The sequence below is a fragment of the Gracilinanus agilis genome, chromosome 1 (genome assembly GCF_016433145.1).
Source record: "Gracilinanus agilis isolate LMUSP501 chromosome 1, AgileGrace, whole genome shotgun sequence".
NCBI lineage: Eukaryota > Metazoa > Chordata > Mammalia > Didelphimorphia > Didelphidae > Gracilinanus > Gracilinanus agilis.
The window spans coordinates 753,030,188-753,174,366 of NC_058130.1; the positions used below are offsets into that span (position 1 = coordinate 753,030,188).

Consider the following 144,179-nt stretch of genomic DNA (forward strand, 5'->3'; position numbering starts at 1 on the left):
GGCAAGAGGGGAAAAGGGAATGGAGATTAAACTAGCTCCTAGCACAGGGCTTAGCATACAGTAGGTATTTAATGTTTGGCGATTGGATAAAGTATGGAATACATGAAGGGAAGAGGTAGGGAATAAGGCTGGACAAAGATGAGGGAGAAAGGAGAGGGAAAAAGGATCTATTAAGGACCAGGCACTAAGCCAAAGTGCTTTATAAATATCACCTCATGGGAGCCAGGTGTCATTATTACCCACATTTTATAGTTGAGGAAACTGAGGACGACAGCGGTTAAGTGCCTTTGCCTCAAATGCTCCCACAGTATTAAGTGTTTGTGGTTGGATCTGAACTCGGTTCTTCCTGATTTGAGGCCCACTGCATCACTTGCATGCCACCACCTCATTGCCTCAAATGAAGATCGTTGCAAAGGAAAAAAAGAAAAAAGAAGCTGGCAGAGCACTTAGGAAACTATGAAAATAAGTTACATGAGAAATCAGAAGACCTGAATGAGGGAGATTTCAGAGGGAGTGAAAAATCAAGGATCTATATTAATAGAAATGAAGAGATTTCGCATCACATCATGTGGGGTGATAGAAGAGTCAAGGTTATGAGACTAAGAAGATCATGATGTTATTACTATAAAAAAGAAATTAGAGGGGCAGCTGGGTAGCTCAGTGGATTGAGAGCCAGGCCTAGAGACGGGAGGTCCTAGGTTCAAACCCGGCCTCAGCCACTTCCCAGCTGTGTGACTCTGGGCAGGTCACTTGACCCCCATTGCCCACCCTTACCAATCTTCCACCTATGAGACAATACACAGAAGTTAAGGGTTAAAAAAAGAAGAAGAAATTAGAGCAGAAAAGGGCTTTGGGAGGTTCCTGGGGCTTGATGGGATTTTTTTGAGGGAGACCGAGTTAAAATGAGTTTTGTTTCAGGCACGCTGCCCTAGAGATGACAATGAGCACCTAGGTGAAAAAGATCCAGCAAGCAATCAGAAATACAGAAATGAAGTTCTAGGGACAAGCTGGGGATGGAGACAGATTTGGGAGTGACCTACATGGAAATGATAACTCAGTCACAAAATGGGCATGACTGGAAGAAAAAGAGGACCAAAGACCTTGGCATAGAAGGAGCCAGTTAGAGACAAAAGACAGAAGATTCAGTGGTAGGATGAGAACCTGGAGAGGGGCGAATGGATGACAGGAGTCAAAGAGGGGAGAGAGCCTTAAGGACCATCCAGTCTCAAATGCCAGAGGTCAAAGAGGATGAAGAAGAAGAAAAAAATCCCAATGAATTTGTCAATAAAAAGATCATTAACAGCTTTGGGGAAGAGTGGTTTCAAAAGAGGGTTGAGGAAGGAAGCCTAAATATAAATAACCATGAAAAGCTTCCAGATCAATGAATGGCCTCAAAGATATTAGCATGCTTATTCACTTCCCAATATTATTCATCTTCATTTGCTGATCCAAAGGTCAGGTTGTCATAAATCCTAGAAGGTCTTTAATGGATTTATGTAAGGAAGAATCATAAAGGTCAGGCAATTCATCCCCTTCATTTTATTTTAAAGTTTTTTAAATTATTTTTTAAAACCTCTACCTTTTGCTTTACTACTAATCCTTCCCCCCCCCCCCCTTCTTTTTTTGCTGTCTTAAGAATCAGTATTATGTAACTGGTTCTAAGGGAGGAAAATAGCAAGGGCTAGGCAACAGGGGTTAAGTGACTTGCCCAGGGTCACATAGCTAGGAAGTGTCTGAGGTCAGATATGAATCCAGAACCATCCAATTCCAGGCCTGACATTCTAACCACTGTACTACCTAACTGCCCCGAGACCCTTTATTTTAAAGATAAAGAGAGGGAGGTGCCAAAATTAACTTGTCTGGGACAGCTAGGTGGTTCAACGAGACTGGGAGATCCTGGGTTCAAATCTGAACTCAGCCATTTCCTAGCTGTGTGATCCTGGACAAGTCATTTAACCCCCATCGCCTAGCCCTTATCACTCTTCTGTCTTGAAACCAATACACAGTATTGATTCTAAGATGGAAGGGATAGGGTTAACTTGTCCAAGGTCACACAGGTTCCCAGTGGCAGAACCTCAGCCCTTTTCTCAACTATTGGGAGAATTTGCTCTAACTTAAAGCTTCTTACCAATCAAGAAATGGCTTTGCTTTTTCCTTTTCTTGCCTGCTCTTAGCACAGGGTCCTTCCTGCACATGGTAAGCACATAATAAGTGCTTATTGATTAGTGGGCTGATCATTTGGCAGATAAATCCTCCAGGAAAGGATTGAACCATTTTCTTAGTCAGGAGCCCTCGAGGAGCCAACGGAGTCAAACCCTCAGCTGATGACACTCTGCTCCAGTGGACTGAACCAACACCACAGCTTCTAGGATAAAACAGGGGCTAGCCATGATGGGAAAATAAGCCAAAATCAAGAAAATTAAACATGGTGCCCTCTCTTAGACTGTGGCAAACCAAGCAGATCACATGGTGCCATTTGCTCATTAAATAATGAAGCATTTCAAACACAAACCTCCCTCTGGAAATGGCAGGAAGGATACACTGAAAAGAACCATTATGGCTAATTCTTTGCTTTACCTTAGTTGGAAGCAGATGCTAAAGAGAAATCTGTTCTCCCAAAGACATTCCGTTGGGCCTCAAGGATACAATACAAACATGTGCGGGCTTAGCTATCAGAAACCGAAGCTGAGCCATAACATCCATTTTAAGAAGAGGAAATAAGTTCCTTTTTAGCTTGTAGGAAGCATTTGGCAGAATCCCAGGATTAATTTCCATTTGTTAAGTTCTAGTGCCCCCCAACGGGCCTCCTTTCCCAGCATCTGCACCCAGTAAGAAGTCCATATAACATCCTAAAGAAATGCCAGCCTCAAAACTCTCATTATCTTTCTTGGTTTGTTGAATGAATTCGCATAACTAATACTTTCTAATTTTCCATTAACTCTAAGAAAACCAAATGTCAATTTATATTATAAAATTATAATCAACTTAATTTTAAACAGCCAATGTCATTTATGTATTAATCTAATAGTCAAAATACTTTCTATTTTTAAATTTAAACCCTTACTTTCCATCTTAATGTGTGAAGTGGTTCCAAGGCAGAAGAGTGGTAAGGGGTAGGCAATGGGGGTTAAGTGACTTGCCCAGGGTCACAGCTAAGAAATGGCTGAGTCCATATTTGAACCCAGAACTTCCCAATCTCTAGGTCTGGCTCCCAATGACTTACATGCACCCCAGAATACTTATAAGTAACTATATAACATAGGATTCAGGCCCACCTTTTAAGTAGAACTTTAGAAGTTCTCTAGTCTAACACCCTCATTTTATAGATGGGAAAACTGAGGTCCACAAAGGTCACATGACTTGTCCATGGCAAAGGAAGATGATGAATGCAGAGAACCCTGCCCTATACCACAGTTTTCTCAGTCCTATTCCACCCCATAATCAGACTAGATCCTTGAAGGTAAAAGACACTTTGGGGGAGAGGGGGGAGTTTTAAAAATAATTTAAAATGTTTATTGATATCTTTTATTTTCACATCATCATCACTTTCCATTACATCTCTACCTTAACCAGCAAGCCATCCCTTGTATTCCCAAGATAATAAAAAGGAGGAAAAGAAAAGCAATTCTTCCATATTAACCAAGAGACCAAAAGAGTTGAACAGCCACCTCTGCAAAGAGTTGTGTATTTTCTCATTTTTCCTCTTAGGCCAAGCTTGGTCCTTATAATTACATAATTGAACACATCTCTCAATAGGCAAATCCAAAGTGGGAGCAGTAGAATTGCAGAACGCAGATGGGGAGAGAGAATGGGCCTTGACTTTAGAGAACTTTGTGAGGACAATTGGGTCAGGCGTTCTTTACTTTTCTGTGTCCTGGACCCTTCTGCCGATCTCAGAATGTTTATAAATGCATAAAAGAAAATACAAAGGTGAACAAAGGAAGCCAATTATAGTGAAATAGTTATCAAAATGTTTTTTAGTACCCAGAACCCAGGTTAAGCCTAGGTCCTTCTGCCTCCCACAAAAAAGTGCCAAATGTCACCAGATCATTTTTTGACTCTTCCTTGTCCTTCATTCCTGATTTTCCTTTATAATCTCATCTTCCCAGTCTCACCGAGAGAGGAAAGGCTGAATTATTGAAATAGCTTCCAAACTGAAGAAGGATCTCCTGCTCACCTTTGGCTAACTGTCCGCCTGCTCTTGTCCTCATAATTCACAGCCTGCGAGCATATTAGGATTTTTTGGCAGCTCCATCCCATGGTTGACTCACGCTGAGCTTCCTTTCAGACCTCAGCTTTGGCCAAAGGTCTGTGTCTAAGCAGTCTCCTGCCTCCTCTCCTTGTACAGTCGCTCCATGTGAGCCACCTGCGTTTTCTACCCTGTCACTAAGAACGAAGGAAGGCAAGACAGAGCTGAGGGCAGGCCACAGGAGATGCTCGTTCCTTGGACTTCTGGCCCTTGACTCATCTTCATTTCGGATCGCTAGCTCACTAGCTTTGCAGAGAGATCATGGTTAGTCTAAAAGTTCTGGCTTGAAGAGACAGGAGATAAGAAAATAATATCACTAATAATGATAAAAGCTAGCATTTAACTAGAGCTTTAAAGTTGGCCCAGGCTTTATATGCTATCTCGTTTGATCCTCACAATAATCCCAAGAAGGAGGTTTTTGAATTATCTCCATTTTGTGGATGAGGAAACTAAGGCTGCTCCTTATAGCCTCTGACATTTCCTGAGGCACCCCGAGGGTCCCAGGGTTTGCCCATGGGCACACACACAGGAAGAGATCAATCTGCCAGAGGTGGGACTGGAACTAGATGTTTATGACTAAAGTCAGTTTCTTATCAACCATGATCTGCTGCCTACTTCTCTATATCAAATTCTGGAACAAGGGGGTGGGGGTGGGGATGGATCAGAATTTTGGAGCAGGTTGTGACATGATTTGGTCTTTAATGTAAGGCTGAGTCAGTGATTTCTCAATGGTCAGAACAAAAATAAATTACAGTATATCCAACAGTTTAGTCACATGAATCACAAATGTCTTAGGCTACAAATACAGGAAAATAAATAGGGAATCTTAAGTTTTTGCATGTAGTAAAGAGTTATCCTTCCAATTGCCTTCAACAAAAGTAACATATTTGGGATAACAAAGCATTTTAGGGATATGTGAGCATGAACAGAATATACATTCAGAGGGAGAGAAGTGCTTATCAACAAATTTGATAAGCACAAGGGGCACATCACGGAGGTCTGGCACCTTGTGAGCTCAGGTTACTATGGATGGGCCAGAAAGGGGATGCTGGCACCCCGCTCTTCCAACTCTTGCTTTTTCCTCTTACTTGACAAATGGCTACACTTTCTGTTGCACAGTAAATACTGAGATAAGAGTCACAATGTTGTCAGTTGATGTCAAGTTCAAGCCTCCACTTCTTCTTGTAAAAGGCTTGCGATGATTACTTTGATTCACTTAGAAACATCTGAAGGGGAAGAGAAGAGAGTAAATAATCCAGAGTATGATTTCTTAAATATTTTCAAAAAGGAAAAAGATTCTGCAACTACAAACATTATTTAAGAACTGAACTGGATTACTCAAATGCACACGCCGAGAATGGTCGTCTGGTTGTTTGAGGTTAGGCAAGACAAGGGAAACATGAATCAACTTTCCCTTTCTTGAGGAAAAGCAGTGTTGTATCGTCAATACAAAAATGTTTGGCCTAATCTGAAATGAAGACTAAAATAAGGACCAAAAAAAATTCAATAAAGCTTCATTAATATCGTATTCTAAATAAAAAACTTACTTAAAGTCATTGGCACATTGGGAATTGAAGATTTCACTCTAGAGACAGAGTTCCTGGATTTGAATCCTGCCTCTGACATTTAATACCTGTGTCATCCTGGGCAAGTCCCTTAACCTCCCTGGGTCTGTTTCCTCATCTGAAAAATGAAGGGGTTAGACTAGATGGCCTCTGAGGTCCCTAAAAGCTTTAGCAAGTATCCTATGTTCCACCCTCCATCAACACAATTTGAAGCCCATCTATAACAGCCCAGAGAGCTTCTAAGTGAGCCACAATCGTGCAACTGGTAAGTGTCAGACTCCAGATCCAGGATTCCAATTGTACCGCTGTACCTCCCTAACATCAAACTTCAATTTCTCAATAGCATTAACAATTTACTTATTGAGACAACATCTGTTCTGTGTTCAATGAGGAATCACGGAGCTGAAACTCCTTTGATTTGACTTTGAGATATAAGAATTTAAATTTAGGTTTTATGCTAAATATGAGAATTCTAAAGTAATATTGTGGTCATTAATTTTAAAATAGTACAGCTTAAGTCAAAATTGACTTTTAGCAGCTTAATTTACAAAGAGGTGGAAAGAGTGAAAGTGATAATGTTGATAAAGAGTCAGAAAGTACTGCCTAGCTAAAAAATACCCTAAGTTTAATCCTAATGTCTCTAGACTGCAAATGTGAATCCAAAAGTGAATCTCACCAGAATCCAAAGTCCTAATTTGGAAGCCAAATCCAAAGAACCAAGAGATGCTGAAGAATCCACCAATAATCTAAGAATCCACCAATAATCTTCAGGGCACAGAGGCTAAGACTGCCAAGAATTTCACCAGAACTCACACTGAAGGGAGTGTCCCACTGAAGTGCCAATGAGCTGAGAGGGTCTCCTCACTCAAGAACCAAGTAAGGAATCACTCCACTCACCACTACTGTAGGATCCAAGGAAAGTCTCCTCCTCCAGTCTGGCTCACCGATGCAGAGTCTCAGACTGAACCTTCAAGCTGGCCTTTTTAAAGCAGTTTTCTTGACGTCACTTCCTGTCGCTCCCCCACTTTATGGGAACCAATCACAGTCCTTCAATTTGCCCAGCACTGCCCAAGATGGGGCACTGGCCTCTAGAGTTGTCACTCACTCTAGCAAGTGACTTGTGAACTCTCACACTTAGTGACTGGTAAGGTACTAAGTAGGGGTATCATAAGTTTTTGACTGATTTACTTAAAAGTTGTTGATTGATAGACAAAGAGAGTTTGATTCACTCTTCACAGAGAGGAGAAACTTGGGGAGCAGCGGGGCCCACTGTCAGAGAGGCAAAGCTGGAAAGGAGAAGAGGCTGAATCTTCCAGGCCAGACTCACCAGGGCATTTTTCTTTTTTGAATGTTTAATTTTTTAAAAAATTATATTAAATTCTTTCTTTCCACTCCTATTTGAGATCGTAAGTAATTTGATATAGCTTATATACATATGCAGTCATGAAAAACATATTAGTTTTTATATATACATATATTATATATATGTCATGTTGTGAAAGAAAACAGACAAAGAAAAAATAAAGTAAAAATAGTCCGCTTCAATCTGCACTCAGACTCTATCTATCAGTTCTTCCTCTGCAGGGGAATAGTGTTCTTTATCATGAGCCCTTTGAAATTGTCTTGGATTGATATCTTCATCAGAATAGCCAAGTCTTTGACTGTTCATTATCATTACAAAATTGTTCTTGTGCACGATGTTCTCACGGTTCTACTTATTCCACATTTTGCATCAATTCAATAGGTCTTCTTAGATATTTCTGAAACCATCCTAATTGTCATTTCTTATAGCCTAATAGTATTCGATCACAATCATAAACTGTAACTTGTTCAGTGATTCCCCAACTGATGGACATCCCCTCAATTTCCAATTCTTTCTCACTATAAAAAGAATTGCAATGCATATTTTATTACATATAGGTCCTTTTCCTTTGGGATACAGTACAGATCTAGTAATGGTATTGCTGGGCTGAAGGATATGCACAGTTTTATAGCCTTCTAAGTATATTTCAAATAATTCTTCAGAATGGTTCATCAGCTCACAACTCCACCAACAGCGCTATAGTGTCCCATTTTCCCATATCTCCTCCAACAGTTTTCATTTTCCTTTTTGGGTCATATTAGCCAATCTGGTAGATATGAGGTAGTATATAAGTTGTTTTAATCTGCATTTTTCTAATATGGTGCTTTTGAGTATTTTTTCATAGGAGCACAGCTTTGGTTTGTTTAAAAAGCGTCTACTTATATATTCTCACTATTACCAAATAACCATTAGTTATTTGGAAAATGACTTGTATTCTTTTTTTTTTAGATTTTTTTTTTAAACCCTTGTACTTCGGTGTATTGTCTCATAGGTGGAAGATTGGTAAGGGTGAGCAATGGGGGTCAAGTGACCTGCCCAGGGTCACACAGCTGGGAAGTGTCTGAGGCCGGGTTTGAACCTAGGACCTCCTGTCTCTAGGCCTGACTCTCACTCCACTGAGCTACCCAGCTGCCCCCTATGACTTGTATTCTTATAAATTTGACTCAGTTCTTTATATAGTTGAGAAATGAGGCCTTTATTAGAGAAACTTGCTGTCAAATATTTTCCCAAGTTTTCTGCTTTCCTCCTAACTTTAGCATTGACTTTGCTTGTTTGTTTCTTTTTCATTTATGTAATCAAAATTATACATTTTACATACCATTTTGCTTTCTTTCTTTTGTTTGGTCATAAATTCTCCCTTATTTGTAAATCCCATAGGCAAACGATTTCATGATCCCCTAATTTGCTTATGGTATCACCCTTTATGTTTAAATCATGTACCCCTGATTATGTTGATCCTAATCCTGATCCTAATCTGCTATATCATTTTCCAGTTTCTAAACAATTTTTGCCAAATAGTGAGTCCTTATTCCAAAAGCTTGGATCTTTTGAGTTTAACAAACAGTACATTACTATGGTCATTTACTGCTGTGTTTTGTGTACCTAATCTATTCCACTGACCCACCACTCTAATTTTCATTAATTACTTTGGTATTCTTTCCTTTTGTTCTTCCAGATGAATTTTATTATTTTTTCTAGCTTTATAAATTTTTTCACAATATGACATGACAGCAAATAAATAAGTTAATTTAGGCAGAACTCTCATTTTTATCCTATTGGCTTGGCCAACTCACGAGCAATTAATATTTCTCTAATCGTTTAGATCTAACTTTGTGAATGTTGTATAATCGTGTTCATTTAGTTTCTGGATTTGTCTTGGCAGGTAGACTCCCAAGTATTTGATATTTTCTACAATTATTTTGAATAGAATTTCTCTGTCTCTTCCTTCTAGGTTTTCTTGGTAATATATAGAAATATAGATGATTTATGTGGATTTATTTTATGTTCTACAACTTCATTAAAGTTTTTCATTGCTTTAGTTTCTTAGTCAATTCTCTAGGATTCTCTAAGTATACCATTGTATTGACTGCAAAGAGTGATAATTTTGTTTTCTCATTTCTAATTCTTTTGAATTCTTTTTCTTCTCTTATTGGTATAGCAAGTGTTTCTAGTATAATACTGATATAATAGTGGTGATAATGGGCATCTTGCTTCACCCCTGATCTTACTGGGAAGGCTTCTAGCTTATCCTCATTATAGCTAATGCTTGCTGATGTTTTTAGATAAGATACCACTTATGTTTTTAAGGAAAATTCCTCTGATTTCTGGTGTTTTAAATAGGAATGAGTATTGTATTTTGTCAAAATTTCTGCATCTATTGGGATAATATGATTTTTGTTGGTTTTGTTATTTTTTAATCAATTATTCTGATGATTTTCCTAAAATTGAACCAGCTCATTCTTAGCACAAATCCCACTTGGTAATAGTGTATGATCCTTGTGATATATTGCTTAATCTCCTTGCTAATACTATATTTAAAATGTTTATATCGATACTCATTTGGAAAATTGGTTTATAGTATTTTTTTCTTGGTTTAGATATCAGTACCATATTTATGCCATTAAGATTGGTAAGGACTCTGCCCATTTTTCCAAATAATTTACAAAGTATTAAAATTATTTTATAATGTTTGGTAGAATTCACTTGTGAATCCATTCAGTCTTGGTGATTTTTTTAGAAGAAACTCCTTGATGTCTTCCTCAATTTCTTTTTCTAAGATAGGGTTTAGTATTATTATTTCCTCTTCTGCTAATCTCAGTGATTTATATTTTTTAAAAATATTCATCTCTTTCACTCTCGCATGAATTGCTTTAATTTCCTCTTCATTGGTGACAACTCACCCTTTCCATTTTTGATACTGTTAATTTGGTTTACTTCTTTCTTTAAAAAAATGATAATTTCTTGAAATTTTATATCTAGGATCTCTTTTTTGATTGTGGCTTTCGGATAGTCCAGCAATTCTTAAATGAGCTCTCCTCAATCTATTTTCCAGGTCAGTTGTTTTTCCAATGAGATAGTTCACATTTTCTTCTATTTTTTCTATCTTTTGATTTTTTTTTTCATTTTTTCTTTGATAGCACATGAATTGATAGCTTCCACTTGCTCAATTCTAATTTTTTAAGAGTTCTTTTCTTCTGTAAATTTTTGTACTTTCCCTCCCATTTGGCCAATTTTGCTTTTTAATGAGTTGTTCTTTTCAGGGGATTTTTGAGCTTCTTTTTACCATTTGGCCTCGTTTGTTTTTTCAGGTGTTGATATTCAATATCTTTTTGTACCTCCTTTACCAAGGGATTGACTTTTTTTATGATATTTTTTACACAACTCATTTCTTTTCCCAATTTTTCCTCTACCTCTTATTTTATTTTTAAAAATTATTTGTGAGATCTTGCAGGGCTTGAGACTAATTCACATTTTTCTCTGGGATTTTTCATGTAGCTGTTTTTATTTCATTATCTTTTTCTGAGTTTGTTACAATCTACCTTCTTATAGTAACTTTTTATGCTCAGGTTATTTTTTTTTGTTCTTGTTCTTTGTTCATTTTCCCAACCTATAAGTTTTCAGTTCTTCCAAGGTGGTATGATGTAAGGAGAAGTGTGATCATGATTTTCCTGGGCTGTACTCTGGTCTCAAGAGACCACAAGTGCTCTTTTCTGCCTTAAAATTATGACTAGGGTTCCCACTCCTGCTAGTGCTTCTCTTTATTGCGGGACTGCTACCAAAATTATGTATGGGAAATGCAACAGAGTCCTGCTCCCAATGTTAGCAAAGGACCCCTTATAATCTCCTTCTGACCAACAGTCCTATCCTCTTACTGTCTATGAGCTAAGATGCTAAGGCTGCTTTTGTACATGCCCCGAAGGCCTGTTGCTGTCTTGCCAAGGATGGATGGTACTAGACTCAGCTCCACTCTTACCCCAGGGAGACAGACTTTTCCTGCCAACTTTCTAAGTTATCTTGGGTTGGAAAACTATTTTATCCTGTCCTTTAGTTGGTTCTGACACTCCAGAATTTATTTTAAGACATTATTTTCATTGTTTGGAGAAGAATTTGGGAGAGTTCAAGCAAGTCCCTGCCTTGCATTTTCCCAACAGATCATGCTACTGAAATCTATATTTCAAAGATTCACTAAAAATATAAGCAAGTTTTGAAATACACACACAGCCAAAGATTATAATCATAAACACACACACACACACACACACACACACACACACACACACACACACACACACATACACTCTCTTAATAGAGAAAACCTGTCCATTTCAAAACCCTTAGGAATGTACATTTAGGAAATGAAGGCTATTTCCTCTGGTTCTATATGTGCTCTTCTTACCTTGACAAAGTCACAAGGAGTGATATCTAGTGGCACTGCTTTTCCACACTGCTTTAAGTATTCCATTATAAGGACAAAGGCTTCATCCAAACTATAGATGCAATAGAAAAAACAATTGGTGGCAATAAAAAAAAAATGGTGGCAATACAAATAATATATAACTACTAATAAGGCAATGCTGGAGAAGAACTTTAGGAAACAATCTAAATAGTTATGGACTAAAAATACAAGCAAGGACTCATCATCGTAACAAAATTTTGGTAAATCCTATTCTTTTATGGGAGATTGTTCCTATAGTATGATCTTTTGGGTCACTGATATAGAATCAGATATTCAAATATCAGCCTTTTCCCTGGAACAAATCTAAAGTTTAAAGGATTTCCATAACATAAAGTTGTCTCTAGTTTCTTGTTTCGGACATAGATGACATCCCAGGATGTTAACATACCTGTCATTGTTGACTAGATAGTCCACCAACTCCTTGACCTTCTGGGTACTTATCACTTGTAATTTCAACAATGGAAAGTATTTTGTGTTTGCCAGTATCCCAAACTGCTTCTTATTTATGATGTGATTCAGAATAAAGCCCTTCACCTGTAAAACAACATGTCTTTCTACATTTGAAATGTGGCACAGAACTCAAGACAACATCCTAAGCCGGTGATAGCAAACCTATGACACGCATAGCCATTTTCGATGACATGCAGCCGCATACAGAGAAGTCTGGGGCCGCATGCCAAGGATGAAACATTTGCTATAGTGTAGTGTAGACACTCTGTGCACTGTAAATGGCAATTCTACCTATATTAATTTACCTATTTTGGTTTACTAAATATAGTTATATATTACAATTATACATTTGTTATTTAAACTATAAATATCACGAAATTATGGTTTTTTTTCTCAAAGTGACACACCACCAGAATTATGCTTGGTTTTTTGGTGAATTTTGGCACACCATGTTCAAAAGGTTGCCCATCACTGTCCTAAGCTAAACATTTTTGATAATCAGAAATTTGACAGTGTAGTAAATCCTTCTTTTGGTGATCTAAATCCTTTGTAGTACATAATGACAATAAACACTCATCATCTGTTTTTATTTTGTATTTCATAGGGAAAAAATTTAAGTAGACCTAATAGCTAGAGATACACATTTGTAATATGTGATTATGCTAAGAAATAATCTTAAGAAGCAGTGATTTTGTCAGTAGAGAGAACTACTCTTCCACTTTCTAATAAGTCTAATAATCAACCATATAAAGGCAAAAAAGGCTAAATGAAGAAGTCCCACAGCTAGGAAGGGTCTGAGGTAGGAATTCAACCCAAATCTTCCTGATGAACTAAGATTCAGCATCTTATCCTATACCCCTATAACAGGCTACCCCTTCTCAATATGTAAGTTAAAATGTTGTAGACTTCATTTAAGTCCAACCATTACCTACTATAAGATAAAATCTGCTATATCAAAAGTGCACTGAAGTTGTTACTCACTTGACAGGCAAATCCTGCTAGCCGGCCAGTATTCATATGTTCATCTATTTGTTGTAAAATAGCCACAGGATTACACCATCCCAAGAAATTCTATGAAAAAAAAGTAGGATGAAAAAAACCAATGGTGAACATTTAAAAGGGATGAAAAGAATGCATCCTCAATAGTAAATAAGTTATGCTTGGAACATTCCTACTTGGATATTGTAAAGCCTTAAGGAAAATCAAATAGAATTGCTCATCATTGATGAATTATAAGAGAATTCATTTTTGTTCAGTCTAATAGGTTCTTACTGGGCAAGGCAGTGCCAGTAGGAGATAAAAGAGAAAAGTTCCTCACATTTTCACAGGAGGAAGGAGGAGATCAACTATTTATACAAACACAAAATACTCTGAAGAGGAAGGGTACAGCATCCTGGGGAAGGAGGGTAGGATCAGGAAAGGTTCCTATAGATGGTGGCCCCTGAGTTAAGCCTTAAAGAACAAAGGGATTCTAAGAGGTGAACATAAGGAATACATTTAAAGTTCAGGGAACAGCCTATGCAGAACTATAGAGGTATGTGAGAAAATTGTGGAAGGAATTAGGACAGAAGGAAGTTAATTATGGGAGATGTCAGACTGCCTCCATTTTGTGCTTTAATTCTGGATTGGTTCCAAGACAGAAGAACTGTAAGGGCTAGGCAATGGGGTTAAGTGACTTGCCCAGGGTCACACAACTAGGTCTGATTTGAGCCTAGGACCTCCCTTCTGTACGCCTGGCTCTCCATCCACTGAGCTACCCAGCTGCTGCCACCCCATTCTATTCAGTTATGGGTCTAGTCAACATTCTGTCTTGTGAGAAAGTTTATTTAATTGTGGGAATTGAGAGAAAATGGTATTGCATTGTTTGAACCTAGACCTGTTGTTTAGAGACCAAGGATCTTGGTCATGCTGACCAGAAACACAGTCAAATCTGAAGCTTGATGTAAGGAGTTTTCTCATAAATCTCAAGCAACCTATATGTCTTATCTGGAAACTGGCCCCATGCCAATCCCTTATTGTTACCATGTTCCTTTGATTGTTTATAGATTCTTGGGGAGGAGTAGGACACCTCTTTTTTATCCAGAGAAATGCACCTGTTCACTCTCATCCTGGAAAGTCCTTAATCTTTCTTCCAAATATAAATCAGATTATCTAATAAACTATTTCCTTTTAACTAATTGGTCCTCTATGATTGTTTTTAATGCATAAAATTTTGTCCTTCCCTGTATTGGGGATCCAGCCCTAAGTTAAGGAAGACGCCTGGTCCTGATTTGTTGGGTCATTGGCATTATATTGTTTAATAATGCGCAGAAGACTGAACCTTTGTATCCTCATTACACATTCAATGAACCTCTATTAAGGCCAGGCAAAGTGCTGGACATGGAGATACACAGAAGCAATGAGATGCTCCTCGCCATCTTGGACACAGTTTGCTGAGACTGTGTGTGTGCAGTGTTAGATACATCACTGTCATAGCTAACATTTACATACAGTTTACTATGTCCCCAGCACTATGCTAAGGGCTTTACAATTATTCTTTCATTTGAGCCTCACAAACACCCTGGGAAGCAGGAGTTTTTATTATCCTCAAATTTTTACAGAGAAGGAAACTGAGGCAGCAGTCAAGGGATTTGTCCAAATTCACAGAGCTAGTAAGGTGAGGCTGGATTTGAATTTGGGTTTTCCTGACTCTAGGCCTGGTGCCCTATGAACTATACACCACTGTGCTTCCTGAAGACAACTGATATGTTGGTTGATTTTGTTTTTACTTCTGTTATAAGAAATACTTCCTAAGAAGGGGATGCAAAAGGATATGGTCAGAAATGAAAGTCATATAAAAACCAAAGATATCAGCAACCGCCCACCCCAAAAGCCCTTACGCACAAAAGGCATTTATAACCTAATATGAGAAATAAGACAGAGACAAAAACAACTATTATAAAATGTGGACCTTTTCTTGGGTGCCAAATTGGTTGAGATGAAATTGTATCTTGGTCTAGCCTCCCTAAGAGCCTCAATCCCAAGGCAGTACAGTAAGTTAGTTTGTAAGTGGTTAGTTCAAGGGAACAATAGTAGGAAGTAAGACTGCGAAAGGGGAACACAGGAGTTGCAACTGTTCCATGAATTAAAGAAGTGTCATAGTTACTTGAAAACTGTCTCACAAACTTAAAAGGAGCAGAGGAGCTTCTGAAACCACCTTATAAATCAATGGGGCCAATACTAAGACAATGTGCTACCGTAGAGGAGGCCAGCGAGGCCCGGATATAACAGTCCCTCCATCCACTAACTGCCCTTCTTCTGTAAGCTACAGAGGAGCCTGGGACACGGACAGGAAAACCAGTAACGTGTTGTATTGTAGTGCTGACGACTTTGAGGTGCTGGTATGTTCGTGATTTAAGCCTGAGGTGACAGAGGTAAGAGTTAGTCCATTTCCCACCTCCAAATATAAAAATGGGCCTCAAACTCCTGCCCCTAGAATACATTGCCACCTGCTCGGGTTCCACGCTGCCCAAATATTCCCAACTGCAATCCATGACTACATAAGTGGCTCTATGTGCCCCAATTCACCCTCCTCCTTCTCACTTCTACCTCCTGGCTACCTTCTGCAAGAGGCAAACAAAGCTGGTACCTTTCCTTTGAACTCACCTTCAATTTACCTTCTATATGTTTTGGATATAAAGTTGTTTTTCCAATCAGAAAATGAAATTGTTAAGGACAGGAAATGTTTTTGTTTGTTTGTTTTTTAAACCCTCACCTTCTGTCTTGGAGTCCATACTGTATATTGGTTCCAAGGCAGAAGGGCTAGGCAATGAGGGTCGAGTGACTTGCCCAGGGTCACACAGCTGGGAAGTGTCTGAGGCCACATTTGAACCCAGGACCTCCTGTCTCTTGGCCTGGCTCTCAATCCACTGAGCTACCCAGCTGCCCCCACAGGAAATGTTTTTGCCCCATTTTTTTTTAATTTTTTTTTTTAAACCCTTAATTTCTGTATATTGACTTATAGGTGGAAGAGTGGTAAGGATAGGCAATGGGGGTCAAGTGACTTGCCCAGGGTCACACAGCTGGGAAGTGTCTGAGGCCGGATTTGAACCTAGGACCTCCAGTCTCTATTTTGCCCCATTTTTTACCTTTGAAGTATCACAGTTCAGCACAGTGCCTGGCACACAGTAGGGATTTAATAAATGTTTACTAATTTAACTACACACATGTAAGAATATAAAAATCATAAAATAGGGACAAAATGCTATGAAAGACTCAAGAAGAGAAAGAACACTTCATCTAAAGAAATCAGAAGGCTGCATAAAAGAGGTGGTATCTGAGCTGAGCTGGAGGACAGAAGTCACTGGCAGCTAAAGCAGGGAAGAGGAAGAACACCTTCTAGGTGAACAAGATGGTGTGAACAAAGACACAGCCATAGGTAAGTTTGAGACAGGTTCTGGGAGTGGCAAATAATCCAATTTCTCAGAATGTGTGAAGAGAATAAGAAGAAATAAGAAGGTTTGATGTGGATTGTCAAAGATCTTGAATGTTAGATTAAGGAAGAATTCTGCCTTCATCCAACTCTTTTTAACAGCTGTTAATATCTGTACTGTTACATAGCATCTCTTTTGTAGATTTTTTTAAAACATCCAAGCAGTTTTTATTCATTAATATTCATAAATACACACAGAAGCTTCATTAATTAAATTAATTAAATCCTGTAGTGCTTTAATTTTCACCTTTTTATACAGTCTCTCCAGCTGATCTGTAAGTAATAAATTCAGTCTTTGTAAAAAGCAAAACTAATGTATTTCTGTGACTCTTGCTTCAAATGATATTTCTTTTCTAAAACCTATAGTTCTTACTTTAACTAAATTTTTTTTTAAAGAAAATATGGTTAGTCTGAATGGATTTTTCTGGCCCCTCAGCCATCAGTCCCTATAGGAAAATAAGGGGAGCTGGGTACTGTGCTTATGACAAAAAACCATGCCATCTGGTAACAGTGCTCTGAAGTGCAGTCAGGCACAATCTCTTCCAAAAGGGATTCTTACCCTTTTGTGTAGTTTGTACCCCTTGGGCAATGTCTGGTGAAACCTACAGAACCCTATTCAGAACTGTGTTTTTAAAAGCATCCCAAAAATGCAGAATACAAATGTAATGAATCATATTGAAATAATTATCAAAATGTTACAAAAACAAGTTGATGGACAGCAGGTTAAGAACCACTGCTTTAAAGAACTATCTAAATGAGGATCAGAGGTAGAAGAGACTTTGAAGATTGTCAAGTTCAAATCCATTTTACAAAAGAAGAAACTGAGACCTAGTGCCAATGAAGGACTTGCCCAAGGTCATACAGGTAGTAAGGAGCAAAGCTGGGATTTGAGTTCAGTGGCTGTAAGTTCAAGTCAGTATTCTTTCCCCAACGACAATAGTAATAACTAACATTTCTATACCACTTATGGATGCTGAATACGGTGCCAAGCACTTTATAATTATTTTCTCATTTGATTCTCACAATAACCCTTGAGAGTTAGGGGCTATTACTATGGCCACTTTTATAGATGAGAAACAGGCAAATAGAGGTTAAGTGACTACTAGCCTGTTGTCACACAACTATTAAGGGTCTGAGGCTAGATTTGAACTTGGGTCTTCCTGGTTCCAAAACTAGTGTTCTATCTATCGCATGTCCCAAGACTCTGCTACTAGTCTAAAAGAAAGCTCTTCCATGATATTCTCTTGGACTAACCAAAGGAGAACAGACTGCCCCTTCTCAGTCCATTCACCTTGGCTGGGAACTTTTGTGTTTATTCTTCTACCCTTCAGCTTCTCCCAAACACACACTTAATCTAGCATTCAAGAGGGGGTTGGTTTCAAATCCAGTACACTGGTCACAGTGATGTAAAAACAGAATACAGAAATAAAAATAAAACTTAAAAACAACTGGTTTTCAATTTGAAATGGACAGATGAAAGGGCATTAGCAATACTACAGACAATTTTCTTGATCAAATCTGTGTGTTGGGAGCATGCCTTGTAACTGCTACCAACTAGTGGACAAAAAACACAGGGCAGCTCTCAGAAGGGAAGTTTGGGAGGATGAAGAGATGACGACAAATGCAAAGACACCAGAGTTGCTACAAAAATGAAAATGCCCACATGGGTCGGGGTGGACATGATTGGGGATGTGGACTCGAAACTACCACACCAATGCAACCACCAACAATTTGGAAATAGGTCTTGATCAAGGACACATGACAAAACCAGTGGAAATGTGCATCGGCTATGGGTGGGGGGAGAGCAGAGGGTGAAGGGGAAAGTAGGAGCATGAATCATGTAACCATGTTAAAAATGATTATTAATAAATGTTTAAAAAAAAAAAAAGAAATCAGATAAGAAATCTCAAGTAAGTAACCTGTGAGACATGCCCAGCAAATAATAAAAAAAATTCATCATGTGAAAAAAAAAAAAAAGAAAATGCCTTAGGTGAGCATCAGACTCCCAGAGAGGCAAAATGGGGCTCAACTTTTGTGGAGAACTGGGAGTAACTAAAATGGAACATCCAGGACAGGAACAGGGATAGGGAGGGAGGAAAGAAACTGGGAAACCCTTTAAGTAGTGCTGTCTTGGAAAAATCAAGATTTCAACTGGGGTTTTTTTTTTCTTGTAAGTACAAAGTTAATAAGGTCAAGGCAGAATCCCTCTCCACTGCTCAGTTTTGACCACCAGTTTTCAGAAAACAGGAACGAGATCTGACAGCCGAGGTCTTATTGGCATGTGGAAAAACAAGTAGAGCCCTGGGCCAGAGAGATGCCAGGCAAGCCTGGAGGGTGTGACAGTTCCTGGGTGAAAGGTCTCTCTACCTTCCTGGTACCTGGAGCTGCTGGTCTCTCTTGTCTGAGTGGGGCATCAGCAGAAGGCAGGCCAAGGCAAAAGCTGGAAGCTCTAGTTGGCTAAATTGCTTGGCAACTCCAATCATATCAAGATCCATGGAAACAGGACACCTTGAAGAGAATAGCAAATTATTTCCTAAGAAAACCCAACAAAACCCTATGGCAAAAGACACTAATGAACCTTTAGTGATTTTCCACAATTCCTTTTTACCTCCTTAAGTTTTCATTTAAAAAAAAAAACATTTTTTTAAAAAAAATTAAAAATGCTATTGACTTGGAATAGTTAGGTGGTCAGGCCTAGAGACAGGGTTCAAATCTTACCTCAGATACTTCCTAGCCATCTGACCTCTGGGCAAGTCATTTAACCCAATTGCCTAGCCTAGTGATGGCTAACTTAAGGCACAGGTGCCAAAAAGGGCACACAAAGCTCTCTCTGTGGGCACTCCTGCAGTCGCCTGCCAGAAGTCATTACTAGAAAGCCAGAGAGACTTGAGGTGGAGCGGATCCCTTCTCCCTCTCCATGTGTCTGAGGACATTTTTCCTTTCACCCATTCCTGTGCCCAGCCTGTTATGAATTTGTTCTTGTTTACTTAAAATTTTTTACATACATAGATTTTTGATACTTTGATTCTTATTTTGAATATTTTTATTTCTCTCTAAATATAATATTTCTTCTATTTGTTTTTCATATTTTTGGGTTTTCTTTTGATAATTGACTCACATATCCCATAATTCAATGATGTATTCTGAGCTGATCTGGGTGTTGATCAACCTCTTCAGGGGGGGATTGTATTTTTTATAAAAATCCAAGTTTTAAAATTTTTTTTGAGAAAATTTTCAGGAAGAAGCCTGCTAACGCTTTGAAATCAGAAAATGGACTATTTGCCTGCAGAAACCTACACTGAATCAAGATGATCCAGAAAAGATGCCTGCAGAAACCTACAATGAATCAAGATGATACAGAATGAATTTTGGGACGCAACTGTTTGAACTTGAGGGGACTGAACACAATAATTTTGATTTAAAAAATTTTTTTTTTTATTTTAAACCCTTAACTTCTGTGTATTGACTTATAGGTGGAAGAGTGGTAAGGGTAGGCAATGGGGGTCAAGTGACTTGCCTAGGGTCACACAGCTGGGAAGTGTCTGAGGCTGGATTTGAACCTAGGACCTCCAGTCTCTAGGCCTGGCTCTCAATCCACTGAGCTACCCAGCTGCCCTGAACACAATAATTTTGAATTGTAAACTCTTATGCCAAAGGGGACTGTCCCTTAATTGGCCTTTTGTCAATGCGCCTAGCAAAACATTGGTTTTTCTTTCTCTCTTTCTATCTATCTCTTCTACTTACCTCTTATCTCCAACTATTGTAGTTAGAATTTTAGGGGCACAAGATGATTATGTCAAATGATCAACTGGGGAGATGAGTCTCCCAAATAATTGTGGGGGGGGGGGGAGAGGGAGGGGATTATGATAATAAGATTAAATCTACCCTGCCCATCTTTAGATTTAATCATCAAAGGTGAAAACATCTTTACTTAACTCACAAGTTGGGAAGTCTGTAACCCACGTGTGCTAGAGTGAGTAACAAATCAGAATTTACTGACTGCTCAGGAGGCAGTCCTAAGAAAAGTGTCTGTTGTGAATGGACATGCAAACTAAGAGGAAGGCACAGGAAGTGACACAAAAGAGGCCCCTTTAAAAAGAGACAGCTGAGTGAGTCAGGTGCTCTTCTGGTTCTTGCTTGGACACGGAGGAGTGCTGAACCTGGGACCCTAAGACCTTGGTGAAACTGCTCTTAAATCTCTCTCTTAGAACTATACGTGGTGAGTGAAGAAGGTTGACTCCTTTAACCTCCCAGGAGGTACTAGCCTCCAGGAGGCTCCCTTGATTGGGAAAAGCCCTTGTAACTAAAACCCCTGTTAATTGACTTTTAGGCTCTGGCTGGACCTCTGGAGCCCTGCCAGAATAAAGCCCACACTTAAATACAAATCTCTTATTCTACCCTCTTCTCATCTCTCTACTTCTACTCTCACCTATATTTTGTAAATAAACTTCCATAAAAGTCATTTTGACTTGAGGTTATTCTTTAATTTGGAATTGATAATTATTCAATTCCCTGGTGACCTAACCTTTTAAAATATTCAACCAATCAAAAACCCCCTTTTCACCACTTACACTGTGTGACCCTGGGCAAGTCATTTAACTCCAATTACTTAGTCCTTATGATTCTTCTGCCTTGAAATAGATTCTAAGTAGTATCTTTTAGTATAGTGTCAATTCCAAATTTGAAGGTAGGGGTTAAAAAAAAAAAAGTAAGCCAAAGTCATTCACAAAAATGGTCATGGGCCATCATAAAAAAAAATGCTAAACTCACCAGTAAATGTATCATTCATTGCTAAGTATTATTAGGTGCTTACTATGTCCTAGGCACTGAGCTAACTATAGGATAAAAAGAAAGGCACCTACACTGTTCCTTCCCTCAAGAAGCACATGTTCTAATGGGGCAGACAACTTTTAAATGACCTGGAATGCACAAGAGGCAGACAGAAAGGATGGAAGGTAATCAGAGAGGGAGAAAGGTGAGGAAGTTGATAACAATATGCTGACAAGGGCCTTCTCTCCTTTAGCTCTCTTCTATTTTGGTCTAGAGCTTGTTTGTACATAGTTATCTCTGCCATTAGATTGCAAGTTCCTTGTGGGTATGGACAGTCTTTTGCCTTTCTCTATATCCCCAGGATTGGCACACAGTAAGTGTTTAAGAAATGTTTACTGAGTATATCAATCAGAATAGGGAGGTTAAAAAGCCCCTAGCAAGATAACAGAATGCTTCTGTCTCTAAAGATCATAAGTCTCAAGTCTGAAAATATTGCTTGTCTTACTCTAACCATGTACTTGGTGCTCTACAAATCCTTTTGGGAAAACAACCATTTTATTTATAAAATGTAAACATGTAACCAGTAATGTGCTCCTTCCACTGCAGAAAGGATAGGATCACAGATATTGGAGCTACAGGGTACCCAGAAGTCACCTAGATCAATCCCCAACATTTTCTAGATGAGGAAACTAAGCAGCAGCAGAGGCTATGACCTAGCCAAACTGAGGTTGGCAGAGCTGAGATTTGAACCCAGGTCCTCTGACTCCAAATTCAGCAGGCCTCCCACTGTCTAGCACTCAGTACCACACAGAGAAGCCCAAAAGCAAGAAGGAATGCTATGCCATGAGACTTACATGAAACAAATATTGTCAAGAGATCTTCTTAAGAACAAAAGGTTTTCTAACTCACAGTAGTTTTACCATTTTACTTACTCTAGAAGAACCACCAGACTCTCACAACAGGCCAATAGCTGAGTAGGATTCAGGGGGCAAGAGGCTGTGAATAAAATTTTGAAAACCCAAATAAAAAACATTGACATGACATAGCGATGTTCTTCTTATTAAATTATAACACCTGGGTGTTAGGAAGCCAAAGAAAAAGGTACCTGAAATGAGTGGTATCTGTGAGACCCGCTGCCAGGCTCTCCCGAAGTATGGGATCTGTAGGAACCAAACACATCACACAGATTCAGGGTCTCAGGGAGAGGTTTCGTCACCTCCACCAAATCCCCATCTTGGAGCACAAGTCCTGCACAGCACTGCCCGTGGTGACAAATTCCTAACTGCCTTCCCATTCTGGAAAATGTCATCTCCTAGGGATGGCTCATACTGGTGACTCCACTCCGCCAAGAAGGTCAGCTGAATCATGGGGGCTCAGGCTCACATGTGTCCACTCCACTAGTCAGAGAGCACACGGCATGGTCCTGACCCCTCCACCTTCCCCCAGCAACGGGTCTTATTTGGGGACAGAATTTACCTTCAATTCCTTCAGTGAGGAGAAAAAGGGGGTAGAAAGGGTGCTACTACAGCATACTAGATGGCCACCCACCCAGTGAGGGTGGAGATCACACTAAAATATCTACCTTAACCCAGGAAAATGACACCATACAACATTCTCTTTGAAAAAGTACATACATACTTCCTAGCTGTATGACCCTGGGCAAGTCACTTAACCCCCATTGCCTAGCTCTTAACCAAGGCACAGTGTTGATTCTAAGATGGAATGCAAGGGTTAAGGGAAAAAAAAGAACATACCTGCCACAAGGAATGTATATTAGAAATTGCTGTTAAAACATTCCTCAGATAGCTAATCTGGAAAAAAAATGTCAATAAATAATTTATCATTCCAAAGTTTCAAAGGAGATATTTGAAAATGCATAGTCTATCAAGGGTACATTTATAAATATGTACATTACACATAATAAAAACTACCCAGAAATTGTGTCAACATTTTGCAAATTAATTTAATAATAACAATGATGATAGTTAGCATCTGTACAGCTCTTTAACCTTTGCAAAGAACTTCACATAGACTAGTTAAAAAATCCACACAACCAACCTGGCAGATATTGTACCCACTTTACATATAAGGAAACTGAGGCTGAGTAAAGATTAAACAACTTGCCAAGGATCACACAGGTAATAAAAAATCTAAAGCAGGATTTAAACTCAGGTCTTCCTGATTCCAAGTTTAGCTCTCACACTATACTCCCTAGCTTCCTATAAATGTCCTAAGTTTCTTGTGTCCTATTCAAGCTTCATGGTGGCCTAAAGGTGACCCTGGGATCTCGAAGCCTGTACCACTGGAGCACAAACTAGGATATGCTGGTCAAGCTTGTAAGACTTCACGTAAAGGACCAGAATGGTCCTTTGTCATCTGAGGCCCAGTCAAATTACAGTCAAGGCTCATCACCAAAGGTTTGGTCACCAGGTGTCTGATATTTTCAATAATTCATGAAGACAATCTATCAGAGGCAGCTAGGTGGAAAAGGAGATACCAGGGAGTCCTGAGTTCAAATCCCAATTTAGAAACACACTAGTTGCATGACCCTGGACAAGTCATTTGGTCTCTGCTTCCCTCAGTTTTCTCATCTGTAAAAGGGAGATGATAATAATAGTACTTACTTGCTAGGGTTGTTGAAGGATAAAATGAGATATTTGTAAAGTACTTTGCGAGCCATAGGGCATTATATAAATGCTAGGTATCATTATTACTGTTGTTATAGCACAAAAGGACTATAATTTCCATTAACAGAGGAAGTACTCAAACTTATGAAATCCTAGCTTGGTGAAGGACTGAAATCTAAGTTTAATAACAGCTCTTATAAACAAGTTTGCATTAAGAGATTTAACACCAGGTTGCCCTCCAGACAAGGGCAAAGTGAGAAATGTTGGAGGAAATGAGGAAAAACAGAGATACTAATGCACTGTTGGTGGAGCTGTGAACTGATATATTATGGAGAACAATTTGGAATTATATCCAGTTATAAAACTCTGTATATTATCTATGTATTCTGTTTCGAACCCATGTGTTCCCAAGTATGTACATAGCAGCTCTCTGTAGCAGCAAGGAATTGAAAAATGAAGGGATGCCCATAAATTGGGGAATAGCTAAATAAATTGTGGTATATGATTGTGATGGAATATTATCGCGCTGTAAGAAACGGTGAGCAATTTTTTAAACTGATTTTTAAAAATTCTGGAAAGAACTATACAAGATAACGAACAGTGAAATGAGTAGAAGCAAGAGAACATTATACACAACCACACAATTAACAATTGAAGAATAAACTGAGAATGTTATCTCCAGAAAGTAAAGAGAAAGCTAAAACGTGAAGAACTTAATTCATATGATCATGCTGGCCTCCATGACCATATCCATGTGATGCAGAAAGAATGAGAAGGAGTTGGGACACTAGTGATCTACTCTGTAGATAGGAAAAAAACTAAGCTAGACATCTAGGAGATCTGTGGTTTTATTTGTGGAATATCTTCTTCTTCTGTATATATGGAAATATTTGTAAACATTTGGAATAAGACGACAGAACAAAATTAAAAACCCACCAGATTGTACCATATCCGTGTATGGATACTGAGGCTGCCTGACGGGAGTTTCTGCAGAACAGGATAATGTGTCCAACTTAACGACACCTACTTGTTTTTTGTCCCCCTGAGTTCAAGGCTCAGCTCCTGAGGGTACAGAGGGGCTTCCTGCAGGAGATGGAACTTACTTAACTTATTTTTCTTTCTGTCTCTCTGAAAGCTTAGCATGGAACTCTGCATGTAGTGGGTGCTTAATAAAGGTTTGAGGAGGACTATTTATGCTTTAATTCACATATCTGCATTAAGTAGTAACATCGACCATCAATTTAAAATCTTAACAAATTCTCCGCTAAAGTAAAAATCAGTCTCTGCCGAAGAGTAGAATCTTACCATGTTGAAGCCAAGCAGCTTCTGTAACAGTCCGCTCCACAGCTGAGTATCATATACCTTGTATTCCAAACTGAGTTCAGTCACCAATCTGACAGCCTGAGGTCAAAGAAAAGGGTTCATATCATCAAGCAGTCAAACCTTCATTGAGCTCTGGGCCAAGCCCTGGGGACACAAAGACACAGAAACAGTGCCTGCCCTCAGGGCGCTCATATTCCATCAGGAGATCACTAGCCACTTAAATCACTGTCCATCAGCATCTTCTTCCCAGCTGCTGCTGCTGCGCCTTCAGAGCAGGAGCCACGACCTAGCTGTAAACTCCTGCCCTCCCATAGGGACACTAGCCTAGTCATGCCCTGCTTTACTTGTCCACACCCAAAAGGGGGCATATCCAGCTTCTCCGATACGGCTTCAGGAACTTTCCAAATCAAGATACCCCTTTTCCTGTATTGTTCCCTCCTCCACTCTTCCTCCCTGGCTCTCCAGTGGTGTTTCCCCATTCTTTGTGAAGCAGGGAACGTATCATTTTTGTATTTGTATCCCTAATGCTTAGTACTTGGTAAAAAGTGAACATTTAATAAAAGCTTTCTTTTTTATTCATCCATTGAAAAATTAGAGAGGATTTTCACTCTTAAAGGAACTAAACCTGAGTGTATGTATGCACTGACTCATTTTATTTTTGTACATCAGTGACCTCCAAAAAGTCCTCAACCTATAACGAAGGGAAAAATATTTTGGTTCCTTGGTCTTGGAGAGAAAAAATAAAAGAAAAATAATTTAAGGGTTACAGTAGACTGTTCCCACTGCTCCCATTTAGCCCACAAAATGGAGTTTTAAATTTGTCTGACTGACTCAAACTACATACCATAGGTTCATGGCTATGATTTTTCCATAAGCCCTTAATCATTCCTTCTTTAGGACTGTTGTTAAATGATTCATAGGTGAGAGGGATGTTCAACATTTCAAATGCAGCCAAGAAAGTGATGCATTTCAGAAAACATCTGTTTAAAAAAAAAAAAAAAGAGGTATTTGTAGGAACAGAGTCTAAATGAAGAATTCATTCTACCCATCATACTTAAATGTCTTTTTAAAAAACCATTCACATTTTCTGAGAAAATTGTGGACTCCTAAACATAGAATTAAAAAATCTAAGCATAATATGTGGCAATATTTTTAAAAATAAGAATATTCCTAAAAAATTTCTTTCAGTTAAAAATATCTTACACATTTAGTTACACATAATAGTACAGTGGCAAAGAAGGATATTTTTGTTAATGTTAGCATCATATCCTCAAATGATTAATTATATCTACTAATATTTATTTATTCCCAAAGGCCAGAATCCATTAAAAATGAATTGGGCAGGGGCAGCTAGGTAGCTAGGCCTAAAGACAGGAGATTCTGGGTTCCAATCTGGCCTCAGACACTCCCTAGCTGTGTGACCCTGGGCAAGTCACTTAATCTCCATTGCTTAGCCCTTACGACTTTTCTGCCTTGGAACCAATATATGTAGAACTGATTCTAAGACCAAAGGTAAGGGTTTTTATTTTTTAAAAAATGAATTAGGCATCACAGATTATTCAAGAATAATCTTGTTATAGTTACAAATGTACATGTATCTGCTCCAAATTCAATTCTACTTACTTTACATCCTCATAAGGCTTTTTGAAAAGAGACTTGATTGTTTCTCTGTCAGCCAAGCATAAGAGACAGTGAAGAGCTCGTCTTCTATAGGCAAATGTCAGCTGACAAACAGTAAAAGGCTGAAAACCAAAAAAAAGCTTTGGGAATGTGTACACTCCTGCCTGATGCAGCCAATGCCACCAGCTCAGACATAGATAAACACAACCTGAAGAGTGCTCAAAGGCCAGGGAGCCCCAGTGAGAACCACAGGCCAGACTCTCTGGCAAAGTGGGTTTTCTTTTGCTCCTTCTTTGTACGCCATCTGCTAGTCCTGCTAATGGGCGATGGCACGCACACCCGCGCTTCCAGGGATGTGAGAATAAAATGCAAGCGGAGAGGAAGTGACAGCAACCTGCCCTGAGCAGTAATGACCTATCCTGGGCCTTGTTCATGGGGTTTGTAATGTATGACTTGTTTTCCATTAGGTCTGGGTCTTACTTTATCATGAGTCATACAGAATTCCTAAAGAAAGTCAACCTAAAAATGTGAAAAAAGCATGTCATATGAGTAATGGTTGAAGAAACTGGGACTATTTGGCCTGGAGAAAAGAAAATGAGACCCAAAGGCTGCCTCTGTATATGGAAGGTTCTTATGGGGAAGAGGCTGGCTGCGCCTGGCCCCAGAGGACAGAAGGAGAAGCAAGAACTAAGAGGCAGAGAGCCAAAATTTAGCTTGGCCTGTGGAAAAAATTGCTCCAAGTCTAAAAGTGGGCTCCCTCTCATTGGAGGTCTGTAAGCAGGGGCAAAAGATTGTCATTGAGGGGTTTACTTTTCAGATATGGCCTAGACTAGACGACCTCTAAGGTCGCTTCCAATCTGAGACCTTAAGGTTCAAATGTGAAAGGCAAAAATGAGTTTTACTTAAGCGTAAACTTACAGATACAGAAGATGTTGCGACCAAAAATAACATCCTGGAACTATAATCAATGGGACGTATTTGGAGGAGATATAGAACTCTGCAAAATACAAAGATGAAAAAATTCATTTACATTTAAAATAAATCATAAAATGCTATGAGATTATATCACGTAAATGTTACACTTCAATTTCTATAGAAAAAGTATCATAGGGTAATTTTATTTCTATATATGTGTATACTTTTGTATGAAAATATATGTGTACACACACACACACACACACACACACACACACACACACACACACACACACACAACTTCCCTTAACCAAAAATTGGCAAAGAAGATTTTATTAATTAATTTTAAAATGGAAAACAAAAAAGATTCTAATGGGCTTGAATGGCTTTAGTCCTTCTTATGTACCCTTAAAGCTAAAGAATAAAGATATAATATTCCTGATAAAGGAGTAAGTTGTATTTTTGCACTGTACCAAGTGTTAGGGTCACAAAGGCAAAACAAGCAAATAAACAAAAAGAAAACCCCAAAACAGCCCTTGCCCTCAAGGACCTTACATTCTACTGGAGGAGACAATTTGTAGACAGATACAAATGAATAGAAGGAAAAAGAGGAACAGGGGGATAATATTAGGAAAGGAGGGTCATTAAAGTACGGTTGGTTTTTTAAAAAATAAAATGTACAGAATATAGCAGAAAGGCTAGGAAGAACCAGGGTAGTTTTGAATATTACATGTTGAATTTATTATATATTTTAAAAGAAAAGCAAGCTATACATGACAGAGATCTGTAATTTCAATCTTTTTTTTTTTTTCTGTTAAATGTTGAATAAAATAGTTTTCTTAAAGGAGTACTTTAGGCAGAGATGGAAAGGGCGAGGATTCCAGGCATAGGACAGCCAGTGAAAAAGAAAAATTGACCACAATTTAAAGGAAGGGAAGTCATGTATAATAAGGCTGGAAAACTGGGTTGAGGCCAGGTTGGGAAGGGTTTTAAATGTCAGAGGGGTTTAATTATGATCAGAAAAGCAGAATGTTAAAAGTTGTTTTTATATCCAATTGGTAAAAAAAAAAATAAATCCATATCAAAACATTGTAGAAGCAGCAGAGTGACAGTGGAGTTTATTGAGCAGAGGAGGCATGATGTAGACAGACATGTACTTGAGGAAAACCGTTTTGGCAGCTCTGTGTAGGATGTAATGGAGTAGGGGGGACCCCTGAGACACAGATGCCAATTAGGAGGCAACTGCAATAGTCCAGGCAAGAGGAGCTAACAGAGAGCACTCTGGGGAGTGGCTGGGTGAGAAGAGGAGGGAGTCTGGAGAGATGGGAGGACGGGGGAGGAAATCTCCCTTCTGGAAACCCAATGGATCTGTGGGATGAGGGAGAGTGAGGAGTTAAGGACAAACCTGGATGATGGTATTCTTGACAGAAACAGAAATGAAAGAGGGTTGGGTGTGGGGGAGAGTGGGGGGAATGAGTTCTGCTTTGGATATAGAGAGTCTGAGGTGCTGATGGGACATGCAATTCAAATGTCCAACAAGAGAATAGCACTCAAGCGAGAAAAGGGTTAGTTATGTCGATATAGGAGGAAGGAGCCCCAAAACGCTCATTTTACCCATGGGAGCTGATGAGGTCACCAAAAAGGAGAAAAGAGAGATGGTAGGACAGAGCTTCGGGAATACACCGATGATTTAAGGGTTGCCATATGGACGATGATCAGCAAAGACAGAGAGGAAGAATTAGACATCAGCCAGGAGGTAAAGAGATCCCTTTTCCTCGCCCCCTCCTCAAGTCAGTAAACTCAAGTGGCGCTCTGTTGTCTCTAGGATCTAAAACAACTCTGGAAGAGAGGGGTTATCCACAAAGAAAGGATGGTCAGCTGGATGAAAAGTTACAAAAAGGTCAAAAAGGATGAGGCCTGAGAAAAGGCCACTGGATCAGACAAGTAAGACCACTGACTTTAGAGAAAGCAGTTTCTGGGCAGTGATAGGGTCACAAGTCAGACTACAAAGGGTTGAAAAGCCAGGGGGAGAAAGGAAGAGAGGACGAGTGCAGACAGCATTTTCTAGGAGTAGGACCAAGAAAGAGAGGAGAGGCATAAGACAAGAGCCTGAGGAGATGGAAGGGCCTGATGGAATGATGGGACACCAAGGCATGTTTGAAGGCAGAAGGTTAAGAGACAGTACATGGAGAGATATTGGAGGTTCAAGAGTGAAAAAAAATGACTAAGGGGGACATTGCCAAAGAAGCCAGGAGGGGACAGGCTCAAGTATACAAATAGAAGGCTGGCCTTGGCAAGAAGTGACAGAGTGAAGAGGGATAAGAATACTTTGAAGGGATGGCAGGGTAGAGTGAGGCTTTTTTAAAAAAAACCCTTTCCTTCTGTTTTAGAATCAATGCCAAGTATCAGTTCAAAGACAGAAGAGCAGAAGGGCAAGGCAATGGGGATTAAGTGATTTGCCCAGAGTTACACAGAAAGGAAGTGCTTGAGGGTAAATATGAACCCAGGACCTCCTCTCTCCAGGCCTGGCCCTCTATCCATTGGGCCACCTAGCTACCCAGAGGATTTTTTTTTTCAAGGCAGCAAGGAAGGAATCAGTTGAGAGAGAGAGAGACTGAAGATAAAAGAAAGAGGAGTTAATTGAGGAGGCTCTCCCTCCTTGTTTCTGCCTCTTAGAATCCCTGGTTTCCTTAAGGCTAAGCTCAAATACTAAGTAGAGGAGACCTTCCAGGGGTTTGACCTCCCCCCATACCTTCCACAAACTATGGAATGGGCAGCAGGGCAGTTTGGTTCTGCTTTTCTTTTCATCCCCCGCACAAAGCACACTGATTGATATATTGGCAGAGAAGACAGGAAGGGATTTATGTTCACCAAATGGAGAATGGCTTAACAAAATGAAGTAGATGACATAATGACACAATTGAGTCATGACAAGTGATGACTATGAAAAGCCACTGAATTTGAGGGCAGGAGGGGACCTCAACGGATCTCTAGACCAACTCAGAAAATTCTGAGCAAGAACAGACCTGTATGAAGTGAGGCACAGTGAAGGAATCAAAGCTGGAAAAACAATATTTACAACATCTACAACCATATAAATGCAAAGTACACAAAATGAAAACAGAATGTTATATGATCATAATGGCCAAGTTTTGTCCTAAAGAAAATGCAACTCTCTTCTTTTTCTGGTGGTGGGGAGCAAACAGGTGTGGAACTCTGCATGTACCATCAGATTTCGCAGGCATACTGGTTAGTAGATTAAGCTAATTTTTCCTCCCTTTCTTTTTACAATCTATGTAAATGGGATAGTTCCCTGAATGAGGGAGGAGGGAATACATTCAGAAATGAAGATGATAGAAATAGAAACGATACTGATAAAATATTTTAAAATATGTCTGAGTTTTGCACAGTAAAAACAATTATGATCTGTGAAACATCAACTCACTTTGTGGTAAGATTTTCCAAGATCTGGACTTGGTGAAAAAATGTAGTTTAAACATATTGAAAATATTTATTTTTGTAAAGCTGTCTTTTATAAGTAAAGAAAATGAGTATACCTTTGGAGGGCTTCATCCCCTTGAAGATTAAAGAATTCTGAAGGTATCTTAAAAAAAATTAAAATAAAAAAATCAAATAATGACATACGCAACAAATCTCTTAGTTTGTACGGGTATAGCTCCATTTCAAATCAAATGCCATATGTGGAATGTTAATAAAAAAACAAAACTCATCTTTTGCTTTACGAAGGAATTTTTTTCTCTGTTGTAGGCCCCACCACAGGATCAACTTGCCTAAAATTTATTTATTTATTAATTAAAATCCTTTTCTTCTGTCATATCAATTCTAAGGTAAAAGAACAACAAAGGGCTAGCCAATTGGGGTTAAGTGACTTGTCTAGGGTCATAGAGCTAGGAAGTGATCTGAACCCAGGCTCACCCAAGCCCTCCCAACTGCAGGCCTAGTGCCCCATCTCATTTTTTTTTAATCTAAAGTATAAAAATCCTACAAGAGTTGCCTGAGGTGTGTGACAGTGTGTGACAAAGTTTGAACCCAGGGCCACCAGACTGAGGCCCTCATTACTCCATATCTTCTCTTTTAAGGAATCCTATTTATGTATAAGCACACACTTTAAAGAATATGGCTGCTTATGATCTAGGACAGTGATGGGCAAACTTTAAAGAGGGGCCAAAGGAAAGGAAATGCTCATCTGTCAGTCTAAGGCAAGTTTTTCTATGTTTCATTGTATTGTATCCCACTCATTGTATTCGTCAGATTAGGAATAATGTCACCCAGTGGGATAGAACATTTTAGGGGGCCACATCTGGCCTGTGGGCCGTAGTCTGCCCATCACTGATCTAGGACAATGCCAAGGGACTTATGAGAAACAATGCTATCCACATTGAGAGAAAGAACTGTGGGAGTTAAAACACCAAAGAAAAAAGATAATTAATCATTTGTTTATTTGGGTATATGATATGCGGTTTCAGTTTTAAAAGATGACTATTAAAAAATAAATAATAAGGAAATAGGCATTGAGTGATAATACATATATAACCTATTGGAATTGCTCATCAGCTCCAGGAAGGGGGAGAGAAGAGAGGAGGGAGACAATATGAATCACGTAACCATGGAAAAATGCTTAAAAATAAATAAATTTTTAAAAAAAGAATATGCTGCTTGAGGACTATCTAGGTGGTACAGTAGATACAGTGCCAGGCCTGGAGAATCAGTAGGCCCTGGGTTTGAATTTGGCCTTCCTAGCTGTGTGACCCTAGACAAGTCACTTAATCCTGACTGCTTAGCCTTTGCCACCTTAAATCTTGGAGTTGATACCAAGACAGAAAGTAAGAGCTAAAAAATAAATAAATAAAAAAGAATATGCTGTTTGCTCCTGGTACAAAGAAGTCTTAATGATGCTATCTACCATATACTACCTTAAAACCCTAAAGAAATAATGAAAAAAATTCTTTATTGGGATAGTAAATCCTATATGGAACTAGAATGATTTCTAGGGTCAATTTCACTTAAAAAATAATAAAAACAAAGAAAAATCACACTTTGGAAATTCTTAATCCTAAAAAATTAAATGGCCTAAAAAGAAACACTATGTGAAAACAAACAAAAACATTAAAAAAAGTCCAAAGCACACAAAAATCAGATAACAAAATTCACCCTATTCAGACCTTTTAGGTGTGAGACCTGTGGATGAAGCACAGAATTTTAAAAAGGAGGTAATTCTCTCATGCGGGGAAATCTTTAACCAGATGTTGCCATGTGGCAAAAGTAAGGAATAAACAACTGTCCACATGCCTTATTGGCATCTTTAAGATGTCAAGAGGATGCTAGGAAGGGCCTAGGCCTGTGGGGTGGATCCCCTGTGGCAAATCCATATGAGGACAAGAAAGGGAAGTTCATAAGAGGCAAAATCCAGATGGGTGCAAACTGTGGCTCTGGAGAAAATTCATAAAATGAAGAGCTTTAGATCCATAGGGGCAGAGGTCATGAGTTTCTATGTTTCCAACACCAAATCCCCAGCGGTAATCACTACTTACTTCATTGGTCTGTGTCGCTGGACATAACCATTTTTCAAGAAGCATGTCCCAGATTTTTTCCAAATCCAAATTGTTAATTTCAGCTATTTCCTTGGCTGCTGCATGAATATCTATAGACCCAATAAAAAGTGAATTAAAAAAAAAACCCTTAAGAAAATAAAATAAAAACCTCAATACCAGGTATTGGTTCCAAAGCAAGAGTAGTGAGGGCTAGGCAATGGAAGTTAACTGACTTGCCTAGGGCCACACTGCTAGGAAGTATGTGAGGCCAGATTTGAACCCAGGACCTCCTATCTCTGAGCCTGGCTCTCAATTCACAGAGCCACCTCACTACCCCCCAAAGTGAAATTTTAACCAACATTTTGAACACAAGAAGAGGGAAAATCTGGGCAACTTTCTTCTGTGCAGGCCAGACAGAGGCCAGCCCTCACCAGGACAGTCTTTGTCAGCAGTTCCCTGGATCCTCAGCAGGATGCTGCCATGCTCATACAGACTGGCAATGAGTTGTGCTGGCTTTCCTAGCAGTCTCAGATGCTCTGGAGAGCCCAGGCCGTGCGTGATGAGCACGGTCTCGGTGCCTGACCTCTGGTACTGCACCCTCAGTTTCTTCAACAAGGCCTCAGCTTTCTCATGAGTTTCATCCTTTGGGGGGAAAAAAAATCATAAACCAAAAGGTAATCCTGTATTACAAAGAAAAACTGGTATTTGTGGAGAGTGCTTGAAAAGTCACTCTGTGCTGTCCTCACAATGACTACAGGGGAGGTTGGGATAATGTTACTATCCATTCTACAGACAAGGCAGCTGGGCCCAGAGAGATATGACTGACCTGGGAACTGGAATTCAGCTTTCTGATTGGTTCCAGGCCCACTGCTCCTTCCACCTGTGGCCCCTTCTTTAAGTCTGGAGGGCCATTCCAGTAAGCAGCCCCTCCTTCAGCCGTCTCTTGGCTGCTGGCCCAGAGCATCTCCTTGCCAGCTCTAGTTCTTTGACTGGCTCACAGGCAGGTGCCTCAGTCTCTAAACAAAGCAAAGGATCCCCCTTCAATGGGGAGGTATTTATTGATATACTGAGTTTTCTATTAGTCTGGACCTGAGACTTTACTGGTGGAGGCAACACAGTGGAAATTCCTTTTCCTGGGTCAGGTCAGCACCTGATCTGACTTCATTATATTAGAGCTGCCTGGAGTGATTCAGGGCCTTCCTTGATCATAGCCTGTAGCTGCCATGTGTCAAAGGAAAAACTTAAACCAGATTCTTCCTGACTCTAAGGCAGTCTGGCCACCCTGACATGGTACCTCCCAGAAGGTGCCTTAAGTCAGCATAGTCCATGCAAAATATAAGACAAAGACAATGTCAAAAGGACCAACCTGGGATGAAATATTCTTTAGCCATCTCTCAGCCAAATAAAGGCAAAATTTCAATACAGTTATCTTGTAGCAACCTAAAAAAAGAAAGGAGGAAGAAATCACCATTTCAAATAATCCTTTTTTTTTGTTAAGCTAGAAAGTAACATTTCCAATTCACTTCATTTACATATTTGATTGTTTTTTATCTTGCACAAATTACCTACAAAACACCTTTGGAGAATATGATCAGTCTTCTACATTTTTCTAGTTTCACCAAAGTGATTTTTGTGACCATGAGGAGAGCCCTGGAACATGAGGCCCTGTATTTCATTCATGGAGAAAGGCTGATTGATTTTTGGTACTAAGAAAACAAAAGGATAACATGGAGGTGGTACAGGAATAAAGAAAAATGGGGGTGAGTACAGCTGGAAGATGAAGGTATAAAGCTGAGAGATTGATATGGTATAATCAGCAGGATCATGTTGTGATTGGAACAAACATGGACATCTGACTTGCTTCACTGTTCTGCCTGGAGAGAAAATACTTTTCCATGGGAACACATTCTTCCAGTTTCTTTAGGACAGAAGTACAGTGATCCCATACCTATCGAGAGGCTTACTTTCCAGAAACCTCCATGATAGGTGAAAATCCATGAAGTAGCAGGAGAGCAAACAAACCAATGCTACAGTCACTGAGCCAATCAGCGCTCAGGATACAGAACACAGCGCCGTGATTGGTCGCCTTTCATTCCATTAATCAATAGTGTACAGTGTACAATCTCATGTTGGCAAACCTGCACAAGCGGTGGTGGCGTGCTGCATTTCCATTGTGTACAGTATGGTATTCATCCACAAAATCTCATGATATAGCAAAAACTCCATGATACGAGAATTAGATATATATTTTTTAAAAACCACAATACAGTGAAGCTGCAATAAGTTAACCATGATGTAGTGAGGGACAACTACTTTGTTTATTCACAGGCTTTTGCAATAATGTCAAGATCTTTAGAGGCAAAACAAAATAAGACAGAAATGGGATCTTGATTCTATAGCTATGGAGTCAATAAGTCATAGAACTACATCTATTCTCAGCCAATGTTTCAAAGGCCCAAGGAGTTGGTTGGGTGACTTCAATGAAAGAACCACAATACCAAAAAAAGTTGCTACCTTCTGGAATGTCCTGAGCAAGATTGATGGCAATAGCAACAGCCCATTCAGGATTAGCTATGGATAATAAATAGGACTGCAGGGTCTGGAAGGTTTTAGCTATTTCCTTGTTATTCAGGGTTGAGTCTTGAGCTTGCACCTGCTTCAGCAACTTTGGTTTCAAGCTTTTTTCAAAGACTTGCTTGACTGTTGACACGTACAAAGAATCCAAAGAAACCTTTCAAGATAAAGAGGGAGGGCCACAAGTTATACAAGTAGCACAAAATTTTTGTAGCCAGAGCCTGAACCAGTGGATTAAGAATAGGCCTGGCCAGAGTTTTGCCAATTACCTTCATTAGTTTAGCAATCAACAGGAATGTTGGGAAGGACTCCTCCCGGAGCTCAGCAGCTATGAGACAAATGGAGAAAACAGTTTGTCCAAGAAATCAAGGGGCATGTTTTCCACTTGTTGAACCAAAGAAACCAGTGAATAACATACAAAGAATCTTCCAGAAGTTCTGCACTTTCCCAAAGAAAATCAGGTGAAAAGGCAGCCGAATCTGAGCAGCTGAGGACAGGGTCATTGTGTGGTTCATGATGTACTCGTGTTCCAGATTCCCAGGAGGAGACGCTCGTCTATAAGACTTCAAATGCTTCATCAGACTCAAGCCCTATACAGAAAGAACAAGGGTTTCCTATCAGATGAACAGAGATCCTTGACTTTCTTTGAAAATTTTCTTCTGTGTATAAGAACATAAAATACGTCACATGACACCCGACCCCACGGCCGTCAAGCATAAGAGCCTGTCTTTCATAGCGTTTCATGGAAACACAGCAGTTGATCTCTATAACATTTCCTCAAAGGCTATGGTTATAGCTTAAAGAAACCAGTTTTAGCCTTTTGAACACAGTCTTCCTTTTGGTTTCTAACAAACCTTTTAATGTTATGAATGGCTCTGCTTCTCTTAAGACCGAAGGACATGAAGTTTATCACAAGATCAATTGCTTGGTGATGAATGTTTAACCTACAGTTATTCTCCAAGAATATCTATTAGAGTTGGGGGCAGGGTGCAAGCTATATCAGACAAAATAATGGATACTTGCAGGGAAAACAACTTAGAAAAATTTCAGTGATGGACCCACTAAAAGCAAAATGAACTTTTAATAGAAAAATGTATACTTTGTATATTTAATAGAGAAAATGCCATGAAATTACTAAAACTTTTGGAGAAGACTCAGTTTCATGCATTTTGGGTGCGCTTAATCTTCCTTCAACTCTAACCCTAGTTGAACACATTTCTTTTCAACAGCAGATCATTTCAATCTCATGTTGTGTTTTGATTTTCTTTTCCCATCTTACCCAGTGATCTCAACTGACAAGTCCAATATCCTCTCTGCAACAGGTGACACTGTCAATCACCTCCTCCTGCAAACTCTCTCTCGAGGTTTTTTGGACTCTGTTTTCTCCATTTTCCTCCAATCTATCTGACCTCTACTTTGGAGTTTTCTCTGCTGGAAATTCATCCAAGTCATGTTCATTAACAATAAGTATTCTTCAAAGCTCTGCCCTGAGTCTCCTCTTCTTCCTCTATGTTATCATACTTAGTGATCTCATCAATTCCTATTGGTTCAATTATCATTGCTATGAACATAATGCCCAGAAATATATACCTAGCCCCAGTTTCTCAAGAGCTACATTCACACATTTCCATCATCTGCCTCTTGGACATTTTGAAGCATAAGTTCTATAGAAATCTTAAAACTCAACATTTTCAGGGCCAAACTAATTTTCTTTCTCCTCCAAACCCTTCCCTCTTCCAACTGATGCCCATCAGGAGTACTACCCAGGCTCATCACCTCATCATCATTCTCAGCTCCTCATTACATTCATCTCACAAAACTAATCCACTTCCAAATACTGTTTTATTTCTACCCTTGTTGCATATATATCATCCCTTTCTTCCCACACAAAGCCATTATTCTAGATCTTCCCTGAACAGAGCATTAGCCTCTTAATGGGTTTTCCTGACTCAAGGCTGCCCCTACTTCAGTCAATCCTGTGCTCAGCTACAAAGTGGTTTTCCAAAACACCGGGCTATGTCACATCCCTTCCCAATTACCTCTGGGCCCAAGTACAAAGTCCTCTGTGTTTGATATTTTACACTCTTCACATCCTGGCCCTTCCCACCTTTCCAGTCTTCTTGTACTTTATTCCCCTCAAGAAATACTTTATACTCACTACAATCCAATAGTATATTATAATAAATTATAGTAGTGTAACCCACTACAATTGTCCCTCATACATGACATTCCATCTCTCCTCTCCACTAACTGGCCCCCATTGTCCAGTACTTCTCCCTTCTCATTTCTACCTCCTTTCCCTGGCCTTTCAAGACTCAGCTCCAGATACTACCTTGTCCTCTGCAATGATCTTATATCTGCTCTATTTGTAACTTTTGCTCATCATTCACATGTTTTCTCTCCCATGAGAAATGCGAGTTCCTTGAAGTTTAGTAAAGCTTAATTTTACCTTTCTTTGTGCCCCTAGCATGTTTAGTACTTGGAACATAGAAATGTGGGACAGATGTATTTGATTGATTAATGGGCTCATCCATCCTCTAATGAAGTTTAGACTCCTTAGGAGCATCAGGAAGTTAATTTACATTTGGAAAATACCAATTTATGAACATTAGGGATAAAATGGGAAACATGGGTAATAAGGAAAATCTCTGTTAAATACTATGAAATTTTTAAAAGGGAAGGCTACTCAAGAGAAGTGGAAAGTCTACCATTATCCAACATAACATAGGGAGCTCAGTTAATGTTTATGTATTTTCTGGTATACCTGATTGATATCAACATTGGTGACCTTTTCATCAGCTTTTTCCATAATTTTCAAGACAACTTCAATAATTTCATAGTCATATGGATCCAACTGTTAGAAAACAGAAATAAATATAGTTACACTAGAGAATATTATCTGCTTAAAATAAGATTGTAATTCCATTAATTAAAACTGTGGCTATCCACATGAAGCATTCTCACGTATTCAACTGATTCAAGTGCTCTTATAAATCTTAAATTGCTATGAAAACATGAGCAATCAAAGAATAAGTACTCAACTTTTCTCCATTCTAAAAATCAGCATTACCAGAACAAAATCTGAACCCTAAGCAGTAGCATGAGATAGAAAATCCCCCCCTTTAAAGAATGTTAATGTCTTCTGTTTTTCTATTACAGTCATTTTCAGGCACACACAAAATATACTCAATGAACCTTCCCTCTTTAACACAGAAAAACAATTATGCAATTAGAAACCTCATCTAACCAGCATATACAACATTGGTACCCAGTTTTCTACATCTCCAACAAAAGAACGGAGGTGTCTTTCCTTACCTCCCAGGTCAAGGGTGATTATTACAACTGCAAACCATATGGCTTCATTTTAGTGTTCTTTTTGTTGAAATTAATAGTTAGTTCTCTGGAAAGGGCTTACTTTACTCTGCATCAGTTCAGACAAGGGCCCAATTGTTCTCTGAATTCCCAACTATCTTTTCTTAGGATGTCAGCACTTCCATTTACCACAATGATATAGTCACCATTCTCTTTTCAAGGGGCACCTATAGTTTTTTTGCTACCACAAGAAAATGTCCATGCAAAAGAGAGCTTGTTTCCTATCTTTGATTGCCTTGAGGCATATGCCTTCATCTCTGGATTAAAGGAATAGGAACAGTTAAGTGACATTCCTTACCTAATTCCAAACTGACTTCCTGATTGGTTGGGTCAATCAAACTGTCATCAATAGTAGATTAGCATTCCTGGTTTCTTGAAGCCTCTCTAATATGATTTCCATATTCCGTTTTGTTTTTGCTTTTTAAAAGATGTTTCCAGATAACCAAAAATCTGGGAAGACCATATCTAGGCTTTAAACCTAATAAATTTGTCAAACTCTTGATTAAAGTTACAAATATTTGATTTCTTCTATTTATTATGAAGAATTTGAAAGTGAAAAATGACCATTTGTTGGGACTAGCCACGCTAGAAATTTAGGATCTACAAACATGATTCTCACAAAAATTCTCATTACTCTTTTTAGGAGCAGAATAAGTGACCCCAGCCTGGAGAGAATTACTCAGGTGAATTCCTGTCTCTGAGAAAAAAAGAAAGCAGCTGCTAAAAGGTATAGTTTTGCTTACTCTGTACTGCCACCATGTGGAACCCTGCCTATGGGAGCCAATGACCCAGTAAAAGCCGAGTAACTCACTTTCAGCATGTTCAGTGGTTTAACATATATAGAAATGCAGCATGTCCTAGAGCAGTGTTGGTGAACCTTTTAGAGAACATGTGCTCAAACTGTACCTTCAAGCCACCTAATGAGCTCGTGCATTATCCCAGACAGCAGAGGGAAGAAGTGCTCACATTGGGCTGCTGGACAGAGGGACGGGGCATGCAAAAAATGACCTCAGGCATGGTGGAGAGGGGGAACAGAGCAGCCCCCTCCATGCCTCTGGGGCATGCACGTCATGTCTTCACAAACATGGTCTTGGAGCATTAACAGTCTTTCCCAAGATAGAATACAACTTCCAATGTTTAAGTAAATCTCTAGGTTCTTTGCTTAGCTTGTTCTTTGACTCTGGATTTCATTCCCACTCACTCTTCCAAATCCAATCTGTTGTCTGATCTCATTATTTCTACCTTCACACCTCTCATATATACCCCCTTTCTCTCTTCACACTGCCATCCCTGGGGTAGTGCTGACCCTCCTCACCTCAAGTCTAACTATGGCCATAGTCTGCCTACCTCCAGTCTCTCCCTACTTCAGTCCATTCTCCAAACAATTGCCAAAGTGATTTTCCTGAAGTGTAGGTCAAATCACATCATTTCCCTGCTCTTTAAACTGTAAGAACTACCTCTTCCTTCTAGGATTACATATATATAGTCCCGGATTTGGTATCAATTTTTTACTTTTTGATCTTCATTTAATTCTTTTATTTTAAATGCATATATTTATTTATTTATCACCAGTTACCTGTAATAAATTTCCACATAAGTTTTCCAAAGTCATGAACCAAATTGTCTCCCTCCACCCTCTTGGATCTGGCAAGCAATTTAATTTGAGTTATACATGCATTATCACACAAAACATATTCCCATATTGTTCATAATGTTCATATTTTACTAAGTGAATAATCTTATAAAACTAAAACCCCAAAACATATACCCAAATAAGCAAATGAAAAATCATATGCTTTCACCTGTATTCCTACTCCAATAGTTCTTTCTCTGAAGGTAGAGAACATTCTTTTTCATAAATCTCTCTGAATTATCCAGATTTGGCATTTAAAGCACTTTACAAATTGACTCCTTTTGGATTTTTCCAGTCTTCCTATATTCTCCATGCTCTCTATGACCCAGCCATGCTGATCCACCTGTTATACTTGTTCATGACTTTCCTTTGCACAGGTTGGTTCCCCCAAGTCACTTGAGCCTCCCCTGTAGGGATAGCTTCCTTCAACTCTGTATGTATCTTGTATATACTTTTAATTTACATATTCTCTCCTCCATTAGAATGTTGCTTTTATGGTTTTTGCTTTCTTTGCATCCCCAGGAGTAAGCAAAATGCCTGGCTACTATTGATTGGAAATAGAATTTTGGACCTCTTCTAGAAACAATAATTAGACAGAAAAGCCCCAAATATACCAAAATTATAAGCAGTACTTTTTGAGGTAGCAAGAAAGCTGGAAACCAAGTATGTATCTGTTGGGGAAGGGCCAAACAAATTAAATAGATGGTGATATTAATATGCCATAAGAAACAAATACAAGATATTCACAGAAAATGAAGACTCTTATGAACTGTTTCAATGCAAAGAAAAAAGAATCAAGGGAATGATATATAACAATGAGAACCAGAATGAAATGAAATGAAATGCTAATGAAAACAAAAATAAAAGGCAGCTCAATTCAGATTAAATGAAATGATCAATTGATCTTATAAAAGAAGTATTTAAAGTGCTTTCTTTGCTTGAGAGGAAGTCACTGCGTTATACACAACTGCTTTTCTTTGTTACAAGGATGAATTCTCTTGGAATGAAATCAGGAAACCACTGGTTTAAGCCCAAAAAGCATCAATAAAATGGAAAAAAATTTTAGTGGTTTAAAACTTGAAAAAATAGAATTTAAAAATATTATGATTGTATGCTCCAACCCTTATTTCCAACTGAAATAAAAAGAAAAATGTTCCATATGTGAAATATATTAAATTATCCATTAGTGGCATTTAAAGCATTAGTGTGAGCAGCTGAAAAAGAAATAGAAGACAGAAATAAAAGGACACATGATTAAACAGCCAACTCACCTTGTGCAGAATGCCACTAAGACTCACAACCAAATTGCTTGTGCTTTTCAGTAAGGGCACAATCTCGACTGCTTTGGCCAGAACTTTGGAGTGGAGCTGTTTCAGAGAAGACATGGCCTTGTCTTCCTCACAGTGGTCAATATGATTATGGTGAAGAATCAGAGTTTCGATGAAAAGCTGAAGAGCTGCATCACTGTCCAAGCCATATGTACTTTTAAGGAGGAAAAAATTGAGTTCAATATATGAATTCAGGCTCTCTTATGTTAAATACAGAAGGGTACCGAGGCCTCAGGTCCAGCACTTGGATTATCCTTTTCTCCTCTCACAGTCTGATAGCATGAAGACTGTTTCTACTTTGGGGAATCTATCAACTGTTGGAAGGTACTCCATTAATTTTAAAACCTCTCTAGGACTTAACATCTAATGGTCTTCAAAGGGTTGCTAGGACTAAAAAACTGACCAAGGTCAATATGGTCCTGAGTTTCACCAAACTTTGCTAATCTGGTCCCCAAATAAGACAATATGGTCATTCTCTCCTGGCCCAAATTTACAGATATTACAAAAGAAACATTATTTTTGAAGGCAGCTAATAGGTTAATATAATATTACTAATATCCTGTAATATTTTACTCTTAAAATTAAAAAAATTAAATCTGCTCCAGAAAATGACCGATAGCTTTTATTATTATCATTTTTTGAAACTCTTACCTTCTATCATAGTATCAATACAGTGTATTAGTTCCAAGGCAGGAAAGTGGTAAGGGCTAGGCAATAGCTGTCAAATGACTTGCTCAGGGTCACACAGCTAGAAAGTGTCTGAGGTCAGATTTGAACTCTCAATCCACTGAGCCACTTAGCTATCTCCATCAAGGACAGTTTCAAATGAACTATATTCTCTCTCCTTTGGAAAGGCATCTGAACTTAATCAAATTAGTTGGGGCAAAAAGGCACTATACAGACACCTTCTCACAGCAGAATTCATAGTGATGAACACTTGCCCCTTATACTCTCATGTGGCAGACTGTAGATATAAACTAAGATAGATAGACTTGACATTTCTAGGGTTCGCTAATTTTGTGACGTGGTCTACACTAGTAAGATCCCTCAAACTTTCTGAATGATGTGTTACTGGAAATATTGGGGTCCTTGAACTACATTTCCCATGAGCCCACTGGCTTCTTGTCGTTACACAATGACATAGACAGAGGAATAAAACTGGGGGGCTGGCATTTCACTTCCTCTTTGCTTCCTATCCAGCAGCATGGCAGGAGGTAACAGTGTGCTTTTTAAACTGACTAAGCTAACATGGCATGTGGCTTTATCTTCTAGTGGCTACTAATAAATCTTAATAAACCATAATATTTTTAAAGTTATTATTTTTATATTCATTTTATTTTTAACATTGATGGCGACCACCTGGAGAAAGAACTCTCAAATTTATTAAGATTGCTTAGGTAAGATAAATTCTGAAAAGCCACATTTCTCCTGCCATGGCTTTTCACCCTCCCCCCACCTCAAGAACTCTGAGAGAACTCCAAACTCTCTCCAGAGCTGCTGCTCTGCTTCTGCTGGGGTTTTTTGTGGTTTTTTTTTCCTCCCTCTTTTTCCTGTTTTCCCGGCCACCCAGCTTCTTTCCTTTGGGCAGTTTTTCCGGGAGCTCTTGGCCAAAAGGGAAAAGTCACTTCTCTAGCCAATCTTTGCTGCTGCTGATACAGACTCATGCTGATAACTTGAACCTGCCTGCTGTTCCTTATCCCCTTGGCTGCCAATCCAGTCCTCGTCACCTGCCCTCTCCCTCCCCTTCCTGAAAGTGATGCTCCTACTGATGTTATCTCAGACAGTGCCTGGGGATCCTGGCCATTCCCAGTGCTGCTGCTGTTACTGACTGGAGCCTATCTCTGGAGGCTAGAAAGTATACCTATCTTCTTTTTCATTGGGAACAGTGCTCTGCCTGCCTTGAAAGCCCAGGTGTGTTTCCTCTTAGACATTAAAGGGCATTTTACCTGAGGAGAACTTCTACCTCTTCACACAGCCCCCTCTATTTGGGTTTTCGAGCCTGTTGCTTTTCCAGTCCCTGCCCCACTTAGGCTTCCTTGCGCTGCCTATCAGAGAAGGGACCAAGATAGCACATAAGCCCTAGACTTTTACCCCAAAGGGGAAGGGAAAAGAAGGTTACTCTTCCAAACAGGAAATAAAATTACAAGCATGGCCTGTCCTAACTTTTAAAGAGCAGAGATGGATTTTAAGCCTTTTCAGACTCCATTGTTTTTTGAAACTCTCTTTATCATATTGTACTTTGCTGGTTGCTTACTTTACAATTTAATTTTGCTGTTTTACGATTTAATTTTGTTGTTCTGAGTTCATATGCTAATCTGATCAATATCTTTCTGTTACACTGAATCATTTTAAGCTACTGTGTTTTTGGCTATTAGATAAATTCTGTTACATGATATGATCTGTACCTCCCCATGACTGTACTAAAGCAAATTTCATTGTAAAAATGCATTCAATTTACACAAACCCTTTCACGAGATCACATATTGCCTTAACAGTTTTTATTTTACTTTGACAATTGTATATAACCTTTGGAGAATTTAATGAGTTAAATATTTCAAGTAATTTTAAGGAGCCTTTAGAAGCAATTTTAGATATCTAGTATCATTTGCCTGCCTCTGAAGGAAGAGTATTTGTAACAAGGAATAAGGGTCCATTAGTAGTTGAAGGGATGTGCAATGACACTATTTTATTTAATTTCTCCACTTCCACATTTATAAAAATGTATTGGATGAGAAATCGGAAGTAATTTTCACTATTTATTCCTCTGCTCCACCTGAAATGAGTGGGACATTTTGAAAACAGGTCTGTAAACTGTTACAGTCCCATACCAGAGAGAGCAAGATGCCTAAGAAGCTTAATTACCCTGTAATGGATTATAATCTCATCCGAGAGGTGTGAAGGATTTTCTCTGAAGTATAGTAGCTTCAAAATAATTTTTTTAGTATTTGTAACTCTTCAATTTATTCTACTCCACCAGAATGATCTAAATTCTTGGTGATATTTTAGATCAAAAAAGTTTTTTATCAGCTTTGTGTTTTGTTTTTTTTGGTTTGTTTTTTTCCCTAGGTTCTGCCCCACATTTGGATGGAGGCAGTAATAGATTTTTGTTAATCTCAGCCATGGTTGAATGATTTGCTATATCTGTTGAATTTGTGACAAGTATACATTTTTAAAATATTATACAGCAAGTGGCTATATAGAAACTCATGTGAATCCTAAATAACAATGGGTTTGTTTGCTATTGCCATTAAATGTGTTACTGTAATTTTGGTACTTTCTTTGAATGTGCATTATCTACTCTACTACTGTTTTGTTTTTTTTTAATATCTGCTATTTTGTAAAAATCATTTGCATTCACACAGTAGTTCATGGCCTAAAGTTTAAAAAAGAATTGGATCTCATTTTTGGTGAAAAACCTTTGTGTTCTACCAGGGTGTCACTGATTCTAAACTCTATTTTTTATTTTTAATAAATTCTTTTATTATCCTTTTCCCTTGTATGTGCAATACAGTATTTGAATTTCTTTTTTTATCTCATTTTTGTACTTAAACACATTATTGATATTAATCTTTTTTGATTTTACAGTAATATAAGTTTAATATAAATATATACTTACCCAAAAGCTTCAGACTATGGAAACCTGCCATTTATTGATAAATATTACGGGACTGTGATTAATGATTCTATCTGATTCCAGGAGAAGGGAAGAAAAGAGCCACTATACAGTGCCAAGAAGCACAGGGTCAAGGAGACCAACCAATCCCAATGGAATTGTGAGAATCTGCACAGTGCCTAGGAGCACAATGTAAAAAACAACCAAACCAATCCAGGTAGGATTGATGAACTTTCTACACCAATACTAAGGACTTGAACCTAGTATTTGGGGTTCAAGATTGCAGCTTTTCTGACATATGCTAGAGGCCAGCCTTCCCTGAGCCACATCCTAGTCAAGTACCAATGGTTGGCTATCATCCTGGCTCCCCTATCCCTGAGAATGAAGGCAAATCAGACTGGGAATGACACTCCCCGCTTTTTTCTCTCTTATAATATGGAAACTTTCTATAGTCCTGGCTCCAGATTGGGTAAGTGCACAATTGTTTAAATCACTTCAATTGGGCCTTGGCTCAAGGACCTGTTATAAGTTTATTTTTCCTTTATTTACATTTTTGCACATAAGACTTTGACATTTTATATTTCATCCACAAATTGTTTTTTCTTTTTCATTTGGATTTTTTAATGTTTTTGGATTTCTTTTGATAATTGACTCATACAACCCCATAACTCAACCATGTATCTTTAGCTGATCTGGGTATTTGTCTCTATCCTCTTCAGGGGAGAATGTGTTATTGTTCTCCTCAGGGAGGTATGTATTATAATTTATAATGTAAAGTTTAAATTCTTTTGAAAATAATTTCAGGATAAGAAATTTGCTACCTCCCCAAATCCAGAAAGTGAACTATTTGGAGAAGGCACCATGAAGATGCCTACAGGGACCCTACACTGCATCAAAAAGATCCAGAGTGAACTTTGGGGTGCAGCTGATTGAACTATGGCGGTTTGAATGCATTTGAAAGTACACTCTTATGCTGAAGGGGACTGCCCCCTAATTGGCTTTTTTGACAATGCACTTAGCAATCATTGGATCATTGGTTTTGTCCTTTTTTCCTTTTATCCCCAAATTACTGTAATTTAAAAGTTGGTTATGTATACAAGAGCCTTCGGGGAGACCAGTCTCCCTTGGCTCTCAGGGGGGAATGTATTATTGGAAATATTGGGGTCCTTGAACTACATTTCCCATGAGACCACTGGCTCTCTGTTGTTACACAATTATGTAGACAGAGGGATAAAACTGAGGGGCTGGCATTTCACTTCCTCTTTGTTTCCTATCCAGCAGCATGGCTGGATAACATGTAACAGCACTACCTTTTAAACTGACTAAGTTAGCATGGCACATGGCTTTATTTTATAGTGGCCACTAATAAATCTTAATAAATCATAATATTTTAAAAGTTATCCTGTTTATATTCATTTTGTTTTTTACAATGCAGATCATTGAGGGGGCAGGAAAAGCCACTGTGAATTAATGACAAGTTAAACAGCAGACTAATAAAATCTCCACATTTAGCAGTAGCTACAGTGGCTGAAACTTGCTGTAATTGGAACCTTCAAGCTACCATAGAGTATCAACCTGCCTCTGGGGTCAGAATAGTAGCCTCCTATAACCACTCTCATTGTCAGGAGAAAATTGTTTCTGTTGGGGAAAGCGATAGCTAAAGAAAGAACCTGATATTCATTTAGCATTTGTTAATTTGTGAATTAGGACAGTTAGGTGACAGCACTGGACTTGGAATCAAGACTCATTTGCCTGAGTTCAAATCCAGTCTCAGACACTTACTAGCTGTGTGACTTAAGTCACTTAACCCTATTGGCCTTAGTTCCTCATCCGTAAAATGAGCTAGAAAAGAAAATGGTAAATTCAGTCCAGATTTTTGCCAAGAAAACCTCAAAGGGGGTGATAAGAGAGTTGGACACAACTGAAAATGACTAAGCACAACTTGTCAATCTACAAAATTTAAATCCCTTGCTTTGGGTATTTTCCTTGTTTGGAAATGATAATCCTAGACAACTTCTGGGTCATTCCTAGGTGTCTATCAATGAGGAAGGAAAGAATCAAGATAGATTTGGTTTCATCTGTATGCCAATGGATTAATCTCAAGAATCAAGAGTACAGAGTGCACTTTTGTAAGCCACATGGGTAATTAAGATTGTTATTTTTTCTAGCTAGGTGTGCTGGTGATATAATGTTCTAAGAATTAGTTGAAATTGGTGCTCCATGTGCTGTGTTCTCAATGATTACCTGCAGTATTCCAGAATGAGAGTTGTATCCACATCTGAATTCTGAACCAGTGTGCTCATAAGTTCTTTCTTTCTTAGTGAATGCTCCCTGAACACTGGTTGAAAAGAAATCTAGAGAAAAAGCAAATAGACAGCACCAAAAAAGAGGGAACATGCCTGAACATCAGTAGAAACAGGTACAGGACTTCAAGTAACCATATATACAAACATGTCTAATTTTTCTATTTTTGCAAAAGCAAAACCAGACTTCCCCCAAAGATCCTCAAATTCTATTTCCCCACTGCTCCTCCTGAGTCTAAATATGCATAACAACAGCTTATAAGATCATTAATAGCCAAATTTTTGCAACAACCTTGTGATGCTTGGCCAGAGAAGGCACATGTAAAAATATGGTCTCAGAACTTTCCAGTCATCCCATATGGGGCTCAGAGATACTGGGCAAAGATGGTAAAAAATAGGATCTGAAGCATATACTCCAAATTACAAAGTAGGTCAAAGGAGTATAGATCTAGAGCTGGAAGCAAACCTAGAGGTCATTCATTTTATTTTAATAAACCCTTACCTTCTTACCTTTACCCTTGCCTTACCTTATCTTATCCTTATCCTAACCAATACAAATTATTGGTTCCAAGGCAGAAGAGTGGGTAAGGGTTGGGGTTAAGTGACTTGTCCAGACTTAAGTGACAGGCAGTGACTAAGGTCAGATTTGAACCCAAGATCTCCCCTCTCCAGACCTGGGGCCATTCGTTTTAAAAGTCGTGGGTCAAAAGGATTCTCGGTTTAAAAAGACACAGAAGGTTATCTAGTCTATCTTCCTCATTTTACAGATAAAGAATCTCAGCCCCAGAGAAGTGATTTGCCTGAGGTCCTGCAGGTAGCTAACTTGTAGGCAAGATTTTAACCCAGGTTCTCAGATTCTAAATATCTTCTCTACTCTACCTTGGATGGGTTCTCGTAGAGCTAATAATTTCTTTGCCCCACAAAATTAAATCTCCTAAATATATCAGATTCAGAAGCTGCCCTGGAATTAGAGTGAGGGGACTTTGCCCTTTACTCTGTTGCTTACTTGCTGTCTGGCCGTGGGCTCTCTACTATTCTGAGCCTCAGCTTCCTCATATGTAAAACAAGGGCATTAGGCTGGATGATCTATTTGGTTAATTCAAGTAACCGTACATACAAACATGTCTAACAAACCAAAGGATAAACTCCTTTGATTTACTTCAAGCAAACCCATGAAAGATTCTTGAACTGTCCAGTGACCAGTCCTTTTGTAAAGAAAGTCATCCCCTCTGCTGAAGGCCAGGCCTGATCTCAATGAAAGGCGTTAGGACAATGCATGCCATGCACATGCACACATACTTGTAGGAGAAGAAAGTAGGGCTTTCCCCTCCAACCCAACAAAGGAAGGCTGCTTTGTAAATAAAGTCAGTCAAACACTCAGGCTCTTACCCCAAGTTTCCCAAGGCGAAGGCCCCACTGGGCATCGATGATTAATTCTTGGAATTTCAGCCTTATTTCTGTTTCCTTATAGAGATAAGCCAGTTGAGCTCCAACCTGGGATACAGCCTAATGGCAAAAATAGGACAAAATTCAGTTGTAAATTAAAGACTCTCCCATCCTGCTAAATATAAGCCTCCCCATAGAAACATGACATCTTGCTATATGAAAGACTCCAAATTCATTCACTGATCAATAAGCATTTACTATAGACCTATTATGTGCCAGCACCACACTTGGCACCAGGGACACAGAGAGGAGTAGAATGCCTCCTGCGTCCACATGGACATATACTGAGGAAATCTATAAAAGAAAAACAAAGTGGACAGGAAGGAAGACACTGACAGTTGGGAGAAATTTAAGAGTGATATGACTAATAGTATATACAGGCAACTAGGTGGTCCAATGGATAGAGTGCTTGGCCTGGGGTCAGGAAGACCTGACTTCAAATCTGATCTCAGACATTTATGCTCCGCATGAACCTGGGCAAGTCACTTAATGGCTGTCTGCCTCAGTTTCCTCATCTGGAAAATGAGAATAATAATAGCCTCCTAGGGTTGTTGTGAGGATCAAAAGAAACAATATTTGTAAAGCACTTTGCACAGTACCTGATGAAGTAGGTATTATATAAATACTAACTATTATTATTGTGTATAATACCTGTTACTTTTCATAAAGCCTCATCATCTTTGTGTTTTGGGTTATCTTGGTAAAGTCAGGAAATTCCACTTATTCTGATTAAAAACAAAAAACCTCTGAGGACACAACATCAAATACACACAATCAGAAAGCTATTTGGTGGGTAAACAGACTCCTTTCTGGCTCTGTGGATCTGGAACCACCTGGGCAAAGGGAGGTGGATAGAGAACAGAGAACTGTCATTTAGGAGATGGTGTGGACGAGGCCTCCTCTCTGGGGTGGGAATGGAGTAGGGAGGGCTAGGCACAGTCCTAGCCCTGACATGGATGATGGCTTGATTCATGAAAACTGGGTCTCCCTTCCTGACTCTAGGGGAAAAGGAGTGGGTAAGATAACAAGTTCTGTTTTGGACATCTCAAATTTGAAAAGCTTCTTCATCCAAAGAGTCCAACAAATGTCTATTAGGAGAATTCTTTCACTGGCATGTGACTCTGCTCTTATAAAGGAAGCCAATGGAGTCTCTTCACAGAAATCTGCTTTCTAATTGCTTTTGCTCAAATAGAACTATTCCTTTGAGCAAAGAAGTGCTGCTGAGAAGGAGGAAGGTAACATTCACACTCTTTATAATACTCAGGAGTAATCCTAGCCCTGGGTTTAGAGCTGAATGGGACCTCTGAGGACCTCACATATCAAATCAATTGTTTCTACCTTCACAAGATCTCCATGTTAGATGTCTTCTCTCCAATCTCACAACTCCCAGTCAATCAGGCAACAAACAATTATTGAGCCCTTACCAGGTGCCAAGCATAGAATACTAACAGAAGCAGAAAAATGCCGCCCCCTCAATACATTTTATTTTATTTTATACCTTCTGCTTTAGAATCAATACAAAGTATCACTTCCAGGGCTGAAGAACAATAAGAGCTGTAAGGATGGATGGTAAAGGAAAGAATTTGGGTGGGGGACAGAGTGTTGCACAAGAGGAACATGAGACAAGAAAGGTGGCTGAGGACAGTAGAGGATTCTGGGAAGAATTCCTAAGGACTTGGTCTTTGGTTTGGGGAGCTCAAGGAAGGTGGAAACAGCGAGTGAGCTCTGAACGAACTGAAGGCTAATCTGTGAATTTCTCCAACTGGAATTGAAGTCCTGATACCCTGTCCTTTGTCAGCGGACATTTCTGGACTCCATCTGGGAGCAGATCCCCCAAACCCCTCTTCCTTGTCCTTGCCTTACAGAGAGACCCTATTCATCTGAACTATAGTTATAGCTTATAAACTAGATATAGAAATAGAGGGAAGGGAAGGAGAAGCTTTGGGTTTGGAGACTGAACTGGCTCCCCAAAGTGACGGACCTTGGATTAGACATTAGGGCCACCAATTTCCTCTGACCACCACCCTTACCAATCACCCCGATATTCTTTTTTTTTTTTAAACCCTTAACTTCTGTGTATTGGCTCATAGGTAGAAGAGTGGGAAGGGTGGGCAATGGGGGTCAAGTGACTTGCCCAGGGTCACACAGCTGGGAAGTGTCTGAGGCCGGATTTGAAACCTAGGACCTCCTGTCTCTAGGCCTAACTCTCAATTCACTGAGCCACCCAGCTGCCCCCAACCCCAATACTCTTAATAAATACTTTTGACAGTCAGATAGCATTCAAGGATTCTTAAAAGACAAGAGGGGTAGGAGGTACCACAGCTTTGCCTGGCTGAATCCATCTTTGAGCCAGACCCCACCCCCCCATGGTGCTAATGACCAGTCTCAGGGGAGGCTTATGTGAACCCTGATTCTAGGCAACATCGAACTGGGTTATCACATACCTCATCTTGTGTGGAAGCCTTCCCTCTAACCTGTGAGGGCTGACACACCTTCCCTGGTCATCCACCATCTGGGTGAAACCCTCTTCAAGTCCCCTAGTATTAGTGGCTCCATAAGAGTGGGAGGAGAGAATCACCACACCGACCCATCTCTCTTTCTAACCTGATCCCTTTCCATCAGGGCCACTAATACAGAGCTAAGCAACTGGGGTTAAGTGACTTGCCCAGGATTATACAGCCAGGAATTGTCCAAGACCATATTTGAATCCAGGACCTCCTGTCTCTAAGTTTGTTCTATCCACTGAGCCACCTAGTTGCACTCCCCTCAAGATACATTCTAACAGGAGAACACAGCATGTAAAAAGGATCTGAAAAGCAAAGGAAGGGGGAGGAAAGGGAGGAATGTCAGAGAAAGTTCTATGGACATGAGTCAGCAGTACAACCCAGAGAAGGGATGCTATCTGTGGCCTCTTTTAACAAGGAGAGGCTCTGGGAGGCCCTAGCCAATCAGAAGGGGCCTCAGGGGTACAGTAAGTTTCCAGGGTAAAAGATTTCTCTGCCATGGTAAAGAAAGTACTTCCCGTGGAGATTCTAAATACAGGTCTCAGTTCTCCATCTACCTCCCTTTGTTCAGCTGGCTTCAGGTCCCCCAGAGCCAGAAAGGAGGAAACTTCTGCTTTCCCACAAAACACTTTCTGATTGTAGCTTCCATTTTTTGAGTTGTTTTAATCAGAATAGCTGAAATTTGGCCATTACAGATGAGTCAGCAACACAGCCTGGAGAGGGGACACTGCCTGACTCAGGCCTCGTCAACTCTCACCTAACTGGTCTTGGGTCTCTCCCCAGGCCAATCCATTTCGCCCACAGCTGCCCAAGTGCTTTTTCTGAAGCACAGATCTAACCATCCATCACTCCCCCACTTTATGACCTGGAATGAAGTGCCTCTGGCACAAACTCCCTGGTTTAGCTTTTAGAGTACACCAGTCTTGACCTATCTTTCCCACCTCCCAGATGTTGCTCATACGTGGCACCATCTCCCACCTCGTTGCGTTTGTACTTGCTCTCCACATGCCTGGTCCACACACGCTCATCAACTTGGCTTTGCTAAACTCCTCTTCTGTGTCTTCTAGGCACAGCTCCATGAACAACTTTCTCCATAAAGCTTTTCTTGATGCCCTCAGCTGCTATTGCCCTTCCTCCCTAATTACTTAGACTTTATGTGCTTCCCTTCCCCCGTAGCACTAGGCATTCAGCAAACACTTAAAATGCATATGGATCGATGTGTGAAAGAAACAAGAGTTCTAAGCCATACCAAAATCTTGCTGTAATTTTGCCATGTGGTATTGATGACTTTCCAGATATTTTCAAAGACGTCTTTCTTTGGTAAAAGAGTTAAATAACCCAGGGCCAGGTCATGGTCCACCAGACGACAATTAAACACCTAAAAGAATAAAGCACTGAAATAAGCAAAATCTTCCCATTAAAACAAGTAAATTCCTAAGGGTCTAATAGCTACTAATCTAATTATGTGTTGTCTATGAGGAGTTATTCTCATTTGCGGTTTTGGCTTCAGTTTGCTCATTTTAATGAGTCACTCATTGGTTAAGTTAAGAAACTATACAAGTGGGGCAGCTGGGTAGCTCAGTGGATTGAGAGCCAGGCCTAGAGACGGGAGGTCCTAGGTTCAAATCTGGCCTCAGACACTTCCCAGCTGTGTGACCCTGGGCAAGTCACTTGACCCCCATTGCCCACCCTTACCAATCTTCCACCTATGAGACAATACACCGAAGTACAAGGGTTAAAAAAAAAAAAAAAAAAAAAAAAAAAAAAGAAACTATACAAGTCACTGTAAAATCCATGAAGGAATGGACCATATCTCTCCTAAACTCTTTATCACTGGGGCCTAGTATAATAATGTTCCACATAGGGTAAACCTTCAACAAGTGCTTGTTAAGATGAAATAAAAAGCAATGAAAAACGCTAATCATAAATTCTACCAGGTAGAAACAGACAAGTGCACAGTAAACTATGAGAGCTTTTGAGTGTTAGCAGGAAGTTAATGCAGAATGAATGCAACAACTATAATTTCATATTTTTAGAACTGGCCTAAAGGCCTTGTTTCACAAAACTGCTAATTTTAAAAGATTTTTCAGGCTGGAAAGTATGGATTCAAAGGCCAAATAAGATACTACATCCCTGTTCTCTGGGATATTAAAAAGACCCAACCAATAGAAGCAAAAATCCAAATTTGGGGAGCTCATAATATGGCAGTGGAGGATAAAGAGGCAGTAGAGGAGAAAAAAAAATCTTGTTGTCCACAGGGGAAGAAGTGATATCTGCAGACAATTATGGTACCAGAGAAGGAACTGGTAGATAGGTCATGATTATGGTACAGATATACTAATTATGGTAGAAAATACCATATTGGTTGGAATATAGGTCAACCTTTTACCCCAAATCTGACTTGAACAAAGCCAGAATGTGGCCCATAAATTGGTGATTTTTCAGTTTTTTTCCTATATATTTTTGTCGCTAAAAAAAAATCCCAGTGCTTGCTTCAGCAGCACATATATACTAAAAGAAGTTCCATTTTATGGGAACATTCTACATTTGGACTAATGTGGAAAGATAAATCAAAACACCTGATAATTTCGCAGGAGATTGGGCAAACACAAAAAGACCAGATAGCAAATCCATCTCTATAGAACTAAAGATTCTTAGCTTATTTCAGTGGATATAGTCAGTCATCTATTAGGGATTGGCCTGTAGGCCTATAGTTAGGTTGACTGTTCTTTGGAGTTTGTTTCCTATTCTTCCTTGGTGCCCAGAGGAATGCTTTTCTCAACAGGAGAGCAAAAAAGCTATGCTGGCATTTCCACTCATCCTCATGGAGCTGGCTTCTCTCTAAACCTGAAAATGATAAATGCCTCCGGCTCTTCCATCTACTCAATAATTGTTTGCCCTAAGGTAATTCTATCCTCACCAGAATCCCCTGGCCCATTCATTCACTTCCCCAATATAATGTAAACTTTCAAAGAGAAGGAACTTATTTTGGTCTTCGCTCTAGAGCCCTAAGCAAAATATCCTAAACTTAGATTGGATGCTAAGTACATGTTTGGTGTAATTACGAACTGAAAACTAAAATGCTGGGTATATCATGGTGCTAAACTGCTTCTTCATCAAAAGGATCCAACAAATGTCTAATAGGAGAATTCTTCCCTGCTCCTATAAAGGAATTCAATCCTTTCACAAAAATGTGGGTATAGTTGATTTTGCTGCAACATAACTAAATCCTCAGAGCAAATAACTATGTGGCTGGGAAGGGTGAAAGTGACTAATACTATTTATAATATCTAATCATAATCATAGGTTTGGAGCTGAAGGGGAAAAAATGGGATTTTGCCAAGAAAATCCCATGGAGAAGTATGGTCCATGGGGTCACAAAGAACCATACATAATGGAACAATTGAAAAACAAGAAATCTCTCTTCAATCCAAAGCTTTTTTTCCCCATCAGACTACACTAAAGAGACTCTTCTGTCCAGGCCAATTAAAAAGCTCTATTAGGAAGAGGAAAAGGAAAAGGAAAGAAAAGGGCAAGAATAGGGGAGCTGGCCAGGGACTGAATTGGAAGCTGTGATTTCACTGATGCTGCAGGATGAGGAAATCCCTGGTCTGTAAAACCTACAGTCTTCAAAGAGTCATCTAGGGGGCAGAAAGGTCGAGTTACTTGTCTACGGTTGCACAGTCAGTATAAGTAAGGGATAAACCTTGAATCCAAGTTTCTTAGTTCGGAGGTCCAATCTTTATCTGTTGGGTACACTACCGCTCTCTATCCATGATGTTATGGCTGTGATAAAATGCCTTAAAGATAAATTCTTGAAAGTTCAGAAAACACAGAGACACATGGATAAGCTTCAAAGGAATGACTGACATCAAAAATACTCACTTTGTGTAACAGGGCCTCAGCATTTTCTCTGATCAAGTTCATGGATTTTTCTTTCATGCCAACAATAATATTTTTTGTACTGACCAACAGTTTCTCTTCATACAGCTTTAAGAAAAGACACAGAGTTACTAGTGTGGGTATGAGGGGATCAATCTTAAATGTTAAGTTCATATGCCTGAGTGAATTCTCAGATGAAGATTCAAGGGATGTGGAGAAGAACAGCTGCACACAATGAGATTCCAGCACTGTAATTCTGACTATCAATGAAAGTTGTCCTTTGAGGATGACTACCCATTCCAAAGGGTCATTTGCAGAGGATAGGTATCCAGGGTTGCCACCTACATATGTCCATTGGTTGGCATTATAAAGACACTCTTTGGGATGACATTAACTTTCCCTACCATGTTTTTTTGTGGAATAAATATACACATAAAGTGATTTTAGGTGATTTGAATTATGCAGACTTTCTATGCATGCATGTCTGTGTGAATGTGAATAAGACAGCCTACACTAAATGTTTTAAGTGTTATTGGGTAAGGAGAGTGACTTTCAGATTGGTGACATTAACATGCTTTTCCAAACTGCTTCATTCATACATTCATTTGTGGACTGTTTTTGTATCTTTCTGTTCACCTTGTACTCATTCCTTTTTATTAAATTTCACTTTTTTTTTTTAAAGAAAGTTGTCCTTTGAGTCAATCATCAGCATTTATTAATCCCCTGCTGCTTCCAAGGGATCTTGCTTAATGTTTTGAATGACTATCTCTACATAGGGCTGGCAATTAAAAAATGCTTGTTCTTCCCAGCTGTGTGACCCTAGGCAAGCCACTAACTCCAATTTCCTAGTCCTCACTGCTCTTCTGCGTTGATGGAAGGTAAGGGCTTAAAAAAATGCTTATTATTAGTATTATTATTTATTGATGACTGAAAAGAAAGTAGCAGGCAAAGGAGAGGTACTATTGTTATATATAAGTTATTATTTCTACCCCAGTCCCTCAGGATAATAGCTCCCATCTCAGGGCAGACCTTATTCAAGGTGTTGTCCAATGATCTCACTTGATTAATCAACAAGGTTTCATCGAAAACTGTCTATAGTTTGCCTCATCTGACACTTGCAACAACCCTTTAGGCTAAATGCTAGAAATATCCCCTTTTTTACAAATAAAGGAAACTGAAGCTCAGAGAGATTAAATGACTTGGCCCAGGGTCACACAGCCAGTATCAGAGACAGGACTAGAACCCTAGTCTTCCAGACTCCAAGTCCAATGTTCCATCTACTACTCCACAACGAATGAATCTTCAGTGCCTATCAGAGCACAACACATAGTAAGCAATTAATGTGTCTATTGATTGTCTACTGATCTTCTTATTCCAACAAGGAAATGCTATCTCAAATGGAAATCCCCAGCCGAGGTAACAATAATAATTTGTTCTTCAGAATTCTTTGCGCTCTGAACATTTAAATTAAGCTAACAACTAGGGAGACTATTATAGGAATTTGGGTCATAATACCAAGAGATAGGAAAAACTTTGAATTCTCTCATCACTGGTCCCAGACTAAATCAAATGTGCCCAAATTCCTTTCAAGAGATCCTATTTTTGTATTTTTGGGAGACCAGACCTATGTAGGTCTAGAAGAATATAGGGGTGCTTCCAATAAGGAATATCCTTCGCCAATGCAGGCTGGCATCTTTACTGCCTCTGATGGTCTTAATCATAGGGTCACTAAGAATTACGTGGGGACAGCTAGTTGGTTCAGTGGGTTGAGAGCCAGGCCAAGAGATGGGTGGTTCTGGGTCCAAATCTAGCCTCTGTGTGAGCAGTTAGGTGGCTCAGTGGATTGAGAACCAGGCCTAGAGATGAGAGGTCCTGGGTTCAAATCTGGCCTCAGTTGCTTAATGCCCATTGTCTATCCTTATCACTCTTCTGTCTTGGATCCAATACTCAGTATTGATTTTAGGAAGGTAAGAGTTTAAAAAAAAGAATTTACATGACTTGCCTGGGGTGACCCAGCCAAGATGTGGCACGAAGCTGAATTTGAACCCTAGTCTTCTTGACTCCAAGGTCAGCACAATCCTTATTCACACTTATCCATATCCAAGGCCCATTTCCTCTATGCCCTACCTTCTCACTTAAGGAGATATTCATGCAGTTGGACATTCCATGCTGAAGGCAGATGCCAAAGGAACCTATTACAAATTTCAGAGCCAGCTCCCACTGGCTCGATTCCTGCAGGCTCTGAAGCAGAGCTAAGACAGGATTGATGATTGGTAAAAGAAGATTCTTTCCTGGAAAATGACAAATAGTTTAGTGAGCTAAAAACATTCTTCCTCCCTCACCAAAAAAAAAAAAAATATCACCGAAAAAGAAATGCAGATCAGGTTGTTAGCAGTAGATTTAAAACTTATTTAATTTCATTACTTCAAAACTTCAAGGGTCTCTGTGTACCAGAAAAAGATCACAACCTCTATAACTTATAACACAGTCTTGGTGCACAACATGGGTCAAAAAATTGCTTACTCTAGGACAGATCTTGGCAATGCCGAGTTTCTACAAACTTAATTAAACTGGTTCTTTGTGGGGACTGATAGAGTATCACTGAACCTCAACTTGAAGCCTTTCCAACTTGGCAGAACCTGCCAGTAAAGTGTACATGGACTTTTTAGCCTCTCCATCCCACTATGCAGCATCAGTGGTGGACTTTGGTGGCAAGCTCTTTCACTGTGACAGGGCTAGATCTAAGATATCCTTGGTGCACGGAATAATAAAAATTAAGGGGGGGCAGCTGGGTAGCTCAGTGGATTGAGAGCCAGGCCTAGAGATGGGAGGTCCTAGGTTCAAATCTGGCCTCAGACACTTCCCAGCTGTGTGACCTTGGGCAAGTCACTTGACCCCCATTGCCTACCCTTACCACTCTTCCACCAAGGAACTAATACAAAGAAGTTAAGGGTTTAAAAATATAAAAAAAAAAAAAAAAAAAAAAATTAAGGAGATTTCCCTGCCCATGCACTCTGACTCAATCTTTTTTTTATTTAATTAATTTAGAATATTTTTTCCATGGTTACATGATTCATAGTCTTTCCCTCCCCTCCTCTTCCCCCCACCTATAGCCAATGAGCAATTCCACTGGGTTTTAAATGTATCATTGATCAAGACCTATTTCCATATTATTAATATTTGCAATAGAGATCATTTAGAGTGTGCATCCCCAATCATATCCCCATGTGATCAAGGAAATGTTTTTCTTCTGCGTTTCTGCTCCCACAGTTCTTTCTCTGGATGTGGATAGTGTTCTTTCTCATAAGTCTGACTCAGAAACTTAAAGAGGTACTTTAGAGCTTATAACATTGCTTTGGGGAAAACATGCAGTAGCATCTATATTCAAGATCCCTGACGTCATACTGACAATACTGATGACTATATATATGGAAAATCTGATTTGAATGCATCATTAAATGTGATAAAATGAAGGATTTTCATAGCAAGTGACTTAAGAGTTGCTCAATGACAGTTATTTCATTTGACCAGCTCTCTTGAATCTCTGTCTTTTGAAATGAAATTAACTTGCAAATTGACTCATAAACAAAAGCAATCAAAGACTATAGTGAAGAAAGTGAGTTTCCCACTCATTTAAATTCACAAAAATAGGAACATTAACCAAAGTTATATATTTTTGATTTGATACCTTTAAGAAATGAGCAATATGGCAAACTGGCAGAATCCAAAGGGTATCTTTTGCCTCCTACAAAAGATAACACTGAGATGAATATCAGAGAAAAAAACTACAAAAACATTTAATGTGGCTTACTTAAACGCTACATTATAGAACAACAAAACTTGATGGCTCTTGGAAATGAAATTAAGACATGCATAAAAAATAATGACATAAATGAACATTACCAGACTCAAGTGTAAGAGATGAAATCAGTTCATAGATAACTGGCAGTACCAGTTGGGATTCAAGAACAATTCCATCTTCACTGAAGAAGTCATTGTATATCCATTCTTCATACGGATCCCTATCAGCTCCAAAGGAAGTCTAAACATGAAATGATTGAAAAACAAATAAAAAAGACTACACACACAATCCCCAAGTGCCTTCAAAAGAACTAATGCTGGTCACACCAATGCAAATAACTTGATTTTCCTGGAAGGATAAGTAGACACCGTTAAGTCTTGATGCGCAAATGATTTCTAATGCCAACAGTGATAACCTTATGATTTGTAAAATGATGCAAACTCTTATTCTAAACTAGGTAAGAGTCTAGTGAAAGCTAGGGCTAAAATACAAGCCTGTGCAAAGAAAATGGGGCAAAGCAAAGAGGAGGACGGCTGTTTCCTAGGTTATTTCTTGATAGAAGAGAAGCAGGACCAGAAGGGTGGCAGAGAACATGTAACAATAAAAGTAGCAGTAGGTCACTGTGGGGTATGTATGGGAATGGATTGTTATTGTTAAGCCTCAGGGGTCAAATTCTGCCTCTGAGGCTTTCCCGTCTGGGTGATCTTAGGCTAAATGCTTCATTGCCCTGGACCTCAGTTTCCTCATTTGTAAAATATACAGGCTGAACAGACGGCTTCATGGGTCATGGCCTACACTTGGCCAGGATCTAGAATGCAATGAAAATAAAGGAATCACTGGCACTGCTGAGAAACTGGATATGAGGACTCAGATTAAAAATACATTCAAACAAAAGACATGCTCTGTCTTGATTGTAAGGAGAGTGTTCACTCTGCTCAAGAACAAGGAGCCTCACATGTCTTTGGGTCACAAAATGAGTTAGGGAATAAATAAACTTCTTCATCAATACAAGTAGTTTTATGAGTAGGGACCTCGGTCAATGATGTGTACTAGATATCACACTTAGAGGAAGCCTGAAGTCAGGAAGACCTAAGCTCAAATCTGACCTCAGACACTCACTATCTGTGTAACCCCAAGTAAGTCACTTTTTGTCTGCTTCAGTTCCCTATTTCTAAAATGAGGCTAATAACAGCAGCTACCTCCCAGAGTTGTGGTGAGATCAAATGAGATAATATTTTTTAAGGCACCTAGCACAGTGCGTGGCACATAGGGGGCACTTAATAGATTGTTTCCTTCCTTCTTACAAGCCAATTTGGGGAATGGAGGAATCCTGGATAAATAATCATTGTAAACAGTCTGGCCCAAATAACCACACCACAGATGAGAACTTTGTATCAGTTGCAGTAGATTCCCAGAAAGAAGGAACAGCTGTAGCACTGAAGTGATGGCCATGAAGCTGCTGCTTATTTCTGTTTTATTTTCCCTTATTTAAAAAATAATAGAATTATTATTCTAATCAAGAATTTCAAGAAATAGCCTCGGGGTTCATATCAGTCATGTAGGAGAGGATGGAAACTGGTTTGCCTGGAATGAAAGGTCAGCAGATGGAAGTAGAGCTGTGTGCAAAGTGCATGGGCATTCCAGATAAGTAAGGAAAGGCCCGAGTAGAGAAAGTTTGTTACATGGTAAGAAAGAGAAGAAGTGAGTGCTAGAACTACTGCAGGTCTAGCCAGCCCCAGCCATGCACGAACCCCCTAATCCAAGGGAGTTTGGGCTACTGTGACAGGCACCCCCCTTCTCCTGCCCCTCCACACACAGCAGTTGCCAGTACAGGCTGGGTGTGGTCACTTTTGTCCTCATACCACTTATGGACATCAGGCAGCTGAGGAGCTTTTTACATTACTCTTTGGGGAAGAGAGCACCTGCAGGGCAGAAAGGATGGAGTAACACATGGTAGACATGTAACTAGTGACAGCTTCCAGACCCTGGGATGCTTCCCCATCCTCCTTGGCTTTTAGCTCATCAACAGCCTTCCTAAACCGTGGCCCCAAGAACTGAACACAAAGCTCCAGATGTGGTCTGATTGGGGTAGATTATCACCTCCCTACTATTCTACCCAAAGCATTTAACTTAATGACTGCCCTTAGCTTTCTGGATTTCCCTATCACTGTTTGCTCATAGAGAACTTATAGTCCATTAAGATCCCCAGATGAACTGCTGACTAGCCATACCACTATTATCTTGTAGTAGCTGGTTTACAGAACTCAGAGTATAAGACATTATACTGATCATTGATTTTTTTCCTAATCTAATTTCAGTCTAATTCATCTCAAGATGCTCAAGCCTGTCAAGACCTTTTTGAATGGCTGCAATCCATCTGAGTCCTCCCTCTCAGCTTGGCATCTTCTGCAAATATGATAAACACGTCATTTATGCCTTTCTCCAAGTCATTGGAAAAAGTGCCTAACAGCAAAGGAGGATCTCTGAGGTACTCTCCATGGAAGATCCTCGACTTTAAGAAATGACATTCATCTGTTAATGATTATTCTTGGGGTTTCCCATTCAATCAGTTCTGAACCAGCTAATCCTTTTATTGCCCAGCCCGGATCTATCTGAATTTCCCTCAAACAAAGCACAAGAGCCTGTGAAATACTTTGCCTTGGAACCAACAGTTAATATTGGTTCTAAGACAAGAGTGTGTAAATGGAATTAGCTCTAGCCCATTCATAGTCAAAACTCTACCTACCCGAGATGATGTCATCCCCACCTCCCTTAGTGGGGAGGGGATGAGTTACCCACAAGCCATAATAAGTAACAAATCAAGAACAAGGGTCTGCCCTTTGGGCAGTCCAAATCAGTGTAGAGGCTGCCATTTGTCCACTTGAATTAGAGGTGGACCCACAGGAAGTGACGAAAGACACCATCTCTTCAAGTATGTTGGTTACTTCCTGCTAAGGGGGTTCCCGCTTTGAACTTGATGCTGAAGGATCTTGACTGGGACCTCAGGCAGCTTCTACTCTGAATGGTCACGTGGGTAAGTTAGGCTGACTTCTTGGGCCTACCTTGGCATTTCCAAATTCTACCTTTAAGTAGGCTCTAGCCTATCTGATTGCTAGGCCTTGTGGCTTGTAGCCTCATTTATTTAGCCTTTTAACCTTCTCTCTCCATCCAGGCCTCTGCAGGCCTGGACTAGCCTCTCCCTCTCTCTATTTCCCTACCTTTTACTTTCCTAATTGTAAATAAACTACCTTAAACCCAATCCTGACTTGGGCCTATTTTAATTACGGAATCAATCTGAATTGTTGATTCCTGGCGGCCACACTTTAATTATATATCTATAAATACCTTAAATCTCCCTCTTACATGAGGCAAGGGTTTAAAAACATAATAGAATAAAGTCTAGATAAGCTACATTTACTGCATTCCCTTAATTTCTCAGTTTAGCAAATTATGTCAAAAAAGATGAAGTTGGCCTGGTAAGACTTGGGAAATGAAGCTGGTTCTCTGAGATCACTGGTTCTTTGTCTAGATTCTTATCGAGGGCCCATAAACCTAAAAGACAATTAACAGTGACTTCTTTGTTTCTGCTACACAGAAACCATCCATTCAATAATACCTTCTAGGACCTTGCCAGAAATAAAGTTAAAGTCAATGACCTACAGTTTGCCGATTACATTTTCTCTTAAAAAAAAAAAAAATATATATATATATATATATATCATGAGATTTTCATTATCACCAGCACAGAGTGTATTTGGGCTTACATTGGTCTAATCAGAACCACTCTGATGATTGAAAAAACCCAGATCTTTTCTAGAGGCAAAAGAAGCAGAATGGGGAAAAAAGGAAGTAGGGAAGGCAGCCTATTCTCTCGCAGGAACCTACTTAGACCTGCTGTTCCCCTAGCTTCTCCTCAATCTGGGATCTGTCTTCCTCCCTTTCTGCCTCTAAGCCAATCATCTTTCCCAGGCAAATGGAATTTGCATGAACAACCTTGCAGGTCACTTAAAAATGGAACAAATTAGGTTAATAGGAATATTTAGAAGTATCTTAAACAAGAAGAAAATAAAATAGACAATACCTTTGTTAGAGTTCCACAATCTTCCATCTGGCACTGTCTGTAAATCTCCATAGCAGTTAAAGTATATTTACACATTTCCAGAGCATCTAGTAAAAAATCTGGGAGAATTTAAAAGATTTATTATGTCTATATTTAAAATTTTCTTCTTACCTAAAAAGTTTACTCGGCCATTTCCATTAAAAAATTTTAAGGTGAAAAGCATAAATGTTGCCTTCTTTTGAAAAACAGCCCCACATTTTTCTCACATTCTTGTTTCAAAGTGACATGTTGGAGACAGTTTCTGGGTTCAAATCTAGCCTCAGACACTTCCTAACTGCGTGACCCTGGTCAAATCACCTAACCCCCATTGCTTAGGCCTTACCATCTTCTGCCCTGGAACAACACACAGTATTGATTCTAAGACAAAAGGTAAAGGAGAAAGAAAGAAAGAAAAGAAGGAAGGAAATGATACATTGCCTCTCTCCTTCCTTTCTCTGAAAGTGGAGGACAATGAATGTGGAACACTGCATATACTGTCAGATCCAATTGTTTTTTGAAACTTTCCCCCTCCCATTTCTTTCTTTCTTTTTTAATGTTATGAGAAATGGCCCCCTGAGAAGTTGAAAATATATTTAGAAATAAAGATGAAGTAAAAACAAAAGACATCAAACATTTTTTTACAAATAAACTGGATAGGAGGTTAAAAAATTAAAAAAGAAAATCAGGAACTGAGGCAAAAATTGTCTTACTCTTACAAAGCTGAACAAAGATAGACACATAAAGAGCTATTATAGATAGACAGAGAGACAGAGGAAGTGAGAATTTACAAAAATTATTCCTATGTGCCAGATATGGTACTAAGCACAAAGGATCTGAACAAAAAGTCTTTACTCTCAGCATTGACATTCTATTCCAATGGGAGAAGACACTCCATAAATGGGAGCTGGAAAGGTAGGAGAGAGGTTCCTGGGCAAAGGAAGCAGGCAAAAATAAGGAGAAGTACAGAATGAGCTGAGGTATGAGATGAATCACAGCTAAGATTTTTTCTCAAAATGGCAGCTCTGGAGAGGGAGGTACCTCAGGAAGAGCAGAACCTCACATCTTCTATAGTCAAAAGGAAAGGATCTCATGAGGTACTTCCCTGGGCTGTGTGACCCTGGGCAAGTCACTTGACCCCCATTGCCTACCCTTACCAATCTTCCACCTATAAGTCAATACATAGAAGTTAAGGGTTTAAAATTTAAAAAAAAAAAAAAAAAAAAAGGAAAGGATCTCCATTAGAATCAAGTCCCACACTGTAAAATAGGACCCACACATACTTCAAGTTTAATCTCTTTTAAGACAGCAATGAGAGGGAAAACTCCATACCAACCACACAATGTTACGGTGCTACAACATCACCTGGGCTACAGACGGTGGCTGCCTGGCAGGCCAGCTGATAGATCTCCAGAGGAAGGTTCAACCCATCAGGCACAATCATTGGAGTATCGGTCCCCAGCATCTGACAAAGCTTCTGACATGCCAATACCAGCACTCTTCCTGTGTTGGGATTGCAGTGACATTGAAACAAATCCCTTTGGGGAAAAAAGTAAGGTCCACCATTAGCACCCTGGTCAGAGGAGCTCGGTCAGGGTCTTTGCTTGAAATAATGGACCACCATCAAGATGAATGATTAAATGTGGGCCAAATGGGGCTGCTAGTTCCATGGATAGAGCACTAGGCCTTGGAGACAGGAGGTCCTGGGTTTAAATTTGCTCTCAAGACACTTCCTAGCTGTGCAAACCTGGGTGAGCTACTTAATCCCTAGCCCTTAGCCTTTAACCTCCTGCCTAGGAACCAATATCGAGTATTAGTTCTGAGATAGAAACCGTTATGGTTTAAAAAAATGCTGGCCAAAGTTTTTGTTACTTGGATATATTCTAAAGAGCATTGTTGCCTTTTCATACTTTGTTTAGGAAGAAAATGAAGTGACAAACTGCAGAGGGAGGCAAGGCCAAGGAAGGGTCTTCTTCTGTTGCGCATACATTACATGTGTGGTTTCTGAGCTCTGAAGATTAGGTAGATGCTGGGTAGAGAAGACAGAACCCAGGACTGGACATCAGAAAGACCTAAATCCATTCCTGCCTTGACACTTCCTGACCAGATGACCTTCTGAGCCTGTGTTTCCTCATTTGAGTCCTGGCCCAGCACTCCATCCACTGATTCACCTTGATGTTTCCTAGGCCAACACAAGTGACTTAAGTGACTTGCCCAGGGTCACACAGCTATTAAGTGTCAGAGGGCAGATATGAACTTTGGTCTTCCTGACTGATTGAGTCTGATGCTCTATCCACTAAGCCTCTACCTGCCTCAAGCTACAAGGACCAGTCTAAGATACTGACTTAAATGTGTGCAATAGGCCATCATGACAACAATCTACTATAATTCACTAAAATGTTTTTATGCAACAGGACTCATGCAAATTATAGATGTGATGGAGGAAAAAAATGCCATTTTCCAAAGAGTGCCTAGAGCGGGGACAGGAATATCCCATCACCTGCACAGCCGGAGGGCTTCGTCAACTCTCCCTGAATTTAAGGCCTTCAGCACTACTTCAGCCTCCAGGTCTTGCTCTGACACCAACAAACACAGAGTCTGCCTGTACAAACTCGTTTGAAGAGATGCATTCTTTGAATCACTAGGAGTCTCCTCTGGGGTCCTCCTAGATTTTTGCCAGGGCTGGGAAACTTCCTGAGAGTTAATGGGTTCTTTGTGAAGTCCATCTACCAGTGAATGATTCCTGTAGTCATCAAGTGGAAGGAAGAGCTCAAAATCCTCCTGCAATAAAATAAAACAAGACAAGATCCCCAAGAATTAGCAACACACCCTTTATACACTCAGTGGTTTTTTTTAACCCTTACTTTCTGTCAAAGTAAGGGCTAGGCAGCGAGAGTTAAGTGACTCACCCAGGGTCACACAGATAGGATGTGTCTAAGGCCAGATTTAAACCCAGGTCCTCTCAACTTGAGGCCTAGACCTCTATTCACTGAGCCGCCTTAGCTGCCCCTACTCATTTGGTTTTCATGAACCTTCTAATGTGAATCCCACTTCTCATTAGGATGCCGGCTCCATCTAAGTAGGCCTGTTTCATCTGTGTCTTTTGTGGCCCCAATCCATCAGGCATCAAGCATGTACAAAGCTCCTACTATGTGCCAGACCCTGAGCTAAATCCTTCGGAGACAAGAGCAAAGAACAAATGGCCCCTGCTCACAAAGATTTATGTTCCAGCAAAACACTGATCAATATACTGAGAACATGTAAAAGACAATAAAAAGGAGGTAAAGAGCAGGCAGTCTGAGGGGGCCCTGACCGTGGAGGGGTCAGAAAGTCTCCCTAAGAAGGTGGTGTTTGCACTGCACCCTACAGGCAGACAGGTACCCTTCTGCCTCTGAACCAAAACTTAGTATCAATTATGAGACAGAAGGTAAGGGTATGAAAATAAATCAACAGATTTTTAGATTTTATTCCAGAGGCAACAGGGTGGAATTTATTAAGTAGGAAAGTGGCAATATGCAGGGCCTGGGACAGAGTCCATTCTTGTAATTGTTGTTTAGGTATTTTCAGTTGTGTCTGACCCCACATGACCTCATTTGGGGTTTTTATGTCAAACTTAATGGAGTGGTTTGCCATTTACTTCTCCACCTAATTCTTCAGATGACGAAACTTGAGGCCAACAGGATTGAGTGACTTGCCCACTCACACAGGTAGCATGTGTTTAAAGCAGGATTTGAACCCAGGAAGTTTTCCTGACTCTAAGCCAGGCACTCTCACTATGGCACAAAATGCTTATTGGTAGATTCTCTTATTCAGGTTTTTTAAATAAAACAAGATAATTTACATAAGTTATATAAATGATGCTAATATCAGTAAGCAATTATTATGCCTCAAGTAGAGAAATTTCCCTGTTGAAATTCATATTTAGGAGTAGCATAGTGATAAAGGCCTGGCATCATGAAGACCCGAGTACAAATCTGACCTCAGATACTTTCTAGTTAAGTGACCCTGGGCAAGTCACTCAGTCATGATTGCCTAGCCTTTACCAATCTTCTGCCTTGGAACTGATACTAAGACAGAAGAGAAAAATTTTTAAAAATTCAGAATTGGGAAATAAGGAATCATTAGGGGGTTTTCCCCTACAGTACAGGACAGTCTGCTGCGGACTAGCAGAACACTTATAAGATCACTAAACAAAGAGGTCATTCTGACAAAGAACAAGAAATTCAAAATCTTTTTTTTTTAACATATTTAGAAAGGGAATCTATAGTTAAACTAGTTTTATGCCAATAAGATTGATTCTGTCTCTCTCCAAAGCTTACATTTAAAGGCTCACCAATCAATCCTCTTGCATGTAAAGATAAAAACAAGCAGAGTAACCTTAGTGATCCCGAGAGCTGCTTCTTGGTGAAGAAAGGTAGCCAAGGGGAATGAGTGAGGACTCCCCTTGGAATCAGGAAGAGCTGGCCTTAAATTCCATCACAGAAACTCATCAGTTGTGGGAACCATGGCCAAGTCTCTTAAGTTCATCAGACCTCAGACAACATCAAAGCCTACAAGCTGATGATAGGATCTGTCACTGTGCGACAAATTCCTGCACCCAAGACATCAAAGACTCTTGAGGAAGTGTCAAATATAAACAACTTGTTCACACAAATGTAGCACCTGGTATTTAGCCTTTTTTTAAGCCCTTACCTCCTGTCTTAGAATCATTACTAAGACAGAAGAGTAACAAGAGCTAAGCAATCTGCCTAGCTACTCCCCATGATTATCAGCATCAGTATACTATGTATATTTTGTGTAGTTTTGATTATTTTTTAACATGATCAAAGTGATTTTCCCATCTAAAGTTCTTAAACAATATTTTATATTTATAAATATAATTTTTGCTGGGTGTTAAAGAAGAAAATGTTTTCTACATAAATGTTTCTGAAAGGTAAGGTTAAAGCCCTAGTTTGTTAACTGTAGTTATTGGAAAAATATGCCAGAATTAACTAAAAACTATGGGACAGTTGTCTTTTTTTACAAACCCTTGGTTTCAAAAATTAATCTCTGTGGATTGGTTTTTCCCTCTTTTTCCTCTGTTTCTTCTCTTACTGAGCCGCCCCCCAACCCCACCTCTCAAGAAGGAACATAACAATACCTGTCCAGGACTTTGATGCCTGAATCTGAAAACAAAAAACTTGTGAAAGCCAACTAATCTGTTTCCCAAGTACACTACAAAATGCCTCCTTAGCCAAGGCCCTGAGCTTTCCTGCTAACAAAACAAATCCACGTTAATTTAAGTCAAAGCCTACAAAGCCAAATTTTAGGACATTGATTTTATTCAAGGTCAACCCATTCTTTTTAATTAAATTTCAAAGTAAAGATAATATTGGCTAGAAATCAAGTAAACCAAAGTCCTTGAAGATATTATCAAATGGCATATAATAGGAGTGGTTGCTTCAGAGTAAAGGAGCTAAATGAATCAGTGAAAAAAAAAAACATTTACCAAGTACTTATTCCATGGGCCAGTCAAAGGGGAGAGAAACTGAAAAGAATTAGTCCCTGTTCTCAAGGAGCTCACACTCTATTGGGAGGAGGGAAGATATACAGGAGGATTCATTAGGACTTCTTATAGGAAGATCTGACACCTAGCTCCAAGAGTAGCATCTTTGGCAATTCAGATTCCTCACCTGTAAGCTCCTAATGGTTTTAAATAGTTTTAAGTTTTCTTCACATTCATCCATCTTCAGAGGATTTTCTGTAATTAAAATTTTTAAATAGCCATAACAAATTATTACAAGAGCCTTAAAATTAGCACATAAGACAGATTCTAAAGAGATCAGAAAGGATGGAATGTAATATAACATAACTTAAAAAATGTAATTAACTTTGTCTCTCCTTTCTATCACATTTAATAGATTTTCTTTTTTCTTTCTTTTTTCCTTCCTTCCTTTCTTTCTAAACCCCTGCCTTCTTTCTTAGTATCACTTCTAAGACAAAAGAGTGGCAAGGACTAGGCAATCAGGGTTAAAGTGAGGTCACATTTGAACCCACATCCTCTTGACTCCAAGGCCTGGTGTTCTATTCAGCATGCTACCTATCTGTCCCTTGTCTCTAATATATTTTCGTAGACACTGGGGCTAAGTGGATGGAGTAGAATACAAACCACTCAATTATCCAGTATGATTAGAGTCAGAAGAAAGTGAAGGGATTAGAAGGGGGCAGAAAATCCCAAATTCATTCATATTAAATTTTGAAATGAATTGCAGCATTTGCTTTCAGAGCAATATTTTCCTAATGCTCTTGCTTAGGTTAACAATAAAATGAGTTTGCATCTCTGTACCATACTCAAATGAGGAAGAAGGCAGGCAGGTCTGGTGTAAGCTAGATGCCAAGGAGAGATAGTCTGGGATCAAAAGTTTACCTTCTTTTATATTATGACAAGAGAATCTTTGTTTCAACCTTCTTGCTGCGACTCTGCTAAGAAAAACTCTAGACTCGTTCTTCTGCTTTCTGACACTGTTTGCTTAAAGCAAATAGGTCATACACATTGCTAACATCTGCAAAACCAAGTTCAATACATAAACTTTGAGCTTCAGTTGTAACCATTGAGTTCCCTGATCTTTCTGATACAGAATCCCTTTACCCCTCTCTGTGACATAGATACCCTCATCTTCTCCAGCTTTCTGTAAAATTCCATTGTACCCAGCCTGCTTGCATATTCACGTTCTATATAAGATGGCTGAAGCTGGCATTCTGGGCTCTTTGTTTTCCATACACATGAGTCTGAGCTCTGAGTGTAAATAAAACCAGTAGATAACTGTCTCTGGCACTGAACTGGTGACTGGATGCAGCACCTAATAAATGGACCCGTTGGATAATACTTATCACAATATGAAGTATACAAGAAGAACCTGGGAATTCTTGCTCATTAACACAGAACAAACCATCTAAGAAGCTGTCTGAGTTGTCAAGAAGTCTTCATGAAGCACCTTCTAGGTGCCCAAGGATACCAAGAAAGACAAAAAGAGGCCTAGCTCCCAGTCTAGAAGGGGAGAAAAGATGCAAACAACTATGGACAAAAGAAACCCATAAAGGATAAATTTGAGAAAATAAACAGAGGGAAAGAATTAGCAGTAAGGGGAATCAGGAAAGGCTTTTTTTTTTTTTTTTTTGCACAAAGTGAGACGTTAGCTGAGACCCAAAAGAAGCCAGGGAAATTCAAAAAAATGAGGAAAGAGAAAATCCTAGGGAAAATGACAGGGAGTATCTTGTGTATGAAACAACAAAGAGGCCAATGTCTCTAGCCTATTGAATCTACGGAAATCTATAGAAAGAATAAGACTAGAAAGAAGGAAGGAGCCAATAATGAAGGGCATTAGAAGCAAAAGAGAACACTTTCTGTCAGGGCCTAGAAGTAACAGGAAGTGTCTGAAGATTACTGAATGGGGGTGGGGAAGGTGGTATGGTCCAATCTGCATTTTAGAGATCAATTTGATCGCTAAGTTGAGGATGGCCTGGAGTGGGGAGAGAGCTCTAAGGCAGGAAGACCCAACCACCAGCAACTATTGCAGTAATATAGATATTGGATGATAATGGCCTATACCAGTGATGGGCAAACTATTCCCCACGGGCCAGATCCAGGCCATAGTTTTCCCATCAGGCCTATACCAATAAGGTAGCAATATCAGAGAGAAGGGGGCTTTTACAAGAGATATACTGCCAGGACTGGGACATCAAATAATTTGCCCAGGCTCCACCACATAGCTAGTAGCTGCCAGAAGCAGAATTTGAATCCAGGTGCTCCTGATTTAAGGACTACTAATATAAGCATTATCAAAAGAGCTGACTGTAGATTATTTCTATTCCTTTTATGTTCATCAGAAAAGCAGAGAGGGAAAGCTGTTACATGGAGAAGTAGGGCCAGCTCAGAGGAAAAAGAGCTGGTTCCTGGGAAAATAACTGTTCTGATCTGGGACTTGCTTTCTTCTCTGTAAATGAGAAGGCTGACTAGGATAGTTCCTTCATGATTCTATAAACAAGCAAAGTTGAGGACTGTGGCTGATGAAGAAACCCTAGCCAGCATGAAGAAGGTCCTTTAAAGGCTCAAATTATAGAACCAACTTCAATATAATAAACATTTATTAAACACACAGGTGGCAAAGGCAGAGTGCTTTTAGGTATGGGAGACACAAAGACAAGAAAGCCCAGAACCTGCTCTTGAGATGCTTATGCTTCATGGGAAGGAGTGAAAGGTGAAGTAGTGGAATCAAATGTAGACTACTCTTTGTAGACGTTTGGCTGTGAAGGATGGGACACAGAGCACCTTGGTCAAGAAGGAACATGATAGGATGGAGAAGTTCATGGCACCTGGAGGAGAGTTTAATTTAGAACTGAGGACACATTAAGAAAATGGGAGAGGAAGATGGAAGTCAGGAAATATAGGAGAAAATCCTGACAGGTGGTAAAGGATAGCCCTAAGAATTACAGGACACTAAAGATGCCAGAAACCTTAACAAAAAGGTTATGGAACAATGGTGGCCAAGGCAAGGGTCCAGAAGTGGCAGATAGAGGGAGGAGAGGCCAGCTCTTCCAAAGATGCTAAGATTCAGTAGGGAGTAAGAGGAGAAAGAGTCATAATTAAAAGGGTCTAGATAGAGATGTGAAATGTTTCACATTCAACAATGCTAGGAGCTTAAGTTCAAGGACAAAGAGGAATATGGTAACAGTGGAAGAGTAAGGCCAAGGTGCACAGGGAAACAAGGGAGAATGGGGCCCCATTGGGGAGGGGCTAGCAAATGAAAGGCAGTCCTGATGATTAGGGATGAGAGTATAGAGAGGGAACAGCCAGATGAAATTTGTACCTATCTGGATGCCAGGTAAGTAGGAAGCTGAGAGGTAAGCAGAAGGCACACGTGATACAGAGCCCCAGCTTCCAATAAAGAGTTAAGTCACCATGCTACACCAAGAAAAAAGAATCACAGTGAAACACTTACCTTTCTGAATGTCACGTAGTACTTTTATAATGTTTACAGTTGTCCTTGCTATTGATATCCTCTCTAGCTTCTCCTGAAATGAAAGGGACCCAGTGAATTTTTTCCCCATCTTGGATTAATTTTAAGAAAAGCAAAATGTACAGAGAAATATATATTTTTAAAGACAAAAAAAATTGTTTCTTATTTATGTAGTCCCAAGAATAAACTCAAAAATCTGGCAACTAGCAGTGTGATCCTGGGCAAGTCATTTAACCTCATTTACCTAGCCCTTGCTCTTCTGTCTTAGAGAGCTGTAACTAAGGAAAAAACTGTGATAAATAAGAGATTCAATGAGCCATTTATGGAGGCAGCTGGGTGGCTCAGTGGATTGAGAGCCAGGTCTAGAGACAGGAGGTCCTAGGTTCAAATCTGATCTCTGACACTTCCTACCTGTGTGAGCCTGGGCAAGTCACTTCACTCCCATTGCCCAGCCCTTACCCCTCTTCTGCCTTGGAACCAATACAGAGTTTTGATTCCAAGATGGAAGGTAAGGGTTTTTATTTTTTTAAAAAAAGCCATTTATAAATACCTTAGGTTAGGTACAGTTATGTTGAAAAAATTCTTTTGCAATTTTCAAATCTTCCTATTAATTCCCCAATGATATTTGCTATAACTTAACATGTCATAAATGCCTGCAGAGAATTATTACTTATTACCCAAAGGCACTAGCTGCTACTTCCTTTTTTGCTATGAAGGACTTCATCTAGACACCTTCTTCCACTCTTCTTTCTGAACCTTTCCTCATAGCTCTCTTTATAGTAAGTTTTCTGTCATTATTTTGTCAGGATAGGTTGATATGGATTGGAAGTTGCTCACCCCACTCCTACCACATGAGACACAAGAGAATGAGATATGGCCTCTTTGGCTAACCAATGAATTAAATGGAGTCAGTTTTGTATTGCATGGACCACTTCCCAAATCTACTCACAACAGAGAAAAGGGTCTCATACTTCTGATCCTATTTGTACAAGTTCTTCTCTGTTAAGTTAAATGAAAATGGATCCCTTCCACCAAAAAGTTCCCTGTGAGCTCCAGAATTGAGATCCATATTCAAAAGAATTACCAAAATGACTTCGGCCTGCAAAACCTTTAAACCTTCTTTTCCATCTTTATGGTTTGTTACTGTTCTGTCATTTCAGTCATGCCTGACTTTTCATGACCCCTTTTGGGGGTTTCTTTGGCCAAAATACTGAAGTGGTTTACCATTTCCTTCTCCCACTCATTATACAGATGAAGAAACTGAGGCCAACAGGGATAAGAAACTTGCCTAGAGTCACACAACTAGGAACTGTCTGAGATGGATTTGAACTCAGGAAGATGAGTCTTCTTGACTTCAGTCTTATTCACTGCACCACCTTGTTGCCCTTGTCTTTGTGGTAAGCATCTGATAAACCTCATAAGCCTCAGCTGCTAGTTTGGATCCCTCCTTTGCTTATTTATTTTTTGGATTCTTATGAGTACAATATAAATATTAATTAAGATACACTTTTTCTATATTCTCAGGTGAGGAATGATGACTACACACACCTACAAGTTCATAGGAATCCACCATGTTCTAATAGTTTTTTTGAAACAATTTCTTGGCAGGTGGAGCCGGGAGTGCAGTGGGGCAAAGTAGGCCTCTGAGCCACAGCCTTCCAGAGCTGATGCTGGTGGCAGTAACTGACAATGACATGTAATGCCTTTTTTTTTTAATCCTTATTTTCTGTCTTAGTAAGACCTCTAAGATAGAAGGGCAAGGGCTAAGCCATGGGGGTTAAGTGACTTGCCCAGGGTCACACAGCTAGGAAGTGTCTGAGGCCAGATTTGAACCCAGGACCTCCTGACTCCCGTACTCTATTCACTGTGCGATCTAGCTGCCCTGGCACGAAATGCTTTTAATAAAGTTCTACTCTCACTGCAACATAGAAGTGATATACTAAAGTCTCAAAGCCTATGACAACCACAGGGAAGGCTTCCCAATGAGCACAGGGTTGTGATGGCCTTTGTCTCTGAAAGGCAGCCCCAGCTACACACAGAGAAGAGCATCACCCACAAAGGTGTGCGCTGCTTTACACCAGCCTCCCACTGTCTACAAAGGTACTGGAGGGTTAGAATCTCTATCAGCGGAGGGAGTATAGAGGCCAACAGATTAATGGATCCTTGAAGGAAGAGAAAAATGCTTACCGAACTGAATTTAGGGATAACACTTCAGAAAAGAACACACCCTCAGAAGACAAAAAAGATCTGCTTGGCCTAAGAATAACGCACTCTGAAAGGAGGTCAGACACCAAAGTCTCACCTCAGGAATGCTCAGAAATACTGCAGAATGCCATCATTCACTTTATTTCCCTCGTGAGTTTTTTGCTGTATATGTGATATGCATCTTCAGTCACAACATGGGGAATATGGAAATTCGCGCCACATGAAAGCACTGATATAACCTATATCAGACTATTTACTACCTCAGGGAGGGGTGAGGGGAGGGAAAGAGAGAATCTGAATCACAAAATGTCAGAAAACAACTGTCAAAAATTGTTTCTAGGGGCAGCTGGGTGGCTCAGTGGATTGAGAGCCAGGCCTAGAGACAGGAGGTCCTAGGTTCAAACCCGGCCTCAGCCACTTCCCAGCTGTGTGACCCTGGGCAAGTCACTTGACCCCCATTGCCCACCCTTACCACTCTTCCACCAAGGAGCTAATACACAGAAGTTAAGGGTTTAAAAAAAAATTGTTTCTACATAGAAGGTCAGCTAGGTGGTTCAGTGGACAGTCAGGCCTAGGAATGGGAATTCCTGGGTTTAAATCTGGGCGCAGAGGCTTCCTAGCTGTGTGACCTGGAGCAAGTCATGAACCTCCACTGCCTAGCCCTTACTGCTCTTCTGCCTTGGATCAGATACTTAGTTCTGATTCTAAGACAGAAGGTAAGGGTTAAAAAAAGTGACTTGGGTAATACATAAGACAACACTTCATTTCCATCAATGGAGTTAGACACTGAAGTGGCTTATATTAGCAGTTGTCAAATTTCCATCTTTGGGGTTTTTCCAAGGTAATAAAGTCACCGACTGGATGGTTCAGAGATTCGTTTCCCTGAAAAGGGGGAGGTAAACCGGATCTTTCCCTGTCCTCTATCACTTGTACACTGCCACAACACGATACTACAGTTTATAGAGTGCTGGTCTCTTATTAGTAAGAATAGGTGACATCTACAAACTTCACATTTATGGGATATTTACCCACAGAATCTCTTGTATGTAATCCTGATAACGAGTTCAGTTGGGGGAAGAGGATGACTCTAGCAGTTGGGGCTATCAGGAAGGGCTCTATGGAGGGGTGGGAGATGGTTCCTGAGCTGAAAGGTGAAGAGCAAGTGCATTGAAAGCCTGGCGAATAGCCTGTGCATACAGCAATAGGAAGAAAGCCAGGTTGGTTGGAGTATCCAGGGCGTAAAGAGGAGTAACACCATTAATAAACCTGGAAAGGTGGGCATGGCCCTGGTCTAAAGGGCAGTTAGTGTCAAACAGAGGAGTCTGTTCTTTATCTTAGTGCTTCTTCAATGAGAAAACGGCATGGTCAGCCCTTGACTTTCAGAAGATCACTGGCAGCCTTGTGGGAGATTCTTTGGGGAACAGTGAGCCGTAGGGTAATCATAGATTTAGAGCTAGGAGGAACCTCAGAGGCCCTCTAGTGTTGCCCCTTTAACAGTAGAGGAAACTGAGGCCCAGAGAGGGTAAGTGACTTGTCTAAGATCACACAGGAAATCATCAGAGGCAGAATCCGAACCCGGGTCCCTCGACTTCAGAACTGCTTTCACTATACCATGCTGTATAACACTCCAAAAGAGAGGTATTGAGGGCCTGAACTAGCGTGATGGACATTGTGTGGATGTTGTTTTCCACAAGAGAATACAAGGGTAGGACCTGTTTTGTGTCTATGCTGAGAGGCTGATTTCAGGGATTAGGAAACTGAGGCTAAAAGTTAAATAACTGTCTTCTGGTAACACTGTCCTCTGCAGGATTCAAACCCAAGGGACTCCCGTTTATGAGTGCAGTGCCTTTCACTATAATCACGGGATGTCAACAGATAACTCCCAGGTGGTATATAATTCCCCCTTTAATTGCATTAGCAGGACAGAGTGGGAAGGAGGGCCCAAAAGTACCTCTCCGGGCCTTCAGATTTTCTTCTTCTTGGGATTATGATCAACCCAAAAAGCTAGGGAAATGGGAAGTTATCCTGTAATACACACATTTGCCTAGAAACTGACATTAATCTACCTCTGAAGATAAAAAAAAAAAGATGGCTCTTAATGAGTCACTAAATCTAGGTAACATCCCCAAATATTCCCGAGAATGAACTGATTTCCATTTGCAAGCTGCTTCATCAAATGTAAACGGTACCTCTTGGGAGTCATCTGGCTCTTCCTGTAATGCTAAGCGTGCCCATATAATCACTCTTTCTGCAGTTTTCTCAGCTTCAGCAGGAGGCAGGGATTTCAAGAGATACAGGCATTCTTCACTCTATGAACATTACATTAAAAGGTCAAAAATGAGCATCATTTACAATGCAAATAATTTGTCCTCTTCTCCTTACCTTTTGTTTTTCATTTGCTTAGAAATGAAAAAGTGTCTTTTTAGAGAAACTAGATTAATAGGCCAAATCTGTGTAGACAAAAGATGTGTCAACATTTTGGGGGCAGCAAATGCTATCCACAGAATTGGAGCCCATCTCCCACATGCTAAAGTGAAATTTAATTTTTACGGTGTTTCTGTTTTAAGAATCATCAAAAATAGCAACCCACTAACATGCAAAGTATGAAACAAGATCTGACACATCACTGGATCTGTCGAACATCAGAAACAACTATCTTTTGTGCCTTTGGCCCAGTAGAAGTAAAGAGTAGGAAGCTACTTGTAAAGGCCATGGCCACAAGAAAATGGGCTTTCCTTCACCCCACACCACGACTTATTTATTTATGGGTATAATTCACCAGTTTCCTGAGCTATTCAGAAATGGAAGAAAAAAGACCACCATACCTGCTCCCTGCTCATCAAGTCAATCACTCTTAAGCTGTAGATTTCATCTTTAGACAACAGATATGCTTGGGCTACTTTTAAAGCATCCTCAAGAGAGGTTGGACCATCTTGTTTAAGAATGTATCTGATAACTCTCTGAAATAAAACATGAAATGATCATACCATTTTGGGGGGTACACTATGTTTTGTGGTAGAGAGAGACTACTGAGAGAACCCAGAACACCTGACAAGGTTGTATTTTCCTAAAACATGCTAGAAATTTTTTTACCAAGAAAAAATAATTATTTAAAAATCATTTTGAATCTGTTTTTCAAAATAGGAATCAAGCTTAAGGGGGAATTCTGGGAAGAAGGCGGCGTAGAAGTAATAAGGCTCCAAACCTCCGTAAAGCCCTTCACCACCAATTAAGGACAAAGAGCTCTGAGGTACAGAAAACCAAATCTGACAACACAACAGAGCTGGGGGGTCCTCCAGCTGAACCCAACTTAAAAAAGAGGAAAAAAAAAAAGCCTGAATTCTTGGAATTCTCGGGTGGGAGGGGAAAGAAAGGAAGATCCCAGATCCCCTCCTCCACCTAATGTGCTGAGTTCTCCAATGCAGGGGTCAGCAATGTATGACTCTCCAGCCATTATCTGGCTCTTTTAAGGGCCAGATATGGCTCTTTCTGCAAGAACCATAAAGTCCATTTTTTTTCAGGCGCTGTTACAGGAGCGGCACTGTGAGCACTGTACAGCTCTCACAAAATTACATTTTAAAAAATGTGGCGTTTACGGCTCTCACGGCCAAAAAGGTTGCCGACCCCAGACCAGTTAGGGAAAATCTGGCCTCAGGTCCCACTAACCAAATTAATCAACAAAACAGAGAAGCAGCCCTCTCAGGGCTGAAGAGCCCAAACCCAAAAATATGATCAGAGAATCAAGATTACAGCCAACTATAGGGGAGAAAGAAGGAAAAAACATGAGTAAACAACAGAAAAAGAAAAAAGAAACCACAAGTGACAGCTTTTATCCAGAAACTGAACAAAGAGCAAATGGATCAGAAGAAGATAAAGGAACACCAAGAAAAAACATAGAAAATTCAGTCAAATGGACACAGGCTTTGGAAGAACTTAAAATTCAATTAACTAAAGAACTCAAAATTCAATTAACTCAAGAATTCAGAAAACAATCAACAGAGGCTGAAGGCAATTGGGAAAAGGAAATACATGATCTAAAACAAGAAAATAATGTCTTAAAAGCCCAAATTGACCAGCTGAAAAATGAAGCAAAGAAGGCAAAAGATGATCTACAAAGAAAAGCAGACCAGAAGGAGGATGAGCAAACAGCCAGGGATGAAATTCAGTCTTTAAAAATTAGAATTCAGGGGGCAGCTGGGTAGCTCAGTGGATTGAGAGCCAGGCCTAGAGATGGGAGGTCCTAAGTTCAAATCCGGCCTCAGACACTTCCCAGCTGTGTGACCCTGGGCAAGTCACTTGACCCCCATTGCCTACCCTTACCACTCTTCCACCTATAAGTCAATATACAGAAGTTAAGGGTTTAAAATAAAAAACAAAAAAAAAAACAAAAACAAAATTAGAATTCAACAACTAGAAGCAAATGACTTCACAAGGCAGCAAGAATATATAAAACAAAATTTAAAAGAAAAAATCAAAATAGGAATCAAAGAGCTTATTGGAAGAACATTAGAGGATATCCAATTCAATTCCTTCATTTCATAGATGAGAAAACTTAAGGCCCAAAGGTGTGTCCAAGGTTACCACTGAGGTCAAGACAAAGCCAAAATTCAAATCCCCATAGTCTAACTTCCAAACTAGTGTATTACCAAATGACTCATTTAGAGGAAGAAAAGTCTCACTACATTTTCTGCTAAGAACTGAAAAAGTTGAAAGGGTTTGTAAAAGGAGAGTAAGCCCTTGAACTTTCTTACCATTATTTCCTTGTTTAAAAGATTTGTATCTCTTATTCCATACCCTCGTAGAAGCTTCTTCATTTCCATTAATTTGTAACTTTCCTGCAACAATTTGACTCTAAAAAAAAAAGTGTCCTAGTATTATGAAGTTTATCTTCTTATATACTGCAATAATAATAATTAATATAGCTAGCATTCATACAGCACCTACTATGCACCAGGCATTTTGTGATTGGCACTTTACAAATATGATTTCAATGTATTTTCTATGCTGTGCCAGGCTCTGTGCAGAGATGAAGGAATCGCCCCTCCACCCCCAACTAGACGGCTCACACAACCAAATCCTGCCTTTTTGTGTGACTCTTGTCCACATTCTCCCAAAGGTCTGGTATATGAGTGTTAATATTGCCCATCTAACTGCATGGCCTGCATTTTCTCTAACAAAATAAATGTTTGACAAAATCAATTCTTACTTGGGATGGTCCATTTCCAAGTGCTTTTTCACCAGCTGCTCTACAGCTGTGCTCCAGGGCACCACAGCTCCATACATGATCTGCAGCACAGCGTCGAAGATGAGCTACAAGAATAGACAAGCTGCCATCATAATGGATTCCCACATTGCCTTGTGGTGCCTCCCAATCTCAGCTTCATCCCACCATTCACTTATGTCTTACTGTTCTATTTTGAGTTTTCTAAACAAGGCCATTCATTCCATGTCAAGACACCATACAGGCATAGTTTCAGATTATGAATAATCATTTATACTGTTAAAAGATCTACACAGTGGGGCAGCTGGGTAGCTCAGTGGAGTGAGAGTCAGGCCTAGAGACAGGAGGTCCTACGTTTAAATCTGGCCCCAGCCACTTCCCAGTTGTGTGACCCTGGGCAAGTCACTTGACCCCCATTGCCCACCCTTACCAATCTTCCACCTATGAGACAATACACCGAAGTACAAGGGTTAAAAAAAAAAACAAACAAACAAACAAACAAAAAAAAAGATCTACACATTCTACAATCTGTCCCTAATTTACTGTCCAGAAATTATCTTCTTCTATTTTCCAAAAGTTCTTCTATAAACCTGATCCTTCAGTCAAGCTGCTCTGTTTACAGTTGCCCAAATCTATCTCATATCTTCTTTCATCTATGCCTTCTTTCATGCTGGAAACTGGGATGCCCTCTCCATTGACTTTGGCTATCAAAATCCAACCCATTCAGCAAGGTCCAATTTAAATGTTGCTTTTGCCTTAAAGCTTTCCCATAACCCAAGCAGAAGTGAGTTCCTCCTTGGGAATTCTCTATCAGTTATTTTACTTAAGACATTTATCTAATACTGCCTTTTATTATAATTATATATCAATATGCCTCATCTCTTTCTTTTTAAAAAAATTTAATTTTCCCAATTACAAATAATAGACATTTTCAACTTATGTTTTCTGAAAGTATAAGCTCTAAATTATCTTTCTCCCTTCCCTCCCCACTCCCAGAAATGGTAAGCAATTTGATCTGGGTTATACATTTATGACCATGAAAAACCTTTTGGTCACTGTTGCAAGAATACTCATATAAAACCAAAATCTCAAAATAAAAATACAAATAAACTAAAGTGAAAAATAGTGTGCTTTGATTTGCACTTATTTCTCTGGGGGTATTTAGCATTCTTTGTCCTAAGTCCGTCAGAATTGTCCTGAATCATTGTATTGCTAAGAATAGCCAAGTCTTTTACAGTTGATCATTGTACAATATTGCTGTTACTGTGTACACTGTTCTCCTTGATTCTGCTTATTTTTCCACATCAGTTCACCTAGGTCTTCCCAGGTTTTTCTGAAATTATTCTGCTCATCATTTCTTATAGCATAATACATTTCACCAGAATCATTTACCACAATTAGTTCAGCCATTCCCCAACTGATCCATGCCTCATCTCATACCCTGAATTATAAGATTATTTGAAGTAGAGACCATAGTCTGTATATCTCTGTATTTCCCATAGTATCTTGTATATGGCAGGTGATCAGTAAGTGTTTGTAGCATGAATAAGGAAACTTTTAGAAAAAAATCAAAATAAAGCACATCCAAACCCCCATATCCCATGTACTTACATCTGTATCAGACAAACAGCCTATGATCGCCATGGCTTTGGATTCCCAGGAAGTTTCAAAGAGTGATGCAGATTTGCAACTATATCTCTCCAACATATCCTGAAAATGAAAAATAAATTAGGAGAGAAAAACCAATTGGTTACAAATACGAAGTGATGGCTGCTGAATGGGCAAGCCCCATAATTCTTGAGTCAAGAATGACAATTCAGTCTGCTCTAAGGACCTGCATTGTGCCTATAGCACAGTGGGAAAGCTCTATAAACCTGAAGAAATGCCAGAGCTGATGCCGGGGCCTTCTCTCAAGAGCCCATCACCAGCCTACTGCCAAGCACAGAGACACAGCACGCACGGGCAGGTGCCTCTGGATAAGCTCACCTTTATGTACAGCAAAAGAAGTGGTTCCTCTTCCAGGTTATGCTCCTTCATGTACAATTTGACATATTTCTCTAAGATAGAAGGAATAAGTTCTGGGGCCAAAACTTTGTCAAGCATCCGAAATACGATGGTCGTTGTGTTCTCCTAAAAGACAGAAGACAGAAGGCAAGGATGTAATAAGCTCTGAGAAGGACAAAATGCCTCGAAGGTAGCAATTCTTGGAATCTGGCATTTTACCTTCTCAAATTCAGACAGAGCTAATTTGCAGTTGTATTTCCTGTACAGTTTGATCAGTTCTTGCAAATTATTCACCAGCTCCTTCAAATGGCAGACTTCTTCAGTGTTTTCCCAATCCTTCTGAAATAAAGTGTCATCGGCATGAAAACATCTTCTAAATTACCAGGATTAGCAAAGGTTCTTACACATCCACCAACAACCATCTCAAGGATAGCCAGTTCTTGTCATCCGCTCTGCTATGACTCCTTCACAGGTAGCATAGTTTCCCCAATTAAAGTGGGAGATCAGAAACACTGCCTTCTCCTCCTATCTGTATCCCCCACAGGGTTCAGTATCTAAGAAGTATCTCATAAATGCTTTTCTATTCATTTCTTCATTCTAGTAGTGTTGAAAAATGGCCTTTGTCGTGACATGTGCCAGATGTTATTTTAAAAGTAAATAGTAGGGGCAGCTGGGTAGCTCAGTGGATTGAGAGCCAAGCCTAGAGACCAGAGGTCCTAGGTTCAAATCCGGCCTCAGACACTTCCCAGCTGTGTGACCCTGGGCAAGTCACTTGACCCCCATTGCCTACCCTTACCACTCTTCCACCTATAAGTCAATACACAGAAGTTAAGGGTTTAAAATTAAAAAAAAAAAAAGTAAAAAAAAAAAAAAAAAAAAAAAAGTAAATAGTAGGGAACAGCTGGGTAGCTCAGTGAATTGAGAGCCTAGAGATGGGAAGTCCTAGGTTCAAATCTGGCCTCAGTCACTTCCTACTTGTGTGACCCTGGGCAAGTCACTTAACGCCCATTGTCTAGTCCAGTGATGGGCAAACTTTTTAAAGAGGGGGCCAAAGGAAAGGAAATGCTCATCTGTCAGTCTGTTTCTAAGGCAACTCATTCTAAGTTTAATTGTATTGTATCCTACTCGTTGTATTCATCAGATTAGGAATAACGTCACGCAGCCAAAAAGAACATTTCAGGGATAGAACATTTCAGGGGGCCACATCTGGCCAGGGGCCTTAGTTTGCCCATCACTGGTAGCCCTTACCGCTCTTCTGCCTTGAAACCAATACATAGTATTAATTCTAAGGTAGACGGTAAGGGCCTAAAAATAAATAAATAAACAAATAGATTAATAAATAAGTAAAGGCAAATACTTTACATTTTTATAAGATTCCATATAACTCTAGCCTAAAATTATATAAATATATTAAAGATCCATGATTATGTCACCATGGGGAAAAGATCCCACACATGCTTTTATAACTTGATAGATAAAAGAGCTGCTTAAGGCACATGGAGGATAATGTCAGACATATAAATGACACATAACTAAGTTAAATGTCAGAGGCAGGATTTGAACCCAAATCCTTTTAACTTCAAGTACAACACTGTATGCATCAAAGGACCCTCCCTCTAGGGAAATAATCATCATTATTAACAACAGCAATATAGAAAGCTCATTAGATGCAGTTAGGTGACTCAAATGGGATTGAGTCAGGCCTAGAGCCAAGAGGTCCTAGTTTCAAATCTAGCCTCAGACATTTCCTAACAGTGTGACCCTGGGCAAGTCATTTAACCCCCATTGACTCACCCTTACTGCTCTTCTGCCTTGGAACCAATACACAGTATTAATTCTAAGACGGAAGGTAAAGGTTAAAAAAAAAGATAGTTCATGTTTATATAATGTTTTAAGGTTTATAGAGCACTTTATGTATATTATCTCATTTGATCTTGCAGGACAAGGCTCAAGAGAATTAGGGAACTAAAAAAGCTGAAAATCAATAACATGAAGTTTCTATTTTTATCAAAATATTTTTAACTAAGCTAACTATAGGCCCTCCCACTTATGACAGCTTTCAAACTTGACAGTTTCAAGAGTTCTAAAAATCTTAAATATGAATGAACTTAAAACCATCTATCTGTATACCATAAGTATAGAGCAGTGATGGGCAAACTACGGACTGGGGCCAGATGTGGGACCCTGAAATGTTCTATCCAGCCTAGCGACATTATTCCTAATCTGACAAATACGAGTGGGATACAATACAATGAAACTTGGAAAGAGTTGCCATAGAAACAGACTGACAGATGAGCATTTCCTTTCCTTTGGCCCCCTCTTTAAAAAATTTGCCCATCACTGGTATAGAGCATACTGAAAAAAATGCTGGCCTTGAAGACAAGAGACCTGCATTCAAATCCTGTCTCCAATACTAAAGATATATACTTAGACTACAAAGAGTCACCAGCAAATCATTTAACTTCAGTGAGACTTCATTTCCTCATCTATAAAATAATTAATACTTGACTGTCCTACCTTACAAGGACCTTGTGGAGATATTTGTTTAAAGTGCTTAGTACAGTGCCTGGCACACAGTAGTGCAAGGTAAATGCTTATTTCCTTCATATCCCCCCTTTAAAGAGGAGAATACAGAAATTCTCCTCAAGTACAAAACACCATCTTACAAGACGCTAAGAATGTCATGTTTAAGAGACAGGAGGAACAACAGGTATTTAACTCCTTTCAGAATACATCAGTAAAGGGTCAAGCATTCCACTCCCTGAGGCTGGTGTACTGGGAATGAAACTTCACCTTACAATGATGCTCTCCATAAGATGACAGGTCCTCTGCAGGTTTCTTCAGTGAGACCTTTTGGAAACTTGTTTTTTAAGGGATAAAAGAGCCAAGATCTTCAAAATGATAAGATAAACTTTGATTTGGCTTAATCATTCTGGACTAATAGTGCTTGAAAACCCAGTATTAACTTTGGATCTACAATGGATTTCACTTTTTTTAAGCAACATTCCTAAGAGGAAAAAGTTTCTCTTAAATTTGGAAATTTTTTTCAGTGGAGGAATCTGAAATATCCTTTTGAAAAATGTCAACTGGGCCAGAAAATGAGTTAATGAAATACTCTCAATCTCCTACAATAGAAACATCAGGTTGAAAAGAAAATCTTTACCAGATATAAAAAGCCTGAAAAACTATGAACACATAATAAGACAGTTCTACTCCTGATATACTAATTCCCCACCACATACCCAAAGAAATCCTCAGTTTTCTGCCACATGACTAAACATAATTTTATCATCTAAACATCATACCAGTGGGATGCAGTGAAAGGAAGAGAGCAGTCCTAAAGAATCTGGATTTTCAGATGTAAAAAACACTTGTGCCACCTCAAGTCCATTCTCTGGCCAGTTTGCCTATAAACAGTATCAGACACCAGGAGAAATTTATAAAATCATTAAAGGAATTACAAAATACATAAGCCTTTTCAGTATGAATTACGCTTTTATTACCTTATCAGTTAATTCAAGATTCCTCGCTGCTTGCTCTAACCACTTTGCAAGGATTCCCTGAAAAAGAAAGATCGTTTCCAAAATAAACATTTGACTGTCAGTTTACACACAGTAGATAAACTGGAGTCGAAATCTCCAGAGAAGCCCATTTCCAAACACACAAGAATAAACAACTGTAATAATGAATTAACTCCTCAAATAGAGAGCCAAGGAAAGAAAAGAAAGGAACATGGGAGCAGGCATGCCACTTACCTGCCCTTCTGGTAAGATTCTTTTAACAAATGGAATCACATCACTCTGAAGCCAAAGACAAAGTGCTCCCATGGGGATACTTGTGCTAATTGAGCTCAGCAAATTGTCCAACATGTTCACATCAAATCTGCTCTCAAAATCTGCCTAAAAACACAGAAAAGGATTTATCCGATGAATTTTTGCAAGCTAAGAGCTTTCAGAAATTAAACATTGTAGCAGTAAAGGAGCAGCAGAGCAGTGGATCCATCAGGAAAGTATCTGAACCCATCAGTACTGGCTAATCAAGGGAAACAACATCTAGGTACAAAGACAAATCCAAAGGACTCATGATAAAAAAAAATGCTATCTACTTGCAGAGAAAGAATTGATGGAAGGGGCAGCTAGGTGGCTTAATGGATTGAGTCAGGCCCAGAGACAGGAAGTCCTGGGTTCAAATCTGGCCTCAGACACTTCCCAGCTGTGTGACCCTGGGCAAATCACTTATACCCCATTGTCTAGCCCTTACCACTCTTCTGCCTTGGAACCTATATACAATATTGATTCTAAGATGGAAGGTAAGGGTTTAAAAAAAAAAAAAAAAGAATGGATGGATGGAGTCTAAATATAGACTGAGGCACAGTGTTCCATATTTTATTTTTTCTTATATATGTGATATGAGTCTTCTTTCATAACATGATGAATAAAGAAATATGTACTGCATGACAGAACATGTACAACAACCTCTATTAAATTACCTTCTCAGGAAGGAGAGAAAGAGAGAATTGGATCACAAAATGTCAGAAAACAAATGTTAAAAATTGTTTCTTCATGTAATCAAGGGAAAAAATATTTAAAAAATTTTACTGGAGAACAATATGGAGGAACTACCAAGCCCCTTCTGTTTGTTCTCCATAATTGTCCATGAATTGTGAGATCAACACATTTACTACCAGGTAGCCATTATATTCACAAAGAAGGATAAAGATTGCACGTTTTTAGGTTTTGAGACCAAAAATTAATAAAACCTTATAGTGATGGACACCACATGATCAGGCTTTTCATAGCAAATGTTCTTTGTCACTGACTTAATGATGAACAGTACAACATTCTAATGACAACAGAAAAAATGAAAGATAACAAACAAATATAGCAACTTCTGTCATGCCTATTCAGGTTCTGATTCTCACTGGCTCTAGTCTATAGACAAGTCAAGGAACTTTGCATACCTAGCTTTCCTCATTTGTAAAACAGGGACCAAAAAAAGCTGCACATTCACATTGCAAAAGTCAACTTTTACGACCATAAACAGCAGTGAGTTGGCCATGTACCAAAAGCAAGACCGGTGGTGGAATAAGCAGAGAGCTATACCAGAAGCCCTATAAGATGATGAGGCCCACAGGAAAGCCTCTGATATGCTGAGTGGAAGTTCTATGGAAGATTTATGGGAGAACATGAAAGTCAAAATAAATGTTCTTTAATTAATTGAATTTATACACAAGTGACCCAGTCGTTTCCCCACCCAACATCACAAAAGGCATCATCCAAGGAGACTAACATGTTTGTACAAATAATGTTTTTCATGTTTCCACCTTTCGGTAGACTCTCTGGAGGTAACATTCACAATTTATTCTTCAAGTATTATTTCTGTAGCTGTGTGTGATGTTCTCTTGGTTCTACTCAAAATATTCATTTTCCCTTTGCTTTTTTAAAAATTAGCCTGTTCATCTTTTTTTTTTAAACTCTTACCCTTCCACCTTGAGAATCACTACTATGTATTGGTTCTAAGGCAGAAGAGTGGTAAGGGTTAGGCAATGGGGGTTAAGTGACTTGCCCAGGATCACACTAGGAAGTGTTTGAGGCCAGATTTGAACCCAGGACCTCCACTCTCTAGGTCTGGCTCTCAATCCACTGAGCCACCCAGTTGGCCCTTTATCATTTCTTATGATGCAATAGTATTCTATCACAATCAAAGACCACAATTTTTTCAGTCATTCCCCAAATTATGGGCATCCCCTCAATTTCCAGTCCTTTGCTACCACAGAGAGTTCCTGTAAACATTTTGGAAAATATAAGTTCTTTTCTTTTTCCCCTAATCTCCTTTGAGAAGCAGACCCTGCAAAGGTAATACTGGGTCTAAGGACATAACGTAGTTTTATAACTCTTTGGGTATAATACCAAATTGCTCTCCAAAACAGATCAATTCATAGCTCCATTTTTGGCAGAACTGTCCCCATTTTCCCACATCTCCAACATTTGTCATTTTAGCCAATCTGAGTTATGTGAGATGACGTCTTCTGAGAACTGTTTTGATTTGCATTTCTCTAATCAGTAATGATTTAGAGTATTTTTTCATATGTCTATATATGGCTTCATTTTCTTTAGCATGGTTGAAAATTTACTCAATGAATCGAACTGGCCATTTAGCCCAAAAGATCAGGAGAACCCTCACTGAAGCCACTGAAGTACTAAATATTCTTAACATCTCCTATGAGAAAAGGACATTATAAACCAAGAACATTGATAGGTGAGTGATTACAGTGGTTATTGAAGTTGGCAGAAAAATGTACATGAGTTCTAAACACATATAACATAATCCCAATGTAAAGAAAAGGTTAAGTTTTCTGTCTATTGATAGAAAACTTCAATATTTGAGGGTTTTGAATACATGATTTCAGAGGGTAATTATTTATCCTATATAAGAGATGCAATGCAGATCCCTCAAGTACCAAAGTAGTGTGAGATCTGGGGTCTTCTCGCAACCAAAGTAAATTTAAACATGTTACATTAAATGTTTTCATCTAACTGTCTATGTTTTGGGAAAGTTGCTATGACCTGCAAATATAAATGTGCTTAATAACACAGGTGGAATCAGGATTCTAGGCTTGTTTTATTTTGTTAAGCATCTAGAAAGCTAGATATGATTGCAAAGGGATATGGGTGGGCTATAGATCGCTATCCTGAAGGACTATAGGAAATTGCTTTCCCAAAAGACACTTGACTGCCTCTAAGAAGCTCAATGGAAAGTACTTGTTCATCTTGTAATAATTATCATATCAGATCAATCCTTACATAGGATTTTCTCTGTAGAGTCCATCCCACACCCCAAGCAACCACTGAGCCTCACTGACTCTACTTTAATCTCCTAACTTGGTATCACCTTCATTTGATTTCTTTTTGTATACATAAAAGATTATGAAAAATTCCATTTTGGTCTTTCTTGGGAAGGTGCTGCATCACAGATCTAAGACAATATTTGTGCTTGAACTTTTTATGTCTCCTTCCATATAGATATACGTAATAAAGAACATTTGAGTCAAATGAGAAAAATTCAGAGTAATGAATTAAATATTCAACAATTATAATGGAGTCATACCCTCCCTTCAAAGTTATTTTGTGACCAGTGAATCCAATTTTACACGTTTAGTGTCCACTGCTGATAAAACTCATAATGATCTACAGGACACCCCTTTGGATAATTTGGATTTAATATTATTTACAGATGGTTCTTCTTTTATGAGAGATGGTATGTGCTATACAAGAGCTGTAGTAGTTATGAAATTGGAATACTCTATGGGCAGCTTCCTTATCCTCGCATGTAAGCAAACTCACAAGGTGCAGAACTCACAGCTTTGAAACATGCCTGTATCATTGCAAAGAATAAAAGGGTCACAACTTACACAGACTCCCTTTACACATTTGGCATATGTCCTGCCGTCGGCATGTTATGGCTTGAAAGGTGATTCTTAGCATCAGCTGGAAAATGTATTGCGAATGCAAACCTTATTACTGAATTTCTTTCTATCATCTAGCTCCCTGAAGCCACGGCTGTCGTTCACTGCTCTTCACACACAGGTGGCAATGACCCTGTCTCCAAGGGAAATGATCGAGCAGATCCACTGCCAAACTAGCAGCCTTAGAAGGATCTGAATTAATTATGCCACTAATAATTACTGATGATTTGGATCTACCCCTTTCCTATAATGACAAGGAAGTAGGAAAATGGAAGCAGAAATTTAAAGCAAAACAGATAAATGGAGTATGGGTGTCATCTGAAGGCAAACCCCTGCTCCCTAAAGCTTTCTATAATCAAATTTGTCACTCCATCCATAAACATGGTCATTTCAGCACCCAAGGCATTGTAGACTCTGTTAAAAGAGTATAGATAGCACCTGGAATAACTACAATTGCCTCGAAAATACGTACAGCTTGTCCCACCTGCCAGGCCTTTAATCAGCATGCTTTTTGAGGAAAAGCCTTTGGTGGATGCCTCTAGCTTACACACCGTTTGAGTATTTACAAATTGATTTTATCTCTATGCCAAAGCTGGACAGTATAAATTTTGTCTGGTCATAGTTGATCAGCTGACCAGGTGGCCTGAAGCATTTCCTACAACTTTTGTTGCCAAAGTCCTTTTGAAAGAGATTATTCCTCATTTTGGCCTGCCAGTATTGTATTGATTCTGATAAAGGAACTCATTTTACTGACTCAGTCTTATAGCAAATTTATTCATGTTTGGGGATAACTCCTAAATTTCATACACCATTATCATCCCCAGAGCTCTAGCCAAGTTGAAAGAATGAATAAAGAACTTAAAACCATGATTGGCAAATTATGCACGGAGACCCATTTAAAATGGCCCGAAATTCTACCTCTGGCACTGTTTTATCTCAGAAGTAGACCCAAAGGTAATTTACACATCTCACCATTTGAGGTGTCATTTGGACATCCACCTATTCAGGCACAACCATTTACGTCTGCCTATACTTCATTGTTAGGAGGGAATACAACCATTGCCACTTATATTAGACAACTACAAACAAAATTGCAAGAACTCCATGACTCTGGAGCTGCTATTCAAGCAGGCCCCATAGACTTCTCACTTCATGATGTAAAACCAGGTGATAGTGTATACATAAAGAATTTCAAAGGTACTGGGTCAACTGAACCTGCTTATGACAGACCATTCCAAGTCCTATTGACTACACCAACAGCCATTAAAATTGGGGAAAGGGACTCATGGATTCATTGTAGTCATGTAAAATGAGTGCCCTCTATTGATAATGAATAATTCTCTGTACTAATTATAATTGCCTGTACTTATTATATTTGACTATTGATTGTGATAACTTCCCTATTGCTGGATTTGCACTATTTTGTTGCACTTTATTTGGTTGATCCTTGTACTTGAATGATACATATACTACCTCATAACAAAATATCTGTATTAGTAACCTATATTGACCTGATGTGCCTTTTGTCATTCCTTTTGTATTTTCTTGAATGTATTATTGCTTTATCTATCTCATTTGCACTCACATTGCTTCATCTACACCTCATTTGCACTCACACTGTGGATCATGGCAAGTTAAAGAGGAAATGAATCTTATTTTTGGAAATTAGCCTCTATACTTTACCTCTGTGATTGTAAAACTACACATTTTTAATATTTTTGCTTTTTCTTTGTACATGTGCCATACAGTATTTGATTTTTTTCTCTCATTTTTTTACATTTGAAGCACATGTCACCAGTATTAAAAAGATTTCTGACTGTTTTGATTTTGCAATAGAATAAGCTAAGATGTCCATTTGCCTAGCATATAAATGCATTCCCAAAAAAGCTTTGGACTATGGAAATCTGCCACTAGTTATTTAAATATTATGAGACTTTTGCTTGATGAATACATCTAATCCAAGGAGAAACGGACCACAAGGGAGCACAGAAGTTGACCTGCAAAGTGCCAAACGAACACAAAAAAAGGAAAAAGAAACCAAACCAATCCTACAGGGATTGATGACATTCTGCGCAAAAGAGTGAAAAGACTTGATCATGTATGGAACTCAAGGTTGCGGCACTTAACATATGTTAAGACAGAGAACTTCCTTGTACCACACTCTACATCAAGGACACAACATCAATTGTTCTGGCTCCATTATCCCAGAAAATGAAGAAAAGGACTGAACTGGGAAATGCTATTTTCCATTTGTTTTGAGATCTAGTCTCTTTTTCTATTTCTTTCATGATGTGACAACTTACTGTAGTTCGGGCTGCTAAACTGGGTTGGTGAGTGATTATCGTTGCAAAGTTTATGGGACATGGATCGCTATAAGAACCTGTTGTGATTTGTGAATTTTTTTCTTCACATTTTTAATATTCTATATTTCCCTCAGAGGTTATTTTTCTTTTTTATTTCTTTGCATTCTTTGATGTTTTTGATAATTGATTCATATACCTTATGACTTGACCGTGTATCCCTGTGTGATTCCTATGTGTATCCCTGTATCCTCTTCATGGGGGAATGTGTTATTATTCTCCTCAAGGGGGACTATGTTATTGCTGTAAATTCAGATTTGAATTTGACCCTAATTTAGAACAGAAGACTATCTCCCAGAATCCAGAAAGCACTATGAAGATGCCTGCAGAGAATGCCCGCTGCACCAGAAGATCCAGAGTGAACTTCGAGACATGGCTAATTTGAACTTTGGGGGATTGAATGCATTTATTCTGAATGGACACTCTTATGCCAAAAAACTGGACTGCTCCCTAATTGGCTTTTTGTCAATGTATCTAACATTGGTTTTGTTCTTTCTCCCTTTCATTTCCCTCTTATCCCCAAATTATTGTAATTTCCCTTTAAAAAAACAAACTGTGATATTTGTATATACCTCTAGTTAAAGTTCTAATTTAGTTATGTTTGAATGATCCATTGGGGAGACTGGTTTCCCAAAGGATCACAGGGGAGGAATGTGTAGTTAGAATTATCTTGAATCCCTAAAAAAAAGTACATTATTCAAACTTCCTTTCTGTATAACCCACAATTCCTTTTCCTTTCTGTTTTACCTGCGTCCTTGGCGTGATGTATATAGTTTTGAGGGAAACACCACTCTCTCGCTCTTCCACGTGAATTGAGTGGTGACCAGTCCTTGTGGCCCTACCCTCTCTCTTCCATGTGAGGTGAATGGGACGGGTTCCCTGCATTCTCTAGCTCTTTAATTTAATATTAATAAATCCTTATAAATATCATGCTTTGGAGGCATTAAATATTCATTTTAAAATCTACAAATTGAAATTCCACGTCATTCCTGCTAGGCTAATCTCCAATGTTCATTTAATTATTTTTCCATAAGCTATCAAGACATACAAATAAAAATCTAAAATCTCTTACCCGATGGCGAAGCCAAAGAAACTGAGCACAAAAAAGGTTTCCCTCTTTTAGCTGAAGACAGATATCCTTAAGAATATCTTCATTTTTCAGAAATTCAATCCAACTGTTTCCACTGGCATATCAAAAAGAAAAGTAATGATTTGTCAGAAAAGGATTGAGTATATGCCTAAAAGGGCGAACATTATTACTTTGAAATATAAATTACACATGTGATACAGGAAGAGGTCTAGGTAGTATAGTTAAATCTAGCCTCAGACCCTTACTAGAAGTTTGATCCTGGGCAAATTACTTAACTCTTAATTGCCTGAGTTCCTTATTTGTAAAACAGGGATGTACCAGAGAAAGAAATGGCAAACCACTCCAGTATACTTTGCCAAGAAAATCTCATGGACAAGTCTATGGGGTCACAAAGAGTCAGGTATACTTGAACAATTGCACGTAATAGAGCAGATAAACAAATGCAGGAGAAAGACTGAAGAAAATTGAGCAAAGAGAGGAGGTTCAGGGATAAAAAATGGGGGAAATATGAGGAATACTAAAGGATCCAAATCAAGGATATCAAAAAGAACTTTTTTTAAAGCAATAATTTCTTCATAAGGCATTCAGTTGACTAATTAGCAGGATATAAAAATTTCTATATCCTTGAACCATCAAAAAGCAAATTCTGTTCCCTTTTCCTAGTAAATAAAAATGATTCATCTATAATGATATCCCACAGATTCAATGCATAACTTAAAAATCAAAAACTGGTAAAAATATAAACCTGAATTTGTCTGGTCCAAATGCTCCATAAAAAGTAGCCAACTTTGCACGGGCTTTTAATACCTGTAATGGAAATGAGACAATATACATCATTCCCATATAATATTAAAAATGTGAACATAGCTATTGAAAAGGTATACAGTGTTTCAGAAGTCACACACACATACACATGCACAAACAAAGTCTACCCTAGAAGTCTATCTTTCATGCCTCTTTGGGATAAACAGGTGAGTTCAGGTTCTTAATACTATGTTGGTGAAATAAAATTTACCTTTGTCAAGTTTCTACTAAGCTGGAAAGACTTCAGGTGTGGGTATAGTGAAGGACCAAATACATTTTGTCCAAGAATCATCTCGGCTAAACTCAAAGAGACTCATCACTAGAATGGGTTTCAAGGTAATGAATCTTTTAGTCTCTCTTGGCTACAACAATTCTTAAAAGCCAGCTACTTAGTCTGAGAGTGAGCTGATTTCTTAGTTTGTGGAAAGAGTATTCACTGTGATGAAAGCACAGATCACTAAAGCATATATGAAATGCACATGAGTGCATATGTACTCATGTACACACACATATATTTACATATTTTGACTCTACATACTAATGAAATTAAATAATGATAAGTAACATTACTTAGAAAATCTTGACATAATAAAAATATTTCTAAGCCCACTAAGTAGAGTGTCACCTCAACACAATGGAACATTTCTAGCATTTCCTAGGAATGTTATTTTTTTTTTAAACACTCACCCTTTCCACCTTAGAATCAACATTGTGTATTGGTTCCAAGGCAGAAGAGTGGTAAGGGCTAGGCAATGGGGGTTAAGTGACTTGCCCAAAGTCATATAGCCAGGAAGGATCTGAGTCAGATTGGAAAGCAGGATCTCCATCTCTAGGTCTGGCTCTTAATCCACTGAACCACTTAGCTGCCCACTTCTGAAAATATTATTAATGACACATGAAGCATAAAGTAATTGGATGGTCCCTTCAAAATCTCAAAAAAAACCTCAGAGTTTCTACAATGATTTATATAAAAGTCCTTATGGCAAAAAATGAGCCAGGCTCAGCCAACTATTTTGTTGAAAATAATAAATATAAGTAGTAGGAATGTTGTTGTTGCTATTATTCCACAAGGAGGAAAATCAATATTTGTAAGCACTAGTTTTTCTCAACTGGAAACAAACATTAGATTAACTTATAATAACTTATCAAGCCATGTCACACATTTGAAAATAAGTACTCCTTATTTGATATATGTGTAAACTTAAAAGATAAGTCAATAAGAATATAAGCCAAATCCTAAATTGTAAAAAATATTAACAGTAATTAAAAAAATAACAAATCAAATGCTGTTCCATTTACCTCTGTTAAGCCATTTGAAAAGGTAGTAGGTATTTTATCTTCTTTCTTTAAAAGCTAAGATGATTGAGAAAGAAATATACAGAGTTAGAGTGGCATGTGTCCAAAGAAGCTCACAATATTCTCCTTTCTTTTTAGGGTTTTTTTAAAATTAAGCATTAAAGAAAACTTTTTTTTTTTTTTTTTTTTTTTAATTTTAAACCCTTAATTTCTGTGTATTGATTTATAGGTGGAAGATTGGTAAGGGTAGGCAATGGGGGTCAAGTGACTTGCCCAGGGTCACACAGCTGGGAAGTGTCTGAGGCCGGATTTGAACCTAGGACCTCCCGTCTCTAGGCCCGGCTCTCAATCCACTGAGCTACCCAGCTGCCCCCTAAAGAAAACTTTTAATCCTTTACTCCTTAATCAACATTAATTGTTCTTAGTTCTATGCAAAATGAATTGCAGTTAATAACCTAATACTGTTTAGAGAGGTACATACAACTAAGGAGCAAAAGAAGATGTAGAAAAGCTTACTCTGACTTTGGCATAATTCAGCATTTCCTGAGTTGTCTCGAAGGTTGGCCACTGAGCCTTTAAGCAGTAGTCCACCACAAACTGGTCATCCTGTTTTATAAATAATATACCTCAGAATGTATGAGACACTTTAAATGCAAGTCACTGGGTTAAAATATATTAAATACATGGTATGAACAACATACCTGGATTTTACATAAACTTTCTTTAGCTTCATCCACAAGCTGTTGCCAAACTGTTGGCCCATGGGTGCCTACTGAACACAAAGCCATTCTCTCCAATAGGTCATTTGATTTTACCTTATAAACAAGCTGTTAAATAGAAGAGACAATTTTAACCTATGCAATGACATTAATACCAAAGCATATCTCATAGCCCTCTCTCCTAGCACTTCTTAAAGTAGAAGAGTCAAGATCGCCACCATTAGCCAATACTGAGAGCAAAAAAAAAAAAAATGCTCAGGAAATATTTAATGAAAGAAATAAAAATATCATACAACACAGATAATGTTAATTTGTAATTTCCTAAGTCAATATGTTGCTGGTTCCTATTTGACTTTGACATCACTAATACATTCAAGAGTTTCATATCTTCTTTGCAACAAAATGTGCACCCCCAAATGAGGCTTTGACCTACGGATTGGTCCTAAAATATCCAAGTGTTTTGTATCTTCCTCACAAAATCGCCCTCCTCCCCCTACCCCCCAAATGAGGCTCAGAAACATGGAGAAAAAGTGGCAGACACATGTAACTTTTGAAGAGGAATGGAGGAAAATGCCTGATTCTTGAGTATCTGCAAGAAAAGTCAAATTAAGAACTGCCTCAGTGATGTTTTTCCACTTTAATATGTGCTGAGGTTTTTAAAGCTGACCCTGCACTTCTATTTAGCTTCCAAACTTTAAGGAATGTCAACATTTCTGTGAGCTAAAAACAGCAGAAACTCCCAGGTCTTCTTTTTATGACTAACATGTTATATTTGACAGGCTAAGCTTGTGTTCTTTGGTTCTGATAGCCAAAAAGAGTATGGAAGCAGAGAAGCCACTGAGCCCATCTCTTCCTTGTCTAAACATGACCCTCTTTTTCATGCAGCTTTTCCTTGAAGAACTCCCATGAGAAAGAATCACTGACCAGCTCTAAATGCAGGAAGGCTTTCCCTAACATCCAAACTCAATCTGCCTCTTCAATTTCCTCCCATTGCTGTGAATTCTGCCTCTGAGGCCAAGTAGGTACCTCAACATCCAGTCCAAAACTGATGGCAAAGTTTTCAGCTTCTGTAAACTTGTGCTTGTGAAGTAATCTACTCAATCTGGGAAAGTGGAAAAAAAATAATGTAAAATATACCATATCTAGAAGTAAAAGTGTTAACTAGTTAATTAAAGACCATTTCATCAATCAATATTAAAAGGAAATTACCTATTTTCTGGTAAGGCTTCTGTTAGACACCTAAGTACTATCATGGACACTGAGCCTTCAGGGGACCTGAAAACAACAATAGTAATTACTAGAAATACTCCTCTAGTTCCCCTTCAGAAGAAGAGCAAGGTCAGATTGCCTAAAGAAATAGAAAATATTACCTACTTGTGGTCACTTTCATAAATTCCTTCCAAAAGGTAAATTGTATCCTGCAATAATCAGTAAACAACAATTAAACACCAACTACACTCTATGTATTGTGCAAGGCACTGGAGAAACAGAAAAATTGGAGTGGCCCTACCCTCTAACACACACACACACACACACACACACACACACACACACACACACGCTACAAGTTTATATAAAATACAAGGTACAAGCAGCTGGGGTTTGGAGGGCAGAGAATCAAGAAAAATGAAAAGTAATTATGAAAAATTTAAATGAGAAATAAAAAAACTAACTCACTTCAATCTTTAACTTCTATAAATAAGGAAGAAACATAAATTAATTTGCTGGATGCCAGGAAATAAGTTTTATTTTCATTTTGTTTTTTAACTTGAAGGGCTGATATTTTCCTTGCATATATATTCATAAACCATATGGCAATTAATGGAGATTTTAATTAATCTGAAACTAAGCCAAGAATTTAATTAAATTCCACTTGGAGCACAGATTAGCAATGGGTTCTTAATCTTGAGTCCATAATTTCAGGTTTTTAAAAATGTTTTGATAACTGTATTTTAATCTAATTTATTTCCTTTGTCATCCTGTGCAACTGAACTGCTCCTAGGCATTTCAAAATCTGATTCTGGAGCAGCAAGCTAGCATGGTGGATGCAATGCCAAGATTAGAGAAAGGAGGACCTGGGTTCAAATCTAGCTTCGGATACTTCCTAGCTATGTGATCCTAAGCAAGTCATTTAACCCTGATTGCCTATACCTTGCCATTCTTCTGACTTAGAAGGCAGAAGAGATTTCCTTAAAAAAATAAAAATCTGATTCTAAGGCGTTTATAGATTTTCCTAAACTGCCAAAGGGTTCCATGACACAAAAAAGATTTTATATATATATATAAAACTCTTTTAAATTATGTCTTTATATAATACATATATTATATATGTATATACATATAAATATAGAGACATCATCTCCCTACCCCACTACCCACCCCCCAAACACACACACTAACTTACTGAGCTGATTCCCATCCTGACAAGTGAAGAAACAGCAGAAACTTCCAAAGAATAGAGCAAGGTCATTGTAGGCAGTGAATAAACCATGAGGTTTCTCATCTTAACAAAGAACAAAATCAAAGAGAAAAAAGGGAAAATTATTCATGTCATTACCATCAGACTCAGAAGATAAGAAACAGATCTGCTGAAAGTCTAGGTGGGCAAGAATTACGGTATCTTTTTCTAAATGTATAGGACCTATAAAAAGCACTGATTCCTTAGGTGCAATTCCAATATTCAGTATATATGTAACAGCAAAAATTTTATATTAGACTTCCAAGCCAGCTCATTTTTATTAACCTGGAAATATATTAATGAAATTGAATCCATACCAAATAGACCAACTAATAGAAAAAACTTACTATGATGACTTAAAAGGGGGAATCCATGGGGCGAGAACCAAGATGGCAGCTTAATAGCAATGAAAGCTGAAACCACTCTGACAATCTTTCCAAACCAATCTTTAAAAAGCACCTCAAAACAATAGGAGTCAAAAGAGGTAATCGATTGGTCTTACTTTTTTCCAACTGGTTCTGTTTAATGCTGTTATTTATAAATATCTCCTATCTCCTGCCAAATATTTTAAGATACAGAAAAATCACAGGCATAATCTGAGCTCCAGAAGGAAAACAAGTAGTTCCATATTAACTGGCATTTGCTATACATGTCTAAAATCAGACAGCTGGTCTGATACAATGATTACTAATTAATATCAATTTTTGAATTCTGCTAAAGATTTTTTTTTTCAAGACTCCCCATAACAGGAATTAGGCATTCAAAAAATATCTTTACCTGATTACTAGAAGTAGTCAGAGCTATTAATTTCAGATTGATAACACCTTCCCTAAAAAGAAAAAAAGTACATTTTCATTAAATCAAGAAATTAAACATTGTTGGCTCTTGGGTAATATTAGAAAAAATGCTATTTCCAGTTTGAGAACAAAAACTATCTTGTATAAGAGGGCTCAGGTTATTTTTTTTAATCACCATGCTAATACTATGTTTCCCACTAACCACAGCCAAAGAAGGAACAGTTGGAATCTGACTCAAAGAATGCCATCCTTCACTTTATTTCCTTCATGTTTTTTTTAATTGTATGTGATACATGTCTTCAGTCATGACATGGGGAACACAGAAATACATATTGCAAGAAAGCAATGGTATAACCTATATCAGACTATTTACTCCCTCAAGATAGGGGAGGAAGGAAGAGAAAATGAATCCCAAAATATCAGAAAAGAATTGTCAGAGGCAGCTAGGTGACTCAGTGGATTGACAGCCAGACCTATGGGAGGTCCTAGGTTCAAATTTCTTCTGACACTTTTTAGTGGTGTGACCCAGAGCGAGCTGCGTAACCCCCATTGTTTAGCCCTTAGGGCTTTCCTGCCTTGGAACCAATAGCTAGTATTGATTCTAAGATGGAAGGTAAGGGTTTTAAACAAAAGAAAACTGTCAAAAATTGTTTCTACATGTAATTGAAAAAATAAAATTTAATAAATTAAAAGATGATATATTTGTCTGTTTATTTATTCTTAAGCCCTTACTTTTTGTCTTAGTAACAACTCTAAGATGGAAGGGCAAGAGCTAGGCAATTGGGGTTAAGTGCCCAAGGTCACAGAGCAAGGAAGTGTCTGAGGCCATATTTGAACCCAAGTCATCCTGATTCCAGGGCTGGTGCTCTCTACACCATGCCACCTCGATTACCCTTTACTTACTTAAATATGGACTTTATTTCATTCAACAGAAAATGTGAAGGACCCAGCCAGCTAAAAACTCAAGATAAGACTCTTTTTTTTCTCTTTGCTAAGCCCCACTGCCCTAAGGGAGCTTTGTAGTCTTCTAACCTTACAAAAAAAAACTTATCCTCCCTCTCAAAAGGGAAAGAACTTCCAACTCCAGGCCTGGACTAATTTAACTGACAAAAAGAAAACGCTTTTTACCATCAAAACTAATGCAGTTAAAATTAGAAGAGAAGCAGGAAAATGGGAAGACTTTCAGGGAAAGAAATGGACTCTCTAAAAGTACCTTAGGACACTAATATTGTCCATTTATACAGTGTCACTGTTGGTTTCCTTACAACAATCCTATAAGGTAGGCAGAACAAGTATTAGCCCCAGGGACTGTAGGTGGTTCAGTGGACAGTGCATGAGGTTATAGTCATAGATGACTATTTGGTAAGCATGCCATAATGTCAAAGAAGATAGGAAAAGGAGGGAAGGATTAGATAGAAGAGAAGGAATCTATAATATGCTTTCATTTACCAAGTGACTGATGAAGAAGAATCTGCCTCTGTGGTAAGAATAAAATCTTCAAAATGGGTACACGGCCAGTTCCATACAGGAATTAGCGTATAAATATCCCATAAGCTCAATACATTCTATTTAAAAAAGAGAGAAGGACATTTTACAATTTAAAACTCATTTTGACATAATAAAAACAAACATTCCTGAACTCTGAAAAAAAAGATATGTACGTTGAAAATATAGCATACACAGCTATGGGATGAAAATGTAGTTTGCTTTTTCTAGCAATATCCTCATTTCTTTTCAGTGTATACATTAATGGGTAACATATTTTACAACATCGTTTTAAAAATAGGAATAGGATCAGAGACGTACAGCAGTATCCAAAATGAAAAGCAGATTGTCTGTAAGTTGAATCTTCTTAGCACCTACAAAAGAAAAGAAGTAGAAGAGTTCAAGTTCAGTGTTGACTACACTATATGATGACAGTCCAAAAAGCGTTTTCATACATTTATTGGATATCAGAATTATACAGGAAAATATATTGGAAAAAAGGAAGGTTAAGATTTGTCATTTAATTAGATCAAATACTGATGAGAGTCATTTTTACTCTCCAAGTAAAAACCAAAACAAGCAAAGCTTTTCATAAGAGTCACTCCAAAAAAGATGCTGCAATGGCCATTGGCCTATAGCCAGTTTTTGAAATAGCCCTCAAAAAGTGAAAAATGAGGAAGCAGTAACGAGGAAAGATAAAACTCAAGTTATTACAATCAAGTTATTGAAAATGTATAATGAATAATTTCAGTTCACAAACTTGTCCTTATTCAGGCCATTTATTCATGAGGTCAAAATTTGTATCATCGTGTGTCCTTCCCTACCCCAACATCCACTATGTAGATTTTAATGGGGCTAAATCTTATTGTTTACTTATGTGGCAATGGACAACCTAGTAATAAGAATCCCTTGTTCTCTAGGTAAAAGCCAGTCCATCAGCAGGTCTGTAGAAGAAGCTCTTCTAGGCTGAAAGGAAAAGCCTGAGCCTGAGCTCTTGCTGATAAAGGATTCAAGAACCCACAGCCATCCATAAGAATGTAGGTGTCATCCTCAGCTCTTTATTCTCCATATCCAATTAGTTCAACCTTCACAAGACTGATTGCTTGTATAGAACCCTTTTTCTTCTCTGATACTGTCACTTCTCTGGTGCATGCCCATAACACCTCACACCTGAACTATTGCAATAGCCTACGCGTAGGTCAGTCTGCCTCAAGTCTCTCCCCATTCTATCCATCCTCTGCACAGCAGTTCTCTTCCTAATAATGTGTGGGTCTAGTCATGCCACCCCATTATTTAGGAAACTCCAGGGATTCCTTATTAACTTCAAGATCAAATAGAACATTCTTTGGCATTCATAATTTGGCCTTCCTGCCTTTATAATCCTTTTACACCATACTCCCAACCATGAGCAATTGAATGTAGCAACATTAGTCTCCTGGATTTTCCTTGAACAACACACTGCAACTCCTGATTCCATGAAATTTTTCTGGCTGTCTCCCATGTCTAAAATGCCCTTCCTCCTCACCTGGGTCTCCTGGCTTCCCTGGCAAACACTTTCCCCACCTAAACCTTACCTTCCATCTTAGAATCAATACTAAGTATTGGTTTCAAGGCAGAAGAGGGGTTAAGGGCTAGGCAATGGGGGTCAAGTGACTTGCTCAGGGTCACACAACCAGGAAGCCTCTGAGGCCAGATCTGAACACAAGCCTACCATGCCCACGCCTGACTCTCTATCCACTGAGCCACCCAGCTCTCCTGGCTAATACTTAATGCTAGTGGCTGACCTGCAAGATGATCTCCAACTTATTCTTTTTTTTTTTTTTAATTTTAAACCCTTAACTTCTGTGTATTGACTTATCGGTGGAAGAGTGGTAAGGGTGGGCAATGGGGGTCAAGTGACTTGCCCAGGGTCACACAGCTGGGAAGTTTCTGAGGCCGGATTTGAACCTAGGACCTCCCGTCTCTAGGCCTGGCTCTCAATCCACTGAGCTACCCAGCTGCCCCTTATTCTATCTTTTGAGTGCACATATACACAAGAGTTTGCATGTTACCTCCCCCATTACATTATGTGCTCTTTGGGGTCAGGAACGGTGGCTTCAGTCTGTCTTTGTATCTAGAGTGCTTGGTGCAGTGCCTAGCACACAGTAAATGCTTCCTGGCTTGAGTCGCACTGAAGGAGGACAAGAACAAATGCTAACAGCAGCTTCCTTACCTTTAATCATGTCTGAATCAATAAAATTCTTAACTGCCGCCACTTTGTTCTCAGGGTCTAGCTCCCACTTAGAGAGGACAAAATCACCAGTTCCCTAAAAGAAAGGAAAAACTATAGAATTATCTGCAAGTTTGCTCCAAAGAAGTGTAAACAAGTAGAAAGAAAGGCAGACAATGTAATCTATAGTCATCAAAGTTCAATGAAAATTTCATAGAAAATCTACATGATCTTGTCCTGTTGCTTTATGATTTGAATTTGCCATCAAGAACATTAATGGGGAATAAAATCCCCAAAGTGGATCGTTTCTGTGTATGTATGCATTTGTATAAAAAGAGAAACAGAGACAGAAAGATAAAAAGGGAAAGACAAAAGAAAAACAAAGAACAAGAGACTGAGCCAAAGAGACACTGAGGCCAGCAAGAAAGGCCCTGGGATAACTACAAACATTCCATAACTCGGAAGTTTTGGTTGCACTCCTACATGACAAACAAGAGGAGAAACTACACACTTTCTGGAGATTCCTCCACTACTTATAATTGATCTCACTGTGTTCGTAGATATTGTTAAAGAAGTCATCAATTATACTATTTTGCAGTCAAAAGAATAGTTTCTAAGCGCTTAGCAAAATGAATTGTTCTAAAATGCTGGTTAATGACAGGTTACAAAGATGCTTCTAGTAGTATCTCCAAGTTGAGATCTATATATTTAGTGATATTTAGCAATATGAACCATCAGCTGCAATGTATTCAAAACTGCTTGGCAGAAACAACTATATGGAATTGAGATCCTCCATTAGTACCTTTTTTTCAAAATGGGATGGACCCAGAATTGAAAAGAAGAGTAGAGTGAATTATTGAAGAGTGCTTTCAAGAATTCAAGTTCTTCCTTGACAAAAGTTCAGCTTTTCAACATTAAATTCTCCTGGTAATGTACCAAAGCTCAATTCTAATTATGTGCAAGAAATACCATAAAAGACTTACATCTTGTGTAATTGGAATCTGAACCCCAGAACTATAATTCCCAGCACCCCACTCTTCCTTCTCACATTACGTCCTGATGTAGGCAGGATATAAATTTTGTGTAGCCCCACCTCTCTCTCTTCTTGTAATCGCAGGCAGCTGTGGACGCAAGCTTTTTGAGAGCCAGGAGAATTTATTCATGTGGGTTTACCTTTGTTAGATAACTAGGTTTTTATACTCCTATTTGCTTTTTATTCCTTCCACTTCAAGTAATTATTAATAAACTTTATAAAATTAATACTTGGAGTGTTGGACATTAATTTAAATCTTACAATCTCAAGGATGTGATCATCAAAAAAAGAGACTGTTCAGTTATGTAAGAAAAGTGAGAGATGGCAGTGTGACACTGGTTCATATTCATGAGATGCTAAAAGACCTCAAGAAAGGATTATGCTGTGTTGGGTAGAACTGCTGTGTTGTATTTATAGAAAAACAAGGACAAAAATAGCTTAGGATGAGAGGGCAAAAATGTGCTATGATCTACACTTCTTTTCATTAAAAGGAATATCCACGCCAATAAGATCAAAGATTCATCAAAACAAAGGTGAAGGGATATTAAAAAAATGTTTCCACTAGCAAATGTTAGCAAAAGTGTATACTTGTGGAGGAGCTAGGTAGTACAATGAATAGAACATGAGGCCTGGAGTAGGGAGGAACTGGGTTCAAATATGGCTTAAGTACTTCTTAGCTGTGTAACCCTAGACAAGTCATTTGATCCCCATTCACCTCGCCCTTACTGATTTTTTGTTTTGGAATCAATACTAGTATCAATTCTAAAACAGAAGGTTAAGTTGTTGGGGTTTTTTTAAGTATGCATGTATGAGCAGTATGGCAAATTAAAATGCTGACATTCTATTTTTAAGATTCATTTTGCTCTTCCCGTAAAAACAATGATGCTAGTTTCAAAGAAGAATAAAGAACATTTAGGACACTCACTATCAGAAATTAAACCTAAAACACTGTAGGCCACTTTCTGTATAAAAGACAGTTTTTGGGGGCAGCTGGGTAGCCCAGTGGACTGAGAGCCAGGCCTAGAGACCGGAGGTCCTGGGCTCAAATCTGGCCTCAGACACTTCCTACCTGTGTGACCCTGGGCAAGTCACTTGACCCCCATTGCCTACCCTTACCGCTCTTCTGCCTTGGAGCTAATACACAGTACTGACTCCAAGACTCCAAGGGTAAGGGCTCCCTAAAAAAACAAACAAATAAATAAATAAAAGACAGTTTTTGCTCTGCTCAGATTAAGTTTTTGAACAACTTCTGATTATGGTGTAAAAACTAAGCTTATTCTTTCACACTATTGCCCAGTTTCCTTTTTTTTTTCTTTTTTTTTTAATCTTAATTTTTTAAGAGTTGTGAGCAAGAAGGGAAACTTGAGGCCATAAAAAAAGGCAAAGCAAATCCCAGGTAGAAATGGAATAAATGACTTTAGCTTCATTAACAAACACCACCTTCTAACCAAGTGACCTAGTCAATGAAGAAAGTAAACCATATCAAAAATACAAAGTTAGTTTTGCCATAAAATATTCTCAGTTTCCAATTTATGTATTAGTACATGATACTAAACATTCATTGCATTTAATATTATAAAGTGAGATGTGCAAAAAAGAATTACCCCAATTATCACTTGGTTTTCACTTGTTAAATCTCCAATCACAAAGCTTAAACAACCACAGTTATGATAATTTTCAGTAGTTATAAAACTGGTCTTGGTTTGTCCTTGTAACTGCAAAAGTTAAAAAAAAAGTTTAAATTATTTTCTACTTTTAATAAAAGCATATATTTGGCTTGTGCAATCATTTTTATAAAATTTTCTAATTCCAAAACTTCAAGGAAAATTGGAAAATGTGGCCAATTTAAAAGCTTAATATGAGTAAAATCACTTTGAAAGCTATTATACAAAGTGAAACTGCTAAAAATGACTAACATTTCAATCATTTCTAAAAAAAATAAAGACCAAAAGACTAGAGTATCTGATACAAAATACTTAAGTGGAATCACTATGTTACAAAACCAACAGGATTTATTTTTCATTAGTCTTCTTACCTCCTTTGCTGCTGTGAAGTCCTTCTTCTCAATGGCTACATTAAAAAAAGGCAAAAAAATCTGTAGTATTAGTAAGCAACATGAAAGCAAAGCTACCCCTCAGATACTGTTCACACATTTAAAATAATGGCTCCAAAAGGCATAAAAATTATCTAGAAACATTATGGTTTAATCAAATGGTTCCCAAATACTGAGACCCCGACCCTGGGGACTCATGGAACCAATGTAAGGAATCCTCAGTTTTAAACAATAAGCATAATAATTTGCAATTATATTTATTTCTCAAATAATATATACTAAAAATATTACTACCAGTATGTGTTCATCTAACAGAATATTTTTCTTTACCTTAGAAAGTGTGAAGATAGAATTAACTCTCCCTTTGTCTATTTTTACTTAATCAAATCAAGAGCTTAAAGTACCCCTACTTAGTAGCTAGCTAACCATTAGGTAAGAGAGCTCACAAGCCACTTACTAGTTCACAACCCCAAAGGCCACAAGCACTGCACAAGGGGGCAGTGCTAGGCAAACTGAAAGACTGCAATTGCTTTCTGTGAAGAGGGGGACAGACAGGAAATGATGTGGAAAAAAAGGGGTATTAAAGAAGAAAACAACATGGTCTGGGCTATCCTCCCTTTCTTGGCTTTTGGAAAGACGCTTCCCTTAGATTCTGCATCGGTGAGTAGAGCTGAAGAGACTTGCTTTTCCTTGGAGTCATTCTGCATTGATGGAACTCTGGTTGAAGACACCACCGGGACTTCTGGCTGAGAACTACTAGAAAATCCACATGGAAATCTGGACTTGGAGAAGCCCCTGCTGGGAGCTGAGCCCAATTTCATTGGAGCAGCACTTAGGGCTGATAGACTAGACCAGGCTTTGTCTCCTTCCTATATTTCCCACTTTCACTATCTCTACCTTGTTATAAATAAAAGCTGCTAACAGTCATTTTGACTTAAGGGCTAATATTTTATGAACAGCAACCACAATATCATTTTTTAACTCTCATTTAGGTCAAAACCTAAATTTAATTGTTACAAAAATCAGATAATCAACAGGGTTGGGCATCATTTATCCAAGTCATACAAAAGAATCAGGAATGCAGAAGATATGTTTCTAGTCCTATCACTGACCAATCATGTTACCTTGAATAAGGTATTTGACCTTGAATAAGGTATTTGTTCAGGCCTCTAGCTGAGAGTCAGCCAGTTTATACAGTAGATAGAGACCTAAGTCTAGATAAGAAAGACAGTTCAAAAGCCAACCTCAGGAACTTACTAAATGGGTGACCCTGGGCAAATCAGTGAATCTCAGTTTCCTCATCTATAAAATGGGAATAATAATAGTACCTACCTCCCAGGAATGTTTTAAATATCAAAAGTGAATAATAATTATTAAGTGTTTGGTACAATGCCGGCACATATGCTTGTTGTCTTCCTTTTAGGCAGATTTGTTTACTCACTGCCTCTAGGAACTTGTTAGGCACCCTCTAAACTCTGTCTGCACTTTTGCTGAGGACACTCTACTGCCTAAACCCCACCCTCAAGAGCTATTTCATTTTTCTCTATCCTTCAGCCCATGACTCAAATCCTAACTTCTCAACTGACCGTTCTAGCCCCTAGTCTCTCCTATCACCAAATTCCCATTTCTGTGTTACTTCTACCACTCATTTGATTTAAAGATCAGATGCAAATCAAAAATATGTCATTTATGTGTATGAGCTGTTATCTTACCTTCCTGAATTTGTGTAAGCTGTAGATCCATAATGCAAAACAATCCATTGTAAGTAAGAAGGAACACATGAAATTTACCTATTAAAGTGGGAGAAGAAATAAGTCAATTTAAATATGTTTTCAAAATATTTTCAGGATCAAAATTATTATAGATTTAAAAGAAATTAGCCAATTATAAAAGAGTAACTGCTACATATTTTACACGTTAATGATGGCAAACTGGTAATGGGCAAATAATGTCTATAAATGATTTAAATTTACTTTATTAGCTCAATTGAAAATTGAAAATATAATTATTCTACTTAAATATGATTCAACATCAAGTGTCTACTATGCACAAAGATTGAGAAAATTAAAAAAAAAAAGGATCTAGCCTCAAAGACTTAAAAAAAAAAAAACCTTTATCTTCTATCTTAGTATCAATTCAAAGTCAGAACAGCAGCAGCAAGGGCTAAGCAATCAGGGTTAAATGACTTGCCCAGGGTCACAATGCTAGGAAATGTCAGAGGGCATCCTCCCATCTCCAGGCCTGGTACTCTTATTTACTGTGCTACCTAGCTGTCCCAAAAGCTAAAATTCTAAAAAAAACATAAACATACAGGTCAAAAATGTGATTTTGAAAATATACAGATCAGTTCATATAAATATAAAATATAAAATAAAATAAATATAAAAATAGAGATAATGATCATGAACTAAATTTAGTTACTCAAAACCAGGGAAAATAGCATTTATATTTTTAAAATGGTGAGTTATTTGCAAAAAATGATAATAACAAATGCTAGTTGAGTCTTTGAAGTTTTTCCTAAAATATGCTTCATTTCCCTAAAGGACTTAAAAGATACTCTGAAAGTGTCAGCTTATATTAGCCAAAATATATAAAATTATTATGAATAAAACCTACACATTTTTCTTTTGCAAGAAGAAATGTTCCCATAGGTATTCAGTCTACTAAATTCTCAAAATAGTAAGCAATGTGCCACTATGCTAATTAGTTCAGATTAGTTTTATTTTTAGAAAAATAATTAAAGAAACAATTAATTTGCTCATACAAATCTGTGGTATGAAGGAACCTAGTATATGCCATTAGGAAATATTTTCTCCTGATCAGAATGTTATGAAATATCTTGAAAAAAGTTTTAGAAAACAAACATTTACCATATTATTGGTTACCATCAACAAAAAACTGATATCCACAATAGCACTAGCAGAAGAGCCTCAAAAGCAGAACCACAGAATAGACTACAAGGTAATTGCAACCATCTAAGGAAATATGGAAGAGCTAAAACAAATCAAGGGTCTTCATTACAACACTTTATAAGTTGAATTTAAGTCATTTAAATATCATTAGTGGGGCAGCTAGGTGGCATAGTGGATAGAGCATGAGGCCTGGAGCTCATGTGATCTGGATTCAAATCAGTTCCCAAACACTTCCCAGCTATGTGAACCTGGGCAAGTCATTTAACCTCCCCTTTGCCTAGCCCTTGACCTTTTGGTTTAGTTATTATTAAGACAGAAAGTAGGGGCAGCTGGGTAGCTCAGAGGATTGAGAGTCAGGCCTAGAGACAGGAGGTCCTAGGTTCAAATTCAGCCTCAGACACTTCCCAGCTGTGTGACCCTGGGCAAGTCACTTGACCCCCATTGCCCACCCTTACCACTCTTCCACCTAGGAGCCAATACACAGAAGTTAAGGGTTTAAAAAAAGAAAGTATTACTTCCTGAAATCATAAACCCATATACACTCACTATCAGAAAAAAGAATGAACCTCCTAGAAAATCCAAATACTGCTTTTCTATTAATAAAATAAATCAGGAATTTTCCTGTTGATGGGAAGCAAAAATGCTAGTTCCATCTTGCTAGTGGAGTACTTTCAAATGTTGGCTAAGGAATCTGAATTCAGTTTGAGCTAAAAGTCTGGTCACTCTAAGATTTCCTTATAAAATAAAGGATTTTGGGCAGCTGGGTAGCTCAGTGGATTGAGAGCCAGGCTTAGAGACAGGAGGTCCCTAGGTTAAAATCTGGCCTCAGACACTTCCCAGCTGTGTGACCCTGGGCAAGTCACTTGACCCCCATTGCCCACCCTTACCACTCTTCCACCTAGGAGCCAATACACAGAAGTTAAGGGTTTTAAAAAAAAAAAAAAGACAGAAAGTAAGGGTTTAAAAAGAAATGTCACTAGTGACCCAGCAATTTCAAATGGTTGGACTGATATTTGTTTAAGTTTTGACTATTTAAAAACAAATGGGTTGGCTGTTTTGGAACTACTGCAGAGTGACTGTATAGTTCCACAGGAAAACTCACCATCCTTTGCACCACCTTCTTCTATGATCAGATCCTGATAAGTACACTGATTTTCATCTGGTGCTTGCTGAACAAATGCCTAATTACAAATTAATTATTTAGTGATAATTGTTAAAAACAAAAAAGCTCAAAAGTGGAAACTGACATATTTCAGACCCAAAAGCATCATTAGGAATAATTTTTCTCCAAAATACAAAATGTTAATTATCTGATAAAAAAACATTTTAGGCACACTCACTAGGAATAATTTCCTCCCATTAAAAATATCTCTTCATTGTTCACTTCTTCATACACAATATTTCCTGGCAATGATTTCTAACTTTACTGAATGTAAACAATGTCTCAACTTAAAAGGAAAGTCATTTTTATAAAAGAGAATTTTATTCAGGACTTGATCTGGCAATAGCCAGTTAGGAAATAATTTTCGATAGAATTCATGAAAAAGAAAAGAAAATAGAAATCATACATTAGTAAGCAACGTCTGGTTTGATGTCACATGAATAAGATGTAAGTTGCCACTTCTCTCACCGACCAAAAGAAACTCTCCTCCTTGACACAAGCCAACCACATCCACTTTAGTATCTGAAAATTTCAAATCAAAGTATAAGTTTCTTCCAACCATCACGTTCATTGACAAAGAATACAGCTCCTTATTTATAATTTAGTTTATTCACAGATGTGAAAGAATTTGGGAACTGGAGAGACCTTAGTGACCTCTAAGCCAACACATATACAAAGGGATTCTCCACTCTAACATACCTGGAATGTGGTCATGTAGGCCCTGCTTGACTATTTCCAAAGGAGACTATACTAGCTCTTAAGGCATCCAATTACACTTTTGGATACCTCTCACTATTGGGAAACGTTTCCTCCCATCGAACTGAAATCAGCCTCTTTCCATCTTTCACTCATTGTTATTAATTTTGCCCAGATTCTGTTATATACCTTCTACGCACGCCAGCCCTTCAAATACTTGAATAAAACTCTCCTGTCACCCTCTCAGTCTTTCCTCTTTCAAGGTAAACATATCCTATTCCTTCATCTGATTTTTATTATGGCCTGGACTTAAGGCACACCCATATCCCTCCTGGTTGGACTCCTTTGGACCCTGTCCAGATCATTAAAGCCCTTCTTAAACCCACTGCACACAATGTACCAGCTGAGCTCTGATAAGGGCAGGCAGAATTCCTGGGCCTATCACCTCTTCTTCCTGGAAGCTGCTCCTTCATCATGTAGCCCTGACCCTATTGTGGCTGCTAGGTCACACTGCTGATTCAGTGATCTTGGAGTCCACTAAAACTTGTAGATCTTAAGGACTCTTATCCTTGTGAAGGTGATGTTTCATTCCCGACATGAGAATTATCCCTTATGAATTTCATCTTATGAGATCAAGCCCAAGGTTCCAGCCTTGTCAGGATGCTTCTGGATCCTGCCTCTATTGGCTGCCCAGTGCTAATTATTCCTTTCCAGTTTTATGCCACCTGCATCTTCTTAGAAGTTATTAATTTTATTCCACTGCAATTTATTGAGTAGGTGGGTATCCAGAAATTAATAAATGCAAAGTAACATGAAGACAGGGGAAAACTCATAAAACTTGGAAGATCAGGAGAGGGGACTAGTAAGCTGAACCTGGAAGGAAGAGGATGATTCTAGGATGTGCAGCTAATAAAGGATGTTCTAAGGGTGGAGGATGACTTGCCAGGAAGAAAAAGAAATGGTTGGCTTGGAAGGCACAAAAAGTACATTAATGGCAAAAATGGGAAATAAAAAGGTATGTTGAAATGGATAATAAGAAAAGATATTTCACATGACAGCACATATCTAATCTATATAATGCTTGCCTTCAAAAAGAGCAGAGAAAGGGCAAGAGGGAAGGAGAGAATTCAGAATTCAATTTAAAAAACTTAAGATTTTTTTTTTTGATGGAATTGGGAAATATTTAACAAATACATTTTTAAAAAGGGGGAAAAGTCATCTTGAAACTACATTGTAACAGAGCAGTGTCCCAAGGAGCTTATATGTTATCCTTAGGGCAATAGGAAATCACTGAAGGGTTTTGAGCAGAGCAATAACAAGACACTGCAATAACAATAACATTAGGCTACTAATAGTGATGATATTGTGGCCATTAGAAAGAAGGGGGAATTGGGGGGAGAGTAGCACAGCTAGGTGGCTCAGTGGATCGAGAGCTAGGCCTAGACATGGGAGGTCCTAGATTCAAATCTGACCTCAGACATTTCCTAGCTGTGTGATCCTGGGCAAGTCATTTAACGCCCATTGCCTAGCCCTTACCACTATTCTGCCTTGGAACCAATATACAGTATTGATTCTAACATGTAAGGTAAAGACTTAAAAAAAAAAAAAAAAGGAAAAAAAGAGAAAGATGGATCAGAGAAGAGAAATGGACAGTGGGAGGCCAACTGTGAGAACACTGCAATGATCCGTGAAAAAGATAAAAAAATGAGAGCCTGGATTACAGAAGTGATCCAGGGAGTAAAGATAAAAGAAGAATGAAAAAAAATTTGTATAGAGATCAAATTGATAACTAATTAATTCAAACAATTAATTAATCATCAAGCATTTAAGAGACAGAAGAGCCTGAGATAACTGGGAGACAGGGAATCCAGATGACCAGAGGGATGGTTGGGTTCTCATTAAAGAGAGAAATCTGAAGGATGAACAAGTTGTTGGTAAAAAGGATAAATCAGATTTTAAACATTTTGAGTTTGGAAATGCATAAAGGACATATAAGAGATGTCCAGCAGCCAGGTTACCATGAGACTGGAATTCCACAGAGAAATAAAGACTATATACATTGATTTGGCAATTGCCCAAAGAGTGATAATATTTAACTCCCTTAGATGGGAATGGTACAAGGAAAAGAGTACAAAGAGAGAAGAGAGCAGAAGACAGTCTTGGGAAATATCCATAGTAAGGGAAGAGAGATAGAAGATAAATCAGCAAAAGAGACTGAAAAGGAACAATAAGAAGGCAGGAGTAAAAGTAGGAGAAAAGAGTCACAGAAAGAAGAGAATGGAAGCAAGAATATTCAAGAGAGGAGAGTCAACAGTGTCAAAAACTCAGGAATAATGAAGACTGAGAAAAAGGTCACTGGATTTAATAATCAGTAACATTTGAGTCAACGGTTTCAGTGAAGTCATGAAGACTGGAAGACAAATGTTAAGAGACTGCAGGGTGAAGAAATAGACACAACAAGGAGGGATGACTAAAATTTGGCAGTATAAGGAAAGAGTGATATTGGATGACAGCTTGAGGAGCTGGAAGAGACAGGTGAAGGTTTCTTTAGAAGTAAGGGGATACCTGACGTATGCAGGCAGTAATTCAACAAATGACATAAATCTTTATTTGGGCAACAGAAAAGGATTCCTAGGGGTAGCTAAGTGGAAGAGTGAATAGAGGTTCCTGAATTCTAATCAGGCCTCAAAACTTACTAGTTATGTGACCCTGGGCAAGTCACTTAATTTTCTGCCTCAGTTCCTCATCTGAGCTGGGGAAGGAAATGGCAAACTACTCCAGTTTTTCTGACAAAAAAACCCCAAAAGGGGTCACAAAGAGTCAAACACAGCTGAAAAGACTGAAACAATTCAACAACAAAAGACTCTTGGACATAGGAATGAAATGAAAGATGTGAGAAATGGTATGATTAAAGGTACAAGCTCCCAGAAGAAACAAAGAGAGAACAAGATGAGGGACACAAGAAGAGCCAGTAAAAGAGGAACTCCCTCAAAGACAACACAGGAGGACTTAGACATAGTCTTAAATAAGGAAAAGGACAGATAAGGAAACTCATGGTGGATGGTCTAGAGCCATGTTGGCAAACCTATGACAGGTGTGTCAGGGGGAGCTGCTCTTCGCCCCCTCTCCACAACACCTGAGGACATTTCTCTTCCCCACTTCCCAGCAGCCCAATGGGAGTGCTTCCTCCCTCCCCTGTCTGGGTGGGGTGGAAGAGGGGCTCATAAGCAGCATGAGAGTTGTAGTTTGGGTACTTGGTCTCTAAAAGATTCGCCATCACTGATCTAGAGTTTCTCAGTAAAGTAACAGGGTCAACTACTGAGAAAAAATGATAGGGGTATTAGAAGCTTAGAGAGAAGATTTAAAACAACTGCTACAAGAAACATGATAAAGTGTCAACTAGGAAAGAATGTGGACTGGCAGCATGAAAGATAGGTGAGCAAGAGGTTCAACATGAAGGGCAATATGTAACCAAAATGGTTAACTTTAAGGCCAAGACTGTGAAGGGAAAGCAATCAAAGGAAGAATGAGAGACCAGAAGAATGAAGGTCATGATAAGGGAAGGCATAGATTTACAAGTGGAAAAAAAAGAGGGCATTTAGGTGGCTCATTGGACAGATAGCCAGATCTAGAGACATTTCCCAGCTCTCTGATCCTGGGAAAGTCACTTAAACCCCATTGCCTTGGAACTAATACTTAACATTGATTCTAAGACAGAAGATAAGGGTTTAGAGGTGGGGAAAAAAGGAAGTGAAATAAAGAGAGATAAAAAGAAAGGAAATTATTCTCAGAAAATGAGATAATTCAGTCTGCCTCAATCCTTGCTAAAAGTTTGTCCCCTAAAGTAACTCAATAGCAAAACTGAAAATATGCTAAAATTTTTATCTCTTGTATGGTTTCAATGTTGAACAAGTAAAGAGTCCTTTAGAATGCTACTATAGGTGTGTTTCCATTCTGTAATATGCCCTCAAGCCCTCTACTCCATTTGTTTGCATTCCTACATATCAGTTTCCAATCCTTTCTCAAACCTCCAAGTTTTATCTAAAATATCCCATGTGCATAAAATAATCTTTTTCTCATCAAGGTCATATCATGAGGTTCACGTGAAATTTTCCAACATATGACAACATAATCTCTAACTAACCACTCAACTACCTCTTATATAAAGTTATCTACATATATTTACATTGGTTATGTAGTTTTATCTTCTCTGTTAGACTGTTAAGAGTGCCAGAAGACAGACTTTCACTTAGCTCTGAAGATATAAATAGCACACTTATTAAATTTGTAGCTAAAATAAAACTGGAAAGGATAGGTTACACTGATTTGCAAAATCTAGATCCAGAAGGATTCGAAAGACTGGAATGATGACCAAATTTAATAAGAGGACATGTTATAAGAATAAAACGTCTTATAGACAAATTTAAAAAATCAACTACACAAATAGCAACAGAAAGAAATTGGACAGAAATATAGTACATGTGTAGAGGTCCTACTGATCATAGTGGCTTACAAATTCAAAACCAATCAATAGGATGATATAGTGTTCAAAGAAGTTTTGGTTTTAGGTTGCCTTAATAAAAGTATCAGGTCCCCAAAGAAGGTGATAATCTCATTGTATTTTGCTGTATTTAGAACATAGATGGACTATTGTGCTTCATTCTAGGTATCAAGTTTTAGAAAGAATACTAACAAATTGGAGAGTGTCCTCTAAAAGACAAAGCCAGGATTGTAAAGGGACCCCAAACCAAGCCAGCCATGCCATGCAAAATTTGGTTGAAAGAAATAGAGAATTCTTAGCAGGTACAAGATCAGTTTTCACATGTTTATTTGGATGACAGGTATTTACTTTTTATTCATCAGTTTCAGTGGTGCCTTTTTTTAAATATATCTTACCCTGAAAATAAAAAGGCAAATAAGGATTATTTTGCGTGGCCTGACAAGGCCCATTCAGTGGAAGATGCAGAGAAATATATTTTGGCTCCCCAAAGGAAAAATCTTCTCAACAGAGCTGCTCCCAAGTAGAAAGGAGGTCCTCAAGAAAAAAATGCTTATCAGGGACACGAGAGGGGAGAGTCATGCTTAGCAAAAAGTGAGGAGTCTTGTAACCCTACAAGTCTGAGTAAATAAAAAGTACCCTTCCTTTAACATGTGCTTCAGTAATGCTTTATGGTATCCTAAATTAATATTGTACAAGATTTGGAATGTATAACTATAATGATCGCCCAACACAGATGGCATTCAAAAAGATCTCTGCTAAAATTTTAAGCATTCCAAATTCATTGAAAATAATTCTGCCTAAGCCAATTATCTGAGGTTCTTAATATTTTCAATTACCGAAGACAGTGATGGGCAAACTTTTTAAAGAGGGGGCCGAAGGAAAGGGAATGCTCATCTGTCAGTCTGTTTCTAAGGCAACTCTTTCGAAGTTTCATCGTATTGTATCCTACTCATTGTATCTGTCAGATTAGGAATAATGTTGGCTGGATAGAACATTTCAGGGGGCCGCATCTGGCCCACCGGCCATAGTTTGCCCATCACTGACCTAAGACATAATGGGACAAAGTAGTAAAAAACAAGATTCGGTGGAAATGGAAAGTTAATATTCTAGGCCTAGATGACTTCTACTTTGTTTCATCTCTTTTCATCATACTTACCAAATTGAAGATGCAGCTGGAGAGACCGACAAATATTGTCAAAAAGTGTCACTGACTGATCAACCACGATAACAAACCCATCGCTTGAGCTGCATGCATGTAACTTGGGAGAAAAGGAAGCCTGTAAAAGGAAAAAACATACCTCTGAAATCCACAACTTTTGGGGTTCAACAAAAACATATTAGCTAAAATACTATTAGCCAATTAGGTCTATAAGAATTAGGCTACAAATGATTAACTAAAAGAAATTATGTCATAATGGAATTTAGTTAGAATAAAATGATGAAAATAACCAATATGCATAGAATATTACCTATCCCATAAGGAAGTGTTACACATCCTATAACAGGAGGGACTATTCCAACTATTCCAACCCTAGTTGCCCAGGCTTACAACTTCTCTTTTAGCCCACATATCTTAAAAGTAAAAAAATCCAATGGATTTTTACTCATTTTCATTTATCATTTCCATTTTATTTGTTTTGTTATGTTTTAATCCTTACCTTTTGCCTTAGAATCCATACTAAGTATCATTCCCAAGGCTAAAGAGCAGTAATTGGGGTTAAGCAAATTGCCCAGGATCACACAGGAAGTGTCAGAGGCCATATTTGCACCCAGGATTTCCTGTCTCCAGGCCTGGCTCTCTAACTACTGAACTGTCTAGCTGTTTTTATTTTATTTTAACATCATTCATTTTCATCTACTTGACAGTCTTTCATGTTATTTTTGTGGAAAAGGTAAAGAGGTATGAGCTACAAATTAATACAATTAAACATATGCAAAATTGGTTGAATTTGTTGTTTCGTTGTTTCAATCATGACCCCATTTGGGATTTTCTTGGCAAAGATTCTAGAGTAGTTTGCCATTTCCTTCTCTAACTCATTTTATAGAAGAGGAAATGGAGACAAATAGGATAAATTGACTTGCCCAGAGTCACACAGCTAGTACATGTCTGAGGCTAGATTTGAACTTAGGAAGATGACTCTTGATGGCTTGAGGTCTGGCACTCTATTCACTACATTACCTACCTGCCAGATTAGTTGAGTGGCATGACCCCAAGAAGTCACTAATGATTCAATATATATTGTGGTTGGCCATATACTGTTTAAAATTGGTCCCTGATGGCAATATTAAGGTGTGTGAAGACAGAATTAACTCTCCTTTTGTCTATTTTTAGCTAATCAAATCAAGAACTTGAAGTGTTCCTACTTAGCACTGGGAGGTCACTAGGTAGGAGAGTTCACAAATCACTTAGTAGTTCACACCTCCAAAGGCCACAACCACTGAAGAAAAAAAGAGGAAGATTTTGGCTGAATGCAAATAAAAACTTCCTAATGCTTTAAGCTACCCCAAAGTCGAAAGGGAAGTCTCAAAAAGAAACAGATGTGTCTGTAGGAGATAGCCTACTCAATGGTCTTTCAGTCTTTCCTGCACATCACCCCCATATTCATGGTCCCTGAAAGTTTGGTTTGCACTGCTAACACACTCCTCCAGCCTGTCATACTCCATGTGTCATACTGCATATGCTCAGTCTCTCAAATATGTCCAGCTCTGTCCCTTTCTGGGTAAGTCTTATGTTCCGAAAAAGTTCCCTCTCTTACTTTGCCTGCTGAATTCTGGAAGAGATGGCATGCTGCAGTGGCACACAGACTTGGGTTTGAATTCCATCTAACTCTTACTAGCAATGTCTGTGAAATAAACACTTCCCTTTCTCAGCTTTTCCTTTCTCACTGGTAGAATGGAGATAACTGTACCTAACATAGGGCTGTTGTGAGGCTTCAGTGAGATCAACTATATGAAGCTCTTTAAGAAATAAATGTCAGACATAAGCCCTAGTCATCCTTTACATGCCAACTCTTTCATAAGGCTTTCTCTATTCCCCCCAGGGAGGAGGTAATTTTTCAATCCTAAATAATAGCAACAAACTATAAACAAGGGCTTATTAAGTTTGCTACTAGTTGACAGTCCATGGATATGACATCAAAAGCCAAATATGCCCTGTTGTAAAAGGGGAAACGGGAAAGATCATGGTTGGAGTGGATATTTAAGAGTTTAGTATGGTTGCCAAGGAATTTAATAAATATCAGTTCCTAATAAAAGAGACCCAAGTCAGGATGACTTTTATGGTGGTTTATTTACAATTAGGAAGATTGAAAGGTAGGGAAAATGAGAGAGAGAAACTCTGGCCCAGACCTGAGGCCCAAATCAGATAGGCTTCAGAGGCCCCAGCAGAGGGGCACAGAGGTTAATTAAACAAGGCTTCTAGCCAACAAGGCCTCCTCTAAGATGAGAGACCTCTTGAGGCTAGAGCTTCCAGAAAAGCCAAGGGATAAAGGAGAGAGTCAGCCTAACTTACCACGTGACAATTCGAAGAGAAGCAGTCTGAGGTCTCACCAGAGCTCCTCCAACGCCAAGTACAAAAGGGCAAAAGCCCTTCACAGGAAGTTGCCATCATATTTTTAAAAGATAGCAGCTTTTGTCACTTCCTGAGTCCACCTCCCATTTCACGTGGACAAATGGCAGCCTCAACCCTGTTCTGGACTGACCAAAGGACAGTCACTTGTTTTTGATTTGTCTCTTACTATCACATGTGGGTCACAGACCTCCCCCTCCCCACTTAATTCTAAGTTGGGTGGGGTGACATTATTCCTGGTGGCTAAAGTCTAGAGAATGAATGAGGGTGAGCTAATTCCATTTACACACTGTACTGCAGAAGTTTACATTCCATCAAGGAAATAACATGAGAATAGACAAGTTAATACAAAACATTTTACAAGGTAAATACAAAGAAATTTCAGGGAAGGGAAAGCACCTTCACTCAAGGGAATCAGGAAAGATCCCACATACATGACATGTACTGGGCTGTGGTTATACAAAAGAAGGATTTAGAAGGGAAAGTATCAGAATACTACTGTTATAAAAAAGGGATATAATAATAAAGGCCTGGATTAGGCTGGTGCTATGTGTTCAGGAAGGAAATGGTCAACATGAAAAATACATTATAAAAGAAGAAACAAGACTAAGTCTTAGCTTGAAAGCAAAAGGAAAAGCAATAATGACAGATGATACTGTGCTTTCACTTCTTGGTGATTTTATAAAAATTGTGGGGGCAGCTGGGTAGCTCAGTGGATTGAGAGCCAGGCCTAGAGATGGGAGGTCCTAGGTTCAAATCCAGCCTCAGACACTTCCCAGCTGTGTGACCCTGGGCAAGTCACTTGACCCCCATTGCCTACCCTTACCACTCTTCCACCTATAAGTCAATACACAGAAGTTAAGGGTTTAAAATAAAATAAAATAAACAAATAAATAAATAAATAAATTGTGGTAGCATTAATAGCAGTACAAAAGCTAGAAAGGGCCAATGACTCTGGGAAAGATGGTTCTGTTTAAAACACAATGAACTTGAAGTGATGGTTCATGTTCACACCCTACATGTCAAACAGGACTGAAGCTCACATGAAAGGAATTATTTTACATATTCACAGTAGATTATTTAAGAAAGCAGAATCTTACCTTCTCAGATGATATCTTGACTAATGTATCCACTTGATATAAAGTTGTTCCATGTTCTTCTCCTGAGCCAATACTTAGGCAGCCACTTCCTGTGTCATCACTAGTTAGAAGTTCAATATCATCCCACATATTTGTCAAATTTTCTTTCTGTGATAATGTTTTAAAACACTGATAAATAAATTTTGAAGTTACAACATGATATGGAGCTTTGGTCCTCAAACATTTATCCTTCCAGAAGTATGCAGCTTAGATTTTATTTTATTTTTTGAGTTAGGGAAGCCTATAACATCTAACCCACCAGGGCAACCTATTACTGAGAGCCACCATGGAAAACTAAAAAGGCTGCTACATTTGAAATCAAAGGTCCTGAGTTCAAATTCCTGTTTTGCCCAGCTAGATAACTTTAGCCAAGATGCTTCATCTCTCTGGGCTAATTTTCTCCAAAGGAGATTAGATGAGCTCTAAGGTTCCTTCCAATTCTAAACCTATGATTCAGCAAAATATGCCAAAGAGTTTTGGAATCTGAAATCAGAAAAAATTTGAATTTAAATCCCACCCATAGAAGTCATTTATTCTCATCTGTAAAATGAGATAATCGAGGGCAGCTGGGTAGCTCAGTGGATTGAGAGCCAAGCCTAGAGACGGAGGTCCTAGGTTCAAATCCGACCTCAGACACTTCCCAGCTATGTGACCCTGGGCAAGTCACTTGACCCCTATTGCCTACCCTTACCACTCTTCAGCCATGGAGCCAATACACAATATTGACTCCAAGACAGAAGGTATGGGTTTAAAAAAAAATGAGATAATCTATGAGGTTCCTACCTCAAACAGTTGTTAGATCAAAATATTAATATATGTTAATTACTTTGCAATCCTATTGAGTGCTAGAAAGCAGGAGCTCAAAGACTCCTAGCCTCAGTAAATAAACCTCAGAGATTGTCCAGTCCAACCTCTTATTACCAACCACTAAGATTCCATTGTGTAACTGATTATTCATGGGTATCACACTAACAAGTTTTGATCATAAGGCTTAAGAGTTGGATGAGGCCTAGAACATATCATCTAGTCCTCTCATTTCATAGCTGAAGAAGCTGAAAAGAGATTGAGTCAGCTTGCCCAGTGCTACAATGATAGGAAGTTACAGAGCCAGGATTTTAACTGAAGTCTTCTGTCCCCTATTGTGTTCCTCCACTACACAACTATAATCAATGCTGAACATAACAGAATAATTTCATATAAACACACAAAAAAAGGGAGCTGCGTTGAAAGTGATTTTTTTCAAAAACTTGGATGGATCTATTATGTAGACTTTTTTGTGACCTTAGGAAAGTCCTTTCCCCTTTCTGAGACCATTTCCCAATCTGTAAAATCAAGGGATCAGTTCAGAAGTTCCCTTCCAATTTAGTTTCTAAATCCAGGATTGTAAATGGGCAGCTGGCCCAGCTTAGAGGATATTGTTGAGTAGGGTGGGGAGTGGGAACATTTTAATACAGTGACCTACAGTCATAGCATTCAAAATCAGGGGAGAATATGAGTTCACTTAGTCTGACTGACAACTAAAATAAGAATTCCCTTTTCCAATATTGCATATTTGCCAATATAGACAAGTCTTTATTCTAAGTAGCACAGGACCTAAAAGTCAGGAAGACCTGAGTTCAATTCCAGCCTAAGACATTTATCAGATGTGGGGATCTATTTGCCTCAGTTTCCTCACTTGTAAATTAGAAATAATAATGGCACTTTCCTCCCAAGCTCAAGGTAAGGATCAAATGAGATCACACATGTAAAGCTCTCTACAAACTTGTGTTATATAATAATAATAAATAATATACAATTTTTAAAACATGCTATATAAATTTCAGCTATTATTATTGGGGCAGTTAAGTGCTATAGGGGATAGAGCACAGGAAACTATTTTATAAATGTTTACTGACTGAGAGCAAGGACTCTTTTTCCTCTAGCACCTGGCAGAGAGTTTGTTTGACACCAGTAAGCACTTAATAAGGGAAGCTAGGTGGTGAAGTGGATAGAGCATTGGGCCTAGAATCAGGAAGATCTAAATCTAAATTCAGCTCCTGACACTAGCTATATGATCTTGGGCAAGTCACTTAACCCTGATTTGCCTCAGTTTCCTCATCTATAAAAAGGGGTCACAATGGAGAAGAACATGGCAAAGCACTCCAGGATCTCTACCAAGAAAATCTCTCAGATTTATGAGAAAGAACTGTGGAAGTAGAAATGGCAGAAGAAAAACATGACTTATTACTTGCTTATATGGGTATATGATTTGGGATTTTGGTTCTAAAAGATTACTCTTTTGCAAAAATGAATAATTTGGAAATAGGTATCAAGTGATGACATTTGTATAACCCAGTGGAATTGTTTATCGGTTCCAGGAGGTGGGAGGGAAAGAAAATGAATCATGCAAAGCTGGAAAAATATTTTTAAAATAAAAATAAAATCCCTCAGAGGTAGAGTGGACCAAGACTAAACAATAAACAACAAAAATCCTATCTAAATTTTTCCTTACATGAGCTGAAATCTGCCTCTCAGCAGTCTCCATAGTCTATTCCCTATGTCACCTGGTTCTGCCTATGGGCAGTTTAAACCTCCTTCCACACAAGAAATACCTTCAAGTATCTTAAGGCATGTCTTGGACCAGGTTTGTCCTTTCTTGGTTCTTCCAAACGATCCATACATATATATGCATTTTTAGAAAACTCTTACCTTCTGTCTTAGAATCAATACTGTGCATTGGTTCCAAGACAGAGTAGAGGTATGGGTTGGGGTTGTGGCTTGCCCGGGTCACACAGTTGGAAAGTGGCCAAATTTGAACTCAAGACCTCCCGTCTCCAGGCCTGGCTCTCTACCCACAAAGTCATCTAGCTGCCCCTCAATCAACATTTATTAAGCGTCTGCTGTATACCTGGCACCGTGCTAAGCGCAGAAGATACAAAGAGACAAAAGACAGCAGTTATCCTCAAAGAGCTTTCAATCTCTACGTCTTCGGTAGAAACGGCTCGCCCTCCTCACCTGAGACCGCGTGGAGAAGGTAGGAGGGCCTCAGAAGCAATGACCTTAGTCTGCGTATCCCAAACCGCACCTCCGCCTCTCAACCGCCACGAATCCGCACCGTCCCTGCCCCCCACTCCTAGCTCTCAAACTTTAAATTGGCGGGAGAAATCCCGATCCAACCCTTTGCTACGGCGGCCAGAGCAGGCCAATGCTCGCCGAAAAGCGAAGGCAAACCCGCCCAGTTCTCATCTTTTCCATTCGTCCCTCCAGAAGACCGCCTCCCCAGCTCGTTCGGGCCCCGCCCCTTCTTCTCGTTTCCCGTCTCCCCACCCCCTTCGAAAGAATGACCAATCGCTGCCGCGAGTCGCGTTGCCGTAGTAACTCTTGTCCCCACCCCCTACTTCGTCCCGCCCCCAGGATGCTTTGCGGCGCCCCAGGCCCCAGCCCCTTTGTGCCATCCGGGTCTCTGGCGCGAGCGGCTTAGTCAGTCAGCGGCGAAGCTTTGGCGGCGGCGGCGGGTACTGGTGAGAGCGGCGGGTGGAGGCGCGGCCCCAGCGGCCAGGATTCTGTGAAACATGGCGGTAAGTTGTGAATCGTAGAGCGGGAACCGAGCCGGGGAAAGGGGAAGGAAAGGCTGCTCCGCCAGGAGGGGAGGCCTGACTGTCGCGGGAAGGAGTGCGCGTCCGTGGGTTTGGACAAAATGGCGCTGCGGTCTCCTCCAGGCCCCGCCATCATGGCTGCCTGCCGGAGAGTGGGGGAGGCGAGGCGGTGCCGGCCGAGCAGGAAGGTGGGGGGGGCCGCTGGGAGTGCGTGCTTCCAGAACTTTCCTGGCGGCACCCCGCGGCCCCTGGGCTGGCAGGGCAGGTATAGCTTGATACTGCTCGGCCCTCTGAATGGGGGTGGGGAGAAGGTGATGGTGCAGCCTAAGGAGGAGGAGGAGGAGGAAGACGGGAAACTGGGACGCGGGGGCTCCCTCGGCCTCTTTTTCTTCGGGTGGGGGGAGGCGGTGTCTACATAGGAAATGGGAGAAGAAAGAAGTAAGCTGGGCCTAGACAGCCCCCCTGGCTGCTGCTGTTACTGCCCTCGCACATGAAAGCGCCCTGGGGAACCCATCCTGACCAGCGTTTGTTTTGTGCGTGTGTCGGGATCGGAGCCAGGTAAACTTGGCCGAAGGGAGTTGGGGAGGCGCAGGTGTCCCTGATAGAAGCCATTGATCAGACCTGGAGGGGACACTCCAGGTTCCCTCTCATTTTCCTAGGATTTGCATACAGCTGGAATCAACTTTTTTTTTTTTTTGAAAGGTCATCCAGACCAGGCCCTTCATTTTCCGGGGATTACTCATTTTTCCCTTGAAAGGGCTTTTTTCCTTCTCCATTCCCAAGCTCTTTTCATAAAATATTTGATTTCCACCTTGAAAGGCTTTTAAAAGATCATCTTTTCCAAGTCCTTCCATTTCATAACATCATAGATTTAGAAATGGAAAGGATTTTAGAGGTCGTCCAGTCTCCCTATTAAGAAGCCATCGAGTCTTGAGTTCGTATATATTTTCAGGAATGAACTTTAGAGGTCATCTAATACCCTCGTTTTCATAGAATCATAGATTTTATATCTGATGGGGACCTTGGAGGCCATCCAGTCTGATCCCCTTTTCATAAGCTGAAGATTTACAGCTAGAAGGGACCTTAAATTCTAGTCCCACTCCCTCTCGTTTTTACAGATGAAGAATGTGAACTAAAGCAGGTTCATGGACTTGCTCAAAGACCACATAAGTAAGCAGCTGATGATACAAGATTCGAACTCCAGTTGTCTGAATCCAAGGCTCTTAACATTATACTCTGCTGTTCTTTCTAAGATCCGAATTGTGAAAGGTAGATAGATATTGTGCCTCTGTCAGGGTTTGCCCTATATATGTGGCTAGATTTGGATCTATAAATCTAAAAGACTTCTCTCTTCAGTGTTATTTTGTACAATTTCTTTTAAGGCTCTCTTTATCTTAATCTCCAAATTACATTGATCTCGTCCTTCCTTATTTTAAGTACTGTACTCTAGTTACCTTCCTTGAACAACAAGTTTGTATTGTTCATAGGACACCACACTGATTACATAATTTCTGTTTGTCTTCTGACAAAAATGTGTGAGCTTTTTACGTTCCTTTCTGCTGACAGGTAGAGGGGAAATCTCTTCTGTGAAAAAATTTTTGGATAAATGTTATCTTTTCTAAGATGTCTTCTCCCCACCCCCAATAATCTAAGAGTATATAAACACTGTGCCTGGCACATAGTATGTATTTATATGCTTTTAAAATTAATGCATATATGCAGTTAAGATCTATTGCCTTGATTCTCTCTGGCATTAAGCTGTTCTCCTTTCCCTAACCTTTCTAGCTGTAGCCTTAAAATAGTTTTTAAGAATATTAGGAGTTATAAGTATTGATTACACTAGCTATATATGACCAGGAAGTTAGAATCACATTTTCAAATAGCAGTTTGTTGCCTCTTTTTTCTCAAATGAGTACATAATTAAGTGTGTAAAAATAACTAGCTGAAGCATCTCTTGGAACTAGGTTTTGTTTCAGTGAACTGTCTTTCATTCTTAGAACTATGGAACAAAATGTTAAACTGTCAGATATCTTATATCTAAGTAAACTTTTTCCTGGTTTATTCCTTATAAAAATACTATCTATGCATATTTCCAGTAAATGAGACCATGATCTTTGACAGTGCCTGTTCTACTAAAATGACATCAAGCAGCAACAATCTGTTTCAATTACAAGTTTGTATGAGATTTCATACTCCAAATAGAAAATTGTTGATGCTTTTTCTCAGTAGCTTTAAAGCTAAGGGAATTTATCTTTCTACAGTAACAAATTTCTGTTAACTTGATATATATATGTAATTAACTTTATTTTCTATCCCAGAAGTCACAGTTACCAGTTCATAGTTCCTACTTAATTATTGATTGCTGGTACTTATATTCTTTTTATCAGCTAATGGTTTTCTTTTCTCTATAGGATAAGTAAATGCCAATAACTCTAAAGACTTTGGGTTGCTTTTGGGGACAGGGCATGTGATAATTCTGGTAATTAGTTCTACCCCCAAAGATGTTCCTCTCAATCAGGGAAGTGATTGGATTGATTTAGGACCAACAAAAAAGATTTACATATAAGGAAACTTGAGTCCCAGGTAGGTAGAGTGACTTGCCCAAGATCCCTAGGGTAAGTGCCTGATGAATTGGGTTTTGAACTCACATCCAGATGATCAAGCTCAAGCATTTATTAAATGACTACCTACTCTGTCTTGCAAGGTGTTACACTCTTAAAATGAAGGAAGATGATTTATGTTATTGTCTCTTTTTATTTATTTGTTTGTTTGTTTTAAGATTTTGAGCCCTTAACTTCTGTGTATTGGCTCCAAGGCAGAAGAGTGGCAATGGGGTCAAGTGACTTGCCCAGGGTCACACAGCTGGGAAGTGTCTGAGGCCGGATTTGAACCTAGGACCTCCCGTCTCTAGGCCTGACTCTCAATCCACTGAGCTACCCAGCTGCCCCCTATGTTATTGTCTCTTACTATGACATATAGATTCCTCAGCTTGATATTAAAGCTCTTTACATTCTGATTCCAACTTACCTTTCCAGATTTCTTTTTTTTTTTTTTTTTTTTCTCTTCTGCTAAATTATTCCCCCTATCTTCCTCCATTCCCAGCTGGTTGTATACTCCTTGAAGTGAGGAACATTGTTTTTCCTTTTTTCTCTAGCCTACTGCCTAGGCACCTTGAAACACCCTATTCCTTAATGACTTTATAATTTAACTGGGAGATAAAACATACAGCTAGGTAATAATAGATATTCTAAAGTAATGAATTGTAAAGATTGAAGTTGAATAAGGACAAACTAGGGATGATTATAAAATAAGTAAACTTTTGTTCTAGTCAGAGTCAGGCACCTAAAATCATCCATAGATTTTTAATAAGATTTTGAGTGGAAACTGTTGTTGAGCCAAGTTTCTGACATTCAAACCCTATGTCAGTGTTGTCAGACTCAAATAGAAGTAGAGGCCACTGAGCCATTCATAAGGATCTCTGAGAGCTGCATATTGACCTAGAAAACCACATGGTAATATTACCTATATTATGGATGGGTATTTTTGTTTATTTGTTTTTGTTGACTATTACCCAGTATTATTTTAATCTAGGGTTTGAGCACCATGAGTTTTGACACCTTTGCCCTATATAATCTATCCCACCTTGGCTCTCTTAACTTCTTCTACTGCTTCCGAACCCAATCCCGTATGTCATCTTCCAGGTCCCATTGTATATGTGCACACAATCATTCGTTGCCATTTTTATCCGTCTTTAGGGACCTTTGCTAACATTGCACACCTTTACCCTTTTATCTAAATCGTATTTCATTTTTCAAGCCAACAGCTCAGATCCTCTTTCCAAAATAAAGTCTATGAAACTAAGTTCCAGCTTTAAAGCCTAATGTACTTGAGAAGTAGATTTTTATTTTTATTTATTTATTTATTTATTTTTTAATTTTCTTTATGGAGCATCTGGGTGGCTCAGTGGATTGAGAACCAAGCCTAGGTCCTAGATTCAAATCTAACCACAGATGCTACTTCCTAGCTGTGTGACCCTGGGCAAGTCACTTAACCTTCATTGCCTAGCCCTTACTGCTTCTTCTGCCTTAGAACAGATACATAGTATTGGTTCTAAGGCGTAACGGTAAGGGTTTGGTGTTTTTTGTTTGTTTAATGTTCTTTAGCTGAAATACCTAGTTTAGTATTCAATATGCTTGTTGATATGATAATAGCTTTCACCAAAAACTTCAGAGTTTTTGGTGAAAGCTATTTGAATTGATAACTAGAGGAAATTAATTTCTATCACCTGGACAGAATCCATTCTATGCAGCTTGGTGTTGTGGTAGATAGTTCAGGTTGGGCCTGACTGAAGTCAGAAAAAATCATCTTCCTGAGTTCAAATATGGCCTCAGACATTTCCTAGCTGTGAGATCTTGGGCAAATCACTTTACCGTTTACCTCCATTTCCTCATATGTCAAAAAAACTGGAGAATGAAATGACAAACCATTCCAGGATCTTTTGAATTCCAGGAATTTTGAATGAAAAGTATTTACTAAGTGCTTAATGTGTGCCCAGCATTGTGTTGTGAATACAGATATTAAAGCAAAACATAGATATTCAAATCTGGCCTCAGATACTTCCTAGCTGTGTGACCCTAGGCAAGTCACTTAACCCACTCCACCCCATTCCCTATCCCTGTTGCCTAGCCCTTATCAATCTTCTGCCTTGGAACCAATACACATTATTGATTCTAAGATAGAGGTAAAAGTTTAAAAAAAAAAAAAAAGACATTGCCCTCAGAAAGCTTCTGATAGGGGAAAATAATAATGGAATGGTAGCCAAAGGAGGTGTGTTGTTCTGCAACTTTTATAGTTCTAGAGTTTCTTATAGATATAATCAATGCTTACGAGAGGGTAAGTGAATGATCTCAAGCAATATAGCCAGTGTATCAAGAGTAGGAATTTGAACCCAGGTCTTCCTGCCTCTTGAGTCCTGTTCAAACTGATTTATAATTAATACATATAACTACATTGGTCTAGATTTGTATGAATCAATAGCAGGATCAGAACCTAAATAATAATGAATAAACTGGTAACTCCTTATTAACTCAAAATTAAACATTGAGTTTTTTTTTTAATTCAACACACATTGACAATGTCTATGATTAGTCTGTATATCTTCCTTTTCCCTCACGCCAAAAAAGTCAGTCGCTTCCTCTCAAGGACCTTTTATTTGGAAGAAAACCTTTTCTGATCTGCTTGCTTCTTGGAATCAAAACATCCCTTGGATATATGTATTTTGTAAATAAGCCAGGATGATTATGTTTATTTTAAATAACATGAAAAACTTTACAGTAATCATTGTTCCCTAAACATTTAGGCTAGTGACACAGAACGAGATGGAATAGCCACAGAAAAGTCATCTCCAGATAGAGATAAAAAAAAGGAGCAGTCAGATGCCTCTGTTTCTCCTAGAGCTTCAAAACATCATTATTCAAGATCACGATCAAGGTCAAGAGAAAGAAAACGAAAATCAGGTATGAATATTCTGAAGAGCTACTTCACAGTATTTACTATATTCTCTGTATAGGCTTCATATAAATTATTCCAATATTTGATTATTAGTTTAATATTTTCATCAACTTGACCAAAAGTTTAAAATGAAGGCATTTTTCATATTCCCTGGCTCAGATCTGTGTGATGTAAGCACCCTGATATCTGAGTTTTCATAACTTGCCTTAACCCAGAAGCAGTATTGCTATTTGTTCCTCCCCAGATTTTCTGTCTCCTCAGAAGTATTCTGTTTTGAAAGTGCTAACTGACCATTAGTTGTGCCATACAATATTACTTATGAAACTGTAAATAATGCCTACATGGGGAGAAGGGTGATATGTGGAGAAATAGTCAATTAATAACCTAAATCAAAAATACTTTGATATTATTTGAATCCATACATTGACAGTGGGTAAGTATTTACCTTATATAATAATACCTCAAATTTTAAAGTAGTAAAGCTAATCTGGAAAACTGTTGGCTTTTTATTGAAATTTTTGTCCAAAAGAGTACATATTTTGCTCTGTTTAATCTTTTTCTTAATAACTTAAACTCATTAAAAACTTCTAAGATAAGCCATATCTTAAAGAGCTGCTGAGATATGTTGCCATTATACTAAGTAGCTTTGGGCTTCTCTGATTTTTGAGGTTAGGTTTTTTGTTGGGTTTTTTTTGTTTGTTTGTTTGCTTGTTTTTGTTTTTTCCTACATACCTAAAGCAGGCTACTTCTAATTTGCTGCCTATAATCTGTGAGCTAGAAAACTTAACACTTAATCTTCTAAGAATGGTCTTTATAGTAAAATAGAAAGAGAGGCTGGTTCTTCTCAGTTAAAGGTGTTCAAGGTTCAAGGATTTGTGGCTTTTTTTCAAACTGAGAGCCTTTAAAAAAAATTGGTTATGAGATTTAAATAATTTAAATTGTCAGATAAAGTGTCTGTATAAAACCTGTATAGATAACAATAAATGGGCAAACAGAAGTTAAAATCTCAGTCTTTGGAAAGTGATCTATAAACAGGACCTCTGTAGAATTTGTTTTAATGTTTAATAAAATATTTTAAGACTATTTTACTAAGCACTTGCTTGAATTAGTGATTTTTTTTTTCTTCCCATAGATAACGAAGGAAGAAAACACAGAAGCCGGAGCAGAAGCAAAGAGGTAATTAACACTTTGTAGAGTATAGGTAATTTAAAAATACTTGTAAAATATCTGGTAGAAATGTTTGTGTGAAATATATGACCATGATATGGTAAGTACCCAAAACTTTGAAAATTTGGAAGGTTAATTGGGTTATGGAGTATCATAGAAAAGCATGATTTGGATTCATCATTTTAACAAGAAGATAGTTGTTTATGGGAAAAATACATTCAAAACCTTAATTTTAATTTGTTGTGAATCTTTTCACAATGAAAATTTTCATATGAAGAAATATAATTGATTCTTTAGGGCTATCACACAGAGCTTCCATTAACCTGAGGTCCCGAGTCTTCTGATGCCTTAACACTGCTCAGGACTTTAAGTAACAATCATCTACCTAGGGATACATTATTTTGTTTTATTTTTTGGAGAGAAAACCAAGAGGCCTCCTTTCTCAGTTAGTTCAGTTTTTCTAATAGTTGTATTGAACTTGAAAAGACTGCTACAGGGTCACAAGAGTCAGTGAGGGGCAGCTTGGAAATGTGACAGTAGCAACAAAGCTTGAGGAAAAAGGCAAGGGGAGTGAGAAGAGGCAGCAGCTGTGGTGCAGAGGAGATAACTGGCTCACCCACCAGAGAAGACGTGGAGAGGGCCAACCAGGAACAGCAGAAGTAGCAGCCAGAAAGGGAGGAGGAGTCCTTTGGGGGCTGGGTGAAGGGACTCCTAAAGCTAAATGTGGGGCAGGGACTTCACCTCCTCCCCTAATGGAAGCTCTGTTAAAAATTTTAATTTAGGAGAGTTTTTGTGAAAATGACTATTTTGTTTAGCTCACATGATAACATTTCTATAATAAATCATACTCAGCGTGCTAATGCGCGAAGAGACTGAACTGAAGACGCTGCAGACTCAGATAGCAAAATTATAAGCCTACTTCATGATAAGGTAACTATTAGTCATTCAAACTCCTATTTCCCTTAAATATATCTTAAATCAGTTAAGGGTTTTGATGGGTTTTTTTATTAGTAATAAAGTAATATGTATGAAAATCTGAAACTGAAAATTGACCCACATTTTGAAAAGCCTTTCTAATTTGCCATTATACTGCAGAGTCTTAAGAAAAAATCTTAAATGTTATTTTAGTGGGGATTTGGCAGTAAAAGTAAAATCCACATATCACAGATTTCTAACTTCTATAAAATTAACTGTTATATGATCATTTTCATAAATTACAACATGCATGTTTAGATAGTGACACTGTCCAAAGTATTTTAGGGGGAAAATGCCAAGTGCAAAGAAATACATTATTGCATGTATTTTACTGCATGGGGTGACACTCTAATATGATGGGAAGCAAAGGGAACTGGGTTAGGAAACCTGGGTTCTAGCCCCAGCCCTGAAACTAATTGTGTGAATTTGGACAAGTCACAGTGTCTTAGATCTGTTCCAAATAAGTAGGGTTGGACTCAAGCATCTTGAAAAAATGCATTCCAACTCATTTTTTTGAAGTACATGATTTTAAACTTGAATAACAGCTGGATCAGAAAGGCAAATCTAGATATCTATCCCAAGAGGAATAGAGAATAATATGTAACATTTCTTTGTTAATTGGTATAAGTGCTAATAAATTTAGTTTTGATGAATCTATGAAGGTATTTGAATTATATAGGTGGTTTGGTTTTATTTTTTGTACTGGAGAAAATGATATGATGGCATTGGGGTCAACTGTGTTATTCCTATCTTGAATTCTAGTACCCTTTTAAAAATAAAAGTGCTTGCCATTTTTTACCCTAGGTACCTGTACCAAAATAAAAATCCCAAACCTGTCTGCATATGTCAAGAAGAAAAATGACTACTACACAATTTAAACTCCAGTGAAAAACATTGGAGACAGTCAGAACTGACCTTACAGAATACTTTTGACACTATAGCTATAAAAGGAAGAATGTTATCTGCTTAAAATATTTAAAGGGTACAAAAAAAATTTTTAGTAAGCTAAGTCTTATCTAGAATAATCATCTATTTGAAACTGCATTTTCTAATGCATTTCCCAGTTTTCCAAGTGTCTCTAATCAACTATTGTTTATTAACACAATTCAATGGCACTGTGTACTTTAGTACTTAAAGATCCATACATTTATAAGCGATGTGTACATCTAGGGTGTATCTAAATAGTCGGTTGTGTTCATTGGGATAAATATATACATCTATGTTTTATTAGACCTGGGGGTGAAATTGAAATTATTTTCACTTTGCTACTGAAAAAAAAAAAATGAAGGGAGGTTACTACTACATTTGGGAGGGTAGAGGGAGATTTGTAAAGAAGGGGGGAGCTAGTAATATACACTTGCAACATTGGGTGATTGAACATAGATTATTATTGACTGAGCCACACTCCTAAGGTTACTAATGTTGCATCACAACATATTTTTGTCTTCTGATACCCATACTAACTCTCTTTGTTGCACTATTTTCCTGAAAGAACCAACTTCTTCTTAAAACAGGCAAGAAGACATGAATCCAAAGACAAGTCCTCCAAGAAACACAAATCCGAGGACCATAATGACAAAGAACATTCTTCTGATAAGGGAAGAGAGAGATTAAATTCATCTGAAAATGGTGAGGACAGACACAAGCGCAAAGAACGGAAGTCATCAAGAGGCAGAAGTCATTCAAGATCCAGATCTCGTGAAAGGTGAGAGTTAAATACATATTAAACACATGAGCCCCAAACTGTTTCCTGTCTCTTCCCAGAGCTCCTGTCAGGTTAAAAAGAATTTGTAGAAGTACAAAACATGGTTATGGCCCTAAGGATTTGAGAATGGTCAATAAAAAATAGTGTAGAAGAGGCATCCCTTGGTACCATAGCATTACTTAGCAGTTGAATGACACATCTTTTTACTGGATGGAATGTAATAAACAGTAAAAAGCAAGTGCCTATTTTGTGTGACACACTTGAAGTTTTTCTTTCAGTAGAGAAATATTAGGCCACATGTTTAGAACATTTTAATGCTAAATATTGCCTCATGAACATTGAAGACATGTTCAAAATTTTCTTTTCTTTGTTTCAGAGGAATCTAGAAGCCTTGTCACCAGATTTTCTAAGAGCACATGCATTATAAATTTAGGAAATGCTCAGAGCCTTGTTTCTTGTTCATTTATGATTTTTGAAATGTCAGCGTCTCAATTTTATAGTGTGTTTCAGTATGAGGCAACATAGACTAAATGGCATCCCAAAAATTTGTAAGTGGCTTTTAGAGAACAAGAAGTATTAAAATACTCTTAAATTTAGTAGGCTACATTGCTATGAAATTGGATTGTATTTTCTCTCCCTTTAGTAATAGCATATACTTTTTTTAACTACTTGTAACTTAAAGATAAGTGAGTAAAAATGTATTCTTTGTATTTTTGGTTTCAGGCGTCATCGTAGTAGAAGCAGAGAACGGAAAAAGTCGAGGTCCAGGAGTAGGGACCGGAAGAAGTCACGGTCCAGGAGCAGAGAGAGGAAGCGTCGGGTTAGGTCTCGGTCAAGGTCAAGGTCAAGACATAGGCATAGAACCAGAAGTAGAAGTAGAACCAGGAGCAGAAGCCGGTATGTATTCTCATGTATTTTTTATTTTTTAGTTTTAGTTTAGAATCTAGAAATGAGAATTTTTGTTTCCTTGTGGGTAGGTTGGACATAGACGATTTCTAAAGTCCTTTTCAAGTCTAAATCCTTTATTCTAGAAATGAGCACGTCCTTTTGAAATTGCAGACATAAAAGACATTGTGGATGTGTATAGGTGTGCATCACAAAATATGGGTTTTGTTTTGGGGTTTGTTTTTTTCTAAGTTATGAGTTGAACTTGTGTTTTAGAGAAGTAGATTTGGTTACAGGGTGTATAGGAAGCATCAAAGTAGCTAACATGCAGTTTGTAGTTTAAAAATCCTGAATCCTTGTTATGCTGCTTAATCTTGGTGTATTCTTGGGCAAGTCACTTCAACACTCTGGACCAGGGGTCGGCAACCTTTTTGGCCATGAAAGCCATACAGTGCGAGCTCCTGTAACAGTGCCTGAAAAAAAAAATGGACTTTATGGCTCCTGCAGAGACATATCTGGCCCTCAAAAGAGCCAGATATGGCTCAAGAGCCATATGTTGCCGACCCCTGCTCTGGACCCTGGTATCCTCATCTGTAAAGTTGGGAGATTGGTCAGCTATAAGATTTCTTCCAGCTCTGATGCTAGAATCTAAATAAAAATGGCCAGTTTTCCATCTTTTTGTCTAATGCTACTGCTTAGTTGGTAACACTGATTATCAATTTTTAGATGAGATGATTGCTGTGTTTTGGGATGTTATTTTTAATAAAGTTCTCTATGAATTCCAAGGATTTGTTTTGTTCTCAATAACTGTCCAGTCCCCAAAATGCACTCTTAAAAGAAAGTGCATATATAACATAAATATATGTTATAAATATATTCTGAAAAAAAAACACCAATTGTGTCTCATCAAATTTTTATGAGGAAATGAAGTTCCTTTTATATTGCTATAAAACTATATGAAGAAAATAATTGTTGAATAACAAAATTTTTATTTTCAAGTAAATGTTACACATAAAACCCCTAATGTTTTCTGGTTTTTATACTATATCAATAAATTAGCACCTGATAAGACTCCTAAATCAATAATTACAGGGAAAGAAAGAAGAGAATTGAAAAACCACGAAGATTTAGCCGAAGTTTAAGTCGGACTCCCAGTCCACCTCCTTTTAGAGGGCGAAACACAGCAATGGATGCACAAGAAGCATTAGCTAGAAGGTAAGTTTATTGCCTTTCATCATTTATCTTTCCTTAACTTGGCTTGACATCTAAAAAAGATGAGGGGTTGCTCCTGTTGAATCGTGGGAATCAAAAGTTAAAATACAATAGATTCCATTTGTAATCGTTTTAAAATATTGTGGCCTTTTGCAATGCAGAAAATTATAATTTCATTAACTTTTACCTCATAGCATAGATTGATTTATTTGCAAAGCTATGAAGATTGGAATAGTTGCAACAAATAGCTCCTTCCCTTTTTTCTGCCTCTGCTTAATTTCCTAGTTTGTTTTTGTTTCTTTCATTTTTGTTTTTTGTGTTTGTTTGGTTTTGTTCTGTTTTTGGTTTTGGTGGGTTTTTTTGTTTTCGTTTTTGTTTTCCCCTAAAAGATCTAAAAGTCTCAAGAATTGGGATTGAGAGTACAATGGGCCTTAAATTCTTAAAACTATTTTCACTTACTAGACAAGAATATTTACTTTTTTGGTTATAAACAACACTTCACATTTCTGCTTCTTAAGGACTTAAAATAAAATACCTACACACCAATGCTTGACCTTTGTTTAGAATTCCCTGAAATGTGATGTTAACTGTTTTGAAGGAGGGAATAATTGATGTAGTTATATGCTATGTCAAATAGAAACCATTTTGTGAATTTGCCCTTTTACTTAATAAAACCCTGTTAAACAGGGAAAGGTTCATATTTTCTTAGATTTTGTTACCTGATTATGTGTGGTTCCTGGGACAACACACAAGGGAGATAGAGCTATCTCAATCATATCTACAAAGTTAAGTCTTTACAAAAGACTTATGTGCAAAGGCAGGAGAAAAATCACTGCACTTCATATTTGCTATTTTTCCCATATTCTGCGAATTCTACACTAGCTTTTGTTGTTTTTTCTTTTTAAAATTAAGTTTCTATTTTTTTCCCATTGCAAAAATACAGTTATCACAATGTTACCTGATGTACTGCTGCCCTGTGAACCCAGCCTGGCAGAAACTGTCTCCAGCTGAACAGCAGCAGCAGCAAAGGTGTGAGCTCACCCCTTCCTCATTCCATTCACCTTAGTGAATGGTGTTGATTTCAAAACTTGCAATGGCCATTTTAATGCAAGTAGTATCATTTATTAAGCAGTTACTCATCCTTTATATTTTTTTCTTATTGAAATTCAAAGCAAGAGAATAAGTGAGTATTTGTTTTCAAATCCATAAATTAATGTGAGTCAGATGGCAAAAGGTGATGCTCTCAAAATGTGAGGATTTTCTTAGCTTTTCTGTGTTTAAATTTATAGAGAATGTTACATCAATGCAGATGTGGATTTTTTTTTTTTTCAAAACCCACCAGTTTACAATCTTTTCCTACACTATCTATACTTCTATTTTTCACTTTGAGATTCTATTGGAATTTGAGGATAAGGTCACACTGGGAGTTCACAGTTCTTTGCCCATTTATGTGACTTTACCAATTCTTCAGTATATGATCAGTTAAGCCATTCAATGGTTCTTGAACTTGGAAAAGATAAATTAGTTTATAAGAAATGAGCTACAGTATAGGAAATCCTGAAAAATAAGGATAAAATGTATCTTTGTAGTAAAGTATTTAAACTTTGCAAATAGTTTCCCATACATTTGTTAAACTACAACATTTTCACTGCCCACTCCCTGGAGCTCATAAAAGTGATGGATGTTATCTTGCATTTGCTCAGAAGGGTTAAAATCATACTGATTTTATGTAAACCTCTCAACAACTATTACAGAGCAAATACAAGCTGCCTATTCAACTGAATCAGACAGTAATTTTTGCCAGCCTACTGCCATAGCATATTTCAGGTAGGTGGGCCTGTTAACTTACAGCACTGAAAACTCTTTAATTATTGCCTTTTTTTTTTTTTTTTTTTTTAATTCCATTTCAAAAACTGAAAGTGAAGTGCTAGGAACCAGATACTTCCTTCTGCCTATGTAATATCCTGTAGTTCTCTTACTCAATTTTGGCAGTGAACAAGGAATTCTTTCCTTGCAAAACTGCATTCTAGAAGTGCAATACCCCTGCCCCCAGAAAAAGAAAAAATTCCCCTTCATGCAACTTTACTTATAGAAACCCTCTTGAAGCTTGAATTTGGGGGAAATTATTGTGGTTTCTCTAGGAAAACATAAAAAAAATATTTAGGTTTTGTGAACTATATAACTACTTAAGTAAGTAGAAAGGGGAGGGATTGTCTTGACCTTTTGTTTTCTGTTCCAGAACTGATATTTCACGGGTTTAGAGAATGCGCACTCCATTGATATATAGAAGCAACTAGTCTGGGATTTAGAGTGAATGCTTTCTTTAATAAATACTTGAATCAAAAATAGCATAGTTATTTTTAACTATATTTCTGTGAAATTTTCAGATGTTTTGCCTTCTGAATATTTTAGGCTATTAATAAACTTAACTTTCAGTCAAGCCTTGGATTAAGTGAACCATGAGTTAATCTTCTGTATTTGACTAAAGGGTCTTGGAACAATTATCTAGTCTAGTCCTCCAATTTTATAGGAAATTTAGACTCAGAAAGTTGAAACTACTTGACTAATCTCACAAATTAGTGGCAGGTAGAGGGCTCAGACCCAGGGGTCCTCAATTCCTAGGTGCAGTGGTCTTTACACCACAGGTTTACCATCAATTAAAAGCAATCAAATGAAATGACTGAACAAGTTCACTTTTTGAAAATCTTCACAAGAGTAACAGAGCCACTTGCATTAAGATGAATTTGGGAATTGTGACATTTGTTATTTCATTGTGTTAATTTGCAAGGCTGTGATAAGTGCTTTAAAAGAGTGTATTCAAATACAAAATGGTGAGGAGTTAAATTTTTATTTTTATGAAACTGTGTCTACTTCCCCTGAAAAACATTCAGAAAATTCTGAAATCAACATTGTTTTCTACTTGCCAAATTTTAACTGTTTCTGAATGTGGACAAGTGAGTGTTTTATTTTTAAGGTTTGATTTCTTTATAAGACACTGCCGGTATGTGAAAAGTTAAAGCCACCATATATACATTCCCTGTTTTAAAAAAAAAAAAAAAAAAAAAAAAAGGTCTGAAAATAGTTTTATCTCTTAACATGGACATTAGAACAGAATCTATTGCCAGAGAGATTTCCCTTTAAAGTAGAAAAGGTTAAATATTCTAAGACCTATTGAAATAAAATTTAAAGGATGTTTAAGAATGGACATTTAAATCATTTATTCTAAAAATTAAAAGAAAACTTAATGTGTGGTTTAATATTTTATTTAGGAGTTCTTTTCAAGTATTTTGTAATTTTTTTTCTGTTCTCAATCAATAGGTTGGAAAGAGCAAAGAAATTGCAAGAACAGAGAGAGAAAGAAATGGTTGAAAAACAGAAACAACAAGAAATAGTAGCAGGTAGGATTTAGCCAGAATTTTTATAAGTAACCATTATAACTATTCAGAATCTTTAAAGTCTTTGTGGCTCTGCCTATGTGATCTTTGGTAAAGTCATTTTGTCTTCAAGTTACTCAAGTAAAAGTGAATTAAGATTGACTGCATATTCTCTAATGTTCCAGCTCTGAATCTATGATCCTGAAACTGGCTATATTTGTCTTGCCGTAATTTAGTATGTCTTTCCATTGATGTGTTATAGCTAAGTTGCTTATGTATGTTCTACTTGTAGTTTGCAAACCTGCCCTAGGTCAGGTAATATTAACTTAATTAACTCACCTGAACTATTGCAATATTTCCCTAACTGGTCTTGCTTCCAGTTATGACTCCCACTGCTGCATTTTACATTTATTTTTAGTCATTTCACTACCCACTCAAAAGAATTTGCAATAGCTTCCTATCCTTCTCCAGTTGATACAAGATACTCACCGCACTTTGTTTCACATACTCTGCTTTCTAAATAAATAAATTTTCCTTATCTAAAACCCTACGTTTTGAAGCTTCACTGCCTTTTTGCTCATGTTAGTACATATGTCTGGAATACTGCCCTAATAGCTATTCTGTTTTAAAGACTATCCTCAGATAGCACTTATTCCATGAAACTTTTCCTGATCTATTCAAGAATACATATTCTCTCCTTTTAACTTTATATCACATTATAATTTTATCTTTCACATACCTAGCTTTTTTTATATTACCTACTACTGTCACACTTTTCTCCTTTATATGTCACAACACCCATTGGCTGAAACTGAAGCCAACATTGACTTATATATTTAATGATCCTTCTTTTAATGGCTAGTCACCGTTATCAGTCATGTTTAATGATTGGAGTTGTAGATTTTTGTTTTGAATTACAAGAAGCATCCTAATTAATTTCCCTTCATTCGTTTACTTTCCCTTTTTGCAACATTTATTTTATATTATAATCCCAAGAAAAGTCAAACAATAAACTTAAGCACTTACTTTATGTCAATCAGTGGGGTTCTGAAAAAGTGCAAAGGACAGTCCTTGCCCTCGAGGAATTCACAATCTAATGGGGGGAAGCCTTAAAAAAAAGAAGCTGAAAGTGGAAGAATACCTAGTTTGTAGCCTTGATAAAGATCCACAGCTGGATGGAAAATGGTGATCTGTAAGGAGCTCTTTGATGTTAACCCTCTACAGTCAGAGAAGGGGGAAGAGATTTCAGGGCCAGTAGGGGGGTATCAAGTAGATATGAGTTGAATTTCAGAATTCATGCAGTCTTGCTGAAGATGAGTTACTGATATTGAAGACAGTGCTCCTATTGGAGACAAAAGTCCAGGAGATTAGTAGGTGGGAGATGATAAGATGGCTACAATCAAAACATAGGATTTGCTTCTCTGGCTATTTAAAGATCATAAAAATTGGACCATTATGAATGAGCTCAAATTTTTTTTAATCTAACTTTTATAAACCTTCCAAGTTTTGAATTAAGTATTACCTTGCTTGTAAGTAGTCTTATATCTTAATGTATGTTTACATTTCTTCAGCAGCTGCAGCTACTGGAGGATCTGTCCTCAATGTTGCTGCCCTTCTAGCATCTGGAACACAAGTAACTCCTCAGATAGCTATGGCAGCTCAGATGGCTGCACTACAGGCCAAAGCTTTGGCAGAGACAGGAATAGCTGTACCTAGCTATTATAATCCAGCAGCTGTGAATCCAATGAAATTTGCTGAACAGGAAAAGAAAAGGAAAATGCTTTGGCAAGGCAAAAAAGAAGGGGTAAGCTTCTATACTTAATGTGGTCTCTTTTCTGACATTTGCTTTTCAAACACAACAAAACTGGGGGGCAGGATTTTACCTCAAAAAATTACATTGGGCCTTACTTGTTTTAACTATTTACTAGACAATAGTTATTTATTAGCCATTTTATTCACCTCTAGCTCATTCTCAGAACAGAACCAAGCCTTAGAATGGGATTTTACATAATGATAGTTTATTATTTCCATATTTTAAGCTGTATCACAGATTTTTTTAAATGACAACTAGTTGAAAATGTGCATGTTTTAATGTCTCCTTATAGGATAAGTCACAGTCTGCTGAAATTTGGGAAAAATTGAATTTTGGGAACAAGGACCAAAATGTCAAATTCAGAAAATTAATGGGTATTAAGGTAAGGAGAAGTATTTGTGTGTGCTTATATAAGTGAATTGATAAATTTTTTATCTTTATATTCAAGGTAACAGTTTTCATATAACCCAGGATATAGTTTCATTTGTAATTCTATCTAGAATTCAGTTTAGAAATAGGCTCAAATATAAATATGTGCTTCCAAAATCCTAATAATCTTTGAAATAGTAATTATTATAGTTGAGTTTATACTTGAATTGTCTGGGCTAATTAAGGAATTCAGCATAAGAACACCCATAATTATTCACTTTAAAATGGTAACATCTCTAATCTAAGCCAGAGTTTATCTAAAGTAACAATTCGCATTCTCCAGTAATATGTGAGCAAATAAAAAGATGTGAATATTCTTATTTCCAGGAACCATTCTTATTCTTCTAAAATACATATTTTTAGTTTTGAATTTTGCAGATTATTTTCTGTGGTTAGTTAATTTTTATATATTCAAAGTTTTGAAAGAGACTTTTCTTTGTTGAAATAAAATAACAGACTTATAATAAGGCCATTTAGCATTCATTAACTGTAGATGAATCACAAAAAACCCAAGGGGAAAAATATCTCCAGTAGTTGTAATACATTGTTATAAGTTTGCACTTTTCTAAAAATCAGTGTAGGAATTACATGTACAATTCGTAGATAGCTATTTCTTTTTTTTCTTTTTTTTTAAACGTCTACCTTTCATCTTAGAATTGCTACTGTGTATTGGTTTTAAGGCATAGGAGTGGTAAGGCTAGGCAATGGGGGTTAAGTGACTTGCCCAGGGTCACACAACTAGGAAGTGTCTGAGGCCAGATTTGAACCCAGAACCTCCTGTCTCTAGGCCTGGCTCTCAATCAATCCACTGAGCTACCCAGCTGCTCCCATGTAGATAGCTATATCTAAAGTAGAGAAATAGTAAAGTACAGTTTCCCTTCCACATCTCAATTTTTCCCATCACAGTTTCAATATATCATGGGTTGGCAAAAGAAATATGACTTTGGCGACAGGGTGCAGAAGCCACGGGTGACACACAAAAGTACAGGAAAAGTTTAGAAATTCAAAAATGCAAACTAAACTCAGAGTTTACAACAAGGCACTATATACATAACCTCATAAAAGAAAAAAAAAATCAGACATCTCTGGTATGAATAGAGGGCCAAAACATCTTATGCAGATTTTCCAGATCACAGGGTTCTGCACCCCTAATCTCCCAAGGTGTGGGAGGGATAACTATTTCTAATGTAGGTCATTAAAGGATGTGCGTATGAGGTTCTGGTAAGAAAATTTACTAATTTTATTGACTTGTCAAAAAGTGTTGTTTCCCTATAAAGTTTGGAAGCTTAAGTCTGATTAAATCTGTTTGATTTCCAGAGTGAGGATGAAGCTGGTTGTAGTTCAGTTGATGAAGAAAGTTATAAAACTCTGAAGCAACAGGAAGAAGTATTTAGAAATCTGGATGCCCAGTATGAGATGGCAAGATCACAAACCCACACACAAAGAGGAATGGGATTGGGCTTCACATCTTCGATGCGGGGAATGGATGCAGTTTGAAAAAACATGATTTTAAAGTTTGGGACTTTGTGAAATTCTTGTTCTGATGTCAGGTCCTTGTTCACCAAACAGCTAGCATTCTAGCTTGCATGGGTGTTGCATTGACTTTAATTTATTGAAAAATACAATTTTTTTTGTAAATATCAGATCAGTGATACTGGTGTTAGTGTTGTAATCAGGTTAAACCCACTTCCATTAAACTTGACAGAACTATAGAAGGACAATATTTTTTAGTTAACAAGTTCTACTTTTCAAACAAATGTAAAGCTGCAGGTGGGGTAAAATCTCATACATGGATATTTCGTGTCCACTGTCTTGTGTACTTTTGTACTTAACCTTGTACAGTTATTTTCATCTCTTGAAACATGAAAGAAATGTTGTGTAGATGTTCTTTAGAAGATCTGGCCATTGGGCACATAGTCCAGCACAAAAAGCTGGATGGTGATGATAATAAAAGATGTTTTTCTCAAAACTGGTGTTACTTTAAGTTCCCTGAAATCCTTGTTTGAATTGGTTTCTTTTATGGTTGCTACAGCATTTTGGTATAGTTTCTAAAATAAAGACCAATTGGGAATTCCCTTTAATATAATAGACCTATGCTATAGCAAATACCATAATGAGGAAAAATGGGGGGTGGGGACAGCAAAAGCCGAATTAAAAACTTAACTTTCACTGAAACAGTACTGTTCTTTGCTGCTGGGGGGGGGGTGTACAGTATTTGTTAAATACTCTGTTATTCAGGTATTAGATTAATGCATTAAGGGTGTAAGCACTTTTGTTACAATAAAGTGCCTTAGAACAGAACAGTGTTATGTATGCACTTTGATCGATCAGCTTGAGTTTGGGCCGCTTCACCTCTGAGGTATCTATCCAGCCTTGCATACTAGGTGCATTATTGAAGACATACAGCTCTTGAAAACTGCTTTTGTCACTAAATGGAATCAGGCATAACTCTGGAGTTTGTGATTTTGTATTGTTTGTTAGATTGGCAGAACATCACTGTAAAAGGATCCAAGTAACATGGCCATGGCTTTTGTGTTCTTTTTTAATTTCTATTAAATCCAGTTCCTTATGCTTTTTCTCTCATTACTTCCTGAAAGAAATCAATTAGGTGCACCTTTACAAAATAGATTCCAAAAATGTTGCCTATAATGCTAAGTTTATGTGTGTTTGAATCCCATTTTCCTGTTGCCTTTTATGATAACATTAGAGATGGCTTCCTTCAGAAAAAAATATTAGCTACAGAATGGTAATAAAATCACACAATGCAGCAAAAAAGAAAAAATGGTGTTTTTCTGGTAAAGTAGTGGAACCCCTTGGTGATAAGATGACAAGCCCAATAATATATTTAAGGGGAGCAATTTCAGTAAGCAGAACGTATTTTAGATTTGTTTCAAAATAAGCTCATATACGTTTCTAGCTCCTCTGAGAACTATTTGTTGATAATGTGCTGAAGATGGTGACTTTAACAATGTAAGAAGGAAAAAAAACACTTGAAGTAATTATAAGTGAGAGCACATTTACTGAAGTATTTTCTGAAGTCCTGAAAACTTAGTTCCTTTAAAAATTGTTATAATAGTAGATACATACAATGATTAATGATTCAAACCTCAAAAATGAACTTGCCTGGGAGTATGATTTAATTCCAAGTCTTCTGATTAGAATAAAGCGCCTTTATCCACCCCACCACCTATGTCAAAAGAGATTTTTAGACATGCTTGGGGGGAAAGAGAAAACAAATTAGTTTCACATTCTCAGACCATGTAACTTAAGTATGGGAAAATTAAGAGGAGCCAAAGAAAGCTGTGCTAAATGGGAGGTTAATATGTGGCTTATTTAGATAAAAAAGTACTTTTCCTACTGCTTCCTCAGTACTACCTGAGTACTTAAATGAGTTTAATTTTATGGTAGTTGGAAAGAATCTTAAGTTTTTGTTAATGGATTTTTTA

At 38.4% G+C, this 144,179-nt stretch overlaps 2 protein-coding genes across 5 annotated transcripts; one reads left to right on the top strand and one right to left on the bottom strand.

The window, feature by feature from the left end:
- Positions 1 to 5,451: 5,451 nt before the first annotated feature.
- On the bottom strand, positions 5,452 to 120,177 carry KNTC1 (kinetochore associated 1). Its single transcript, XM_044658762.1, has 63 exons — positions 120,049 to 120,177; positions 116,537 to 116,657; positions 110,590 to 110,705; positions 110,124 to 110,202; positions 107,822 to 107,899; positions 106,092 to 106,126; positions 105,661 to 105,771; positions 103,027 to 103,120; positions 101,136 to 101,188; positions 100,779 to 100,894; positions 99,310 to 99,361; positions 98,479 to 98,577; positions 97,449 to 97,492; positions 97,284 to 97,349; positions 97,101 to 97,176; positions 96,057 to 96,182; positions 95,872 to 95,961; positions 95,359 to 95,412; positions 94,001 to 94,062; positions 93,238 to 93,349; positions 86,096 to 86,239; positions 85,844 to 85,900; positions 85,646 to 85,747; positions 82,560 to 82,679; positions 82,323 to 82,466; positions 81,948 to 82,046; positions 80,322 to 80,425; positions 79,867 to 79,966; positions 77,941 to 78,075; positions 77,305 to 77,424; positions 72,893 to 72,965; positions 69,587 to 69,654; positions 66,415 to 66,695; positions 65,280 to 65,452; positions 63,900 to 63,997; positions 59,920 to 60,058; positions 59,705 to 59,761; positions 58,144 to 58,307; positions 56,020 to 56,124; positions 53,384 to 53,512; positions 49,574 to 49,690; positions 48,126 to 48,235; positions 42,212 to 42,422; positions 38,700 to 38,789; positions 36,354 to 36,525; positions 36,205 to 36,263; positions 35,876 to 36,092; positions 34,728 to 34,801; positions 33,793 to 34,003; positions 33,362 to 33,471; positions 31,367 to 31,413; positions 27,813 to 27,891; positions 26,898 to 27,016; positions 26,119 to 26,254; positions 25,257 to 25,352; positions 23,079 to 23,135; positions 22,430 to 22,484; positions 22,257 to 22,320; positions 18,933 to 19,062; positions 13,065 to 13,154; positions 12,022 to 12,167; positions 11,574 to 11,664; positions 5,452 to 5,475 (listed from the first exon to the last, which is right to left on the bottom strand). The coding sequence occupies exons 1-63, from the start codon at positions 120,175 to 120,177 to the stop codon at positions 5,452 to 5,454; spliced, it is 6,630 nt and encodes a 2,209-aa protein (XP_044514697.1).
- A 3,358-nt stretch (positions 120,178 to 123,535) lies between these two features.
- RSRC2 (arginine and serine rich coiled-coil 2) lies at positions 123,536 to 142,702 on the top strand. Of its 4 annotated transcripts, none has more exons than XM_044673265.1 (10): positions 123,536 to 123,644; positions 129,022 to 129,178; positions 130,306 to 130,349; positions 132,830 to 133,020; positions 133,744 to 133,917; positions 134,998 to 135,120; positions 138,436 to 138,515; positions 140,063 to 140,295; positions 140,597 to 140,686; positions 142,051 to 142,702. In XM_044673265.1, exons 1-10 carry the CDS (start codon positions 123,639 to 123,641, stop codon positions 142,228 to 142,230), a joined length of 1,278 nt encoding a protein of 425 aa, XP_044529200.1. In that variant the 5' UTR covers positions 123,536 to 123,638; the 3' UTR covers positions 142,231 to 142,702. The 4 variants fall into 4 exon arrangements, with proteins under 4 accessions (XP_044529200.1, XP_044529208.1, XP_044529216.1 ...); XM_044673273.1 differs by having other exon boundaries at positions 140,066 to 140,295; XM_044673281.1 differs by lacking the exon at positions 123,536 to 123,644 and adding an exon at positions 131,193 to 131,270 and having other exon boundaries at positions 129,134 to 129,178; positions 132,808 to 133,020.
- The last annotated feature ends 1,477 nt before the right edge of the window (positions 142,703 to 144,179 follow it).

Excerpts from the sequence above, each read along its gene's own strand:
- KNTC1 (XM_044658762.1), bottom strand. The coding sequence starts at position 120,177 with ATGTGGGATGATATTGAACTTCTAACTAGTGATGACACAGGAAGTGGC. Across the intron at positions 97,350-97,448 it reads ATTTATGAAAGTGACCACAA|GTCCCCTGAAGGCTCAGTGT; the intron begins GTAGGTAATATT and ends TGTTGTTTTCAG. Across the intron at positions 94,063-95,358 it reads TTTCAAATGGCTTAACAGAG|GTATTAAAAGCCCGTGCAAA; the intron begins GTAAATGGAACA and ends TTTCCATTACAG.
- RSRC2 (XM_044673265.1), top strand. Across the intron at positions 130,350-132,829 it reads GCCGGAGCAGAAGCAAAGAG|GCAAGAAGACATGAATCCAA; the intron begins GTAATTAACACT and ends TTCTTAAAACAG. Across the intron at positions 135,121-138,435 it reads CAAGAAGCATTAGCTAGAAG|GTTGGAAAGAGCAAAGAAAT; the intron begins GTAAGTTTATTG and ends CTCAATCAATAG.